The sequence below is a fragment of the Nicotiana tabacum genome, chromosome 12, assembly GCF_000715075.1.
Source record: "Nicotiana tabacum cultivar K326 chromosome 12, ASM71507v2, whole genome shotgun sequence".
Classification (NCBI taxonomy): Eukaryota; Viridiplantae; Streptophyta; class Magnoliopsida; order Solanales; family Solanaceae; genus Nicotiana; species Nicotiana tabacum.
In genome coordinates, this window is record NC_134091.1 from 29,777,162 (window position 1) to 29,921,340 (window position 144,179).

The window sequence follows — 144,179 nt, forward strand, 5'->3', positions numbered from 1 at the left end:
GTTTAATTATCATTTCTTCTTCTTTTTCTTCAATTTCAAGCATGAGTAGCTAGATTTTTACTAGAATTGTGACCCAACCCTAGTGTGTAAACCTTATGGGTGTTTAATTTAATGCTTGTTTATGGTTGGGTGTTTATTATTTAGCCTTGTTCATGCTTTAATTTGTGGAATTAATGGTTGCAAATATTAGTTCATGCCTATTTGACTTGGCTATCAAGAAATTGGGTCAATCGAGAGATTGATAATCCCAATTTCAACCTAGAGATAGTAATAATCCGACTTGAGCTTTTATCAATCGTTTTGTGCAATACCCATTTGGACTTGAGAAAGCCAAATTGGGCAAAAGCACTCTTTGACTGAGAGGTATTGAGTGAGTAATTGAGTGTTGATAGTTATAATATACCTCGATCAATAAAACAAGCATCAAGGTTTATATCATATTAGGCAAACACCTAGGCGATGGTCATAGCTCTAGGCTTTTTAGTAAACTTGAAAAACAATAAAAATAATTTTTTAGTTTTATTTCTCACCTTGCACGCTTAGTTTTAAACTAGACTTAAAAACAACTCCAATTTGTGGAAGTATAAATTGAGATAGTCAAATTCACATACTACAATATATACTCCCTGTGAAAATCGACCCTGACTCCTATTGGGTACTATCACTGCATTCGACCGTTTCATAACCTTAAATTGAGGTGTGAAATTAGACGAGATCAATTTTTGGCGTCGTTACCAGGGAGCTAAAAATAGTGTTAACTATATATTTAAGTGTGTTTTAAAAATATTTTCTTTTCCTTCCTTGTTACTAACGTGTTGAGAAATTATAGGTGCAATATCATGGCAAACAATGATCTCGGAAATATAGCTTTGGGGGACGCGGACGTTGAGGATGATCAAATGGATGAGGTCCCTTTTGAACCTCAAGCAAATAGATAAGGCCGGGTGCCTCAAGACAATGTACCCACTCCACCCCCACCTCCACCAAGAGCGGCTCCACAACGGGTGTTGCCGAATGAAGGGTATGCAAGCGCTATAGTCCCTCCCCGTATTAGAGCGGACAACTTTCAAATAACCAATGGGATGCTCACTTTGCTCTAGAAATGAGGGTTCTTCACCGGTGCACCGGGTCAAAATATATATAAACACTTGAAGGGGTTCGTAGATACGTATTGGGGGAGTAAACAAACAAATATATCTTAAAGGCTAAGGCTTTTTCCCTTCTCTCTATGGGGGAAAGCATTAGATTTCTTGGAACGCTTTCCAAATCATTCCATTCATAGCATTCAAGAAAGATCCCAATGAACCACTACATGAGATATGGAAAAGTTATAGAACAATGGTGAAAGAGTGCCCCAACAATGATATGACAGAGAACATGATTGTAAGGCCTCATAAGATGTTTCATAAAAACCGAGATTTCCGTGATGTCGAAATAGATAGTAGTAGAAATTCTTCACGGCGAGCTTGCGAGCCGCGGTTTTGACTTTTTGGATTGAATAGTGAGCTGGCGAGTTGAAGGAAATGTTGGGAAGAAGTAGGCATTTATGCGGCCTATTCTGCTACCGCAGAACCACTCTGCAGATCGTAGAATGGTCGCATAGAGGATTAGTTTTCTGGGTCATTTTTATGTCAAATTTCGCGGCCATTATGCGATCTCATAACCATTTCATGGGCCGCACTCTTGTCGCATATCCCGCTTTGGGATTTTTCGGGGGGAGGTTCTGCGGTGCACTATGCGACCGCAGAACCGTTCTGCGGTGCATTATGCGACCGCATAACAGGTCTGCGGGCCGCATAGTAACCGCAGACCTTGTCAGTTCCTTTCCAGTTTTGGCACCCAAATTTTGTGGCCATTTTGCGGACCGCATAATCATTATGCGGTCGCATATGTGACCGCATAACCTATTCTAGAGCTTCATTTTTAGGGTTTTTAAACCCGACCTTTTCTGTTAAAACACCTACCTTGGACCATTTTGAGCTTATTTTTTAATATTTTTAGAGTGAGAGAGAGGGTCCTAGAGGGTGAAAGTGATCTTCATCAAATTTATCTTTAATCTACCGACACAGCGGAATAGGGCTCAGTTCACGAAAAATTTTTGGAAGAAATTTCAGCAAGGTTTGGGTACTCACGTGAATCTTAGTACAACCTTCCATCCACAGACCGACGGGCAAGCAGAGCGGACTATTCAGTCACTTGATGCCATGTTGCGTGCTTGTGTTCTTGATTTCAAGGGTAGCTAGGATGATCATTTGCCATTCATAGAGTTTTCTTATAACAATAGCTTTCATGTGAATATTCAGATGGCACCATTTGAGGCATTGTATGATAGGAGGTGTAGATCTCCCATTGGGTGGTTCGAGATTGGAGAAGCTGAGTTGATAGGGCCAGACATCGTGCATCAGACTATGGAGAAGGTTAAGATCATAAAGGAGAGGTTGAAAACTGCCCAGAGTCATCACAAATTCTATTCGGATGTCCGTCGTAGAGACTTAGAGTTCAAAGAAGATGATTGGGTATTATGCGATTTGGGAAAAATGGGAAATTGAGCCCGAGGTATGTCGGGTAGTACAAAATTATTTAGAGAATTGGCGAGGTGGCGTACAAGGTTGAGCTACCGCCCTAAATGTCATTAATCCACCCGGTATTCCATGTGTCTATGTTGAAGAAGGTAGTTGGGGATCCGCCAGCCATTGCGCCGGTTGAGACCATTGAGGTTAATGAAGAATTGTCATATGAAGAAATTCCAGTTGCCATTCTTGATAGACAAGTCCGAAAGTTGAAGAATAAAGAAATTGCCTCCGTAAAAATGTTATGGCAAAACCAGCAGGTGGAAAAGGCCACATAGGAGGCCGAGGAAGAAATGAAGAAGAAGTATCCTTACTAGTTTGAATAGATGTGTAATCCTTTCTTTTTATGAACTTGTCGCATATGAATTTTGTATCAGTTATTCAGTTAATGTAAAGGTGTTCCTTTTGATTATATGTTGCTTATGAGGCCACGGTTGGTATTGTTATGAGTTCTGTTACGTCGTTGGGTTGTGCATATATTTGTAAGATGTGTTTTTGGGGCTCTCTGACAACTGGATGGGCCTAGTTACCAAGGAAACTCTAGCGAAATTTTTGGACATTTAGGGAGTTAGTCAACTTTGGGGTTGCTGATGTGTGGTATGATAACCGAGCTGCATAAGTTGCTAATAGTGAACCTTGATCCTCATTCGAGGACGAATGATCTTAAGTGGAGGAGGATGTAAGGCCCCGTAAAATATTTCCTAAAAATCAGGATTTTCGTGATGCCGAAATAGGCGTAGAGGTTAATAGTAGTAGAAATTCTTCGGCCTGGGGAATTGAAGGAAATGTTGGGCAGAAGTAGCCATTTCTGCGGCCTATTCTATGACCGCAGAACCACTCAGCGGACCGCAGAATGGTCGCAGAGTGGGTCAATTTTTTGGGTCTTTTTTATGTCAAATTTCACGGCCATTATGCGACCGCATAACCACTTCGCGAGCTGCACTCTTGTCGCATATCCAGCTTTGGGATTTTTCGGAGGGAGGTTCTGAGGTGCACTATGAGACCCCTCAGAACCGTTCTGCGGTGCATTATGCGACCGCAAAACAAGTCTGCGGGGAGCATAGTGACCGCAAACCTGGTCAGTTCCTTTCAAGTTTTGGCACCCAAACTTTGCGATCATTTCGCGGACCGCCTAATCATTATGCGGTCGCATATGCGACCGCAGAACCTGTTCTGGAGCTTCATTTATGGTGTTTTTAAACCCGACCCTATTCCGTTAAAACATCTACCTTGGACCATTTTGAGCTTATTTTCTGATATTTTTAGAGTGAGAGAGAGGGTCCTAGAGGGAGAAAGTGATCTTCATCAAATTGCTCTTCAATTCTCACTTAAAACCTTGAAGATTATCAAGAGAGGCACCTAGGTCTTCTTCCCAAGAGGTAAGGTTCTATCACCCCAAACTCTTAATTTTAAAATGTAACTAGAATGGGCCATTAGTAAGGTAATTCATGGGGATGGAAGTGCTTACCTTGCATGTATGTGTTCCTAAGGTGTGTGGGGAGGTTGTGAGTTAAAGATAGGAAAGAATGGGCTGTGGGTTGGTGGAGTCTTTCATAAAAAGGGTCATGCAACCTTAATACACACAGTGTTTGATAGAATACTCAAGTGAGCTAGAATTATGATCATTTTCCTAATTTTGGATTCAATTTTACTATATTGCTAAAATAGATTGAAGATGCTAGTACTCCAGAACATCTTAGAGTTTTAAGAGGCTCAATTGAGGTATGTTGTCTAAACCCCCTCTTCTTAGAATTGAATCCCACGGTATACATGCAATCGACGTAAGTCCCAAATTGAACGTCCTAGAAATTATTATCCCGAATATGCTTTCTTTGCAAATATATGTGTAATACGTATTCCCATGCTTTCATCATGTTATCTCATCATCTAAGAAAATGTTCACGACTTAGAATATGTTCTAATATGCCTAGACTTCAAGTCAAATTTGATTAAAGACAGTTATGCCAAATTGTGTGAAAAGTCTCTATGTGCCTTGAATTCTAAATTGGTCACATGTGAAATCAAGAGTCTTGAATGAAAACCATGATGTCATTGATGATAATAATAATTTTGGATTGTGGAAAAGAACTTGAATTATGAAATAAGGCCAAGTGCCAAGAATGAATTTATAATTTAAAGTAACTTGTGCCAATGTGCTGAAAAAGATGGAAAAGAAATATGAAGTAAGATGATCGATTAAAATGGTTGATGTTTCGAATGAGATGGCTTAGCCGATCGGGCCGAGATCGGACTCCATGTAATAACACGGTAGTTTTGTGAGTGAAATTGTGAACATGGTTAATGTCTCGAATGAGATGGCTTGGCCGATCGGGCCGCGATCGGATTCCGTGTAATAACACGATGGTATTGTGAATGAAATAGCGAATATGGTTGATGTCTCAAATGATATGGTTTAGCCGATCGGGCCGAATCGGACTCCGTGTAAGAACACGGTGGTATTGTGGACTGAGGTATATTGGTATAAAACAATCCAACCTAATAACGTGGTAATTGACTTAAAAATCTAAGTGATCTTTAACTTGACATTTTAGTGTTACTTACCGTTCATATTGCTTCTTGACTATTTCCCTTGTGTTACTATTCATTTTATTTAAATGGTGTTTAGTTTTCATACTAGTACTATTCGACAGTACTAACGTCCCTTATTGCCGGTGGTGCTGCATCTTTAAATGGATGCAGGTGGTTCCATAGCAGACAGTGTTGATCACAAATAGGTGTTGCATCCTCTTCTCAGCGGACTCGGTGATCCCATTTCATTCCGGGGTCATATAATATATCTTTTGTTTATATTGTTGTACGTTTTGAGGTATAGTCGGGGCCTTATTGCTGGCACCTTCTTTACACTCTTTTGTATCTTTAGAGGCTCCGTAGACACTCTGTGGGCTGTATATGGGTGTTGGGAATGCTAAACGAGTTATGTTGTGTTTGATCACTTGTTCCACTCAAACTACAAGAATATGTGTATTTTTGGACTTAATAGTGGAGTAACTAATGAGACGATTTAATATTGTATGAATGAACTTACTACTGTCTAATTAAGGTAATCATGTCTTTTCTTGATCATTGGTGAGTAGGGTAGAAAGTATTTAACAGACTTGCTCGACCGGGTTCACTCGGTTAAGCGTCGGTCGTGCTTCCCGGGGTTGGGGCGTGATAATGATTCAACAAACTTTCTATCGGGGGATCAATACAACCAACCAATGTGTAGTGAATCAACTTGCCGGTGGGAACTTCATGATTACTCCTTATGCAGAGGCATGTGATATTTTGGATGAGATGGCGGATACTTTATCGGCGTGGCAATCCCGTGCTAATATTCCACAGGGATCCCAATGTGCTTCACCTTCACAAAGAATTGCATGACCATGAGCAAGCCATAGCCGAATTGACCACCACTATGAACCAATTGGCAAAAGCTCAATTTAAACAAGTGCAAATCCCGAGGAAAGTCAATGCAATTGAGGGAGTAAACATGATGGTGAACAAACGAAGACCAAAGGGTCTGCAAGTACAACAAAGAGTGGAAAATTTTGTGCTAGATGATAGTGGATTTAATCAAGATGAATCTTACAATGACCAAGAAGAGGAGGTCCAATATGTGAACAACTTTCAAGTGCAAAGAAACAACTACCAAGGCCCTAGCCAACAACAATGGAGAGCTCAAAATAATCAAGGCAATTGGAATTCTCACAACCAAGGTAATTGGAGTGGTGGAAACAATCAAAACAATTGGAATAACAATAAAAATCAAGGCAATTGGAATGGAGGCAATAATCAGGAAAATTGTCATAACAACAATAACCAAGGCAATTGGGGAGGCAACAATCAAGGCAGGTGTAATAACAATCAAGGAAATAGGGGGTCGGATTCTCAAAGGACCCCGATGTATCAACAGCAGAAAAACCCACCTCCTTATCCTTCCCATGGTCCCAGTTCTTCCAACAATGAAATGGGCCGTGTTGAGAACATGTTCAAGTAAATGACGGAGAAGAATGCCGATTCTGATGCCCAACTTGCCTCACACGACACATCCACCCGCAACTTAGAAGTGCAAATGGGGAAAATCTCTCAAGCTTTAAATTCTCGTCCTAAGGGGGCACTACCAAGTGACACGGTGGTGAACCCAAAGGATGGGAATAATAAGGGATATGCCATGGTCGTTACTACAAGAAGTGGAAGAGGTGGGAATGCTCCCACCACAAATCAAAGGCAACTTGTGGATGATGAGCAAGTGGTAGAAGAAGAGGAGATCCCTAACAATGTGGTGCAAACAAATGATGAAGTGCAGATTGATATTGATGACACGGTGGAAGAGACTCAAGAGGAAGTGAACCCGTCTATGGATCATGTTATTGACATACCAGAACCGGTAGTACAAAAGGCTAAGGCACCATTGCGTAAGCCACCTCCTCCATATCCTTAAAGGTTCGCCAAGAAAATGGCGAGAACCAATTCAAAAAGTTCATTGACATGATGAAGAGTCTCTCGATAAATGTGTTATTAGTTGAAGCCTTGGAGAAAATGCCCGGTTATGCAATGTTTATGAAGGATTTGGTGACAAAGAAGCGGTCGATGAATTTTGAAACTATCAAAGTTACTCATCAAGTGAGTGCAATTATGCATTCGATGGCTCCTAATTGGAAGATCCCGGTTCTTTCACAATCCCTTGTACCATTGGAAGTGCCGAGTTTGCCAAATCTCTTTGTGATCTTGGGGCGAATATAAATTTGATGCCCTATTCGGTTTTCAAGACCTTGGGAATTGGGCAACCAAGACCCACATCTATGAGATTACAAATGGTCGATCGTACAATGAAGAGACCGTTGGGAGTGATAGAAGATGTATTGGTTCGTGTTGATAAGTTCATTCTCCCGGTGGATTTTGTTATTCTTGATTGTGAAGTGGACTATGACGTGCTGATTATTCTTGGAAGACATTTCCTTGCTACAGGGAAGGCTCTTGTTGATATGGAAGCCGGAGAACTCACTTTGCGGGTGGGTGAGGAAAAGGTAGCGTTCCACGTGTGCAAATCTATGCGGCAACCGAATAGCAATGAAGTATGTTCTTTCATGGACTTGGTGACCGATGTGATTATTGATGATACAAGTGCCACAATTAATGTGGGTGATATATTGGAGGTCGTCTTGCTCAACTTTGATGATGACGAGATGGATGGCTTCATAGAATGTGTGAATTCTTTGCAGAGAATAGGGTCGTACAACTATGCACCCCGAAAACTTTCCTTGGATCTTAAAAATAGGAAAACTCCTCCTACAAAGCCTTCAATTGAAGAGCCTCCTACCTTGGAGTTGAAGCCAAATCCTCCACATCTTAGGTATGAATTTCTTGGCCATTATTCTACTTTACCAGTTATTCTTTCCTCTTCTTTGACTAACATGCAGGTTGACTCTACATTGGCGGTACTCCACAATAGGAAGAAAGCTATTGGGTAGACTTTGGCAGATATTCGGGAGATAAGCCCCGCATTTTGCATGCATAAGATTAACTTGGAGGAAGATGCCAAACCATCTAGAAAGCAATAGAAAGCACGACCGGCCAACCTATCAAGCATTTGGTCAAGGAAGGGAGGTGGAAAATGGTCTTTCCTCGTGACTTTGTTTAGTTTGCGATAATCCATACACACTCTCCACCCGATCACCGTTCTTGTGGGAATCAACTCGTTCTTGTCATTGGTGACCACTGTTGGGCTACAACAAAATCCCTATCACCCCGGAAGACCAAGAGAAAACAAGTTTCACATGTCCCTATGGCACTTTCTCTTTCAAGCGGATGCCATTTGGCTTATGCAATGCATCAGCGACTTTTCAAAGGTGTATGATGGAAATCTTTACGAATATGGTAGAGGACTACCTTGAAGTATTCATGTATGACTTCTCGGTAGTAGGGTATTCCTTTGATGATTGTTTGGCAAATTTGGATAGAGTATTGGCAAGGTGTGAAGAAATGAACTTGGTGTTGAATTGGGAGAAATACCATTTCATAGTCGGGGAAGGCATTGTCATTGGCCACAAGATTTCAAAAAATGGCATAGAGGTCGATAAGGCAAAGATAGAGTTGATTTCTAATCTTTCACCTCCAACTTCAGTGAAAGGCGTGCGAAGTTTCTTGGGTCACGCGGGGTTCTACCGGTGCTTCATAAAGGATTTTTCTGAAGTGGTGAACCCATTGTGCAACCTCTTAGATAAAGATGTGAAGTTTCACTTCAATGATGATTGCATGAGAGCCTTTGAATTGCTAAAGTTCAAGTTGACAACCACTCCCATTATCACCGCTCCTAATTGGAGTATCCCTTTTGAGCTCATGTGCAATGCTAGTGATGTAGCGGTTAGGTTGTTTTGGGGCAACGCATCAATAATATTTTTCATCCGGTCTACTCTGCTAGTAAGACCATAAATGATGCCCAAGTTAATTAAACTGTTACAGAGAAAGATCTCCTTGCCATTGTGTTTGCAATTGAGAAGTTTTTCCCTTAATTGATGGGTGCAAAGGCTATTGTTAATACGGATCATGCGGAACTTTGCTATCTTATGAGAAAGAAAGATTAAAAAGCTCGGTTGATAAGATGGATAATATTGTTGCAAGGGTTTGATATTGACATCCAAGATCGAAAAGGGAGTGAAAATCAAGTGGCAGACCATTTGTCTCGTTTGGAGGAGGAGGGGAGGCCGCATGATGGCCTTGAAATTAATTACTCCTTCTCCGACGAGAAACTCTTTGATATTTTAATGAAGGAGGTACCATGGTTCGCGGATCTAGCAAACTTCCTTGTGTGTGAAATCATCACAAATGATTTCTCTTCAAATCAAAGGAAGAAGCTCAAACTAGATGGTCAAGATTATTATTGGGACTAGCCATACCTTTTCCGGATTTGTAGGGATGGGGTAATTAGAATATGTGTACCGGACGAAGAGCAAAATGTTATTCTTGAAGCTTGCCATTCTTCGCGTTATGGTGGTCACCATGGCGGAGCAAGAACGGCGGCCAAAGTGCTAAGTTGCGGTTTCTATTGGCCCAATCTTTACAAACATGCAAGTGATATGGTGAAAAGATGTGATGAATGCCAACATGCCGGCGGAATCTCGAAGAAGAATGAAATGCCTCTCACTGCCACTTTGGAGATTGATATCTTTGATGTGTGGGGTATTGACTTCATGGGTCCTATTGTGAGTTCTTGTGGAAATACCTACATATTAGTCGCGGTTGATTATGTGTCTAAATGGGTCGAGGCCATTGCTCTACCCAACAATGAAGCGAGAAATGTGGTGGCGTTCTTGAAAAAGAATATTTTCACAACAATTGATTTTCCGTGGGCTATCATAAGTGATGGAGGGTCGCATTTTTGCAACAAGGCTTTTGACACTTTGCTTAGCAAGTATGGTGTCACTCATAAAGTTACGACTCCCTATCATCCACAAGCTAGCGGTCAAGTGGAAGTTTCCAACCGGAAGATAAAGAGTATCTTTGTCATGCCCCAAAAATCGTGGAGCGCGACCGACGCACAACCGAGTAAACCCGATCGAGCAAGCCTGTTAGATTTCTTTTACCCAAACTCATTTATGAATAAAGAGAATATATGTTTTCCTTAATTAAACAATAAAGTGGTCATGTCTGCAATTACCAATTTCTTACCATAAGTTTCCACCATTTTTAAAGTCTCAAATGGACAAGTAATACAACCACAACATAGCATAGTTTGTCTTTCCCAGTACCAATACACAACTCACACCATGTCTATGGAGCCTCTATAGATAAAGAAGAGTACAATAATAATGCCGGCAACAAGACCCCAGCTATACCTCAACCATAATACATAAACAACAAAGGATACGTGACCCCGGGATGAAGTGGGGCTCACCAAGTCAGCTGGGAAGAAGATGTACTGCTATCACTGATCCATGTCTCCTGTTGTGGAACCACCTACATCCATTTAAAGATGCAGCTCCCCCGGCAAAAGGGACATTAGTACCGTCGAATAGTACTAGTATGAAAACTAAACACCAATTTAAGAGTTTAGAAATACAAGATAATTATGATGAACCAGTGCGGCAATAGACTAATATAGATAACCGTCTCAACCATAGCAAGCTTATTAAAAGCTATAAACAACATTTATAGGATTTAAGATGAGATCCTCTATAATCATCTTCACACAAAGCGGCCTCGCTGCCTCACCCGATGTATGCAGGTGGAGGTGTATAACCGCAGTACCAAGAACCTACACAAAGCGGTATGCTGCCTCACCCCCAATGTATGCGGGTGGAAATACATCAATGATAACAATACCAACACAAAGTGGCTATGCCGCCTTACCCTAATGTATGCGGGTGGTGGTGCCACAACAATACCAAAACCATACACAAAGAGGTCGTACCGCCTCACCCCAATGTAAGCTGGCGGAGAAGCAGTCCCACAGTATCATAATCCCTACACAAAGCGGTCATGCCGCCTCACCAATATATATGTGTGTGGAGGTGTATCACAATCACAATCTCTATACCATAATCCCCACACAAAGTGGTCATGCCGCCTCACCCCAATGTATGCGGGTGGAGGTGTATCGCAATCACAATCTCTACACAACTTGGCATAATAACATTCACATAAATCACGACTAGAATTTATAACATGTGGATACATAATCCATAGTTTGGGGCACATCCTCAATTTACAATGCAATATTATAAGAGAATTTGGAAAACGAATTGAACATATATCTTCACAACAAAACTTATCGGAATACTCAATTTATAATCAACATCTCGGAAACTTACAAGGATATTGGAAATTCCAATTCTTAAATAAGAGTTTAGCCAACATACCTCACTTGAGCTTCCTTACACTCTAAATGTTCCGGAATTCTTAGTAACTTCAATCTATTTTAGAAATATAACAAATTGAACCTAAATTAGGAAGATGATTATGGTTCTAGCTCATTTGAGCATTTTATCAAACACTAGGTGTGCATTAAGGTTTCAAGGCCTTTTTTATGGAGAATTCCATCATCCCACAACCCAATATTTACCATGCCTAGTTCAACAATCCTCCTACACTCCTTGATATCACATGCATGTAAATAAACACCCCTACTGCCGAGAAATTATCTTGCTAATTATCCAATTCTACACAAAATTCGAAAGTGGGGGTTAGGGTGTAGAATCTTACCTCTAGGATGAAGACCTAGTGAGTTTTCCCTTCTTAATCTTCTAAAACTTGGGCAAGAATTGAAGTACAAATATTAGTGAACACATTCTCACTCTAGGGCACCCTCTCTCACTTTAAAATGTCAGATAATAGTTCAAAAATAACCCAAAGAGTGTATTTAACGAAATAGGGTCGGGTTTTAAAAACCCAAAAATGGAGCTCCGGAACAAGGTATGCGATCGCATATGCGATCGCATAACTGATATGTGGACCGCATATCGGTCGCATAGTTGGTTACAAAATAGCCAAAAGAACTTTCTGTGTATGCGGTCACTACGCGGTCTGTATAACCGTTATGCGGTCGCATAATGCACCACATACTAGTTATGCGGTCGCATAGTCGACCGCATAATTGCTTCCAATTGGCCCAATTAACTGCCTCACTCTGCGGCCATTATGCGATCCGCAGAGTGATTCTGCGGTCGCATAATGGACCGTAGAAATGCACTTTTCAGCCAAAAAATTTTCTTTACTTTCCGGTGCATTGTTCAACCCAAAAGATCCGAGCCGCGGATCGCTTTTCTACAAATCTCAAACACGTAAGCCTAGTCTGACACCATGAAATATTATTTTCTTTGCAAACTTTACCGGGCTTACCACTTAAATACTTCAAAAAAAATTTCCGGGGTGTTACATTCTCCCCCGCTTAGGATCATTCGACCTCGAATGAAGGTAAAAATCCGTCATTAGCATCTTATGCTACTTAGTTTGTTTTATACCACAAACTAGCAGCCCCAAATTTGACTAACTCCCTAAATTTTCAAAAATTTTGCCAGAGTTTCCCTTGTAATTAGGCATATCCACATGTCAGAGAGCCCCAGAAATACATCCTAAAAGCATATACATAATCCAACAACATAACATAATACAAAGCAACACCAATTGTGGCCTCACAAGAAATTATATTACCAGAACGGAACACCCTTAAAACCAAATATACAAGTCATACATATTTCATAGGAATATCCCTTAGCATTTTCATAAGGCACAACTCATAATTACATGGTTATTCAAATAGATAAGGATACTTTCTTTTCATTTCTTCTCGGCCTCCCAAGTAGCCTCTTCAACCTGTTGGTTTCTCCGTAGCACTTTCACGGATGCAATTTCTTAGTTTCTCAACTTTCGGACTTGCCGATCAATAATAGAAACTAGAATCTCTTCATAAGTCAATTCTTCATTTACCTTAATAGTCTCAACCGGAACAATGACTGTCGGGTCTCCAACTACTTTCTTTAACATAGACACATGAAACACCAGGTTTACTAATGACATCTCAGGTGGTAGCTCAAGCTTGTATGCTACCTCACCGATCCTCTGAATGATTTTGTACGGTCCGACATACCTCGGACTCAATTTTCCTTTCTTAGCAAATCACATTACACCCTTCATGGGGGAAACTTTCAAAAACACCCAATCATCTTCTTTGAATTCCAAATCTCTACGACGAACATCGAAATAGGATTTCTAACGACTCTGGGTAGTCTTGAACCAGTCCTTAATGATTTTAACTTTTTCCATAGCCTGATGCACGAGATCTGGGCCCTATCAACTCTGCTTCCCCAATGTCGAACCACCCAATGGGAGATCTACATTTCCTACCATATAAAACCTCGAACAGTGCCATTTGAATGCTAGCATGATAGCTATTGTTATATGCAAATTCTATGAGTGGTAAATGATCATCCCAGCTACCTTTGAAGTCTATAACACAAGCACGCAACATATCCTCAAGCGTCGGAACAGTCCGCTCTGCCTGCCCGTCAGTCTGCGGGTTAAAGGTTGTACTAAGATTCACTTAAGTACCCAAACCTTGCTGAAATTTCCTCCAAAAATTAGCAGTGAATTGTGCTCCCCGATCAGAAATGATGGAAACTAGGGTGCCATGCAACCTGACTATTTCTTTGATATACAACTGAGCATACTGCTCCAATGTGTTGGTAGACTTAACTGGCAAAAAGTGTGTTGATATCGTGAGTCGATCCACAATCACCCAAATTGAGTCAAACTTGCGCGGAGTTTGCGGTAATCCTACCACAAAGTTCATATTAATTATTTCCCATTTCCACATTGGAATTTCTATGTTTTGTGCCAACCCACTGGACCTTTGGTGTTCGGCCTTTACTTGCTGACAATTTGGACATCTTACCACAAATCCGCCACATTCCTCTTCATATCATTCCACCAATAGACTTCCTTAAGATCATGATACATTTTCATAGAACCTGGGTGCACGAAATACCTAGAAGTCAGTCATAATTCTTTCCCAGAGACCATCCACATTTGGAACACAAAGTCTCCCTTGGTACCTTAGTGTACCATCATCCATTCCAAGAGAAACGGCCATGGTCTTATGTCTATGAATCCCCTCTTTCAACTGCACCAACAATGGATCGTTGTATTGTTTCTCTTTGACTTCCACAACAAGCGATGATTCATCCCTATTTTGCATAATTATCCCTCCTTCACTAGTGTCCGCAAGACGAACTCCTAAACTAGCCAATCGGTGAACTTCCTTGGCTAATGGCCTTTGATATGCCTCCAAGTGAGCCAAACTACTCATAGATTTCTGGCTAAGAGCATCAGCCACAACATTGGCCTTTCCCGGATGATATAGAATATCAATATCGTAGTCCTTGAGTAACTCAAGCCATCTTCTCTACCTCAGATTCAATTTCTTCTTCTTGAAAATATATTGAAGGCTCTTATGGTCCATGAATATATCAACATGTACCCCATATAAATAATGACGGCAAATTTTCAATGCAAATACCACTGCCGCAAGTTCTAAATCATGTGTTAGATAGTTCTTCTCATGATTCTTTAGTTTCCTAGAAATATAAGCTATTACCTTACCATGTTGCATTAATACACACCCAAGCCCGATTTTTGAAGCATCACAATATACCACAAATCCATTTATACCCTCTGGTAGAGTCAACACCGGCGACGTAGTCAATCTTGCTTTCAATTACTGGAAACTCTTTTCACAAGCATCAGACCATTGGAACTTAATTGACTTCTGCGTCAATTTAGTCAATCGAGAGGCAAGAGTAGAAAACCCCTCCACAAACTTTCTGTAATATCCAACTAAGCCTAAGAAACTACGAATCTCTGTTGGAGTTATAAGCCTCGACCAATTCTTCACAGCCGCAATTTTCTGAGGATCAACCTTAATCCTCTCACTAGTGACAACATGACCCAAGAATGTGACAGACTCGAGCCAAAATTCACATTTCAAAAATTTCGCATACAACTGGTGTTGATACATAGTCTACAACACTGTCCTGAGGTAACCGGCATAGTCCTCTCGATTGCGTGAATATACAAGAATATCGTCAATAAACACTATCACAAAAGAATTGAGGAATGGATTCAAAATGCGATTCATAAGATCCACGAAGGCTGCTGGGGCATTTGTTAGCCCAAAAGACATCACCAGAAATTCAAAATGCCCATACCAGGTTCTAAAAGTTGTTTACAGAATATCCCACTCCCTGATCTTCAATTGGTGATACCCGGATCTTAAATCAATCTTGGAGAAGTACCTCGCACCTTGTAATTGATCAAACAAGTCATCTATCCTTGGCAGTGGGTACTTATTCTTGATTATGACCTTATTAAGTTGCCGATAGTCAATACACATTCTCAGTAACCCATCTTTCTTTCTTACAAAAAGGACCGGTGCGCCCCAAGACGACACACTCGGCCGGATAAAATCCTTTTCTAAAAAATCTCTCAATTGTTCTTTTAGCTCCTTCAATTCTGCCGGTGCCATTCTGTAGGGTGGAATAGATATAGGATGTGTGTCTGTCATCACATCAATCCCAAAATCAATCTCCCTGTCTGGTGGAATCCCAGGGAGTTCATCCGGAAAGACTCCTGGAAATTCATTCGCAACAGGCACGGACTCAAGTGTAGGTACCTCAGCATCAGTGTCCGTAACCCAGACCAAATGGTAAATACATCCCTTGTTTATCATCTTTGTGGCCTTAAGGTAGGAAATAAACTTACCCTTTGGCACTACATCATCACCCTTCCACTCAATAACTGGTTCATTTGGAAATTTGAACCTAACAATCCTGGTTTGGCAATCAAGCTTGGCAAAACAAGAATAAAGCCAATCCATCCCCATTATCACATCAAAATCGACCATTCTCAATTCAATAAGATCGGCCATGGTGTCTCGACCACGCAATGTGACAACACAATCCTTATAAACCCGCGCGGCCAAAATAGACTCACCAACTGGAGTAGATACAGAGAACGGCTCATAAAGATGTTCTGGTTCTATCCCAAATTCCATAGTAACATAAGGAGTGACATATGACAAAGTGGAACCGGATCAATAAGAGCATATACATCATGAGATCGGACAGTCAATATACCCGTGACAACATCTGGAGAAGCCTCTGATTCCCGACGTCTCCGCATAGCATAAAATCTGTTGGGTCTTCCCGAATATTGTGCACACCTCTAGCTGCACCACGCCCTGCGGGTGCAGCGGTGCCTCGAGCTGGAGGTGTTGTGGATGTAGTAGCTACAGAATTAGCTGGTTGTGTCATGCCTCTACCCATATTTCGGCGGGACGAGCGGCAATCTATCTGAATGTGACCCCGCAAACCACACCCATAGCATACTGGTAGGTCCATGAAACAGGACCCAAAGTGCATCGTCCCACACTTAGGGCATGGAAGCCTCCGCTGCTGAAACCTTCTATCGGGACGACCCTGCTGGTGGGGTCCCATGTTGCTCTGACTGGGTCCAGATGATTGTGCACCCATCGAAGACTGGGCGAATGATTGGGATGGTCCTGATGGCACTCCCCTGAATGCCGACCTACCACCACTACCACCGGAAGAACCACCAAAGTTGCCCGCGGACCGGGCCTTACTGCTACTCTGTCGCTCCATTCTATTCTTCAATTTGCTGGTCTCTGTGGCTTGAGCAAATGCAACCATCTTACCATAGTTCATATCAAAAATTATGGTAGTTGTAGAGGCCTTATTGATAACCAAGGGGCTAAGGCCCTATACAAACCGGCGTACTCTAGCCTCCATAGTGGGCAACATGTGAATAGCATACTTGGATAGGCGCGCAAACTCCATATGGTACTCCCACACATTCATACTACTATGCTTCAGGCTTTCAAACTCAGCGGCACGAGCTGCCTTAGTTTCGGCAGGCAAGAAATGATCCATAAAGGCATCTGTGAACTCACCCCACCTTGCCGGAGGGCTTTCCTCCTCACGGGATTCCTCCCATAACTCAAACCAAGAATAGGCCACCCCTTTCAGACGGTAAGAGGCCAACTCTACTCCCTCCGTCTCTGTAGCATGCATAACTTGGAGATTTTTGTGCATCTCATCAATGAAGTCCTGGGGATCCTCCTCAGGATCAGTACCCGAAAACACTGGAGGATCTAACTGAAGAAACTTGTTCACCCTGGAACTAGCGGATTCTCTTGGATGACTGGAAGGAGTAGGCCCAACACACGATCTCTGGGCCTGAGAAGCAACTATATGTGTCAACATTTGCATGGCTCCCCTAATATCAATATCAGACACACCAGAATCGGAAGCTAGCTGGAGATGGAACTGGAATATCAGTTGGAGGAACTGTTGCACCTTCTGTAGGTGTAGAGATAGGTGCGGACTGGTCAGTTGTAGTAGAGTTAGGCAGTGTAGTAACTGGAGGAATATTCTCACTCCTTGGGTGCTCACCTACATCATCAATTATAGGGTCAACTATCACTTCTGGGGTGACATTGGCTCTTTGGTCAGTTCTTGCCTTCTTCTTAGGTGCCATGTATTGAAAATTAGAGCAATACGGGAGTTAAAGGAGGAACAGTCTCACAACCAGCTTTATCACACGATCGAGAACATGAAAGAATGGTATTATTCCTAAATGCCCATGTAGCATCCTAAGTATAGATGTGGTCGACAACACACCGATAATAAGGACACTACTAGACACGGCTCCGAGACATCTTATGACACTTTACAACCTTAGGCTCTAATACCAAGTTTGCCACGCCTCTAAAACCGTGGGGCGCGACCGGCGCTCAACCGAGTGAACCCGACCGAGCAAGCCTGTTAGATTTCTTCTACCCAAACTCATTCATGAATAAAGAGAATATATATTTTCCTTAATTAAATAATAAAGTGGTCGTGTCTGCAATTACCAATTTCTTACCATAAGTTTCCACCATTTTTAAAGTCTCAAATGAACAAGTAATACAACCACAACATAGCATAGTTTGTCTTTCCCAGTACCAATACACAACCCACACTATGTCTATGGAGCCTCTATAAATAAAGAAGAGTACAATGATAATGCCGGCAACAAGGCCCCGGCTATACCTCAACCATAATACATAAAGAACAAAAGATACATGACCCCGGGATGAAGTGGGGCTCACCAAGTTAGCTGGAAAGAAGGTGTACTGCTATCACTGATCAACGTCTCCTGCTGTGGAACCACCTGCATCCATTTAAATATGCAGCATCCCCGGCAAAAGAGACGTTAGTACCGTCGAATAGTACTACTATGAAAACTAAACACCAATTTAAGAGTTTAAAAATAAAAGATAGTTATGATGAACCACTGCGGCAATAGAATAATATAGATAACCATCTCAACCATAGCAAGCTTATTAAAAGCTATCGACAACATTTATAGGATTTAATATGAGATCCTCTATAACCATCTTCACACAAAGCGGCCCCTCCACCCCACCTGATGTATGCAGGTGGAGGTGTACGTACAATACCACAACTCAAATCAAGTGGCCATGCCGCCTCACCTCAATGTATGCGGGTGGGTGTATAACCACAGTACCAAGAACCTACACAAAGCGGCTATGCCGCCTCACCCCAATGTATGCAGGTGGAAATGCATCAACGATACCAATACCAACACAAAGCGACTATGCCGACTCACCCCAATGTATGCGGGTGGTGGTGCCACAACAATACCAAAACCATACATAAAGAGGTCGTACCGCCTCACCCCAATGTAAGCGGGTGGAGGTGCAGTCCCACAATATCATAATCCCTACACAAAGTGGTCATGCCGTCTCACCAATATATATGCGTGTGGAGGTGTATCACAATCACAATCTCTATGCCATAATCTCCACATAAAGCGGTCATGCCGCCTCACCCCAATGTATACGGGTGGAGGTGTATCACAATCACAATCTCTACACAACTTGGCATAATAACATTCACATAAATCACGACTAGAATTTATAACATGTGGATACATAATCCATAGTTTGGGACACATCCTCAATTTACAATGCAATATTATAAGAGCATTTGGAACATGAATTGAACATATATCTTCACCACAAAACTTATCGGAATACTCCATTTATAATCAACATCTCGGAACTTATAAGGATATTGGGAATTCCAATTCTTAATTAAGAGTTTAGCCAACATACCTTACTTGAGCTTCCTTACACTCTAAATGTTCCGGAATTCTTAGCAATTTCAATCTATTTTAGAAATATAACAAATTGAACCAAAATTAGGAAGATGATTATGGTTCTAGCTCATTTGAGTATTTTATCAAATATTAGGTGTGCATTAAGGTTTTAAGGCCCTTTTTATGGAGAATTTCATCATCCCAAAATCCAATATTTACCATGCCTAGTTCAACAATCTTCCTACACCCCTTGATATCACATGCATGTAAATAAACAACCCTACTGCCCAGATATTATCTTGCTAATTATCCAATTCTACACAAAATTCGAAAGTGAGGGTTAGGGTGTAGAATCTTACCTCTAGGGTGAAGACCTAGTGAGTTTTCCCTTCTTAATCTTTCAAAACTTGGGCAAGAATTGAAGTACAAATATTAGAGAACACCTTCTCACTCTAGGGTACCCTCTCTCACTCTAAAATGTCAGATAATAGTTTAAAAATGACCCAAAGAGTGTATTTAACGAAATAGGGTCGGGTTTTAAAAACCCAAAAATGGAGCTCCGAAACAAAGTATGCGATCGCATAACCGATATGCGGACCGCATATCGGTCGCACAGTTGGTTACAAAATAGCCAAAAGAACTGTCTGTGTATGCGGTCACTATGCGGTCCGCATAACCATTATGGGGTTGCATAATGCACCGTATAACAGTTATGCGGTCACATAGTCGACCGCATAATTGCTTCCAATTGGCCCAATTAACTGCCTCACTCTGCGGCCATTATGCGGTCCGTAGAGTAATTCTGCATTCGCATAATGGACCGCAGAAATGCACTTTTTAGCCAAAAACTTTTCTTTACTTTCCGGTGCATTGTTCAACCCAAAAAGTTTCACACCATGAAACATTATTTTCTTTGCAAAATTTACCGGGCTTACCACTTAAATACTTCGAAAGTTTTTTCCGGAGTGTTACAATCTTGTCCAAAACAGTGAATGCTAACCGGACGGATTGGTCAAAGAAGCTTGATGATGCACTATGGGCTTATCGGACTGCTTTCAAAACTCCTACCGGGATGTCTCCATACCGGTTGGTGTTTGGAAAAGATTTTTATCTTCCAGTGGAACTTGAGCACAAAGTCATGTGGGCTTTAAAGAAATTGAATCTTGATTGGGATGCAGCCGCTAATTACGGGTTGCATATTTGAATGAATTGGATGAATTCCGGTACCATGCATATGCAAGTTCATCCTTGTACAAAGAGAAGATGAAGTACCTTCATGACAAATACATTCGGAACAAGGAGTTCAAGGTGGGCAATCTTGTTTTGTTGTTCAATTCATGGTTGAAGATGTTTTTCGGAAAGCTGAAATCTAAGTGGAGTGTTCCCTTTGAAATTGTGGGTGTGACACCTTTTAGTGCATTAGACTTGAAGAACAAAAATGATAAGGTATTCCGATTCAATGGTCATCGAGTGAAGCATTATTTGGGAAATATTGATCATTGCCAGGTGGTGGGAGTTATTCATTTCAAATGATGGTAATCTGCGTCGTGTCGGGACGTTAAATCAGGCGTTTCTTGGGAGGCAACCCATGTTTCTTTTTATTTTATTTTATTCTTTTGTAGATATGTGTTATTTTTGTGCTAACTGGATTTGAAGTGTGTTGCATGGATGAATATACTTTACAAGAACTGTGTCCAAAAAATTGGCTTAGTATAGAAAGAAGTGCGGACCGCACAATTGTGATTGCTACAGCAAAAGGGAAATGCGGCCGCACAATTACAGTGTGGACCACACAAATTTAAAGGGAAAAATGCAAACTCTCTCAAGTTGGTTTGTCATAGAAATGGCCAAAGTGCGGCCGCACATCAAAATATGCAATCCGCAACAAAAATATGCGGTCACACTACAAATTCTGCGGACCGCAGATTAGCAAGGGCTTCTGAGCCCCAGGTAATAGAGTGCGGACCATAGTGAGAATTCTACAGCCGCACTCAACCTTTATCCCATATCCAGACCCGTCCACTATAAATAGTAGGCTTGGGGCCACAGATCATTTTTTTCCTCTCCGAGCACTCACAAATCTAAAATCTTGAAATCGTGTGATAAATCATCTGCCAAACACAATAAACATATGTGATCACTCATTTGCACTACTTCATATCCGATATGCCTCAATTACTTTTATAAGTTTTCAATTTTTAGTTTAATTTACAATTTGTTAGGTAGTTTTAGGCCATTTGTCAGTAGAACACAATTTTACAATCATGTGGGGGTTTAAACTGTAGTGGGTCAACTAATAATTGCTCTATGGGGAATGGATGAATTGATTTTCATGCTTAAATGTTAATACTATATCAAATTTGTGCAAAACTTGTTAACCCTAGAAACTCTGCTCGTAAATATTTTGAAACATGCGGCCATACAAGAAATTGTGCAATCCGCAGAAGTTGAGATTAGGGTCTTGGGTCAAGCATAATTCTGCGGCCACACTAAATATTGTGCGGACCACAGAAATCACATCGCGGCCGCAGAAAAGTGAGTGCGGTCACAAAACAGCCCAATCTCTATCTTTAGAGAGTTGGCATTTTGGTGAATCTGATGTGCGACCGCGATAGAAAATGTGCGGACCGCACTCCAGTTCTGCGGTCGCACTAATAACTGTGCGAACCACAGATCCAGTTCTGTGGCCGCAAGAAGAAATTGTGCGGTCCGCAATGCCCAACCTGCGGCCACAATGATTATTCTGCGGACCGCACTCCCCTACCCTGCAAGCATGATTTCACTGTTTCATTAGTGTGTTCTTGTATGTTTGTACTTGAATTACAACTGACATTTGCTTTTGCTTGGTACAGACAATAGTTAGATCACTAAGCAGAGGTGATACTTCAAAGGGGAGGGGTGAACCTTCTAGAGGCCGAGGCAAAAGTACTTTACCCCTCGCCCTCCAAAAGATAATCACAAAAAAGACTACAGTCGGCCGAGGAAGAAATATAGAGCCCTCTGAATCCAGTTCTTATGCCCCATCTAGGGAAGCATCGGAGAGCGACTCAGTTCAAGAGCAGTCGGTTGTCCAATCACAGCCACCTGGGAGGTACCAACTCCGGGACGAGCCTTCCACATCACATAGCACCTCTGAGGGTTCGGAGAGTGCCAGTCAGGCTTCAGAGCCCTCCTCTACACCTGTCTCTGAGGCACCAATGACTACGGTTGATGATATTCCGGATGATAGTTGAGGGGGGGATACTACAGTTGCCGACCTTGATAGGTTGAAGAAGAAAGAGCTCTAGGAGGACCGGTTCATCAGTTTGGCTGCCTTCACTAGTTTCCGTGAGTGGTGGCTAGTGAGATCGCTCACTCTTGAGCGACAGTTCCAACTGAAACACCTTGAAAAATACAATCTGGCAGTTTTAAGGCAGTTCCGAGAGCGGAAGGGGTGGATGTGGTTCACCCAGAGCATAGTGGAGAAGCTGGCAATGGGAGATGCAGCTCGCCCATGGCTAGCTGAGATTCTTGCAGCTCCGGGGCCACCACCACCATGGATCACTGCAGGGTTTCCTATTCAGCGAAACACCCTAAACTTTGAGGTGAATGGATGGAAGACCTTTGTCTACAGCAGACTAGACCTGTGCCAGAATGAAACAAACCTTCCTATTCTGCGGGCAGTTCTAGTCGCCTCCATCATGGATGGATACCCGATCAATTTGGGTGTCGCGATGTCGCCCAACGTGTCGGTGGTTTCCAGACAAGCTGATACATCCTACCCGTATCCCAACACCATCACTGAGTACCTTATGGATGCATGGGTGCAGCCGAGAGATTTTGATACGAAGGTTCGGGCTAAGAAGCCCTTCTCATGGTATTCTCTAATGGATGCACACAACCCTAAGAGAAAGGGTCAGCCGACTACCACCATAGGCCAGTCTAATGAGCCATCGGTGGTAGCTGCAGAGACAACCGACATGCCTTCCACTTAAGAAGAGCCTTCAGCCAATGCAGCAGCCATGCCCTCACCTTCAGCCTCAGTGCCTTCCATCTCGATTTTGAAGCCGGTGTCAATGCCCACTGCTCCACTTACTGCTCTGCGAGTCTCCCAAACATTGGCGAGCCTCAACAACTGGATGCAAACAGTGACTGCAAAGCTGTCTGACATATCCAGTAATATTGTAGCACAGTCCTCCATTCTGGCACCCCAGATTCCTCCCACAGTTGAAGAAACCTTAAAGAAGCTCCTGGAAAATCATGGCCACTTTAGTGCAGCATGGGTCAGTGATCGAAGAGTTGGGTAAAGAGGTGAAGAAGATGAGAAAGAGGCAGGCCTCTAAGAAGTCAATGGATGAGCTTCAGAGCCAGGTTACCAAGCTTGCAGCAGCCAGAGACATTCCATTTGATATGTTGATAGACCCGCACGACCCAGGCCTAGATACTACAGCACCTACAGCACCAGTTGGCCAGTTTGAGGAGCCAGACATTGTTGCTGACACTGCCGAGGCAGTACGTCAGATGTTCACCAACCCAGCCACTCCCGGACTTGAGGATGATGAGATCCAATTGGATGAGGCTGAGGTCGGTGCCACTACTCGGGACACAGAGATGGCCACAGAGCTATAGGGAGTTTTATTCACTCTCACCCTTCCTTTATTCTTACTTTGTTAAGCATTGGGGAAAATGCTTATTTTTATTAGGGTGGTGGAGTTTATTTGATATATTTTGCTGATTCTGAGACATTTGGCCTGTAATTAACTTAATACTATTTTCTTCTTCTTTCTCATTATGCATATATTTTCTATACTCTCTCATTATGTATATTCGTTATGCTTTCAATAGTTTTTGTTTTGTAGCTTCTTTGATGTTAGTTTTTTTATTAGTTAGTATTTAACTAAGTAGCTTCTTTTTGAATTAGTAGCTTATTTTTGATTTAATAGCTTCTTTTCATGTCTTAATAGATAATAAGCCTTTGGTTTTATTAAAGCCACGATTCTTTCCAAAGGTAGTTTTTGTGTGAACCGGGTGACTCTTCCCAACGATGGATGGCATGACAACCTTCTTAAGGGATTGAGTCCGTTTTTGGTGTTTAGGTAATAATAGTAGTAATAATGAATAAAAAGACCTAATTGAGTTATGCTCGAAGAGTCAAACATGTTTCACTTGGTACCAACACATTTAACTACGTGTTTATGGTTAAAAATAAAGTTTTTGGAAAGAAATAGCTCTAGTTAGTGACCTTGTGACTCTTGTGTTGACTTAGGCAATCATCGAGTGGTTTAGTCGAACCATAGTAATTTTTAATTTTGAATATGGTCATTGTGGGCCTTCGACTCTATCCTCTTTAACAATCCAGCTGCGTGAGAGGTGAGATATTTTGTGGCAAGTCCAAGTACCCGTGCGAATGGTCTAGAACTTTCCCAAAATGTGTTTCAAGGGGAAATCTTAAGTTTTGCTTGGCTTGAAAAGTGATTGTAGGCTTTCCTTGACTCATTTGAAATTTTTCATTACCCACCAATGTTGTTATCCCTAGTTAACCCATTTTAGCCTTGAACCTTTCTCATTTGATAACCATGTTACAAGCCTTTATCCATTTTGTCGTAACCCTCTCTTGGCAATTGAGCTTTCCTTAACACTCTTGTAAAATAATTGGCTAAAAACGTAAGTTTGGGGGAGAGAAGAGGAACTTGAAAGAGGTATCAAGGCACAAAAAGAGAAAGAAATGAAGAGAAGGAAAAGCAAAAAAAGGAAAGAACAAAAAAGAAAAATGCAAAAAGAAAATGAATAAGTGGAAGAGTTGATGGGATTCAAAAAAAAAAGTAATGATGCAAAGCGTAGAGAATTCAAAGAAGGAGAAAATAAATATCATGATTAAGAAAGAGCGATGTTATGTCTCTCTAGTTCCCCCAAGGAAAATGAAATGCCTCAAATAATTGGCAAAGCATGAGCCAAGAAGAGAAAATAGAGTGCTTAAGGAAAGATGAACCCGTTCTATCATAGCATATCCAACCGTAGTCCAAAAGCCTTCATTGCATTCCAAAAAAGCCCTACGTGATTTCAAGCCGAGTGAGCTTATATTAGTAGTGATCTACATGAGGGGTAAGTCTATGGTACTTAAAGTCGTACTTGCGACATTCTTTTAAGAGAGATGAGTGAATCTTTCGCAAATCTTTGGATTGAGTGCTAAAATTCTTGAGCGAGATAGGCAAACGGAGAATAGAGGAGGAGGAATTTGGGATCCACAATGACCTACATGAAAGAGCAAGCTTCCTCGATGAGTAAAGTCAACTCTTGATGCTCAAGTTCCACATTAGAACTATTTGTGCATAAAAGTTTAACTTGTTGCCTTGTTGGTAATTCATAAATGGTGTGGGTAATTGTTGGTCCCAATTGATGTGTGATTGACTCACTTTTGATTACCTGGAATGGCCCTTGACTTGTGGAGGTGTGAATTAATTTATTTGCTTGAGGACAAGCAAAAACTTTAATTTGGGGAAGTTGATAAGTGAAGATTTTTGACTACTTATTAGCGCCTTTTAACTTTTGTTTTAGTCCAAAAGTATTTAATTGTATTCCCGAAAACTGATAAAATATGCTAAATTGCAGGAATATTGGAAGATGGACTCCCGAGATGAAATCCAACTCAAAAAGAAATAATCTAAACTCAAGGACATAAAAGGCACATAAACTCAAAAGTGAGGACCGCAAAATATCATCTGCGGCTGCAGATGATGAAGGAAAAACCAGTAGAGTTTGGTACAAAATGTGGTCCGCACATGAATTGTGCGTCCGCAAAAGCTGGGCCAGGAGAAAAGTTCAGAGAGTATGGATTCCAAGTCCATCAAAAGTGCGGACCGCACAGGAATTGTGCGGCCGTAGAATAAGTGCCCTGCGGCCGCAAGAGTAAAAGCGCTGACCGAAGAAGATCGAGTGCGGCCGCACATGTAAAAGTGCTGACCGCAGAAAGAGTGCCTTGCGGTCGCAGATCAGAATTTTGCGAACGCAGACTTCCAGTCTTGATAAGTTGAAGAAAAGTGCGGACCGCACATGGAATTGTGCGGACCGCACATGGAATTGTGCGGCCGCAGAACTTTCCGAAGGTTATTTTCGTCCGAAATTTTTAGCCATGTATAAATAGACGAGTTTCACAATTTTAGGTCAACTTTTGACATCAGCAGCTACAGCAGTTGTTTCTCTTTACTTCTTTTAGTAGTTTATCATATTTTGAGCTATTTTAACATAGATTCTATCATTTTAATCTTGCAATATGAGTTTAATTATCATTTCTTCTTCTTTTTGTTCAATTTCAAGTATGAGTAGATAGATTTTCACTAGGGTTGTGACCCAACCCTAGTGTGTAAACCTTATGGGTGTTTAATTTAATGCTTGTTTATGGTTAGGTGTTTATTATTTAGCCTTGTTTATGCTTTAATTTGTGGTTGTAAACATTAGTTCATGCCTATTTGACTTGGTCTCTACTTGAGAAAGAGAGACTTAGTCTAGGAAAACTTGGCTAACAAGAAATTGGGTCAATCGAGAGATTGATAATCCCAACTAAAAGGTTCAGCCTAGAGATAGTAGTAACCCGACTTGAGCTTTTATCAACCGTTTTGTGCAATACCCATTTGGACTTAAGAAAACCAAATTGGGCAAAATTACTCTCTGACCGAGAGGTATTTGAGTGGGTAATTGAGTATTGATAGCTATAATACATCTCGATCAATAAAACAAGCATTAAGGTTTATATCCCATTAGGTAAACACCTAGGCGATGGTCATAGCCCTAGGCTTTTTACAAAACTTGAAAAATAATAAAAATAATTTTTTAGTTTTATTTCTCACCTTGCACTCTTAGTTATAAACTAGACTTAAAAACAACTCCAATTTGTGGAAGTGTAAATTGGGATAGTCAAATTCACATACTACAATATATACTTCTAACTCTCATATATAGCTCAATATGAAAATTAACCCCGACTCTTGTTGGGTACTATCATTGCATTCGACTGTTTCATAACCTTGAATTGAGGTGTGAAATTGGACGAGATTATTTCTTTCTTCCAAAAATTTCCAAAAGATGGTTTGAAATTCAATTCATAAAGAATCAAGTAGAACCTCTTATCTCCTTCGTATATACCACTGTAATGGTATCTATTTTGTTTTATAGCAAGCAAGGCCAAGAATCCAACACTTATCCCTTTTCTAAACCCCTCGTCGTACCGCACCTTTTCCGTAAATAACCATGTAATTGATGTCTTTTATTTATTTATTTTTTCAACCTCACGTTTTGGCTTTAGAAGCCATATGCTCAATTATAATAGTTTCTGCCAGGAAAGTTCTAACAACAACCGAATTTGCCAAGAGTTCTCTTAACCAATGATATTATTGAAAACCATAAGATATAACAGCCATGATTCTCCAATTCAGCGCCTCCAAAATTTTCCCTATCTCTCCATATAAGTTTTCTCCTCCAAATACACCAAAAGACCAATTGCCCTCTTACATATTGCTCGGTATTTTATATGCGGCCAGCAAGAAAAGTATGAGCTTTGAACACTTCACCATTATTTATTAATCAAACTAATTCATTATCCATTCATGCTCATATTGGTAAATAAGGCCCATTAACTATTTATCTAATTTAAGTGATATTCTTCATATCCTTCAATACATAATATTACTTTCAAACATAAATATGTAGCTATGCACTCATACGTAAACTAAATAAATATAATTATCTCTATAAGTATTTCTAACAACTCTATAAATATAAGAAACTCTTATTAAGACAATAAATTAATAGTCCTTTCTAACAACTATAATCCACTTCCAAATATCATAATATTATTTGCATGAATTTCACTATCCCCAATCATTATAGATGATTAAATCGAGCAACAAGAATGTTGCAGTCCTAAAACGAGTCACAAAAATATTTCGGGGCATCACATAAACATCACGCGAATTCAAAATCAGGTAATTCAACATGAGGGATGAATTTGACTCTAATATTTGGGGTGTACAAAAAAAATCGATAAACCGCACCAAAACCGACAATCCAAATCAAGCCGGAGAAAAAACCTCGATTGTCGTTTGGTTTAATTTTGTTTGGTATTGGAAAACAAATTGGACCATAACTGGTTTGGTTTGGTTTTAACTAAAAAAATCAAACCGAAACTAAATCAACCCGATAGTATATTTATATAATTTTTAATACATATAAATATTTATTGTAATGTAATTTATCAATATTTCTTAAACTTTATCATTATTTCAAGTTTGGACGTAACATTCTTGAATGATAAATAAATTTTTATAGCCCATAAATTTAGTAACTCAAACAGAGTTCAAATCAATACTATTGCTAACAAAAAAATTCAATTCAACACTAGGAATAACGATAGTGTTGGATATCTATTTTTTAATTTTATATTGGTTTATAATGAAAATGCATAACTTAGTTTATATTTTTGTCTTTACTGCTTAGTTATGTAATTAATAATACTTATTAGCTATACTTATTTAGCATGACCTATATAGTATTTTTAGATTATGTTAATTTTCATTATGGCTTATTAATTAGCAATATTTGCTTTATGCTATTTGATTATCTTTGTTATTGAATATTTTAGTATAATACTATGACTTCTCATATTATTGTGTTATTTTCTTAAAAAATATATTATATAATTATATATTACTAGGATTAATTAAAGAAATATTTGTAGCACAAATTACATATTTTATACTATGAAAATTTTACCCAAAAAAAATTCAAAAACCCGAAAACAATCGAAAAGGCCGATAAGAATTGTCCAATTAAGTTATATGAAGAGATTACGTATCATGCCCTTGACCTATATATATGGAAGACTAATAAAACTCAAAAGACAGATATTAAGCCACAACACTACAATACAAATCAAATATACCTTAATCACTTATTTATTTGAAAAGATGATAAAGATGATGCACGATCACATCTAAGTTCCAATATTTTATAGATATTGATACGAAAACCATGTTTATGTAATTCAAACTTGTTTATGCATTTTGTGTTAGGATCGAAATAGTCATGTATCTTGCGGATTCTAGTAAAGCAAACTTTGAACGACGATAAATCAGACAACAAAAGAGAAATATACCAAAAGAGATACAGATATTTAATGTGATTCGGTAAATTGACCTACGTCCAACGACGGAGATGAGCAATCCACTTTATAAAAGAAAGTACAAAATATCGAGAGAGCAATCTCACAAAAAAACAAATACAAGTGACACACTAACACTTGTCTCGTAAAGTTCTTCCCCAAAACAAGACTGTCAAACCCCTATGATTACATTGTGGATGAAATGCTTAAATTTTCTTTAATATGGTAATTTGAGCAACAATTTTCTTGCAACTCGTCCACTCGTGAAAAGTACCAAAAACATGCTTTAGTTTAGGTTAAAAGTTCTCGTTTCCCACATAAATAAATAAATAATATGTGACTGGAAGCAAGTACTAACATATTATCATGGACGACATAGCACTCCTACCTATGAAAGAAAATGCTCAATATTCTAATAGAAAGATTACTTATCTTGTTAAAATGTCATTTAGGGCAACAAGTACACATAGAAGCAATTTTCAATGAGATAATGACTTAATTAACAAAAAAATACAGCGCTTTTTACTACTTAAGTAAGGTGTTAGAAGGTATACGTTATGGGAAAGGAAATCACTTTTCTTGGTATTGGCTCGTGTGTCTGTATGAGTTGGTTGATGATTGACACTTGTCCATCCATTTTAGCTTCAGGTGAAAGAACTTTAATTAATAGGAGTACTATAATAATTAGCTCCCCTTGATTTTAGCTTAAGGCCTTGGATTAAGAAGGAATCTTATTGGTCCAGGAAATCTTGTCACGTGGGAATCAGCCTGCGATATTTGTTCCTTGAGGATTTATATAGCACAAAATGCATTTTGGGAAACGTCACTCTGTAAGTAAGTTCCTTAATTGACAAAGATGCTTTTAACACATATCCAATATTATCTCGTACCGTGAGGTATAAAAAGAGTAGAGTGTACGCAGACTTTACCCCTACCATGTGAGGATAGAGAAGTTATTTTTAATAGACTCTCGGCTCAGGAAAGCATGAGCACCACATTAATAAAAAATATAGACAAGAAGGGACAATACCAAAAAGTAGTGACGGATGCAAGATCTTCACGAATGGAGTTCAAGAAAAAAAAGATCGTAACTAGTGAAAATTAAACCTATGACCTTTTAAAGATTTTGAACCCCCTTGACCACTAAGCTACACTTTTGAGCTGTGTCAGGTGGTTCAAAACTTAATATATAGAGGTAAAAAAAATAGATTTTGCCTTATATATACAGTGTAATTTTTCGGCGAAGGGGGTTCGAAACCCCCTTCCGCCCCTGTCAAAAAGCCATATAAAAGCAGAATAAAAACAACAAGATAGTAAGGTGATCAACAATGAAAGAAAACAACAGTTAGTCATAAAAATCTATTACCAACAGAAAGTGACCAATACTACTGTTATGAACACTCTAGACTACCTACTCTAATACCCTAATCCTCGACCTACATACCTTCCTATCAAGAGTCATGTCATCGGTCAGCTGAAGTTGCGCCATGTCTTGCCTAATCACCTCTCCCCACTTCTTCTTTTGCGTACCTCTACCTCTTCGTAGGCCCTCCAATGTCAACCTCTCACCTCCTCACCGGGGCGTCTGCGCTCCTCCTCCTCACATGACCAAATCACCTAAACCATGATTTTCGCATCTTGGCCTCAATAGGGGACACACCCAACTTGTCGCAAATAACATCATTTCTGATCCTATCTAACCTGGTATGTCCGCACATCCATCTCAACATCCTCATCTCTGCTACCTTCATCTTCTGGACATGAGCGATCTTGACTGGCCAACACTCAGCCCCATACAACATCGTTGGCCTGACCACTACTCTATAGAACTTACCTTTAAGTTTCGGTGGCACATTCTTGTCACACAAAACACCAGATGTGAGTTTCCATTTCAAACATCCCACCCCAATACGATGTGTGACATCTTCATCAATCTCCCCATCCCCCTGAATAATAGACTCAAGTTACTTAAAACTTCCTCTCCTAGGGATGACATGTGAGTACAGCCTCACCTATCCTTCCCCTCCTTGAGTCTCGCCACTGAACTTACACTCCAAGTATTCTATCTTGGTCCTGCTCAACTTGAAACCCTTAGATTTCAGGGGCTGCTTCTATACCTCTAATTGCGCATTCACAATGTCTCGCGTCTCGTCAATCAATACAATATCATCTACAAATAGCATGCACCACGGCACCTCCCCTTGGATATGGGGCATCAGTACGTCCATCGCCAGAGCAAACAAAAAAGGGTTGAGTGTCGACCCCTGATGCAACCCCATCATAACCGAAAAATAGTCTGAGTCCCCACCCACCGTCCTCACTCGGGTGTTTGCTCCATCATACATGTCTTTAATCAACCTAACGTAGGGAACAAGTACACCTCTAGCCTCCAAACATCTACACAAAACCTCCCTCGGAACTTTATCGTAAGCCTTTTCTAAGTCGATGAACTCCATATGCATGTTCTTCTTTCTCTCCATGTACTGCTCCATCAATCTCCTAACAAGGTGGATAACTTCTGTAGTTGAATACCCCGGCATAACCCAAATTAGTTCTCTAAAATAAACACACTCCTCCTCACCCTTAGCTCTACCACTCTCTCCTAGACTTTCATAATATGGTTAAGCAACTTGATACCCCTATATTATTGTAATTTTGGATGTCATCCTTGTTCTTGTATACAGAACCATCATGCTCTACGTCCAATCTTGAGGCATCTTCTTCGTTCTAAAAATAATATTAAATAACCTAGTGAGCCACTCCAAGCCTCTCTTGCTCGCACTCTTCCAAAACTCCACAGGGATTTCATCCGGCCCGGTCGCTTTACCCCTACTCATCTTACGCATAGCCCCCTCAATGTCATCAACTCTAATCCGCCTACAATACCCAAAGTCACAACGACTCCCAAAGAGTTCCAAATCACTCAGTACAATGCTCTTGTCCCCCTCCTTGTTCAAGAGACTATGGAAGTAGGTATGCCATCTCCGACGGATAAGCCCCCCATCCAACAAAACTCTACCTTCTTCGTCCTTGATGCACTTCACTTGGTCCAAGTCACGCGTCTTCCTTTCTAGCGCCTTGGCTAACCTGAACAACCTCTTATCCGCACCTCGGCCCTCGAGTTTCTCATACAAACGACTAAAAGCTACAATGTTGACTGTCGTAACTGTTAACTTTGCATCTTTCTTAGCCAACTTATAATACTCTCTATCCGCCCTCTTCTCCTCTTCGTCTAGGCATACAAAGATGCTTTAAAGGCCAAAGATTTCAAAGATACACTATCTAAATAAGAAATGGCACCATACTCTCTTGTTTTTACCTTTGTTTTATTTGGAGGCTTCAGAACTTTAACCTCTTGCGAGGAATTGAACAAAGACAATCCACCACCACAAGCTAGCCCGTAGAAGCATGGATCATTAAAAGAATAATAAAACTACACTTCGTCAATAAGACTTTGTTTAATGGTGAAAGTGAATATTGCAAAAGCAATTTTTAAGTAGTAACGTCAAGATCAATTTTTTTTTTGGAAAAAAAAATCGATCAATATTTTAGGGCTATTTTGGTCCATCAACAGTATATTCGTATTTTTATAATAATATAGACTAGTCGCTATGTACGTGTTTCACACGTAAATCTTCAGTCAATTATTTACATAGAGGAGCCAAAAAATAAACTTAAGGAATATTATATACAAGAAATAAGTTTGTTTGATGATATGATTTTTTTTAATAAGTTTGAATTATCTTCAGTCTATTATTTGTTTTTTAAAATAAAATTTTATTTTCTACTATGTTTTTCAAATTTTAAACAATTTTTTTAACCAAAAGAAGCAATTTTTGAAGATATGGTTGTAAGTCATTTAAACAATATACCTCAATTTATACAATAAATTGAGTAATTACAGGTACGTATTATAACCTCTACAGTTTTCATAGAGCAATTTAACTACAATAAGATTAAGATAAACTCAATCGTAATAAATAACATCACATTATCAACAAAACTCAAAAACATTAGAAGACAAAAGGAAAAAAACAATACTCTATGTATAAAAGCCTTTCAATATTTTTGCATCGATTCAAAAGAATAAAAAATTAAACACAAAACTTACACTTCATAGACAAATTAAAAAGCAATACTTTTGTCATACTAATATGTCTATGTGTTGTCTTTTGACAAAATTTACACAAAGCAACTTGGACGACACACACACACACGCATATATATATATATATATATATATATATCTCCTCTAGAACTCTGCACGCAACTTACACAAAGCAACACACACACACATATATATAGTCAAATAGTCATGTAAGTTTAAATTATATACAATCAATTAAAAAAGTAAATGAGTAATTCAGAATAAAAATCAACCCAACGTTCATTCAATAAAGAAGGAAATACTTGGAAGTAAAAACATTATCAAATGTGCTTATTTAAACAACTTAAAGTATACAAAAAATTACCACACAATTATTACGAATCACATAATGCATGATCACAGAAATTTTACACAACTACCTACCAATAATTCAAAATTAAAATTATATTAAATAAAATAAAAGCTAATATGTTATATAAACTTTAATAGTCAAAAAAAGAGAAGCGGAGAAATTAGAGTGGAAACAGTTGCAACTTGAATTGGGAACGATTTCAAATTCATAAGGAATTAACCCAAATTCAAGTAGGCGGAAGTTTAGTTAGAATCAAGAGTTCGAAATATTTGGTGAAATTAAATTTACAATTCTATCCAATATGGATTATCTCTTTGAATGAATTTAGTCTTGTAAGGGCATAATCGTCGATCAATATTTTGGGGATATTTTTGTCGTTCAACATTTAATGTGAAATATTCGTGCTTTTATAATAATATAGATATATTTCTGTATGTTACATACAAAAAATATATAAATTTTATACACTTTTTCGATCGACTACCGGATGTAAATAGTTTTGGCCGCAGATTAAAAATAATTTTGCCTTTTCTTTTTGTAAACTAAGGAACCCGCAGCCGCTACCTTTCGGGTGCGCTCTGGGTAAAACTCCGCTTCATTGCAATAACTCGTAAATCATACTAGAGAGGTAAACTGCACTAGACAAACTCGCACGACGAACTCGACCGAAAAAGCATGCGGAGGGTTTCAAACTTGCGACTTCCCATTTGGTCAAGATCAAATTTACTAGCGGATATATAATTTGTTCTTTTATGGAATATAATCAAGATAAGAGAATAATTATAAGAATCGGAAAAAGTCACCTCTATCTAAACTGGAGGTCCATACGGTAGGTGAACTAACTCACGTGTATATTGAGAGTTAACAATAAATTAATCTTATAACGTTCAAGTTTTCAACTATGTGAACGATATAAAAACGAGAATAAGAAGAAAGAAATGACATCTTGCAGATTGGTCGGACTTCTACTTTCTTTGGTCTATACCTCCATTATTCAATTGCGCCTTTTAAAAAACATGGGGTAATATTATTACACTCTTATTTTCCTTCTAATTTCTAAAGACACTTACAACTAGAAGTTACTTATGAAGTGTTTATTTTGCAACTTGTAATTAGCCAAGATGTAAAAACATACAAAAGCGCAATGAAAGATACTATGTGGGAGCTCACGTGCTAATTGTTCACTTGACTGTCCTGTTAATTGTCTTCTGTTTTTAGATTACAACTTTCCAAATAAGGAACTCTTTCTCCGTGCCTGCAACTCCTAATTTCCATAGCAAATGTCCTTTATTTGTCTCCTAGCTCTTCTTTCTATATCTCCAACAACCAAAAGTGGAATGGAAGAAAAAAGAAGATAAGAGGACAAAAAGGCAAGAACAAAAGAATCACCCTAAAAACATGTAGTGGATACATATATTATCAAATTCAGACTATTTCGTACAGCATCCAGAGAATATATTTAATTTCATACAGCTGGATAAACGTGTTAAATGAAAGTAAAGAAGATTCTTAAAAATAATATCCTCTTATGTGTTAAAGTTTGATAGAATATTCTATTAGCAATAATGTCGTTGCATATTGTTATAGGTTATAAAAGCATAAAATTATCACAAACATCATTATATCTTATGTTATTAAAATGTTAATAGCTCAGTAGAAAACAATAAACAACAACAACCCAGTATAATCCCACTAATGGGGTTTGGGAAGGGTAGTGTGTACGCAGACCTTACCCCTACCCTGGGGCAGAGAGGCTGTTTCCAATAGACCCTCGGCATCCTTCCCTCCAAGAACTCTCCACCTTGTTCTTGGGGTGACTCGAACTCACAACCTCTTAGTTGGAAGTGGAGGGTGCTTACCATCAGAGCAACCCACCTTGTCTAATGGAATAAACTATAATACGCTGAGGTTTCACGTGAAATTTTGGCCATTGATTTATCAAAATAAAACTATCTATGTTGTGATCAGAGACTTTTGAAAACCCTTATACAACCTGAAGAGCAAGAGTATGCTCTAACATCGGCGTTTTACTTTTGAAATCATTTTTCATGTGCTTGTCACACTCAATAATATGAGCCAAGGGTGAAAGCAGTAAAAAAGATAGACAATTTATAAATGCATTTTCCTTATTTAATTTATGTATAAAAAAGACTTTCTGGTTATGGGAGAAACGAATCATATCTAATCAGTAAATGCAGAACAGGTATCGAGCTGGCAATTTCATAACTCAGAGATTTCTAAGAGCTAAATACTAAGGACAGGAAGACATGATCAACTACTCAACTCCTTTTTTCTTTTTTATTTATTGATTTTCTTATATTATTATTTTTTAAAAGAGTATTATAACGCCGAATTACTCCATAGTAGCAACACTCAGGTAAAAACTCATCCGCCCGGAGTGTTTGCATCAAATGACATATTTTCACAACAAAATTATCAATAATTCATAGTCAATTAATATATTTATTCTCCCCTTAATTATCATTAAATTATGGTAGTTAATAGTATAATTTAGTGAAAAGACCCGATAAGTTTTTACGCTGTAATTCAAGTGTTACATTGTTGTGTTTCATTATTTAGTGGGTTTGGCCCGTGAGCAATAGAGAAAGAGAAGTTAGACGAGAGAATCTTTAATTAGATTAGAACTCTATACAAAGGCGATGTTAAGGTTAAATTAGTAACTTTGAAGAAAGTGTTTAGTAGACGGAATTTACTTTCCAGAATAAATATTTTTCATTTAGTAGAAATTGGGCTTTGGGTGCTTTGGGTTCCTCCGAATCTCCTTTAAGGAGTGCTCTTATAGTTTCTTGGTTGCATTCCCCCATAAAATATAGTTAGCGATTTTAGGCCTAGTATTTTATGCCATTAAAATGACCAAAATGTCCTTAACATTTTGGGATATTACTTTTTTATATAATTTCAGACTTTAAATTTTATTGGTACAAATATTATACTCCTTTATTTCCTTTTGATTTCGTCACTGGCTAATCAAGGTCGATAAAGGGTGCAATAGTGCAGTTCAATTATAATGCTGAAAAGCAAGATGCATAACTTCCATATGCTGATATATTGAACAATTAATTAATGCTTAAAGAAGTTGTTTCACATAAATGTTTATTCAAAAATTACTTAGGTTTTACGTATTTGGTAATTATGAATTATGATATCAGAAGATTTTGAAGAATTAATAAAGTGGTAGATGCTCTTCCTACGAACTAATTGTTTACCCCAAAATTGGATAGCAATAAAATTTGTACGCGGTTTAAAGGATACGTGGTTTAATTCAACATGAAAAATTAAGAATAACATATAAATAAATTAAAGATGATATAAACGATCAAACCAATCACAATGTTATAATCAAGCCTGATCTTAGATTGAACAATGACCTCGTCCTCGATTGGACCCTCGGTTCAAGCCCAGTCATGAATGAAGAACAGAACAAGTGAGCAAAATTTTTAACAGTACTTAGAAGGCAAAAATAAACTTTTATTGCTTTGAATTGCGTGATACAATATGTCAGATCAAAGAAAAACTTTTCCTTTATATAGTAGGAGAATTTGAGTCCTAGTACAAGTCTAAAAAAGGTAAAAATCTTCTTTTCCTAGTAATTGTTGGTCCATAATTGATTCTAAACGAGATTCGCGCCGTAATATCTGGTTGAGGGCGAATATTACGGCCCCCTATCCGTCATGCATAACCATTCACCGCGTCTCCCGAGGTCTAGAAGTTATACTCGGTCTAGGGTGCGTCGCTTTACCTTGTCCGATGTCGGATATATCGTTCACTCTTCTAGGGTCTAGATACGATGGGTCTCTACCTTCGATTATAATCTCGCGGATCTGTGCTCCCCCTTCGTTCTCTCATCGGAGAATCGGGGTAGATATTGCCCCTGATTTTACCAGTACACAGATAGCCCCTCGTTTTCCAGAGGGTAGATTTATCGAAATGACGGAAAACGATAAATGAACCTTGATTCTTTCCTTTGTACGTTACAACCAAGATGACGGGTCATTGAGACGTCCAATCAGTCGCGTCGTTCTGAATTCGGACACGTGTCAGCCGTCGGTTGACTGTCCTCGAATGTGAAACATCGCGCATTGATTTTTCTTCCTTTATAAAAGCTCCGACCCTTTCTTCACTTCTCCACTTTTCGATTTCAGAGCTCTTTGATTTACCCTCGATTCTCTACTTACCTTTAACTTCTTCAAATCTTCATACATTACTCCTTAAATCTTCATATCTTCATCCTCAATCTTCATACAATCTCTTTAAATCTTTAACCCAAACCTTCATATCTTCGTCCCATCTTCAAATCTTCATATTTTTTCTTCAAACCTTCATATTTTTCAGAACCCGATGGCAAAAACTTCCAAATTCATGCCTCAGCAAACCGCCCTTCATCTTCTAACCCGACCACAGACGTCGAGGCGGCCATTCCTGAGGTGGCCTAGGATCCTCCCTTAAAGAGCTTCTTACCTGGGGGTTGCACTATCGAGAACGACTTCAACGTCGAAGAGGCCTCCAGAAACAGGATCGAGGCGAGGGAGCATAGAGGTACATATGCTCAGTTACTGAGAAAACACTACCCAAAGTTCGGGTTGACTGTAACTAGGAGGGCAAAGAGGTGGTCGTCCTCGGGCCCAACGAAGACATCACCACTCACGTGGATGGGTACCTAAGTGTTTACACTTACACATTCATGCTCGTCCCGGTGGACCCCCTAGTCCTCGACTTCTGTAAAAGGTACGAGGTTTACCTTAGGCAGATTCACTCGTCCTATTGGAGGATCGTAATCATCCACCGAAACTTCGTAAATAACACTGAAGCACCTCGATTCACCCTCGACCATATGCTTCGTCTATATAGTCCCTGAATCTTCTAAGGAGGGTTGATCAAGCTCGTTAGCCAAGCAAGCAAGGCTCCGTTCTCGAACATCAACGAGGACCGAGATTGAGGTTGGCATGGGAGGTTCGTTCAGGTGAAAACCGAAGACCTCATCCCATCCGAATTTCTATCGTTCCTCGAAAAGTGGAACGTATCTCGTAAGTCTTTTCCTTTCCGAGTATTTGGCATTCCCTTATATTCTTTTTCTAATTGCATGTGTTTGTCGTTGTGCAATGGTTTCCGAGGTTCCTAATGTAGTTGCCCGCTTGAAGGAGTGGATCGAGGGGATCTGCAAACAGATGTCCTACTTCGAGCGCGCTTTGCGCAAGCTCTCGAAGGGTAAGTGGGAGGCCCGTTCCCATGGTGAGGCTTTCTCCTGAATGATTACATTCATACACTTGACACATTTCGCTACGTCTTCTTCCTTCTCACAGGTTTTCCCAAGACCACCGAGATCAGGCTATTAGATGAGGACGAGGATCCGTCCTTGCTCGCCGAACCCTCCGCTTCAGGATAGCTCGGGGCTGCCAAAAAGGAGGAGAAAAAGAAGAAGAAGAGGAAGTCCTCGAGTTCCCCGGATGCCGAGATAAAGAAGAAGAGGGTGGTCATCCGGGTCCGAAAAAGTAATAAAAAGAGCACCAAGTCTAGGGTACCGGACTTTGATTCCCCTTACTGGCTCAGGGATTATCCCGGGGACTACGACCTTGAGTTCATTGCTCATGCGTTGACGCTCAACGAAGGAAATCAAGAGATCGATACCCCTCAAGCTCGAGAACCAGAGGGAGAGTCAGAGGCCACGGTCTCCCGAAAATCTACTCCTGCCCCGAAGAAGGTAGCTGGTGTTATTGACATCGCGGAGACGCCGTCCTATACTGAGTCCATGCTCGAAGAGGCTCAAGCTAACAAAGAGAAATCAAACGAGATGGTGTCGGGTCCAGATGATGCCCTCAACACGTTCTTAGACGACATGGACATGGCCTCGTTGGAGGACTTCTCCGGGATTGGTCACCTGGAGGTCCCAAAAAAGGATGTGCCATCGGGAGGGGGCGAGCCGAGCTCGAGCCCGAAACTAGTGAAGCAGTTCCCTACCCCGAGTGTGGACTTTGACCATAAGAGAATGGTCATTCTTACTATCCCAGCGGACGCCAAGCACTGTCCGCTCCGGTGGCATGGCAAACTACCTTCGTTGCATGGTGACTGGGGAGGACCAGGCAAAGATGAACGAAGTAGGCACGTTGAGCCTCTTCAACGAGGTACAACAGGCACTAAACCGGGTAAGACGTCTATCCTTTGCATCCTTTGCAAATATTTGCTTAGCATAGTCTAATGACCTCATTGTTTTTCAGGCTTCGGTGCTTCATCATGAAAGCTTCCTCCAGTCTCGCTTGGAAATCAGCGAGCTTGAGTTCGAGCTCAAAGAGCAAATCCGGAAGAAGGACATGTATAAGGCTCTTAGTGAGAAACAAGACGAGGCCCTTAAGGATCTCCCAGCTCTTCAGGCCGAGCTAGAAAAGGCTTAGAAAGAGGCCTCGTTCGTGAAACGAAAGCATGGCAACCTGGTCGAGAAGGTAAGGATCTTTGAGTCTAAAACCGAGAAGCTACTTGTGATGACTAACAACACAACTTCGTAGGTCCAAGACAAGATAGACTTGATCGGCCAACTTCGGGTTTAGATGGACGAGGTCAAGGTCACGACCGAAGCGTTGAGGGGCAGGATGGACCTGCTGGTTTCATAAAAAGAGGTGACAAAAGAGGAGCTGGCATCGGTCAAGGACCAACTCCGGGTGGCAAAGGACAAGGCCGACAAGTGGTCTCGGCTAAACGATAAACTCCGGGCACAGTTGAACTCAGCCGTCACGGAACAGGATGCCCTCGGCCAAGAATATACTGCGCTGAGGTCCAAATTGGAGGCAGCTTCGATAAATTCCTCCGATGTTGAGAAAATGCTGGCCCAGTATAAAGTTGATGTGGAGATAGCCGAGTCCCTGCTTAAAGACGAAGACCAAATATGTGGAGCGGCTATCCCGGAGATAGACCCTCGAGGAGATTCACGCTCGAGGTTTTGACCTGACAGCCGAGATTGAAGAAGCCAAGAAACTCGAGGCCGAGGCAATGGGACTCTATGAGCATGCGAGCCCCGAAGTCTCCGAGAGTTTCGAAGGTTCCGACGGTTCTGGTGACGAGCCAAGCCCCGGTGAAAACCAGGCGTAGATGCCTTAGTTTTTTTTTGTTTACCCTTGTATATTTTCTTTTTGTTCATTTTGGAGCTTTTTTATCGCGCCTTTTTAAATATTTTTGGAAATATATAAAATTTTCCCTTTTGGCAATACCGTATCTTTACCTTTCAACATCTATTTGCAATTTTTTACTTGTGTATCGTTTTTAATGCCTTAGCATAAAATCGAATATAGTCTAGAGCATCCATTCTTCAGAGGTCCGAATGGGGCCCGATTTCGATGGCAACCCCGGATTACTTGTGGCTTCGAGTCTTTGATAAAATCGAAGGCCTTTAAGATGCTTAAGTGTTTTAGTCATATACGAAGATGTTTTTGCCGAGGGTAACCTTTTAATTGGTTTTGATCATACGTAAGGGCCTTACTTTCAGGGTACGGACTTTGGACATCTCCGAACCGTTTCAGGGTGGTTATAGCCTTTTATATTCGGGCACTGACTAATAGGCTTGGTGCCTCTGGGATTCGATAGCCCGGGTCGTCTGAATTTTTTATCGGACGATAGTCCCCGAGTAGGGGGTAGCTCGTGGGCTTTAGGATTTGGGATTTGTTGTGAAACATCAAAGAAGCGAAATATGTAGTAATAAAGTACAAGGGAAGCACAGATTCCTTTCATTGTTTTATATGCAGGGTACATAATCGGAGGCCTATAGACCTTGTGTCGTGGCTAGAGTGGGCTACATGGGCACAGTTCGTATGACCGTTTGACCCTTACAAATGAATCCTAATCACCAAGCCTTGGCTTTTGACATATAAAATTTTCCCTTTCTAAGAATCCTAACCTAGGGATGATGGCCCCCGGTATTTGAGGCCGAACTTGTAAGGGCTCGGAGACCATTGATTTGGTACGAATGATCATCAATTCCGGATTAAGGCCGGTCTTAAAAAATAAGGTAGAACATTTTATTGTTGTCTCGTTAAAACCCTTACTGAAAAACCTACTTTGAGATAAAATCAGTTCAAGGAGAAAGGAGTACAACACATGCTTTCAAACCTAATAGTCATATTCTCCCCCGACCGGTTACCTGCATGCATTAGTCTGTAATGTAACTAAATTAAGAAGGAATTAAGTTTGTACCTTAGCATTAGTACCTCTTCAAGTGAGCCATATTCCAGTTGTTCGGTAGTTGCATGTTGTTTCTCGATTCGAGTTTGTACGTGCCTTTGCCGGTTATTCCGACGACTCGATACAGTCCTTCCCAATTTGGGCCCAGTTTTCCTTCATTTGGGTTCCTGGTGTGTAGTGTTACCTTTCTCAATACCATGTCCCCGACTTGAAAATGTCAGAAGTTGGCTCTTCGGTTATAGTACCTCCCAACTCTTTGCTTCTGGGCGGCCAACCGGATCAGTGCGGCCTCCCGGCTTTCGTCTAATACTTCTAGGCTCGTGGTCATGGCCTCGCCGTTTGACTCTTCGGTAGCATACTGGAACCTGAGGCTCAATTCCCCTACCTCGACCGGTATTAAGGCTTTCACTCCGTAGAATAGAGAGAATGGGGTCGCCCTGGTACTTGACTTCGAAGTCATACGGTATGACCACAGGACTTCGGGCAAGAATTCCTTCCACTTTCCTTTCGAACCGGTCAACCTCTTTTTCAGGTTTTGGAGTATAGTTTTGTTCGTCGATTTCGCTTGCCCATTACCACTAGGGTGGTAAGGCGTTGATAATATCTTCTTGATCTTGCGTTCTTCGAAAAACTTACTTACCTTGCTGCCGACGAATTATTTTCTATTGTCGCAAATGATCTCGGTTTGTATCCCAGATCGACATATTATATGATCCCAGATAAAGTCGATGACTTCTTTCTCTCAGACCTTCTCGATCGCCTATGCCTCGACCCACTTGAAAAAATAATCGGTAATGAATAGTATGAATTGAACTTTTTTGGGTGCCCATGGCAGGGGACCAACAATATCTATTCCCCACTTCATAAACGGCCATGGTGACATGACCGGGTGGAGCATATATCCCGGTTGATGAATTATCGGGGCATGTCTTTGGCACTCATCACATTTTCACACGACGTCTTTCGCATCCTTCTCCATTTCATTCCAGTAGTAGCCAGCTCTTATTAGCTTCCGAATTAAGGATTCTACCCCCGAATGGTTCCCGCAAGTACCCTCGTGAACTTCTCTCATGGAATATTTGGTCTCTCCTGGCCCTAAGCATCTGGCCAGTGGGCCGAAGAAGGATCTCCTGAACAATGTCCCTTCGACTAAGCAAAATTTGGCAACCTTGGTGCGCAGGGCTCTCGATTCCTTGGGATCGAAGGCAATTTTCATGTCTTCAAGTAGTCTATGTATTTGTTTCTCCAATCCCAAGTCAAACTTGTCGAGTTTACTTTGGCATGACTTTCTTCTACCACCGAGTTCATCAGTTGTACCACTGCCCCCGATCTGAATTCATCGGAGTCGACAGACAACCCCAAGTTAGCTAGTGCATCGAACTCACTTTTTTGATCTCGGGGTACATGTTGTAGAGTCCATTCCTTGAATTGGTGTAGGGTCAACTGCAATTTGTCCAAGTACCTCCGTATCCATTCTTCTTTTACTTCGAACGTTCCATTGACTTGATTTACAATAAGGAGGGAGTCACATTTGGCTTCGATCACTTCGGCCCTGAGGTTCTTAGCCAGTTCTAGACCTGCAATCATGGCCTCATACTCGGCTTCATTGTTAGTCAATTTTACAATTCTAATAGACTGCCTAATTATGCTTCCCGTAGGTGGTTTTAACACGATACCGAGCCCAGACCATTTCGCGTTGGAGGCACTGTCCGTGAATAGGGTCCAGATTCTCGAATTAACCCCTGATGTGAGCAGTAATTCCTTTTCGACTTCTGGTATTAAGGCCCACGTAAAGTCGGCCATGAAGTCTGCCAAAATCTGAGATTTTATGGTCGTTCATGGTCGGTACTCGATATCATACCCGCTAATCTCCACGTCCCATTTGGCCAACCGGCCCGAGAGCTCGGGCTTATGCATGATATTCCTCAGCGGGTTAGAGGTTACGACACATATATGGTGGCTTTGAAAGTACGATTTTAGTTTTCTGAAAGCGCTTAGCAAGGCGAATGCTAACTTTTCTAGGTAAGGATACCTTGATTTGGCATCACTTAGGGTTTCACTAACATAGTAAATCGAAAATTACGTACCTTCTTCCTCCCGGACTAAGACACTACTTACCGCCACCTCGAAAATTGCCAAGTACAAGTACAATTGTTCATCTACCTTCGGAGTGTGCAGCAGAGGAGGGACTTGACAGGTATTGTTTGAGTTCTTCTTAAGTTTGCTAGCATTCCGGAGTCTTGGAAAAATTATTCTTCTTTTTCAATAGTGAGAAGAACCGATGGCTCTTGTCTGAGAACCTCGAAATGAACTGGCCCAATGCGGCTATACGCCCGGTCAGTCTTTGAACTGTCTTGATGTTGTATATTATGGTGATGTCCTCTATGGCCTTTATTTTGCCAGGGTTGATCTCTAACCCCCGATTAAATACCATGAACCCGAGGAATTTTCCCGAACCTACCCCAAATACGCACTTCTCTGAGTTTAGCTTCATGTTATATTTCTAAGTATATCAAAAGTTTCTTGCAAATGTTTCAAATGGTCTTCTGCTCGCAGGGACTTGACCAACATATCGTCAATATAAACTTCTATTGATTTCCCTATTTGTTCTTCGAACATCCAGTTTACTAGGCATTGGTAGGTGGCACCGACGTTCTTTAACCCAAACGACATTATGTTATAGCAGTAGGTGCCGAATTATGTTATGAAAGAAGTCTTTTCTTGATCTTCCAGGTCCATCCGAATTTGGTTGTACCCGTAGTAGGCATCGCAAAAATTGAGTATCTCGTGCCTGGCCGTCACGTCGATCATTCGATCGATGTTAGGCAAAGGGAAAGAATCCTTTGGGCATGCTTTGTATAGTTCTTTATAATACACCCACATCCTTAGTTTATTTCCTTTCTTAGGTACTACCACTACGTTAGCTAACCAATCCGGGTGTTTAAATTCCCGGATGGATCCTATTTTTAGAAGTTTGGATATTTCATCTTTGATGAACGTATGTTTGATCTCGGATTGTGGTCTCCTCTTCTGCTTAACCAGATGGAACTTCGGGTCCAAACTCAGCTTGTGAGTGGTTACCTCCTGTGGGATCCCTATCATGTCAAGATGGGACCAAGCGAAATAATCGACATTAGCTTTAAAAAAATCAATAAGGTTTTTCCTGAGCTCGAGGGTTAACCCCGTGCCCAGGTATACCTTTCGAGATGCTCGATTAATATGACTTGCTCCAAGTCCTCAACCGTTTATTTGGTGGCGTCGGTATCATTGGGAGCTATGAATGATCTCGGGACACTGTAATCGTCCTCATCGTTTGCTCCTTATTCTTCTAGGCTCTCCGGTTCGGCTGAGATCGGTATCAGTGATTTCTATTTAATCTCTTCTTTTTTGGTCGGTCCTGCACTCCTTGATGTTGAAACCGCGGGCACCGGGATCACTTCGTCGACAAAAAATATTTCCTTTGCGGCTGCCTGTTCTCCGTAGACCATTTTGACTTTCCCCGGTGTGGGAAATTTTAGCACTTGATGCAAGGTCGAAAGTATTGCCCTCATGTTGTGGACCTATGGCCTTCCGAATAAAGCGTTGTACCTCATATCCCTTTCGATCACGTAGAACTTCGTTTCTCGGATTGTCCCGATAGTGTTTATTGGCAAAGTTATCTCCCCTTTCGTGGTCTCACACGCCATGTTGAATCCGTTCAATACTCAGACTGTTGGCACGATTTGATCTTGTAACACCAATTGCTCTACGAGCCTCGATCTAATGATGTTGGGCGAGCTACCTCGATCAATCAGCACACGTTTAACTCGAGATTTATTGATAAGTAATGATATTACCAGTGCATCATTGTGAGGCTGTCCGATGCCTTCGACATCTCCGTCATTAAACGAAATGGCTCCATCCGGAACATAGTCCCGGGTGCACTTTTCCCTCGACATTTTAGTGCGTTTTATCATTGGCCTTTGTGGGACTTTGACCCCCCAATGATCATGTTGATCACATGCTGAGGCTCCTCTTGTTCGACGTGTTTGTTGGCGTCCCTATTTCTGAAGTGGTTTTTGGCCCGTTCACTTAGGAATTCCCCGAGGTGCCCATTGTTGAATAGTCGAGCAACTTCTTCTCTTATCTGTCGACAATCTTCGGTCCTATGACCGTGAGTGTCGTGATACTTACACATCAAGATAGGATCTCTCTGGGCTGGGTCAAACTGCAATGGTCGAGGCCGACACGATGCTTGCAGTATCTATGTTGAAGTTATAATCTGATAACCTTGGTGCCTCTCTACTCCCGAGCGACCTATCGAATCCATTCTTGCTCATCATACCCCGACCACTAGGCCCTCGATCGCTTCTCTTCTCACCCCTTGCTGGTTGACGCCCGAATCCATTTCTCCTTCGATCCGCGCTGTATGGTTGGTATTGATCTCGGACTGGTCTTGGCTTTTGGTTAATGGCTCTCTTAGATCTATCATTAGCCCTGATGGGGTAAACATATCTAGAAGGGGCCCCGAGCTGGTCGTCCTCGACCCTAATTTTTGACTGGTACCTGTTGTGGACATCGGCCTAGGTTACCGTCGGGTACTCCACCAAATTTTGTTTTAGCTTTTGAGAGGCCAAGGAACTTCAGGGGTTGAGCCCCTGGGTGAATGCCTGAATGGCCCAATCTTCTGCAACCGGTGGTAGGTCCATCCGTTCCATCTGAAATCTTTACACGAACTTCCTAATCATCTCGTTATCCCTTTGTTTGACCTTTAAAAGATCTGACTTTCTGGTCTCGACCTTGATGTCCCCTGCATGGGCCTTTACGAAAGTATCTGCAAGCATAGCAAAAGAGTCAATGGAATTTGGAAGAAAGTTGTGATACCATATCATTGCTCCCTTGGACAAAGTTTCCCAAATGTTTTCAGTAACACCAACTCGATCTCGTCGTCTTTCAAATCGTTCCCTTTGATTGCACATGTATAGGAGGTCACATGCTCATTTGGATCGGTGGTCCCATTATATTTGGGGATGTCAGGCATACGAAACCTCTAAGGGATCGGTTTTGGTGTCGTGCTCGAAGGATAGGGCTTTTGGATAAATTTCTTGGAGTCCGGTCCCTTCAATATCGCGAGTACTCCGGGGATCTGATCGACCCTAGAGTTGTATGTTTTCACCTTCTTGTCATTAGCTTCAATCTATTTTTCGCTTGACTACACCCGTTTTGTGAACGCCTCGAGCATCTTTATTACCTCAGAATTTACCTCGAGCTCAACTTCACCCGATCTCTCGGTAATTTCTTCGTCTCTTCGAGTGCTTTCCCGAGATTGTTCAGGCTCGACCCTGTTAGGGGCTTGACTTTGATTCTGCTGCTGTGCTATTGCCGTTTGTTGAACCTACAATATTTCAAAAATCAGTCGTAGGCTCACCCCATCACCTTCACCTTCGGGCCCTTCTCGAGCTGTTGGTTGGGGTCCCTCGCGAACACTGTTTTCGGGATCAGTTAGCAAATTGATATTGTTGGCCACCTCTAAGTTAGTATTGACCGGATCGACGGCTGGGACACTATTGGGATTGGCAGAAAGCACATCATTACTGGGCACCACAATATTATTTTCGCCATGATAGCCTGATTCAGCGTCAACGTTCAAGTGAACCGACTGAGAGTTTGACATTTTTAGGTTGACCTGGAATTAAGATTTCAAAGAACAAGCGTAAAATAGGGTGTGTTATGGAGATTCGTATCAAATTACCACTATTATCCTTTGCCCCATGGTGAGCGCCAAAGTCTTTACCCCGAAATTGGGTAACAATTAAATTTATACGTGGTTTGAAGAATACGTGGTCTAATTCAACACGAAAAATTAAGAATAACAGATAAATAAATTAAAGACGAAATAAACAATCAAACCAATCGCAATATTATGACCAAGCCTGATCTTAGATTGAATAGTGACCTTGTCCTCGATTGGACCCTCAGTTCAAGCCTTGTCGTGAATGAAGAACATAACAAGTGAGCAAAGTTATTAACAGTAGCTAGAAGGCAAAAATAACATTTTATTGCTTTGAATTGCGTGTTATAATGTGTCAAATCAAAGAAAAACTTTTTCTTTATATAGTAAGAGAATTTCAGTCATAGTACAAGTCTAAAAAAGGTAAAATTTTCTTTTCCCGTTAATTGTTGGTCCATAATCGATTCTGAACGAGATTCGCGCCGTAATGTCCGATTAAGGGCGATTATTACGACCCCCTTTCCGTCGTGCATAACCGTCCGCCGTGTCTCCTGAGGTCTAGAAGTTATACTTGGTTCGGGGTGCGTCGTTTTACCGTTTTCGATGTCGGATATATCATTCACTCTTTCCGGGTCTCGATACGATGAGTCTCTGGCCTCGATTACAATCTCGCGGATTCGTGCTCCCCTTCGTTCTCTCATCGGGGAATCGGAATAGACATTGCCCCCGATTTTATCGGTACACACGAATAAATTATGCAATAGTAACCAGAGTATATCCAGATCAAACATTTTTAGTCACTAGATTTTGCCGTGAAGGGATATAAGATATATAATTAATATGATAACGCCGGACTATATTGTTATCTTCTGATTTTAATAGCAATAAGTTCATTTGCTTAGTGTTTAATTCATTTTGTTTCTCCTTTTCTTTCTCTATGTGTTCTCTTCGTTGAATAACATGAAGAAATGTGCTTACAGGGAATGGAATGATATATAGCCAATTACTTAAATCTTTCTTCTAGATATACATCGTTTTTCTAATTCGTTTCATAAGAAGAAAGAAAAGCACATTGAAAATTATTTTAAAATTAAAATGCCGATGTTAGAGCATACACTTGATCTTCTAAGTTTTATTTTGACCCAAAAAAATGAGTTTTATTTTGACAAATCGATAAAGTTATTTACAGTGGTTTGACTACGAAAATAATGATTTTCACGCGAAATACTCTTTATTGTTTTATATCGAGCAACTAATCTATTAATAAAATAAGATATGATGATGGTAGTGACAATTTTATGCGTTTTTAACTTATAGTTATCTGCAACGATATTATTACTAAACAGAATATTTTTCTATCAAATTTTATCCGATAAAAGGATCTTATTTCTAACCGAATATTCTTTACTTTCATATGACATGTTTATCGAGCTGTGTGAAATTAAATTAATAGATAAGTTCTGACTGGTTGTGCGAATAATTCAAACTTCATATTTTATGTATCCACTACATGTTTTTAGGAGTGATTCTTTTGCTCTTGCCTTTTTTGTCCTCTTATTTTCTCTTTTTCTTCCATTCCACTTTTGGTAGGAGGCAGAGAAAGGTGAGGAAGAGGGACACCAGTGCGGAGGCACGAACTTCGCGAATGAGTTTAAAAAGGAAAAAGTTAAAAAAAATTGTAGCTAGTGGGAATTGAACTTATGACCTTATAAAAATTTTGAACTTTCTTGACCACTAAACTATATTTTTGGGTTGTGTCAATGAGATTCAAAACTTAATATATAATGATAAAAAATAAATTTTGACTTATATATATATTATAATTTTCGATAAAATGGGTTCGGGTGAACCCTTCCGCTCCTAAATCCGCCCCCGGGAGACAAAGAAGGACATTTTGCCATGGAAATTAGGAGTTGCAGGCACGGAGCAAGACTTCCTTATTTGGAAAGTTGAAATCTAAAAACAGAAGGCATTAACAGGACAGTACAATATTTGCAGATTAATTACAAATGGACAGTTAACACGTGATCTCCCACTAGGTCGTTTGGTGTACCGGCCGACGAGCCCTTTATGGCATTTTTCGGTTAAAGGAGGAAAAAACTCCAAATCCCAGGATTGTTTCTTCAAAAAATCCCATTCCTCTTATAGTCATACCTTTCTTGATTAAATCTTTGCTAAGACATGATTTTTTATTCTAGTGATAAGAGATTAAAAAAACGAAGAAAATGCAAAGCACGCCAAAAATCTTATAAAAGGAAAATAAATCCTTATCCAAAAGGCCGAGTCAAATATCTTAGTTTAATGCACGCCAATAATCTTATTTAAAATTTCAATTAATAACTTCAGCCTTTTAATTAGACTAGACTTAATGTACGTGCGTTGCGCATGTCTCTGCTACTAATGAGAATAAAGTTTTAAAATAATATTAGTATTGTTCAAGAATATGTTGCATTACGATATAAAAAAAATTACAAGTTCTAAAATGATAAGTGTTAATCATATTTAGGGAGTGGATCCACTCAATAATTTTTTCGTAAGTTTGTGTTAGCACTTGCTTCATTGTACAAAAATATAGCAGGAGTAGCGTTCGATTTTTAAAAAAAAAAAAGTAGCGTTCGATTGAAAGAAAAATGGTCGTTCAACTTTACATGAACATTTGGGTACATGCGTTGCATGCATATTGTTAGTTACTATTAAACTTATATAAAATATATTACCGGTAATTAAAAATTCTTTACACATTTTATAAGAGTGCTAAAATTTGATTGTAACTTTCACATTTTAATTATCAAAAACAAAAAAAAAAGACTGTTAAACCTAAAAACTGTTCGACGCTTTCCTAATGTGAATTTGCACTCTATTTTCTATGCTAGTATAGTTATAAGTTATTCCCTTTTTAAATTAGTCTAGTATAGTCATGAGTTATCCCCATTTTTTATTTTTTATTTTTTATTTTTTTGTTCTTTATAATTTTTCTTTTTTCATCTTTGTAATTTTGTTTTGGTGAAGAACCCTACTAAAATGGTTAAATAAAGAAATTTGCGTGGACTTGAAATTCTAATTCTTCTATTAGTTAATAAGAATATACATGTCCTATATATCTTGGAAGTTCTAAAATTATAACATTTTTTAAACAAAAAATCGACTTATAAACCTACAAAAATGTTTTGAAATGTGATTTTCAATGCCTTGGAAGTCCGATTATGTGAGTTTGCAATGGCTTTTTAAGCTTCTAAACCTAGAAACGTGGTTTCTTTTACAAATATAGTATATATTACATAAATCAAATAAGAAAAAATTAACACAAAAAATTAGTAAGTCTTTAAGTCCTAAAATATTAGGAAAATAATTAAAGTCTTGAATATTAGAAAAAAATTAAAGTCCTAGATATTAGGAAAATAATTAATTAATTATTTTATCCACTCTGAAATCTATTTTTAAAGAGTAAAAAGGAGAACGACATTTCGATAAGGTCTTTCGTGCTTTAATATAGTATAAATAGATTAAAGACGCCGCTGACCTAAAATACATGAACAAATATGATAATTATTTAATTTTCAGAACTTTAGTTTGCCTATCCCTCCATCAATTAGATGAGCCCGAGATTGTTACAACTAGGTGTGTACAAACCGAACCAGAAAACCGCACCAAACCGAAAAGTAAAATCAAATCGATTAAAAAACTTGATTAAGTTTGGTATTGAGTAAAAAACCCGAACCAAACCGACATATGAATATATAATTTTTATATATACTTTTAAGACTTTTTATAGAATTATTTTTAAAAAAATATCAAGAAATATTTCCAATTCTATTATGGGATGTAATATTTAGTTAAATATAAAGTGCTTCATGTTTATCAACTTTAAATAATGGGTTATATGATCACTTTCTTATCATGTGTTAGTGATGTGCGTCAATCTCTTTGTTCTTTCATATTCATATGTCTATTAAATTCTTATATCTTTTTTCAAATAAATAGAACATATCATTATATAGGTTCATATTTATTTTTATGTTTATTTATTAAATTCGGTTAACCTTGAAAGTGTACATTAACGTAAAATTATTGACAGACGACTAAAAAATAACTATCATGTGTTACTAAGAAAATTCTTCCATAAAAATATTTTAATATATCATATATTTATCATTTTTTTAAAATTTTTACTAAATATATACTTACTTATCAAAATTTAACATAATAAGATTGAAATAATATTCATATAATAAGAAAACCCCGAAAAATCTGACAAAAGCGAACCAATCCAAACTAATATAGTTGGTTTGGTTTGGTTTTGATAAAAACTAAACTAACCGGTCCATGTACACCCCTACTCACAACCCATTCATGCCATTTATTATCTGCTTTAATTTAATAGATCTCACGGATTTATCTTGGACTAAGTGGTGAAGCTAGCTTGTGGCAATGGATTCAATTGGATGATTGGATCCCCTTTTTTACCGTAAAATTATATTGCATAAATATATGAGGTATTATCACTTTTAGCCCGCGTCAGAAACTATTTATATTCGGTAGCCGAAAAGAAAATGTATAAAATTTGTATAATTTTTGTATATAACATACATAATGTATATATATAAAAAATAATTTTTTTCGGCTATTATGTGAGCAGCGGCTATACAGTGTCATTTTTCAAATATATAGATGTCGTTACAACTATTGAATAAATTTTGAGGCGCTTTAGTACAACAATTTTTTTTCTACCTTGCTTATCTCTTATTTAATTTATTTGCGGTTAAAATGCGATCTAAAGAAGTATGACTGTTACTATTATCTTTCAACATTTGATTGTTTCGATATAAAAAATGTGTTATGTATCTCCAATTTATACGTGCAACTAAACATAACCCTAAAATATATATATCGAAAAGATTCAATCGGCTGAGTGTCACACCCCAACAGAACCCAAAAAACCGCTCCTGATTTGCACTATATACATACTTCAAAGTAGAAATTAGCAAAGATAAAAAATAATGGCAAATAGTGGAGTAGTCATTCCATTATTGGAGTAGTCATTCCATTATTAGCTCGAAAGGGGTAAATTAGTCACCCAAATCCAAAAAGGGCAAATCCGTCAGTATGCAGCCTATAGTTCGAAAAGGCAATTTCCTAAAGTAGGAAGTTAATTTTATATTGCAAAGTAACCACGCGTCAGCAATCTATACGAATGACAAAACTTGTAGTACGAGTCTGACCTATAATAAACCAATTGGCTAATAGAAATTCGCCACGTAGCATATAAGCGCACAAAACCACTATCGGTTTTACAAAACCCAATGAGAATAGCGGTTTTTTTGGAGACACCCTAATGCCCCACCCACCTTTACACCTACCCACCTATCCGCGTTTCGCCATTTTCATATATAGAAACACTTTCCTTATATAGGCAAATTCAATCAGAAGACTGACCCAAAACGACGATTGTGAAGCCTCCTTTTGTCTCCATTAACCGCAAGTTTTTCCTCTCTTACTTTTTCCTCGGATAATTCTCTCCGTTTTCCTCATATCTAAACACTGATTTCGTCTTCCCCATTTTTGCTTCTTCTCGCAAATTCAATTTCTGTGGTAAGTCTTCATATGGAAACATATCTTTTGTTTTCGCTTATGTGAAAAATTGCACATATAGCTCGTACATGTGTACGTATAGGTGTGTAATTGTACTGTGTGTATTTGTAGAGAGAGAAAGTAGAGAGAGTGTGTGAGATCGGCGATGGGGAGAGGAAAGATAGTGATAAGAAGAATTGACAATTCGACGAGCAGGCAAGTGACGTTCTCGAAGAGGAGGAATGGATTGTTGAAGAAGGCGAAGGAGTTAGCGATCCTTTGCGATGCGGAGGTCGGAGTCATCATCTTCTCCAGCACTGGCAGGCTCTACGAATATTCTAGCACCAGGTGCTTTTCAATATCTCCTTCTTTTTTTTTCAAATTTACTGATTTAATTTATTAATTTTTCAGAATTTTTAGTTTTATTATTAATGTATGTAGATTAACAAGATCTGCGTGCTAAATAGTTTTCACCTTCCAATTTTGCATCTGCTAGTGTGTTTGACCTGGATAATGTGGCATAATAGACAGTTTAATACTTATGCAGTTAATAAATTCAAATAGCTAGCGAGTGAATTTCAAATCTAAATAGTAGAATGAGCTCATAATCCGAGAGTTTATGGTTCAAAATGCTTTGTTTAAATATGATGCTTCCTTTTATTGCACGCTTTCTGTTTGTTATAATGTCGGTTAGTTTGTTTAATGACTTGTCTTGTAGGAGCTCAATATGTAGGAAAATGTGCGGATAGTGAGTGAAGAGCTAGCTTAAGCTAAGTGATTGTATAGAATGAGGCTATAGCTGGTTTAATTATGAGATTATGGCCACTGGCCGTTTAATGTGGATAATGGAAGTATTTATGTCAGTAGTGCTTGAGAGAGTATACCATTGCTACTTGAACCTTCCTTTTGATGTTTATTGGTTTACGATTGAGGAGCTTGGTTGAATCTCTAATGTTTGAGACTTGAATCCCCTTCAATTCCCAAATGTCGAACTTTGCACCTAAACCAAATAACTTCTAAAATCCTAATCTGAACTAGCGCAAAAATTGACAGCCTACGAAGTCTTTTTTAAAATATAATTGTCTCTAAGCCAATTGGTGAAACTTGGTGAAACTTCGATTAGCTGGACTTGTAAAATTGGTGAAACTTCGATTAAGTTTTAATACATTGAGCATAATTGTAGCCACGCCTACTAAATAGTAGGCTATAACTACAAGTATTCATGAAATAACTGACATGAACAAAGTCAAATTGACTCTCAAAAAGCGAAAAAGTTTCACATAAATTGGAGCGGAGTGAGTAACTGGATAATGCAAAATGTACATTCTTCGTGCTTGCATTTTGATGCACAGTTGAACTCCCATAGTTATAAACTATATCTACATGAATAACTATCCAAGGAATGCTGCATTGCACTTAACAGGATTAGCATTTTGTGAAAATTAAAGGTTGCCTTAAATTATTCAGTTAGACGTGATATACACTATAATACTCGAGTACATAATAGCATCAATATCAGTAGTACTTTTTCATTGATTAAAACTTGCATCTTTTTCCAAAGAAGAATCTTTACAAGTAGCAAGACCATCTATGCTTCAATTTTCGATATCTTAATTAATTTACCCGTTAATTACATACCTCTAATTGTGTTTCTTCGTGTTTGAAATATTAGGTAGATCTTGCTAATCTCCATCTTTATGTAAGAAAATCATCAAAAACTTAAAATAGGAAGAACTTTATTGAACTATATGCTTTATCCTTGGAAAAAAGTGCTATATTAGACCAAAATATCCATCGCTTCTTAGTTTTGGTTTTTTAAGTTAATAATTTCATTTTTTTAATGTCTGTCAAGCTATTAATTGGTTGTACTGATACATACATAAGCCATAAGGGTGTTTTTCTTGTGAATTTACTACTTCAACTTTCTACTCTCGTTGTGTGCATGTACTTTTGTGATCTTTTGATAGATGAATTAAGTATGTTGTTTTACATATATGGCTTCTACCACATATGCTAAAAACGAAAGCTGATAGGACTTGAGAATTTCGATGGTTGTAATATGATTTCAGATTAGATTGTGAGGGTAGAATTGGTCTTCTGAAATAATGGGCTTGATTTTTAAAATCATTTGCAAGTAAAAGTTCAAATAAGGGGTAGATGTCCTGCTTGTTTTGCTGAGATGCGGTCCATCAGACTCAGCACTTTCACATGCAAGGTGATCACTAAGATACTATCTAAAAGGCTTAACCCCATGCTGCCTAAGTTGGTATCTAAGAATTAGATTGGATTTGTTCAAGGCAGATCCATAACCATAACAGAAAATGTACTATTGGCACAAGAGGATAGATCAAGACATTTCACAACCGATCAAAGGTGGCAACATAGACCCATAACAGAAAATGTACTATTGACACAGGAGGATGGTTCAAGACATGTCAGAACCAAACAAAGGTGGCAACGTAGTTATTAAAGTGGAGATGGCCAAACCCTATGACAGCATCTCTTGGCTTTTCCTTACTTCTGTGTTAAGGAGATTTGGTTTTGCAGAGGGATATATTGACATGGTATAGAGAGCTATATCTGATGTCTGGTACTTATTTACCATTAATATAATGGATCCAAACAAGTGTTCTTCTCCGTCAATCAAGGATCTCCTTTCCCTTTCTCTATTCATAATGGGCTCTGAAGTTCTGTCCAAACTTCTCAACAAGCTGAACTAATCAGACAGATACACTTTTTTCTCCATGAACTGTAATGGCCCTAAGGCGAATCATTTAGCATATGCTAATGATATACTAGTTATTTTTAGTGGTGGAAATAGCAAGTCTATTAGGCTTGTTATAAAATAGGTGAGAAGATATGAAAGATCATCAGGCCAGACGGCAAACATGAACAAGAGCTTCTTCCCTCACAAATCCTAAAACCTCTAATTCCATGACCAACAGAATGAGGAACACAATCGGTTTAATGAATAAGGAATTTCCATTCATATATTTGGGGTGCCATGTGTATGTTTGAAGGAAAAAGTTGTCACACTTTGATGATATTGTTAATTAGCAAGATTATTGAGAGGTTAAATAGATGGCAAGGGAGGAAGTTCTCATATGGAGGCAGATATATTCTTATCAAACATGTGCCCCATGCCATTCCAATATATACATTAGTTGCTATAAACCCACAAAAGAGCTCCTTTACCCTAATGGAAAACTATTTTGCCAATTTTTTCTAGGAGGCATATTCAGAGAAATCTAAATATCGTTGGAGTTCTTGGAATAAGTTAAGTTCTAAATAAGAGGGTGGAATTGGCATTAGGAAAATGGAGGATATTGACGGCACTTTTTCCATAAAGAGATTGGAACTTTAGAATAGGCACTCTTTGGGAAGATTTCCTAAGAGCTAAGTATTGCACAAGGGTACAACCTGTGGCCAAGAAAAACTGCACAGGGCAGTCACATTCATAGAGGAAACTTATGGAGGTCAAACAAGAAGCAAATGTCAAGTATGGCATGTAAGGAAATGTAATAGTAGTTTTTGGTGGGATAATTGAACATGTGTGCTATGGCAGAATGTTGCCCATCATCAAATATGTTAATAGAACGATTATGGAGGGGAGGACATGGGATGTTTGGAAGCCCTACGAAGTTCTCCCTTACCACTTGGTGCAATACATATCAAAGATTGACATTGGGGACCCAAAACCTTCCTGACTATGCTATTTGGATCCCCCCATTGATGGTCATTATTCGAATAGTTTAGCATAGTTGAAGGTTAGAGTACTTGGTCAGAGAAATGACTTCATCAATAAGGTATGGCATAAACACATTCTATTTAAGATCTCTTTTCTTAATTAGAGACCATTACAACACATTATGCCTTTTGGTGAAATCATTTCAAATTTTGGTAATCAGGCGTCTAAGTGTAACTATTGTAAAGTTTTCAAGTGTGAAGCCATTCAACAAGTTTATTTTCAAAGTGAGGCTGCACATCATATATGAAAATATTATGGAGAATCATCGGTCATTCAACACCAGTTCTTGTCCATAAGAAGGATCTTGAAGACATGGTGGGGTAAAACAAACAACTAGCTAGGTCCACAAGCTGTTACTTCAGATTGTACCACCGTCATATGTTGGAAAATTTGGAAGTGCAGATATTCTTGTAAATATGGGAACAAAAATGTTTGTTTAGAACAAAATGGATTTCAGATTTTTTGATTCCTGAAAGCAACTTTGAAGATGCCCTTCCCTAGCTATGAGATGGATTTTAACTTGGAACAGAATCTGTGAGATAGTGAAAAGGTTGAGGCCAGTCTCAAGGTAGAAGCAAGTGCAATGGATCAAACCTTCCCTGGTTTTCATATACTAATGGAAAGGCTGGGATTAGTGGAGGTAGTGATAAATGAGTAGAGGGATTTGCTCTTGCTTCCTTAGTTCCTATCTAATGCTACAATAATTATACGACTGAGATTTCTGTAGTTAAGTTTGAATTATTATGGTGCATCCAACAATAATATAGGACATTATACTGGATTGGACTCACTCATTGTCTCTAATTACTTGAGAAAAGGGAACATATAATATCACGATGAAGGGTAGTGTGGAAGACAATATATTATAGGCCAAACTAATGTGGAGGTTCTTCATTGTTACATATGTGAGAATGCACGGGAGAAAACATCTATTATTAATATTTTATTAAGTCTTTTACAATAGCCTTATTTATTACTATACATAATACATATTCTACTCATATTCCATGTGGAACTAGAGTTATTTACATAACTATCTAACAACTCCACCCAAGCCGGTGCATACAAATCATATGTACCGAGCTTGTTATATATATATATATATATATATATAAAACTAATACGAGGACTAGTGAGGGATTTAGTAAAAATATCTGCAAGTTGATCATTCGACTTCACAAACTTTATAATCTCCTGAGAGTATCTTTTATTTGACGAAGTGACAATCAATTTCAATGTGTTTAGTTCTCTCATGGAATACCAGATTTGATGCAATATGAAGGACAAATTGATTATCACACATAAGTTCCATCTTGCTGATCTCACCAAATTTTAACCCCGTGAGCAAATGTTTGATCCAAACTACACATTGCCACAACCATTGTTCGATATTCTGCTTCTGCACTAGACTGAGCAACCACATTCTGTTTCTTGCTCTTCTAAGACATCAAATTACCTCCTACTAAAACACAATATCCAGACGTAGAACGTCTATTAGAAGGTGATCCTGCCCAGCCAACATTTGAGTATCCAATAATTTGCTCATGGCCTCAATCTTCAAACAATAATCCTTTGTCTGGAGCTGATTTCATATATCGAAGAATGCGGACAACTGCATCCCAATGACTATTACAGGAAGAATCCATAAATTGACTTACCACACTCACAGGAAAGGAAATGTCAGGTCTAGTCATTGTGAGATAATTTAATTTACCAACCAGCCACCTATATCTTGCAGGATCGCTAAGCGACTCCCCTGTCCTGGCAGAAGTTTAGAATTCGGATCCATAGGAGTGTCAACAGGTCTATAGCCTGTCATTCCTGTCTCCTCAAGAATGTCTTAGGCATACTTCCTTTGTGAGATCTTAATACCCGAGCTAGACTGAGCAACCTCAATACCAGAAAATACTTTAATCTACCCAGATCCTTTGTCTGAAAGTGCTGAAAGAGATGTTGCTTCAATTTAGTAATACCATCATGATCATTGTTGGTAATAACAATATCATCAACATAAACCATCAGATAAATATAGAGATTTGAAGCAGAATGCTGATAGAACACAAAGTGATCAGCTTAACTACGAGTCATGCCAAACTCCTGAATAATTGTATTGAACTTACCAAACCAAGCTCGAGGAGACTGCTTTAGACCATAGACGGACCGGTGCAACCGACATAGAAGGCCACTAGATTCCCCCTTAGCAACAAAACCAGGTGGTTGCTATATATAAACCTCATCCTCAAGATTACCGTAAATAAAAGCATTCTTAATGTACAACTGATAGAGAGGCCAATGGCGAACAACAACCATAAATAGAAAAAGACAGACTTGCGCTATTTTAGCCACATGAGAGAAAGTATCACTGTAATCGAGCATAAATATATGAGTATTTTCTTTTGCAACAAGACGAGCCTTAAGTCGATCAACCTGGCAATCTAGACCAACTTTGACTACATACACCCAACGACAACCAACAGTAGATTTACCCGAAGAAAAAGGAAAAAGTTTCCAAGTACCACTCGTATGTAAAGCACATATCTCATCAATCATAACATGTCGCCATCCTGGATGAGACAGTGTTTCACCTGTAGACTTAGGGATAGAGACAGAGAATAAAGATGATACAAACACATAATGGGTAATGATAGACGATGGAAAATTAAACCGACATAATGCGGATTATGATTAAGTGGGGACCGTATACCTTTTCGAAGTGCAATCGGTTGACTAGAAAAAGACGAAGTCCGCAGTAGGAACAAGGTCATGTGGACGACGTGAATCAGCTGAGCCTGATGTTGGACGTGGACGACCAAGACAAGTCAGGAGTGGTGGAGCTGTAGAAGGTTGAACTGGACTAGGTGATGGAACTGAAGTTATGTGTGGTGGAGCTGGAACTGGAGTTGTAGGTGGTGGAGCTGGAGCTGGAGCTGGAGCTGGAGCTGGAGCTGGAGCTGTAGAGTTCATGAATGGGAGATAGTGATTGAATCTCCACAAGATGGAACTGGTAGCACCTCGATCAGAAATATCTAAGTAATTACCTGGACCTGTGAAGTATGATTGAGTTTCAAAGAAGGTAACATTAGCAGACATAAAGTACGCTGGAGGTCAGGTGAATAGCATCGATATCCCTTTTGTGTTCTCGAGTAACCTAGAAATATGCACTTAAAAGCATGGGGAACTAACTTATCTTTTCTTGGAGTAAGGTTATGAAAAGAATACGTGCTCCCAAAGGCATAAGGTGGAAGAGAGAACAAAGGTGAGTAGGTAAATAAGACAAAAAATGAAACTTGATTCTGGATAGTTGAGGATGGCATACGATTAATAAGATAATAAGATGTAAGAACTGCATCCCCCCAAAAATGCAACAAAACATGAGATTGTATGAGTTGGGTACGAGCAGTTTCAATAAGATGTCGATTCTTTCTTTCAACTACCCCATTTTGTTGAGATGTGTATTGACAAGATGTTTGATGAATAATCCTATGAGAGTTCATAAATTGCTAAAATGGGAAAGATAAATACTCTAGGTCATTATCACTATGAAATGTGCAAATAGAAACCCCAAATTGATTTTGAATTTCAGCGTAGAAGGTCTAGAAAATAGAAAATAAATCAGATCGATTTTTCATAAAAAATATCCAAGTGCACCTAGAATAATCATCAACAAAACTAACAAAGTAGCGGAATCCAAAGGTAGAGCTGACCTGACTAGGACCCCAAACATATGAATGGACTAAATTCAAAGGTGACTCTGCTCGATTATCAGGACGCCGAGGGAAATGGGAACGAGTATGCTTACCGAGCTGACATGACTCACATTTTAGAGTGGACAAGTGAGATAAACCATATACCATTTGAAGCTTTGACATACTGCATGTCCCAGCCGTTTATATAATAAATTTGGTGAATTCGTAACGGGAGGAGTTGTTGAAGGAAGATAAGATGTGAATCCATGTGATTTTGCAAGGATAAGATAATAAAGTCCATTTGATTCATGTCTGGTACCAATGATCCGCCTCGTACTGCGTTTCTGTATAAAAACAATGTCATCAAGAAATAAAACAGAGCTTTTAAGCGATTTGGCTAAGCAACTAACGACTATAAGATTAAAAAGACTATCGAGAACATAAAGAACTAAATCTAAAGGTAAGGAAGAAAATGGACTTGCTTGACCTATTCCAGTTGCCATGGTTTGAGACCCGTTGGCCATTGTGACCGTTGGAAGAGATTGAGAGCATGAAATAGTAGTGAAAAAAGATTTGTTACTAGAAATATGATCAAATGCACCTGAATCAATGACCCAAGACTCGGAGGTTGAAGATTGGGAGACACAAGTCACGCTACTATCTGTTTGAACAGCGGAAGCTATTCCTGAAGATGTATGTTTACATGCTTTGTACTGAAGGAACTCAATATAATCCGATAAAGAAACTATCTGGATTGGATTCAATGCATTGGATCCGACGAATTGTGAGTCAAAGGTTTTTGATACGAATGCCATTATAATATTTACGCTGGAAAAGGCAAAATTATTTTTGGGAATTACTGTTCACGTCGGAAAATCATTGTTCACGTCGGAAAAATATAAAAGTGGTCGAAATTTAATTTAAATTGGATGGGTAGGCTCGAAATTGCAAGAAGAATAGATTGTCCTGAAGAAGTTTTGCCAAAATCTTGCCGAAAATAGCCTCACGCGTCGGCGCATAGATGTCAGAGCTTTGCTAGAGAAATTCTTCCGGCGGCGCTTGAGGGCGCGTGATTACTTTTCTGCCGGAGAACTTTTTAAGGGTTGGTCGCCGAACTCTGATCTACTTCTTGGTGGTGTTGGTTTTTGCACAATACTGACGAATACTATTGTTCTTGCAGATTACCTATTTTTACCGGAAAATGGCTTCCGGTCGACTGATTTCTCTTCCCGAAGTCACTGAAATTTATGCATAGCAATAGATTTCTCACGGTTGCTTTGATATCATGTGAGAATGTACAGGAGAAAATAACTTTATTGATATTCTATTAAATCTTTTACATTAGCCCTATTTATAACTATACACAATGTATATTCTACTTCTATTTCATGTGGGACTAGGATTATCTATATAACTATTTACATGGAAGCTAATCAAGTAGCTTATGGTTGGCTAAGTATGCAACAAGTTTGGTACAATTCCAACTACAATCTACCAGCAACCTTTGAGGGGCCTTATCAGATGGATAGATTGCAGTTGCCAAGTTAACATTTACCTTTAGATATGGCAACTGAAAAACTTTTTTTGCAAGTTGATTAATTGTAATATAGCATGATTATGGGGTTACTAGGTAAGTGTATATTGTAATTCTAGTTTTTTTCACAAGAGAAATAGAAGAAAAGTGATACGAATGGTGTGATCTACATAGCAACTTGTAAGAGCTATTATCACTTCTAGCCATCCGGAAAAAACTAATGACAATCGGTAGCCACAAATTATAATATATATTTTATAGCCCAAAACTAATTATAGCGGCTAGCCACTGAAATTGACAAATCCAACTATCACGGAAACACAATGGGAGATGACTTTTAATTTATTCAAAGGGAATCGTTCATTATTTTATTTTTTTTGACTTTTGTGCTATTTAGATATTAATATTTTATACATACTTGTGAAGAATATAAAAATAAAACTTTTGTCATAAATGTTACTTTTTGCCTTTTCCTCTATGAGTTCAATATGTGCCCATACTGTAAGTGAGATAAATAATTAAAATTTTAAAAAGCAAAATACTCCAAAAATGGAAGTTACGTGTATTTTGAGGGAAGGATTCAAATTTAGTATTATTTCAATTTATTTATATTTATATTAGGTTGGGTCATTTCTATTTTAATTTGGTTATTATTTGTTAGACTGAAAAATAAAAAATGCTATCGACAAGTTATATTTTTCGGTCATTATGGTTTTTTTGTGAGTTAACTAGCATTTTTTATGATTTTTATGTGAGAAAACATAGTTGTATGACTTTGATTAAAAATAAATCATAATTATATGACCATTTGTGAAATTTATCCTTCACTATCACGAGCATGCCCTCTTTCCAAATATATATAAGCATTTCTTTGCATGGCGAAAATCCTTTATGTAAAAAAAAAAAAAAGAGAACTGTCAATCGCTAAAATGCAAGTGTGGCGTTTAGTGTCATTTTCTTTCAAGAAATACCCTAAATAGAGGAGTCGAGTATGAAAATAACATTCGTTAAATTAGTTGTACTCTGTGGTGGAGCAACGTGTGCAAAATATGGTTGCATCATTAATTTGAAAAATACAGTCTTTATTATACAAAATATATACAAAATAGATTGTGATTATACAAAAAATATACTAAATAGACTGTCACTATATAATTTATATACAATAGACTGTCACTATATAAAATAGATTGTCAATTTATATACAATAGACTGTCACTATACAAAATATATACAAAATAGACCGTCGCTATACGAAAAATATACTAAATAGACTGTCACTATATAATTTATATACAATAGACTGTCACTGTACAATTTATATGCAATAGACTGTCACTATACAAAAAATATACTAAATAGACTGCCACTATATAAAATATATACAAAATAGACTATCGTTATACAAAAATATACAAAATAAACATTTCGGGCTAATAGATATAATATGTTTGGGCCGGAGAGACGTTTCAGATCAATGAAAAAAAACATGGGCTATTAAAATTTTGTGAGGCTACCGACATTTTCTCAACTTGTAAGGGATTAGGCCTAGTCCCAGCTCATGTAATTTTTGGTGCTATAATATTTCCACCAGAATTACTGGGTGTTAAATCAAAAAATAAAAAAGAGGCGGGGGGAGGGAGAGAGAGGGGTCCTAAACCTGTAGGCGATGGGGGTTGTTTGACCAACCATGTCATGTTATGATCATCGTATGCTTTGCTAAAATTGTCAATATAATTTTCATGGCATAAAGAGAAATAAGCGAAGATTCCTTTTTTTACTTTGACTTGGACTTTCCTGTTCTAGTTGTTGCTTTTTCTTTCCGTAACTTCGAAGTAGCTGCTTCACTTCAACCACTCAAACTTTTCGATATTAGTATTATTTATTTCTCATCCAAGTAATAGCGTCTTCTTCTAGAAATCTATCTATTTTTAGCATGATTTTGCATGTGGATATAATTTGTCGTGAGATTGTTAAACTTCTTACTAGGACCAGCAAACCCTCGCACATCAAAATGGAGGCATGATAGTATTGTACTCTACTGCTCATGTTGTATGTTGAAATTCTTATACACTATAATCCATAATGTGTGTATTCACACCAATATACCTATTAAAAAAATCAACTCTTCTCAGAATCATCAATTTAACTTAACAATGCCAAATACCTGTCTTCTGCAACAAAATTCCTATGCTCACAGCGGTCAGCAAGTCAGAGCCAGCATATAGAATAGTGATTGACGAGCATTCAAGTTAATCGTAAGTTTAAGCGGATGCTCTCATTGTTTACAGGAGCGCATTCTTGACTTAAATAGGCAGCCGATCATATTTAGGGAGGCGGAACGACTCGAGTGGCTTACCTATGCTCTTTCTTGTGTATTTCTGTCTTAATTCTTCTTCTTTCCTTTTTACTTCTCCTTTGTGTTTTTCCCTCCTGGGGTCAATATTTTACCAGCTGCAACGTAAATTAGATAAAACTCCTAATTGAAGAATAAATACATTTTCCTACATGAAGTTAAATAAACTAAAATACATATATTTAACTTTATAACAAATATAAGATAAAACAATAAAACAGCTAAACAATATATTCTAAATGAAAAATGAAAAGAATAAATACACAATATAACAAAATTAAATTTGCTAATAGTGGCTGATTTTATCAACCCTTTGTTAGTTGATCCGCCAACTTGTTTTGTTCCTTGTAGTTTGCATTCATCAAAGGTTCTCCCCAGCTTGTCTAGCTTACCTGCAATCATAAATAATGTTAGAATAATGTAGAAGTTTGTGTCATGGATAAAGTTAGTTTATGCCAATTTCCAAGGGCATGAAGGGCGATACTGCCTACTGATAATAGGGCAACGAAAACATTTTGTGCATTCCACTAGAATCTTATCTAACAGTTGTCAAGTTATAACAAGATTATCTTTGTTCAAGGGAAGGTCATATTTTGAGCTAAAACAAAATGTACTTCAGAACAATAAGTTTAATTTAGTTTGATGAATTTTGTCCAAGGAGCGTGAGATATGTCATGGGCGAGCCATGCCCCATGACCCTTTGGACGCGTCCCATGGCGTCCTACCAAGCCGCCCAACGCCTAGCACCATGGACCCCGTGGCCTTGGCTGCGCCAAGTGACAAGCGTGCATGTGCCTCTGTCGCCCCACCGATAGCCCTCGCCAGCGCCCAGCCGCAGGCAGATGCCAACAGCGCCGCGCGCAGACAATGCCGCGCGCACAGACCGTGATATCAAAGACAAGGTTGCTGACAATGGACCTGTTTCTACCTTGCAGAAAACTAAGTCCTTTTCATTGTAAATATAAAATACTTTTATTTCATGTACTTCCATTATGTTCCTCTAGCTTAGTTAGGCCAAGTCATGTAACTTGGGTTTATTTAATCATTATTAGGGTGGATCAAGCAATCAAACTTTCTAGATGGCAAGCAATTCTCTGTACTGGTGTCTCTCCCCTTGACACCGTGTTGCTTTTCTGTAATAGTTTTCATTAATGCAATCAAGCTTTCTTTTATTCTCAATTCTCTTTTCTGTTCTCTCAATTGCTCTTGACATTGGTTTTCCCGTACGGCACTGACAATCTAGTCTAGCGTATGGAGGGGACCTCAGTTGGCGGATAGTAACTACAGGGACATCGGTTGCTTCGCCTTACGTCGCCCTTCCAAGGAATCTCAGGAAGGCGCCGCGTAATAGTTGGTATAAGAACTTAGGCTCGACATTGGACGAGGGAACACATTGCTATTACCACCATTTCTGACCATGGTGAATCATGGGACCGCATTGCAGACGGTTGACGTATTACGATCCATCGTGGATACGGTGCCTGAACTAAGAACCAACCTAATGCAAATGTTGGACGACCTGGATCGCAGAATGCTCCAGGCCGAAGTTGACATAGAAAACATTAGTCGCGACTCTGAGGGAGACTGGCAAACGGCAGCCACAGAGGCAGCCAAAACTTTTGGTAAATTTGAGGGCCTCCAATAGGAGCGTGCCGAGGATTTAACCTACAGGGCATAAAGGTGACTGCCATGCAACAAACTATAGACAACTTGACAGGCCAGTTCAATGTTGCCAATGCTGCGCTACAAGGCCTGCTTGGAGGAGGCGAAAATCAAATTGGGGATGCTGTGAACCTCGCCCCCGTGGCACAAAAACTGAAAATTCATGAGCCAAAGCCATACAATGTAGCTCTGAATGCCAAAGAAGTGGAAAACTTCATCTTCGACATCGAACAATACTTCGATGCCGTTGGGGACCTAGAAGAAGCGAAGAATGTAGCAACTACTGCCATGTATCTTCAGGGTGATGCTAAACTCTGGTGGCGGGTGAAGTACGAAGCCATCAAGGCCGGTGAAGATACTCTCGAGACATGGGCAGAACTGAAGGCAGCCATACGCCTACAGTTCTTCCCCGAAAATGTTGAGTACAATGCAATGAGAAAGCTACGGGAGCTCTGCCAGACCAAATCAGTGCGGGATTACGTGCGAGAATTCTCCGCGCTCATGCTGAACATACGAGACATGGGGGACAAAGACAAACTCTTCACATTCCAAGAAGGGTTGAAACCTTATGCCTATATGGAGCTGCAAAGACAGGGTAGACACTTTACCTAAGGCAATACAAGCAGCGGAGTGCCTTGACGACTATCAAGTGGAAGCTCGGAAGGATAGGCCTCAACAGCCTGCCCGAGGGGGATATAAAGGGGGCCAACCTAACACTAGTGGCCCTAACAGAAGTGGAGGAGATCGGAGTGCAACTAAATCTAAGGCTCCCTCCTTAGGCAATACTTGTGTTGCATCTAACAACGACGATCGGGGGAGAAAACCCCCTTTAGGATGCCATCATCGCGGCGGGCCACATTGGAATAATGAATGCCCGCATGCACAGATGAACGCCCATCAAGCTTTTGATGATGGGACAAATGACGACGCAGATGATGTCGACCAGACCGAACCCGTAGGTGCCTTCAATGCAATAGTTGGCTTTATTTCTAAAGCCTTAGCGGGAACCAGTGTTGGTATCCGTAAGGACCCATGCCCAATCACCAAGAAAGGGAAAAAGAAGGCGGATGAGAAGACTCCTCATGTTCGTCGAGATGAAGGTGAATGGCAAGCCCATTCGAACGATGATAGACACGGGTGCTACCCACAACTACTTAGCCTCTACTCAGGTAGAGCGCCTTGGTCTAGTTGTAGGAAAGGGCAGAGGTCGTGTCAAGGCTATCAACTCACCGCCTCAGCCAGTGGGTAGAATAGCCAAAGAAGTACCAGTGAAGCTAGGCCCTTATGAAGGAAAATTCAACTTGCGCGTGGTGATCATAGATGACTTCGAGTTGATAGTTGGGTTGGAATTCCTGAGATAAACCAACACCATGCCCGTACCGTATGCCGACATGCTACTGATGATGGGAGCACACGGGGCCAAGCCCTGCATTATCCCGTGTATGCCCATAAAGATGGCAGCTGAGAACATCTCGACCTTACAGTTGAAGAAGGGGGGTCAAAAGACATGAAACTACGTACCTAACAACCTATGTATTGAAGATATAGAACGCTCCTCGGGTCCCATTCCTGCACCCGTGAAGGAGCTGCTACTAGAGTTTTAAGACGTCATGCCACAGGACATGCCAAGGGACTCCCGCCCTAAGCGCACTATGGACCATGAAATTGAGTTGGTGTCGGGTGCGAAGCCACCCGCCCGGGCGCCTTACAGAATGTCACAACCCGAACTCACCGAGCTTCGGAGACAATTGACGAAAATGCTAGACACATGGATCATCGTGCCCTCCAAATCCCCGTACGGATCCACTGTGTTATTCCAAAAGAAACATGATGGCAACCTACGACTCTATATGGATTATCAGGCTCTAAACAAAATCACTGTGAAGAACAAGTATCCTATTTCGCTAATGGCAGACTTGTTCGATAGACTGGGTGGTGCGACGATGTTCACCAAAATAGACCTGAAGACAGGTTATTGGCAAGTTCGGATTGCGGAGGGTAATGAACACAAGACGACCTGTGTGACCAGATATGGAAGTCTTCTGTGAGTACATTGACGAATTCGTGGTGGTCTACTTGGATGACATTATGGTATATAGCCAAACACTGGAAGAACACCTGGAGCACTTGCGGAAGGTGCTAGGCTGATTGCGGGAGCACGAATTATATGCAAAGCTATCCAAATGCTCCTTTGCTCAAAAACAAATTGAATTCCTCGAACATGTCATCGAGGAAGGGTGAATCAAAATGGACAAGCAGAAGATTCAGGCTATCACAGATTGGCCGCCGCCTAAGGATATCCATACCTTGAGGGCGTTCCTTGGCCTATGCAACTTCTATCGGCGATTCATGAAAAATTACTCCCTCATCGCGGTGCCATTGACAGAACTCCTAAAAAAGGCTACGCCTTGGGATTGGGGACCCAGGCGAGCGGAGGCCTTCAACGCATTGAAAACGGCTATGTCTAGTAGCCCCGTCTTGGCCTTCCTTGATTTGGCCAAGTCGTTCGAGGTACAAACGGATGCCTCAGACTATGCCCTTGGCGGGGTCTTGCTACAAGAAGGGCATCTAGTAGCGTACGAGAGCCGGAAGCTGAAGGATGCAGAGCGGCGCTATGCCTCCCACGAAAAAGAATTATTGGCTATCGTCCATTGCTTACGCCTTTGGAGGCACTATCTGCTGGGAACCCCGTTCGTGGTCAAGACAGACAACACAACGGTTAGCCATTTTATGACCCAACCAAAGTTGAATGGCCGCCAGGCCCGGTGGCAGGAACTCTTAGCAGAATTTCACTTCAACTTGGAGTACCGAAGTGGGAAGACTAACCAGCTTGCTGATGCGCTCAGTCGGAGGGCTGACTTAGCATCGGTGTGCCTACTTGCTACCCTAAGGGGGAGCGAAGTAGCCACCACTATAAAAGACCAGATACATTGTTAGTTTACAGATATGCATAGTGTAGTCTTGTCCCACATTGTAATAGGATGTATATAGCTATAAATAGGGACCTCTTGTATTGTATTTATCATCCAATATTAATAACATATTTTCTCCCGTGCCTTCTCACATGGTATCAGAGCATTAGTTTGAAAAGATCGTTGTGCGTCATTCCGGCGTTAACCAGGAAGAAGGTACTTAGTCATCGTATAATTTTTCCGGTGACCTAAGGCTTGTCTAAGTGAAAGTCATTTTCTGTCGGTGTTGTGCTAAAACCAACACCACCACGAGGTAGATCACCCTCCGACGACCAACCCTTGAAATTTTATCCGGCAGAAAAGCCGCCACGCGCCGGCAATAACTTTTTCGGCGAGGGTTCCGGCCTTTTTTTTGCGAAGCTAGATTTTGGGTTGAATTAGGCCCGAAGTCCATTTATCGTGGTATCAGAACTTTTTCGCGAAGCTAGCTTTTCAGGACAGCTTGCTCGCAAAGGAATTCCGAGTCTATCCATCCTGGTAACGACAAATTCCGACTTTGGAATTTTCCGGCGAGCTACAGTATTTCCGGCGTGAACAGTGTTTTTCAAGCTAGAACAATGTTCTCTTTTCCTGCTGTAAACAGTGATTTTCAAGCTATTTCTTCAGTTTTCAAGCTATTTCCCATGTTGTAGCGACATGGGAACCGATACTTTGAATAGTCGGATGGTATTTTTAGCAAATTATATTGAGTTCATTCAGTATAAAACATGTAAGCAGACTTGACTTGTTTCTCCTAATCTTCATCCTCTGAGTCTTGGGTCATTGATTCAGATGCATCAGATCATATTTCTGGTAACAAATCTCTTTTCACTACTATTTTGTATTCTCAATCTCTTTCAAAAGTCACAATGGCCAATGGGTCTCAAACCATGGCAACTGCAATAGATCAAGCAAGCTCACTTCCTTCCTTACCTTTAGATTCAGTCCTTTATGTTCCCAATAGTCCTTTTAATCTCATAGCTGTTAGTCGCTTAGTCAAATCACTTAAATGCGCTGTTTTATTTCTTGATGACCATATTTTTATACAGGAACGCAGTACGGGGCGGATCATTGGTACCAGGTGTGAATCAAACGGACTTTAGTACCTTATCCTTACTAAATCACATGGACTCACATCTTGTCTTCCTTCTACAACTTGTCCTGTTACTGATTCACCAGATTTATTACATAAACGGTTGGAACATCCCAGTTTGTCAAAACTTTAGAAAATGGTATCTGGTTTATCTCACTTGTCAGCTCTAGAGTGTGAGTCATGTCAGCTCGGTAAGCATACCCGCTCCCATTTCCCTCGGCGTCTTGATAATCGAGCAGTCACCTTTTACTTTAGTCCATTCAGATGTTTGGGGTCCTAGTCGGGTCAGTTCCACCTTGGGATTCCGCTACTTTGTCAGTTTCATTGATGATTATTCCAGGTGCACTTGGATATTTTTGGTAAAAAAACGATCTGAACTATTTTCTATTTTCCAAACCTTCCACGCTGAAATTCAAAATCAATTTGGGTTTCTATTCGCACATTTCGTAGTGATAATGCCCGAGAGTATTTGTCTTCCCCATTTCAGCAGTTTATGAAATCTCATGAGATTATTCATCAAACATCTTGTCCGTACACATCTCAACAAAATGGAGTAGCTGAAAGAAAGAATAGACATCTTATTGAAACTGCTCGTACCCTACTCATACAATCTCATGCTCCGTTGCGTTTTTGGGGGATGCAGTTCTTACATCTTGCTATCTTATTAATCGTATGCCATCTTCAGCTATCCAGAACCAAGTTCCATTCTCTGTCTTGTTTTCCCACTTACCTTTGTTCTCTCTTCTACCCCGTATCTTTGGAAGCACTTGTTTTGTCCATAACCTTACTCCAGGAACAGATAAGTTAGCTCCTCGTGCTCTTAAGTGCGTATTTCTAGGTTTCTCGAGAACACAAAAGGGGTATCGATGCTACTCTCCTGACCTCCAGCGGTACCTTATGTCCGCTGATGTTACCTTCTTTGAAACCCAATCATACTTCACAGGTTCAGGTCATCACTTAGATATTTCTGAGGTACTACCAGTTTCATCTTTTGGAGATTCAGTCACTCCAGCTCCACCACCTACAACTCCAGTTGTAGCTCCACCACCTATAGCTCCAGTTCCACCACCTACAGCTCCGGTTGTAGCTCCACCACCTATAGCTCCAGTTCCTCCGCATAATCAAGTTCAACCTTCTGCAGCTCCACCACTCTTGACTTATCATCGTCGTCCACATCCAGCATCAGAACCAAGTGATTCATGCCCCGCATCAGATTCTCCACCTACTGCGGATTTGTCTCTTCTTTGTCAACCAATTGCACTCTGCAAAGGTGTACGATCCACACTTAATCCTAATCCCCACTATGTCGGTTTAAGTTATCATCGTTTGTCGTCACCTCATTATGCTTATCTTCTTTGTCCACTGTTTCTATCTCTAAGTCTACAGGTAAGGCACTATCTCATCCAGGATGGTGATATGCTATGATTGACGAGATGTCTGCTTTACATGCTTGGGAGCTTGTTCCTCTTCCTGCAGGTAAGTCTACTGTTGGTCGGTTTATGCAGTCAAAGTCGGTCCGGATTGCCAGGTTGATTTTTGGGCTTGATTATAGTGATACTTTCTCTCCCGTGGCTAAAGTAGCATCTGTTCGTCTCTTTTTGTCCATGGCAGTTGTACGTCATTGGCCTCTTTATCAGTTAGGCATTAAGAATGCTTTTCTCCACGGTGATCTTGAAGAAGAAGTTTATATGGAGCAACCACCTGGTTTTGTCCCCTCGAGCTTGGTTTGGTAAGTTCAACACAATTATTCAGGAGTTCGACATGACTCGTAGTGAGGCTGATCACTCTGTGTTGTATCGACATTCTGCTCCTAATCTGTGTATTTATCTAGTGGTTTATGTTGATGATATTGTTATTACTGGTAATGATCAGGATGGTATTACTAATCTGAAGCAACATCTCTTTTAGTACTTCCAGACTAAGGATTTGGGTAGATTGAAGTATTTTCTAGGTATTGAGGTCGCTCAGTCTAGCTCAGGTATTGTTATTTCACAGCGGAAGTATGCCTTAGACATTCTTGAGGAGACTAGAATGATGAGTTGCAGACCTATTGACTCTCCTATGAATCCGAATGCTAAGCTTCTGCCTGGACAGGGGTAGCCTCTTAGAGACCCTACGAGATATAGGAGGTTGGTTGGCAAATTGAATTACCTCACAGTGACTAGACCTGACATTTTTTTTCCGGTAAGTGTTGTAAGTCAGTTTATGGATTCTCCCTGTGATAGTCACTGGGATGCAGCTGTTCGCATTCTTCGGTATATAAAGTCAGCTCCAGGCAAATGATTACTATTCGAGGATCGAGGCCACGAGCAGATTGTTGGGTACACAGATGCTGATTGGGTAGGATCACCTTTTGATAGACGTTCTACGTTTGGATATTATGTTCTAGTAGGAGGTAATTTGGTCTCGTGGAAGAGCAAGAAACAAAATGTAGTTGCTTGCTCTAGCGCTGAAGCCGAATATCGAGCCATGGCTGTGGCGACGTGTGAGTTAGTTTGGGTAAAGCAGTTGCTCAAATAGTTAAAGTTCGGAGAAATCAGCAAGATAGAACTAGTGTGTGATAACCAAGCTGCTCTTCATATTGCGTCAAATTCGGTGTTCCATAAGAGGACTAAACACATTGAGATCGACTGTCACTTTGTTAGAGAAAAAATACTTTCAGGAGATATTGTTACAAAGTTTATAAAGTCGAATGATCAACTAGCAGATATTTTCACTAAATTTCTTACTGGTTCTCGTATTAGTTACATGTGTAACAAGCTCGGTACATATGATGTGTATCCACCGGCTTGAGGGGGAGTGTTAGTTTACAAATATATATAGTGTAGTCTTGTCCCACATGAGAAGAGGAGTAATATCTCCTTGTAGTGTATAGCTATAAATAGAGACCTTTTGTATTGTATTTATCATCCAATATTAATAACATATTTTCTCCCGTGCCTTCTCACATACATGATCTACTCATAAAGGATCCTACTGCACAGTATTTGGTTGATCTTGTAGGACAGGGCAAGACTCGCCAGTTCCTGAAAGTGAAAGGGAACCAATTTTATGTTCCTAAAGGAGGAGATCTGCGAAGAACTCTTCTAATGGTGAAGAACGCACCATGGCATTACTTCGCCGCACATATTATTGGCCTCAAATGGCTGATGACGTCGCTCAGTATGTGAAGACTTGTCTAGTATACCAGAAGGACAAGTCGGACCGATTGACACAAGCGAGACTCTTGGAATCACTACCTGTCCCAAAGAGACCTTGGGAAAGCGTTTATCTGGATTTTCATCACCCGGCTGCCAAAGGTTGGAGATCTCACAACTATCTTGGTGTTGGTGGATCGGTTTTCCAAGTATGCTATATTTATAGCAGCCCTACAATATATATCAGCAGAACATACAGCTCGACTCTTCATCTCTCATGTCGTCAAATATTGGGGCCTGACTAAAGACATCGTTAGTGATAGCGACTCACGCTTCACTAGCAAATTTTGGACCCAACTCTTTAAGTTCCTCGGATCAAAATTGAGTCACAACTCAAGTTTTCATTCGCAATCTGATGACCAGACGGAGCGGTTCAATGGCATGCTGGAGGAATACCTCCGCCACTTTGTAACCGGATCGCAGAAGAACTAGGTGAAGCTTCTGGATGCTGCTCAACTGTGTTTCAATTCACAAAAAAACTCTAGTACAAAAAAAGCGCTTTTGAAATTGTTACCGGACAACAACCGCTACTCCCACACCGTGAATGCACCAAACATGTCAAAATTTCCTCGAGCTGCTAGCTTTTCAAAAGAATGGAAGCGAAATTTGGAGATAGTGCAGAGCTATCTTGTCAAAACCCAAAAGCGGAAGAAGAGGCATGCTAATCAAAATCGTCGCTTTGTTTTGAATACCAAGTAGGAGACAAAATGATGGTCAAAATCCCAAAGCGGTACTTGTTTGCATGGGTCCATGACCCTCGCTTATTGCAAAAATACATTAGACCCTTGTCCATTGAAAGGCGCATTGGAAACCCCAGCTTGGTGGAAAATCCATCCCGGTTTTCATGTCAGTCTTCTGAAACCTTTTCGGGAAGACATGGAGGACCCTTCACGGAGCCAACTCACAATACCCAGTATTCGAGGCCCCAATTCAATCGGGAAAAAGGCGTGCTGAAGCTATTCTTAATGATCAAGTGATTCACGCCTAAAGGAAAGATCACCAAGAATTCTTGGTAAAATAGCAGGGTTGTGATGCGGAGGAGAATGTCATGGGCGGCTTTCCAGCCATGCCCCATTGGACGCGCCCCATGGCATCCTAGCAAGCCTCCCAACACCTAGCGCCATGGACGACCCTGTGGTCTTGGCTTCGCCAAGTGACTAGCGCGCATGTGCCTCTGTCGCCCCACCAATAGCCCTCGGGAGCGCCCAGCCGCAGGCCGATGCCAACGGCGCCGCGCGCGTAGACCGTGATGTCAAAGACAAGGTTGCTGACAACGGACCTGTTTCTACCTTGCAGAAAACTAAGTCCTTTTCATTGTAAATATAAAATACTTTTATTTCATGTACTTCCATTATGTTCCTCTAGCTTAGTTAGGCCAAGTCATGTAACTTGGGTTTATTTATTTTAAGCATTATTAGGGAGGATCAAGCAATCAAACTTTCTTAGCAAGCAAGCAATTCTCTTTACTGGTGTCTCTCCCCCTCGATACCGTCCTCGACACCGTGTTGCTTTTCTGTAATAGCTTTCACTAATGCAATCAAACTTTTTTTCATTCTCAATTCTCATTTTTTTTCTCTCAATTGCTCTTGACATTGGTTTTCTCGTACGGTACTGACAATCTAGTCTAGCATACGGAGGGGAACTCAGTTGGCGGATAGTAACTACACGGACATCGATTGCTTAGCCTTACATTATCCTTACAAGGAATCTCAGGAAAGCGTCGCGTAACAGATAGGAAGCAGGGAAACAATTAAGAATGATGGGTAAATATCAATTACCTTGCTCAACTTTGTTTGATATTCAAAATTGGTCTGATTTCAACAGGAGAAAGTGTTTCTCTCCCTTTCAACTTTGGTGATTGATTGAAGACTATGTAATTTGGGAAGACTAGATCAATGTAGTTCAATCGCAGGAAGTTGGGAAAGTTGAGGAATATGTGAATATGTAAAACTAGAGCTAACAAGGGAAGCAAGAGGGCACTTCAATATGGATAGGATCCAATTCCCTTTATTTCGAATTAGAAAGAAAAATCTCTGTTTGGAAAACTTTCAAGACTTTATAAGTTTGACATGCCTTGAATTATTTATATACTTGTATAGGAAAGGAAGTTCTTCAGTATAGATATATATATGGGAGAGCCTCGTTAGAATAGTGATTTTTGTGAACTTGCATAGAGTATCTTACATTGAATTTGCTATGGCGCAAAAACATCTTTAACCACCAAAATTATTATAAGAACGTGACTGGAACACTATCTGAATAGCAGTCACACCATGTAGCTCAACTTATGATCATGATAGATTCCTTATTTAATCATATAACAGTGGGAGACGAGTCTGAATATAATGCACAAGAAAATATAGGAGGAACATTGAAAAGTGGAAACCAGCAGAAATACAGACGATGTTAGAACTCTGCTACAAGGGTGACAAAGGCATGTTTTACGAAGTCTGATACCTCAATGCATGATACTATTTTCTGGTGCTGCTTTCTGACAATAGAACTAGTTACACTGTTGAGTTGTCCCACATCGGAGGGATTTGAGGTCCTTGGTCTCCTTATATGGTCTTAGGCAATCCTCACCTCATAAGCTAGCTGTTGGGGTTGAGTTAGGCCCAAGGTCCATTTATCATACACCAGCAACTACATGAATGAAAAACTCTAGATGACGATCGTTCTTCCGTTAGGACTCCAGAATGAGAAGATATATGCTAAGTTTTTCTCATCACGTCTTTCTGAAATGATAACTACTCTAGTATCTTGTTCTTACTATTATTCTGGAACATCAAGCAATTCTGTGTCTCATGCACGAATGTGTTCCTTTTTCGCTGTACTTCTAGTTTTGATAACATTCAAGCATGTTACTGACAAAATCAAATGAAAGACCCTATGACATACATAGGGAGGAAGGGGATGCATTGCATGTTATAGTACGAAACAGACTTCAGAAGGCGTGTCACGTTTTGCTTGCAAAACTATCATCATGGCACTAGAACTACAATTTGGCTCGACTTCTAGCCATTTCCCATTTCTATGTCAACAATATTGGATTTCAAACCCAAATAACAGAGGAAATTAGAGACGGACACTGAGGAAACTTACAAAAAAACTATGTGTACTCAAAGTCCCAAAACAGGGGTGGACCAATACAGTCTTCCATAGTACAGAAAGAAGTCCTAAACAGCAAATGGCCCAATAAATTTGTTGTTCCAATCATTTTGTGCTATCTTCTGATTGCCAGCATTTCTATTCTGCCTAAACATATCTTTATCATGATTTCATTAAGCATTTCTCATTGAGTCACTAAAACTACTCATGAAGTATACCATAACACCCCACTACCCTACTGGCTGACAAACTACTACCGCTGATGTGTTGTTGTTGTTAGAATTATTTTATCTATTACCATTATACCACTAAACAATTGCTTTCAATGTCATGAATGCTTCAGAAATACTCCATCAGACAGACAGATCGACAAACAGAAAAGGAGACAGAAACAGAAATAAAGATATGTTAAACAAAAGAGAAAGGCGAAAGGCAAGGAAAGTTTGACCTGAAAGACTGGACCTCTTTTCTTTTTATCATATCCGGGATCCCAATACTTACCTTATTTCACCCAAAAACCTACAGATAGTTACTTAACTACAGTTGCAGTTATCATTATGCATCTCTTGCATGCATTTACATTATGCTAGTTATGTTTTAGGAAATTCTCTTCGTTTTTCTTTTTTTTTTTGTTGGTGGGGGGGGGGGGGGGGTTACCCCTTAGGATTCCTAGGAATCTTATATTGAAAACTGAAAAGGTTTTAACAGAATAGATTTTGGATAGACTATACAATCTTTAGTGAGGAAAAACTTGAACATTGGACCACAAATACATGGCTGTCATGCATTTGGGTTATCATTCTGAAATATCCCCATGTTATATTCTTTATCTGAGTTCAGGTTGTATGTTTAGACAATTCCTTATCACTCGAACAATATTCAATAACTAGTATATAATTTAGAAGAAGCACAGAGAATGCCTACAGAAATAACTTGTGTTCAAGATAACAAAGCTTTCTTATGCTCATTAGATCGTGTTCGATATTTTTCCCCCTTATTTTGCTTCTAATACTAAGCATGAAGGGAACACCCACAACTAACGAGTTAATCCATACCTTGATGATTGGTACATGAAATTAGAGTAAAAAGAGCAAAACAAACTTCAGAGACCTACCTTAAAGACAGTACCATTCACTTTGTCAACGTTTAGCGTGCCATCACTCTCAACTCCATTCAACTGAAAAACAAAGAGAGAAAATAAAGAACTGCAGCCATCGTGTTAATAAGAGGCTGCAAAAGATATTATCTGCCCTGTTTTATTCGAGTTCTTTCTTATTAGATAAAACAGTATTTAATTACACTGACCTAGTATGGAGACAACACAATTTTTTTGACAAGGGAAGTCAACACAATTTAACTATTATGTATGTAGAGGCTAGACTAGAAACAAACAGAACAACTTTGTGATACACTCCAAAATATTTGCTCAATCAGTACAACGTAGACAATTCTAAATATATTTATTTTGACAGCATGAAGTCGGTGATTGAAAGATACAACAAAACAAAGGAGGAGAATCACCAATTGGCAACTCCAACTTCTGAGGTTAGGGTAAGTTTCACTGGTTAATTTGCGGTCAACTAGTCAAAGAAAAATATGCATACTAAGGTTTCTATCATAGCCACTTCATGTCGTTGAACAAGGAAATGGTTGAGTAGTTGAGACACATGAGTAACAACCTGAGATCTCAGGTTCAAAGCTAAGCTATGACACTCGGTATAAGCCTATCTGCTCTACCATGGTGAGTTGATTTCGCGACACGTGTACGGTGGCCTGCAGCAGGCTTTTCGGTGGGATAGTCTAGGTGCGAGCAAAGTGACCCTGACACCACTATAATAAGAAGAAAAAAAGATGTTCAAAGTTAACAGAAAAATTAAATAGTAGAGAATTTGGTAATGATTATATTATCAATGAAAGTTAAGAGGATCAATAAGAATAATATGGAAAATATCCTTAGTGTCGTGTAATAAATAGGAAACCTTAGGAACATGAAACTTCCTTATCTCATATATAGTTCAAAACTTTTCTACAAGGAGCCTTCTTGATGTTATCAACCAGTTCCAATAAGAGTTTCTCTTCGTCTCTCTCCTTCCATGTGGTATTAGGCGTATTAAGCTTCTACGATATTTGTGGAAATCTAAGTACTACTCTTGCCTCTTTCTGATAACCATTCTAGGCAGCACTATTCTTATTTCCAGCCATCATTAGGCAGCATTGTGACATTTCAGGCTCCACATTTCTTTCCTGAGAACATTTGAGGCACCGCGCTGATCTCTTTCAGGCAACCATCCTGACGGCATCGTCTCTTCCAGTCACTTTTCTCTGGCTTTGCAAGCAATTACTCCAATAATTTCTTGTTACCCTTCAACTTTAATTCAAGCTTACATGATTTAATAGAGATTTGTGTCACCAAAATCTCTTTCCGCTAAATCAAAACGATTTTTCCCATGTGCTGCAAGGCATATTTCTTTGGTTGTGTCGATAACTGTCTATGAGAAAGAATATGACCTTTCGATGATGATCACTGTTCCGGCAACAATCAGGAGTTGAACCTGTACTAAAGTTTTGGCTCAACTCCTATCCAAGATACAAGGAGTCTATTAAGTCTAAAAGAGTTGTCAAAATGATCTTAGTGAGAATTACTCCTAATGTTCTGCCATTGACAAGATAACTATTAACTATTATATCATAATTGAAAACCCCAATAATTAGGATTCTTCAGTCCATTAAAAAAGAGCCCTCCTATATGTTAACCCAAAAAAGTTCAGTAAGAGTTTCTCTCCTCTTTCCTCTTTTCACAACATGCGTAAATTGTGGTGTATTGTTGTTTACAGTTTTTCCTCGCTACCGAGAGATCCCCGGCGGCCAAAGGGTTCGAAACTCCGGCATATGATGGGCCCGCCCCTCTACCCTTCTCCACTTAAATATCTGGCTTTATCTGAGGCAAGATTCGAACCTGCGACGTGTGCCTACACATCATCGATATGCTCTTACCACTAGAACAAAGCCCTGGGGGGCATTGTTCTTTACACCTCTTTGTGAAAAGGATTTAAAAGATATTGGCACCTATCCGCAAATTTTAGCAAATTAATTAGAATTAGGAGATGGAGAGCAGGATAAAGGGAGAGCAGGATAAAGGGGCAAAAGCAAAAAAACATAAACAAAATGCTGCAAGAAGCAAATTAATTAGAATTAGGAGATGGAGAGCAGGATAAAGGGGCAAAAGCAAAAAAACATAAACAAAATGCTGCAAGAAAGAAGCATACAGATTCTCATAGTTACAGTCAGCTGTACCGTTGAAGATGCTGGACTGAAGGCTAAAGTTTGAAGACATATAGTTTAAACGGAAGGAAGATATTTTACAAGACAATAGCAAGATTTCTCCAAAGTGTTTTATAAAAGACACGATAAGCCAGGGGCAATCCAACACATTGACGGAGAACAGGAACTAAGTATTCCAGTATTACAATGCGGCATGAAAAGCTACCTATTGTATGAACGTACTGCAACTTCAGCTATTCAGGATTTAACTGGAGAGAGGTCACATAAAAGAATAGATCAGAGAGACTCCCATTTGTCTAGCAATCAAAGCATAGGTAGGGACAGAACTGTCTTATAGTTCACAATTATTTCGATTTGCATCATATCAACAAGAACATCTTCTTCGGCTAAACAGATTCCACATAACCACTACAGTCGACACAGCCTGATTCCTGCTAGATTAAAACAACAAAAATTAGGGTTTTCAAGCTCTTGAGGATACTTACAGGCCACGTGTTTAGAATAAAGGCCACATGCTACCATTTCACTGACGATCACCATTAATAAATCAACTTCAAGGATTTAACAATATGTCAAATTTTGTTGTACAGGAAAGTTTGGCCATCTTTTAAATTACTTTTACAGTGTAAAGGTTCTTTTATTGTGGGAAAACTTCTAGTATGACAGACTTCAAAGATTGCTTATCCCCCCAGGCCCCCTTCTAACCAGTGTCTACAAAATCTCAAACAAAATCTTCAGAATTTTCATCATCTGAGTCATGTAACTCAACAAGGAGATTCAATTTGTGGTATAAGGAGTAATGATTTCCTTACCGTGAAGTTCATTTCTTGATAATGGTCAGCTAAGGCACACCCCTCTCCTAACTTGTCAAACTTGAATGTGGTACTATTTAGTATACGAGTACCTTTTTTGAAAAAAGAGGAGGATAGCTGTCCTAAACTTTCTACCAAGATAACATTTGGTGTTAATCTGCAACTTATCTTCTTACTTCTACACAGTCCCTCTTGTCTTTATTAAGCAGATAATGACATTCATGGATAGCACTAGGTTCTAGGTACCACTGCTTCACTCAAGGTATCCAACTCTATAACCTGTCTTTGTCATGCCATCTGTTCAGTATCTGGAGATCAGTCTCTAATCCTTCTTTGCAATTGCAGAAGGAAAAAATAGAAGTCAGACGCTATGCTTCATGTCTTCAAGATGCTGCAAAGGAATAAAAATTCCCATTAAAAAATAGTTCGTTCTTCACATATCAGTATTACAGGAATTATGCAGTTCAGGCACATAGGAAAACGAAATGTGATGAGAAGTGAAACAGGAGAAACATTGGGCCTTCCTGTGTTCAGAAATCACACACCCTGAGATACTGATACTACTGTGAAACTGAAGCAGTGTAGATTAGTCTACCTTTCAGGGGATTTTCATGTGACAGAGAGCCATATCAGTTCAGGTGCAGCAAGGAACTTTGGATATGGTATTGGAAGGTAATTTCTCGTAAGATTGACCACAGAAGCAGAACTTGACTCCTTTTATTAATAAGACTGCATAGGTCAACATAATTTAGGACATAATTAAGCATTCTGCTGAGGGGTTAATACTGCCATCATGACATATTGCACTCATGCTCATAGCACACACTTCCTACAGTACACAAAATCCAAGAACAGAAGATCTCATCTAGAGTTGTGTTATAATCTCCAACTGGGGCACGTCTAATTTCTTACTTGTACAAGAAAAACAAATGTTGCCCATATGTCATGAACCTAATTAGTGTGACAAAAGGGATTAAAAAATAGTTATCCATTCATATTATCATGAACTTTTTAAAAACAAGTCAAATATGGATAAGAACCATATTATCCACTTAGAAAATGAATAACCAATGGATAACTAATGAGTTTAACTTTTACATTTGTAAAGATTCAAATTGAGGGTTCCTCAAGTTTGGGAGACTAGGAATTCTCCCAAAAATGATCATATTCAAGAAGCCATGGATAATATAGATATCCACATTATCCACCGATTAACTCATTTTCTATCCGTATTAAATATGAGTTAGGTCAGGTAATTTATCCATTTTTGCATTCCCGTTTTCGACCTGCCCATATCCTATCCGACCCGCCCGTTTGCCACCCCTAAACCTAAGCAATACATATTATGCAAAGACATGAACATAAGAACCAAGGATATGGCTATAACATTGAAGAACTATAACCAGATAAACCGTCCGCCTACAAACCAATTTTCATCACATGCCATACTATCACTCTACAAAAATGAAGCAAACTGAAAATGACCAACAACTAAAGAGCCTAAATAATAATCTGACGGATATCCTTCCTCCCCAACATGAATCTAAACGACACTAACTTATGTATTATTCTTAACAAAAGCCACTAATAGTTGCCTAAATGTCATGAAACCTCAAATAGAAGCCTCAGCTACCATAGAGAGGGACAATGGTATCCATGGTTCAGTTTTGCCACCGCAAAGAGACCCAATATCTCTGTTCAATCCCACTCTAGATGATTTCTTCCATATGCAGATAAGCTCTTCACTTATCTCACACACACACACACATATATATATATACCTTTTGCTTACCTTTTGTCAAAAGTGCTAATGCTAAACTTCACGTTATCAAGCATTGCCAACTATTATAACATGGGTGGGATGAGATGTAGCCTCTCTCCACATAATCCCACCTTCAACATATAGGAGCGGTCGTCTACCATTAGCTTCCTTGCATGTAAAATATCTCTTTCTGGTATAAAATTAAGCATGTAAATTCTACTTAGATATTGGTGCAACCTAGGGAGAACCACACCCCAAAAGCTAGCTATTGAGGGGGGAGAGCCCAAGGCTATATAAATCCCACATCAGCACTTGTAGTACCGATGTGAGACTCAAGTCTCATTCCTTGCAATAGACCACAAATATCAACAAATAAAAATGTAGCTGGAAAAATAAAATAACAAGTCTTCTTCTTCTTAGATATGCATAGACGAAGAGTGATTACCATTACTTTATGCTGGTCTAGGTCGGACTCAACATAACCAATAAAAACCGTCAATAACATTAGGCATCAAATCTTTTCTTCTTCTTTCACATATTTCACTTTGATAGTAAAAGGTACAACAGAAGATGGTAAATGAAGGAACAAACTCTTCCTATGAACTAAAAACTGTATACAAAGAGGGGAAAATCAGTCTCTTGTGCACCTATTAGATGGTGGAGTCCTATTTCATCTATTCAGTAGGATTATCTCTCAGTCAATTAAGCTAGATCCAGTTGTAAAAATCCCACATAAGGTGCAAAGCATAGAAGGAAGTTACAAACAAATTATAGCACAATTAGGACCGAGGTTTGAATAACATATGATAGTATAGCATAGAGTAACTATGCAGCTACTGTAATTACTCATTTACCAAACAGAAGGTTGAATTCGCATCCTCCATGATGTACCACACACCAGAGTTTATGGCCAGCAACTTCAAGGCTACCAAAACAACTATAACTTATATTTCTATGGCTGATGGCATATTGTGGAGCAAAATTTTTGAAGGTAGAAAGCAACAAAGATTAAAGAGATGCCTTGTGGCTATCTCTTTTACTTTAAAACTTTGAATCCCCTTTGAAATGTCATCCAAACCCATTGGTTTGAAGAATTCATCACAAGTTTGTAGGAGTAATATGCCACAAAATATCAAGAGGAGCTGTTAATTAACATCACTTAAGCCACTCTACAGTATATCCATATCAAGGCATTGTATTGATCAGGGCAACCAGTCAATAGTAGGGTCCATGCTAAATTCGTATGAGATGCATCAAATTGTTAGTGCTATACAAAAGAAGTCATGTAGCTAAATCTACAATATGTCTTCCACAAAAATGACAAAAATTGAATTCAACCTGGCTTGGTTGCATGGTCAACACCTTTGATGTGTCCTAGTCATGTTAAGACTCAAATCCTCTTCTATTCCTACATGTCGACCTTTGTACCAAAAGTAGAAATCCTCTTCTACACCCATTTTCATCAATGTGAGGAGAACAATGAAATTTTATGGTAACACCCATTTTCATCAAGGTGAGGAGATACAGAAGAAAACGGTCAAAGAGTCATTCTAGAAAGCAGATGATTCACAGACACAACAACAATGTTCTCTTTGTCAGTGTATTTTTGAATCTCTAATGTTTGAGACTTGAATCCCCTTCAATTCCCAAATGTCGAACTTTGCACCTAAACCAAATAACTTCTAAAATCCTAATTTGAACTAGCGCAAAAATTGACAGCATGCCTACGAAGTCTTTTTTAAGATATAATTGTCTCTAAGCCAAAGTAGATCAATAAGGTTTCATATGCTACGTCCTCTAATCACATTTGATGTCCAGATTCTTCTATTGAAAAAATTTACCTCGTAAAAAAAATTAACTACAAGAAGTGTCTCCGCATTTAACACTAATTCAAGTTCTTCCTTTTCCCTTTTCATCTTATAAAAGTGAAGTGACATTCATAAGGAGTACCAAACACATCATTTCCAACAACTACAAAGGCATAGTAGGATTGAAAAGGAAACAACAAACAATGTACTAAGACTGACTCAAGCAGGGTATACAAGGATTCTTAACCAAATCTCCAATCCTTGGGATAACACAAAGGAAATGATATTTTTATTTATGTTAGCTAGTGAAATAGAGGGGAGAGAAACCATAAGCTAGTGTATTTCATTTTTCCTTCTTTTTTCGTCATTGACAGGATGCAACCTCAAGAAAGTAACCCTAGCTCATTTTGTTTTTCCCCTAATTTAAAAGGGCTCATAAATTAAAGATACACAATCTTGAGGGTATACATGGATCTAATTCTTGGACTGCAAGGAAGGAACGTCTATACATTAATCTAAATAGAACCTAGCATGCAGCAACATCCATTAATTTCTCCTATGATAATCCAAAATGCGGAGCAGAGTGTTGACCGGTCAAGAACTCACACGTTCAGAAGATGCAAGTAGCGAAAATGAAGATGCTTGGAAGGATGTGTGAGCATATAAGGAGAGATAAGATTAGGAAAGAAGATATACGGAGCAAGGTGAGAGTGGCCCTCACGGTGGACAAGATGCGGGAAGCGAGATTGAGATGGTTCGGGCATGTGAAAAGCACGAGCACAGATACCCTAATGAGGAGGTGCGAAAGGTTGGCAGTGATAGGTCTTAAGAGAGGTAGAGGTAGACCGATGAAAAACTGGGGAGAGATGATTAGACAGGACATGACACATCTTCAGCCCACCGAAGACATAACCCTAGATAAGAGAGCTTGGAGGCCGAGGATTAGAGTAGAAGATTAGTAGGTAGTCAAGCGATTTCTCTCTTTTTTACGGGAGAGCAGTGGTTCTAGTTTAGAGCACCCTCTTCTCTTTATCAGTATTATTATTATTATCCTAGTATTATTATCTTATTCTTCAATTTTATACAACTGTTTTTTTTTACTTTGATTAACTTTCCTATTTTGCTGGCAATACTTTTCTTTTCTTCAGTATTTTTATCATAGCTTTTTTACTTTTGTATTTTTCAAACCTGTTTTGAAAATTCTTTTCTTGAGCCAAGGGTGTATCGAAAGTAACCTATATACCTCACACAAGGTAGGGGTAAGGTCTTCGTACACCCTATACTCTCCAAACCCCACACGTGAGATCACACTGTTCATGTTGTTCTTGTTCTTGATAATCCAAAATGTAAGAAATATGTTTTCTTCTTAGCAGTTTTGGCAAAGAGAAGCAGCAATGCTGAGGCAACAACTTCAAAACTTGCAAGAGAATCATCGGTAAACTTTCTTGTTCTTTATCACATATATTTCTTCTTTCTGCTAATAACTTAGAATAAAAATAAGAATGTTTTTGCGTGTTAAGCAATTCAGGTATTTTCTTAAATTGAGTTCATGTTAGTCCAATGCAGCTTTTGAGATGTTTAAGCAAAATTATATCAGGAGAAAGTACCCAGTAATTTTCATTGAGTTCCGTACCATAGGAGTCAAATTGTTTCACAAGTGGAAATTTTTGTTCTTAGAATTGTTTTATTATTTAGGTGCTTAAATCTACTTTGTCTGCTATTTAAGTTATACAAGGAGCTTATATAGTGACTGAGCTACAACGGAAGAGTAGAGAGACACGAGTAATGTGCAAAGTGGTCTGTAAAAGACAAATGACTTCTGGACTTCGTTACAGAGAAGAAGGGATGGGAGAGATGATAACAATGATCCACTTTCTGATACCCATTATCAAGTTCTCAGTCTAGTAAATGGAATCCCAAAGGTTTCTTTGGAAGCTCAAGAGGTCTATGACAAAGTGATCACCTTACCAACAACAACAACAACAACAAAAAACCCAGTTTGATCCCATAATTGGGGTTTGGGGAGGGTAGTGTGTACACAGACCTTACCCCTATCTCATAGAGATAGAGAGACTGTTTTCGATAGACCCTCGGCTCAAGAAACAATGAAAATAAAGCACCAAGTAGCAAAGAATGTTAGCACCAGTGATCACCTTACCAAAGTAGTCAAAAGCAAAAAGTGCTAAAGCTCGTTGGGCTTTAAGATTAAAGTGCAATCCAAGTATGGGCTTTAACGAAAAAAAAGAGCTAATGAAAAAAATGTAAAGCAGTGTAACTACAAAAAAAAGTTCTTTGGACAAAAGAATGGAATTAGGCTATATATATGAAGTAAAAGTCATGTAAAGTAAGTTCAGAAACAATTTTAAACTTCTTATTTAGATGAAAAACATAGTTTATATTTTTAATGGCTAGTTTTCTTATATTTAACTTCTAATTTCATTTTTCCATTTTTTTGACAACCGTGGTGTCCGGGCCAGCTTGCGCGCACCTCGACTAATTCCACGGAATACCTATCACCTCCCACCGGCAACAGATATCAGGTAACTCTGTCCACCAAGGTTAGAACAGATGAGAAGAAATCACTTAGTGTTTTGTCTCTGTTGGAGATTGAACCTGAGACCTCATAGTGCTTAAATCACTTCATTGACCACTAGGTCACACCCTTAGGTGCAACTTCTAATTTCTTAGTGCTAATCACTAAAAGTTCAGTCATATGGCTTTTTTAACAATTAATATATCATTTTGTCAACTCTATTTATTGTCTAGTGCTATGCTCTTAAAGACTGAGCTCATAGGTGAAGAAGAACATATTATAGCACCTTAGCACCTACACTAAAGTGCCAACCATGGGAGGTGACTCCCACAACTTGGTTTCACTGAGCTTCAAGACTTAAGTGTGCCTTAAGCGAGACTTTAACAACCCTACACCTGACATTGTTCTTACTGATCATTGAAATATTCAACAAGAAGATGGAGAGTAAGGACAAGGGGTTATTTATGGGGCTTCACAGTTTGTAGGGTAGGAAAGATAGTTTACAGGTGTATTATCTACTATATCTTACTATATGCAGATGATATGTTTGTGTTATTACCGAGGCAAATCCACTCTACTGTTGTGGTCTCAGGGAACTCTAAGATTGATGAAGTGAAGAGCATTAAATAGCTGGTGGACATCCATAGTTGCAGTATGGGTCCCATCATAAGATGACTTACCAATACTACCGCTGGGTGCGACTTTCAAGGATTGCCAAAGAAAAAAACTGATGGCCGAGAGAGTCAAAAAGAGACTAACAGGCTGTTAGAAGAAATACTTCTTGAAAATGTGAGATAGAGACAGCGATCAAGAGAAATTTGCTTAATCTGCCAACTTACTATGTATCCATATTGTTTATACCAGTACGATTTACAAAGATTGTGCAATATGAAAGACAAAGTTGAGAACCAAAAAGAAACTAAAAGGACGGTAGAAGTAATACTTAAAAGGGAGAGAGACATTGATCAAAGAGTAATTTTTCGTATCTGTCAACTTACTATGTACCAGGAATCATGGCAAAAGATTGAAAAGTGTGAACGAATCTTTTATGGGACACGATAGGGAGGTGGAATGTTCATAGAACTCAACTAGGGAAGTTGATTAAGGGGTTTCGCATGGAAATCAACCATTGTGGAGAGCGATCATAGTTAAAAAGTATGTAGATCAAGTGGGATAGTTAGGACCAATCAGATTATCCATGCTATATGGAGCAACTCTATGGAGGATATAGTGAAAATGTGGACAGATTCTATGAAAGTGTCAAATTTAGGACGGAGGTACTGAAACCCGAATCAATTTCTGGAAATAGAGACGATGTAGTCATATTCTTTTGTATTAAGTTTTCTGATAATATTCAATACTTTCAGCTAGCAGACACTAACACTCGTCCCAATTATAAAGAACGAGGAGAATCCTATAGAAACTACATTTGAGTGAAGGATTGGGAGATGAAGCAGCTTAATAGTTTGCTTACATTACCGCACAAGCAAAAATATCATTTATGGACAAAGGCAGCTGGAAACGGGAAAGGCCAGAAAGATGTTGTACTCATAGTGAAATCATTTTATAATGGACTGCTAAAGACAAGGTAACTTCCCTCACTAATATGGTGCTTTTTACACCGATAGTAACACAAGAAGCTATCCTAACAACAAAGAATTTGAGAGGAAAATGGACAATCCCTGTCACTTCGGTATTTACACAAGGGATGTACTGTTTTTAGAGAATGTATGGTATCTCAATCAGTATTGATGACCGAATGCTCTTTGTAGGGATTTGGATACATATGGGAATCAGCCCATAATATCAGTATATTATTGAATTCATCAACAAAGTAACTAGGCTAAATGAATTATTTCCTCCATTACTCTACTTAAAATATTAAACACTGATCTTTTGGATTGAGAAAAGGGAAAGGAGAAGAATGGAGATGATGTAGAGAAAAGGAAAGAAAAGGAAAGCAGAGTGTTACTTTTCTGTCTTCAAATTGATGGAGTAAGGAAATATAAAAGAATGTGTATTAATTGACACTAATTCCCTTAAGAGTTATTTTGTTCATAATCCTGAGCTTTCTTTTAATGCTACAAAAGTTTCACTACAGCATGTCCTGTTTTTCTTCGTTTCACCCATTTTTGGACAGAACATTGTGTTAACGAACTTAACTCCCCTTTCCCTCCCTTTCTATTCCTAAAAACCAATTCCGAGCAAAAATAAATAAATCACCTACTCTTCTTTCCTCTGACTTAGAGAAGGCTTAGGATAAAGTACTGAGGGAGGTATGTGAAGATGTTTGAAGACTAGAGGTGTTCCTGTTGCATACATTAGGGCTATTAAGGATATGTATGATAGAGCTAAGACTCGTGTGAGGACACTAGGAGGGGACTCGGAACACTTCCCGGTTGTGATGGGGTTGCACCAGGGGGTTAGCCCTCAGCCCATTTCTGTTCAAAGGGAGGTACCGTGATGCATGTTATTTGCAGATGACATTGTACTGATTGACGAGAGGCGAGGTGGTGTAAACGTAAGGTTAGACGTTTGAAGGCGGACCCTAGAGTCTAAAGGTTTCAAGTTGAGCAGGACTAAGACGGAATACTTGTAGTGCAAGTTCAGTGGTGCGACTCAGGTAGTGGATGAAGACGTGAGGCTTGATTCTCAAGTCATCCCTAAGAGAGAGTTTTAAATACCTTGGGTCAGTTATTCAAGGGAATGGAGAGATCAACAAGGATGTCACACATCGTATTGTGGCTGGATGGATGAAATGGAAGCTCGTTTCCGGTGTTTAGTGTGATAAGAATGTGCCGCCAAGACTTAAAGGTAAGTTCTATAGTGCAGTGGTCAGACCGATTATGTTATATGAGGCGGAGTGTTGGCCAGTCAAGAACTCTCATGTCCAGAAGATGAAGATGACTGAAATAAGGATGTTGAGATGGATGTGTGAGCATACTAGGTTAGATATAATTAGAAATGAAGTTATCCGGGATAAGATGGGCCGGGACAAGGTGGGTGTGGCCCCTGTAGAGGACAAGAGGTGGGAGACGATACTTAGATGGTTCGGGTATGTGAAGAGGAGAGGCACAGATGCACCGGTAAGGACGTGTGAGAGGTTGGCCTTGGAGAGCCAACGGAGAAGTAGAGGCAGGCTGAAAAGTATTGGGAAGAGGTGATTAGGCAAGATATGGCGTTGCTCCAACTTACTGAGGGCATGTCCATGGATAGGAAGGTGTGGAGTTTGAGAATAAAGGTAAAAGGTTAGGTAGCCGAGCGATGTCCTTGTTTGTTACAGTAGCTCTAGTACATCACTTGGTGTCTTTCGTGTATTTTTGTCTTCCCAGACTTCTGTCATTACTTGTTACCTTCGCTTGGGTTTTCCGATTGCATTACCTTGTGTTAGTTTGTATTTTCGCTTGGCTTTCCGATTGGTTTGCTTGTTATTGTCCCTTCCCTTTTATCTTTCCTGAGCCAATGGTCTATCGGAAACAGTCTCTCCACCTTCTTAAAGGTAGAGATAAGGTCTGCATACACACTACCCTCCCCAAACCCCACTTGTGGGACTACACTGGGTATGTTGTTGTTGTTGTTGATGATGTACTCTTCTTTCCTCTCATTTCTAAATATCTTTCAATCCTAAAGTTCTATTAGTACTTTGCCTCCTAAATTATATGTTGAAGACCTTTCCATTTCAACTTATTTCATCATTTTGGAGCCCAGAAGTCAAGTTTTCATTTGAATTAGTTAATAGTTGAGTAATTCTAAATGTTTGCTGTCATTTCATATAGTTTATAGTTACGCTAATGAAATAGTTGACTTACTTTTTTATTGTTAAAAAAGTAAACTTGTGGGACTACACTGGGTATGTTGTTGTTGTTGTTGATGATGTACTCTTCTTTCCTCTCATTTCTAAATATCTTTCAATCCTAAAGTTCTATTAGTACTTTGCCTCCTAAATTATATGTTGAAGACCTTTCCATTTCAACTTATTTCATCATTTTGGAGCCCAGAAGTCAAGTTTTCATTTGAATTAGTTAATAGTTGAGTAATTCTAAATGTTTGTTGTCATTTCATATAGTTTATAGTTACGCTAATGAAATAGTTGACTTACTTTTTTATTGTTAAAAAAGTAAACTTGTTTCGTTCCTTTTTCTCATTTCTCATTTCTCATTTTTTTTTGGAGCCCAGAAGTCAAGTTTTCATTTGAATTATTTAATACTCCCTCCGTTTCAATTTATGTGAACCTATTTTCTTTTTAGTCCGTGCCAAAAAGAATGACCTCTTTCCTTATTTGGAAACAATTTACCTTTATGCAATGATTTATAGCCACACAAAATATATGTGCTTCATTTTACACCACAAGTTCAAAAGTCTTCTCTCTTTTCTTAAACTCCGTGCCCAGTCAAATGGGTTCACATAAATTGAAACGGAGGGAGTAGTTGAGTAATTCTAAATGTTTGCTGTCATTTCATATAGTTTATAGTTACGCGAATGAAATAGTTGACTTGCTTTTTTATTGTTAAAAAAGTAAACTTGTTTCATTTCTCATTTCTCATTTTTTATTGCTTTAGGCAATCCCTAGGATAACCACCAATTTCCCTAAAAAAGCTACTGATATGCAAGAAATTAAGGGTTAAACTATCAGCCACCTTACTAGGAAGTGCCACTAGATAGCTGGTAGCATTTTCAGTTTTCAAAATAGCAGATGACACAGAGATATCTGCTCTAGATCCTCCATAAGAAGGTTATATCTGTAAGTGCTAACAGAAAGGACACTCAGATTATTTGAGGTTACTGATATTCCAATCAAAATTATGAGGCATTCAAGACCGTGAGCATAATCCTTACAATGTCTTTACTATCATCCCTCACATCAAGGCGTATAAGTATCAAGCAGCATTCAGTATCTCTTATATCTTATGATTAGAAGTATTAGCATGGACTTCTAAAGCATACTACATTTTGCAAAATATACTGCAGAGAATCATGCAATTTACTGAAGGATTCTGTAGAAGTGTTTACACTAGATAAACTCAGAAACCACTCAATGTTGGGAGTGAAAATCCAATAATAAGCCCATCTCAAAAATGGTGTTATAGATTTATGCTAAAGCCCAAACCCTCAAGCTGTTTAGCATAAAAAAAAAAAAAAAAAAAGATGCGAGAAGCAACAGTTGTTAGAAATGGGATGTATGTCTAAATCATAGTCAGTCAGGTATCAATTTTTCTGTTGAAGTCGCATGTTTGTTAACAGTTTATTTATGCACTATAGACAAATGATGGGTGAACAGCTTTCTGGTCTGAGCGTCAAAGATTTACAGAACTTGGAGAACCAACTGGAAATGAGTCTCCGTGGTGTTCGTGTAAGAAAGGTACGAAACTTCCAGATCCATCAAATGTGTACTATCTTATATGAACTAAGAAAGAACTAACTCAACCTCTCATTTCTACAGGATGAAATTCTGATTGATGAGATACAAGAACTAAACCGAAAGGTCAATCAACATAAATGCAGTGACTTATTTTCAATTTGTTCTAAAAAGGATAACTTTTAAAGAAGCTAAATTAACTTTTTTCCTTGCAGGGAAACCTCATCCATCAAGAAAACATGGAACTATATAAGAAGGTAAACCTAATTCGTCAAGAAAATATGGAATTGTATAAGAAGGTATCTATGTACATCACTAAGAGCTTTCACTGCGCTTCAAGAACAATTATTTCCTTTCGTATTCATATACCAAATAAAAATGTTTCACCATTCTACTTAGAACTCTAGCAAATTGTTTCTACATTTTGTGTTAAACTTCAGGTTTATGGAAATAGAGATGCAAATGGAGTGAGCGGAAATTCCCTTGCTCCGAACAGTTTAAGCATTAATGAAGACCCCCACGCTCCTGTACATCTCCAGCTTAGCCAGCCACAGCAACAAAACTATGACACATCAGGAACTACCGAATTGGGGTAATTTCTTATTCATATACTTCATCTGGAAGCACAAGGGTAGCTCACTACCTTGATCATTGACTATCATCTAACTGGAACATGCTGCAGGCTACAGCTGCATTAGCGGGAAAACCAGACTCGTAAGAGTTTTGAGTTCTCATGTTGAAGAAGCAGCCCGTGCTTACAAAGCTATGTTTTAATTAGTAATGGTAGTAGTGGTATAGGACCAGGGATGTCAGGAAAAATCTTCCGTTTCATATGGTTAATGTCAGCAAGTTTGACAAGTGTGAGGTAATCCATAGCACAGCTACTTAAGTCAAAATAACAACAAATAAAAGAATACATTGGCACAGTATCTCTAAGTTCTTCATCTTTCTCGACACTTGATGCTTATGATGTGTATGCATATATGCATATAAAACAGGAGCAAGAGCGAAGAAATGTAAGCAGAAAAGGTTTTACAAAACAGTAGCTCCTCATAGAAATTCCTTGAGAAACACACCACATGCAAACAGTACAGATCTGAGCTAAGCAACTTAATACGTTAAGACATACCTCAAAGTTGCATCAATATGCTTTGCATGCAATAGGCTTCAGCAAGGACAAACTAAGTTCATTACACACCAATGTCAAATTTCAGCATTCAACTGGAAAAGAAAATTACACAATACGAATTTATATTAGTAATGCTCTTCCCGGGAATTTCAGAATGAATGATCTTGAGCTTGAAGACTGAATATGTATAGAAAGAATTATATCAGGAAACAATATATGAAACATATTTCACAATTTTGAGTACTACATTCTTTGCTGCCAAATACAGTAAGTGCTTTTTTTTTTTAAATAAGGAATATAGTAAGTGCTTCTTAAACAAGTTATTTCTGGATCACAAGGATACCATTGCTAAACCGACACGAATGGCATGCCCAATCAACAACAATTTCTATACTACAAAAGACAAAGTCTCACCAAATTATCTATTTGTACAGCAATGGATTGCACACTTAAATTAACAAGAAAGCATTCATGCTTAGGTCATGAACTGTCTCATCATAAAGTTCATCTCAGGCAGAAGTCTTCTGTATTACTTCAGGAAATACACATAGGCAGAACACAGTCATCTAAAAAGGTGTAGAGTCTTAACCACAAAAGACTATTCAACTGCTATCTGGATGTAGTTTACATGACGTGAATGAAGGAATATTGGGTAGTGAATAATACTAGGGAATTGAAAAAAAGGCAAAAACTTCACGGAGCTTATCAAAGTTTAGTGTGTACAGGTACTACATATTGACAAGGTAAAGGAATTAAAACTAGAAATTTGAATTTCTCTTCAAACAGCAAAACTGCAAGCATGCAATGTTACCAAAGAATATGATCCCACCTGCTCGGGAAATTCCAGAAAATTGTGTAAAATAAACAAAAAGGAGAAGTTTCTTCTTAGTTTTTAGTGGAATAATCAGCACCGCTGAGCATCCTTTACAATGCCAATACCAACAATGGTTGGAAAACTTATTACAACCAAAGCTCAATAATGGCAGCAGCAGCAATTTCAAACACTGAGAATACAAAACATAATTAAACAATCTCTCTTAGTCAAAGATTCTCAGTTCAAGACAACTAGAAACAAAAGAGGTGTAGATAAGGTTTCATATTGGCTTAGCACTTCGATAAAAATGAAGACAGCTAGCGTAGTAAGGATCATAAAGATGCAGAATCGAACAAATTCAGAGGAAACTGACACGACTCAAGGAAAAAGAATGGACCATCTAGTGTTACTGCAGTATCTCAACTAAATAACACTTTACATCAATGTAGCAACAAGATTAAGAATTCCTTGACAGGCCGGACAAGGATAGCCCTTGTACAGAGCAAGGATCTATACACCATATTTCAGTAAGATGGCATGTTTCTCTCTTGGAGATGCCAATATTGAGGTTCTTTCAAATTGTCCTTTTTTAGTTATATATAGTAAGCTAAGTTAAGCCACTTGAATCCTTTATTTTCAGTTCTATCATGGTTTAATTGAAGGTCATCATGAAAATTTTAGTCATCATGAGAATTTTAGCAACATAACAAATGCGCAATCTTATTTAGAGGGTCTAAGTAAATAAAACTACAGAAAGGTAAATATACTAGTATGCACTGTTACGACCATAGCATTAATATGTTATCCTGTTAACAGGACAGGCAAGGAAATAGTGTAGTAACCTTATTCCTGAACTTCATTTGTAGTGCCTAAAGTTTAAGTTTGAGGCGCCATTATAATTGAGTATGAGGTCAAATCACCAAGCTTTGTTTCCCCTTTCTTTAAGAGCTCAGAATTTTTTTAAACTTTATATATGTATTAACCCACTTCAACCATTCCAAAAAATTGGCATTACTCAAGGTAGGTGAACTAGAGACCGTAAGCTAGCCCAGCTTATTACTTCCCAAAACTTAACGCTTATTGTGAACGAGCTCTCTATTTCACAGAAAAGGAGATTGGCAGAAAAAGGAAGGGAGTGAAGTACAATTGGGGAGGAGTTGGGACTTGAACCATCTTGATATAAGAGGCACAGACTCAAACAAATATGAGAGGCAGATATATACTCTACAAAAAGAAAAGAAAATGTATTATGGTGATATGTTGGTAAGAGAGTACGAATACAAGTGGCGAAGCTAGGATTTCCGCCACGGGGATTCAAAAAACAAAAAAGTAGGCATGCAGAGAGGCCAAGGGGATTCAATACCTAATATATTTACATAAAAATTTTGACCTTATATATGCAGTGTAATTTTCCGGCAAAGGGAACCCCCTTCCGCCACCCTAGCTCCGCCCATGCATTGATGCACGCACATTTGTTCAAAAGCATATAAACAAACAATGTATAGCAATAGCATTATGATCTTGTCATCTTGATGTCTATCATAACCATTTTATTTATTCTTGAATCATATTTTCACAGTTAAGACATGACATCTATTGTATTGAAAATGTGGTAAAAAGTCATTTTTGTTGCATTAAACAAAGCAACTGTAACTGAGTTATATCAGTAAAAAATGTGTCTAATTTATTTCTTCTATCCCTCAAAAACCTATTACTTCCTCTATCACATTTTTCTTTTTCCCTTTTCCTTTTTTTGGAAAAAGGGCCACTTTTATTATTTTGGGAGTTCTTTGACCACAACCACCCTTTTTTAAACCTTTCAAATATTTTGAATTATTAACTTTTGTGACCTATGGTACCTTTTATGCAGTTTCCAACTATGTAAATTTTATTTCAAAAACTTGAAGAATCCATGTTTAAATCCACACCAAAAATTAGGTACTTTAGCCGTTGTACTGTAAAACAGAGGAATTATTCAATTAAAATCACTAGGAACCTGTATGATGCACTTTATTCAAGGATATGATTAAACGAATGCACTAAAGATTTCCATCACATCCAGGACTATCTATGGAATGTAATCCGGACCAGCTCAAATAGGACTAAGTACTAACTGCCTTGTCATTTACCAAAATGCTAATAAATCCCACTAGCCACCAAATGTATGGTAGAAATCCATTTCAAAATAAGACTACGTTTAACGAAAGGAAAATATGACAGTTCAACATAATCAGGACCAAAAAGAACTGTCCAATGAAAAAGAAAAAATAGCACATCAAATCAAAGCTCTAATCCTATAAAGATAAGGAGAAAGAATACCATGCAATACCCATGTAACTTTACCATTTACCCCATAGAAAGGCTATAAGAACTAGATAATAAGCTGCATTTAGTCCCAGGTAGTTTGACAGAAGGGGAACCAACCATACAATAGGATCTCATTTAGTTGCTCTATGTTATCTTCCTTACCAACTAGACTTATTTCACACTCCTTCATGTCTATCTTCAGACTCAAAGCTACCTAGATAATTACGTGCTTTTCAAGTAGCGGAGTTGATGCGCCTCGGGGTCAATATGCAAGAGTACTGTCCGCAAAAGAAGATGAAACATCCCTACATTGGTCCAGCCTTCCATGCTAGCTACAAGGATCTTAGATAACCCCCAATCACAACTCTATTTGTAGCTTTGATGAGCAATTCTTGAACAGCAACAACAGCCCCCCAAACGTCCAACAGTAAGAACTCCCTCTCCCACTGACTGCCTCTTCTCTCCCTATGTTGCTAAAATCCACTCTTTTTAATTTAGAGTTTTATGTCCACATTATCATCATTCAATAACTCCTCTTACTTCCTTTTTCTCCATATTCTACCTATTTCACCTTTATTGTGTCCATAAAATTCCTCCTCCGACTAGCAATTGCTAACAGATAAAAAGAATTTATGTTGCAATCACCCTTCTTCAACCACAATATCCTCAAATTTTATCTCCATTTAATGCTTGGGTGACTGTCATGTTAGCTAATTACTCTTTTACCTCATACTTCCTAATTCATCCCTCTTAATTAAGCCCCCTCTTGCTTTCCTCTCCAATTGTCCCAATTCATTCATCAGTTCCCTTGTTATATTTTTATCCTCTAAAGTACTTCTCCAGTCCATCTTAAATAATTTGTTAGCCGCTTCAACTTCTTCGCCATACAAAAAGAGGAGCCCTTTGGATATGGTACTCCCTCCATCCAGCCAGCACTGACCGATTCTAATTGTTAGGAAGGGCACTCCTTATTCTGCTACAATCTACAAAATCAATATAGGGTTTAATATTAGCAGAGAAGAAGCAATTTGGATAAATATCAGTAGCATCCCCTCCCAGACTGTTGGATGAGAAACTTGTCGAGCCTTGATTGACTCTTCAGTTGTGGATCAGATAAATTAACAGCTGTCATGGGAAAGTCAACAAATGGGAGAGAGTTGATTACATCGTGAATTTACCATTGCCCAAAGGAATGGCATACCACCTCTTTCTTTCCTTTTAAAACATTAATGTTCTAGCCAGTTCGCATGCACTCGACTAATCCATCAGGTAACTTCCATTCTGTCATCTCCCATAAGCACATGTATCGGAGAATAATGACCTACTATATTTGCCTATGTTGGGATTTAAACGCTGGCCTCACATTCCTCTCTTTCCTCCAGGAGTCTTATTGCACTGCAATCCCGAGCTATCTCACATTACTCCATCGTAGCATCACCAATGAGATCTCCTCTCAAAACTCCATTTTGACCCCTCACTTGCCGACCCATCAATTTCACTCGACTAAACTATCCACACTTTCAAAGATCACAATAATTGTGGAATCTCCTTCATCACATCTCGAAACTTCAACATCGACATGTCTTATAACACCACAATCTCTTCTTATCTCCTCCTAATTTATAAGCATATCATTTTCACTTCTCACTCTTATGTTTTCACACACTTATGATAATTGACTCTGGTATTTTTTTTCATTTTTATTTCTTGCAAGCACGCTAATCATACATTTCTCCTTTAACCCCACCTTGATAATGGCCCTTATACTTTGAGGCATTCACTCTTCTCACCCCACTCTATCTATCTCTTCCTTCTCCTATTAGCCCTTCCCTTCATCCCACATGGATCCATAACTTATATTTTTATAATTAGCATTAATAACTTATACTTCTTGGATCACAACTTATATTGCATCTAAATACTTTACTCTCTTTAATTTTTTTTCATTTGCCCCACTCAATTATCTCATACGCTCCTCAACTACTCATTTATGTTTTCGTAGGCTCATGTCAAATACTTCCTCCTTTTCAACCATAGAGCTTAGGAAAGAAAAGAAGATTTTTGAAACTTCCAATCGTAAATATGTCATAACATTTGTGTGGCTATAATACTTTTGAAACTTTTGATCTTAAATATGCCGGAATATTTTTTTGGCTACAAAAGCTTCTTAGAAAGGGTAAAATGAGAAGTCACATTTAATTTAGAAAGAGGTAAGTCTTTTTGGAATGACTAAAAAGAAAATAGGATAACATAAATTGGATCGGAGAGAATATGAGTTTATTGGTCTCTCCTCGAACTGTAAAATGAAAACCCTAATTTTCTATTAAAAAAAATCCTTAATTTATGTTAGTACATGTGTTTAAATACAAAAAAGTAGGTTAGGTAGCCAAGCCATTTCACGAGGAAAATCGCTTTGAATATGATCTCTAAACAATTCTAGAGGAACAAAGCTAGTTAACGATAAAACATTATTTTCCTAGAGTAATGGGTAAAAATTAACATGGTGTGACTAGATTTTAATTGGATTGCCAAGTGGTATTTCAGTTCAACTTCTACCGTAGGCCATTATACTGGTAAAATGGTCAATTTCTTGTTGATAGTGTTTAGCTATCTGTATTTTAAATGATGTAGCATGGATACACTTTATATCAATAACACCAAAAATTATGATAACATTAACAGGAAGGCAAAACGTATTGCAGATCATAACACAGTTCCCAGGAGAAGCCATAAGACAGCGGCACTAAGAGTACATCACACAGGTAGGAAGCATATTTCACACGCCATAAGGTAAAAGTTACTACTAGTATCTATTTCTTGTGATGAATTAGTGCCAAAAGAGAAAAAATACAGCAGAAACCAAAAAAAAAAAGGGTACATGCAATAACAAATATGGATCCATCACAGATTCGACCGAGAAACATTAAAGTGATTCTTTCTATGAAATACTAAAGCGAATTAATTAGCAACAGTACATCAAATGTGACATTAAAGCCAACATAAGATGCTTATGGACCTCGTAAAGAAACGGAACTCCAATAACTCGGCAAAGAAAAGCTTTGTGCAAAGAAGAAAGAAGAAACTAATTGAAACATTTATTTAATTTAAATATGCAATAAATATGATAGAAACAGCATTACGATTTACGCACCTGAAAAACGAAGCAACGGCATTTCCGCAATGCTGGGAGTGATTACATATTGTATCTTCTAAAAACTTATGATCTGAGAAAAGTTCCAGAAGAAAATTGAAAAAACAAAACGAAAAACGATCCCGATCAGCAAGTTGAACTAAATTATACTCCTATGATGAAAAGAAAACATGAAACGTATAGCAAAAGTATCGCAATACGTAGTCAGTCTATAAGCAAAGGTGAAAATTGCGTTTAGCATATGATATTAAAAAAGATTTTTTCTATATTTCTTAGAAACAAAACATAAAAGCGATGAATGAACCACCGCCATTAATGGCCAAAAAAATTGCAATTTCATAGTGTTGTGAGTGATCGAAAAGTTAATCAGACAATTTGAGGAGAAGATGAATGAAGATGCACTGAGAATTGAAAGAAAAATAAGAGTAATTTCAATGGCTTTTTCAGCAGAAAGAGAAACGGGAGAATAGATACCTACCAGATAAGTTTATGGAGACGGAAAGAGAGGAGAGAACAATGAATAGGAAGGGAATGAAAAATATCTGCGTTAAGCCGGAGTAGAGAGTGGGGCAGGGGCTTGAGAAATTGGGGGTGGGGTTGGGGGGGGGGGTGCCCCCACTAGATTTGGTTTGGGTAATTTTGATTCTCTGGGTGGCCCAACTGGTGATTATTTTATTGAGATGAGAAATCCGTGTTCTTGTGCTTCTCCGAATCTCTGGGGACCTGCTGCTGTTTTACTGTGAGTCTATGAGTATTAGGTGAGAGTATTAATTTTATTTGAATCTAATTTTTATATACATTTAACAATTTACTCAAAAAATTGTAATTATAAATATAGACTGCTAAAACAGAAAAGAAAACAAATAAAGTGTATATTTTTAAAAATAGCATATTAACTTAATTCATCTTAATTTTTATTTGAGTTGTTTTCCACGGATAGCATAAAAATTATGAAATCAAGTCAATTAAAGACCAATTGTATGTAAGTGTTATATATTATGTGAAACATTTAGCAGCTTCAATTTCTTGGCCGAGCAGAAATTGATCGCTCACCTCCTTCTACTATAGTTTACAAATTAGTACTCCATCAGTAATTCTAGAAAAAATAATTAACTTTAAGTTTTTTTATTTTACTCTTAACGAGATGACTTTTAGCTACAGAAATTTCTATCTCTTTATTTAGACTAAAGTTTTAGAAATCATTTTTGTCTTTTAAACTTCGTGTCATGTCAAACACTCTCACATAAATTGAGACAAACGGGTGATGCTAGTTAAATAGGAGAAATTGAGAGAAAATTCATTCTCACCCAATTGAGATAAGAAACGTGTTCGTTTCTCTTTTACCTAGTTTAGATGCCTCCCCTTTTTCTATTCTTCTTCACTTAAACATCAAACCTCATCCTTCATTCAAACTCAAACTCAAACTCGTAACATGTACCTTATACACATCCTGTGTTGTAATACTTTTATTGTTGAACCAACGCCATAGGACTATGAATCATAACTTGTATCTCTAAATTTCTTTAACTCTCAACTTTTTCTATTTATATCCTCTTCACGACTCACTTTCCATCGTCATCATATCATATTTAAACACACTTTATTGATGCCTCTTCAAACCATGGAAAGATAGCTCCAATTTGTCCTAACCCGAAATTTTCTTCCCTATTGATTTTGATAAATGTGCCATTATCTTCATTTGCTCCTTTCAGAATTCCCCACATTGTTATAGATTAGACCACAAGTTAGTACCACAACTGATTTTTTCGTCTCGGCAATGCTTCCACATGGACCCTTCTTCATTTCTAAAAAAAAGTGAGGATAATTCTTATTGTGATAGGTTTAACAACACTAAATGTGTCCTGATAGTCTACTCCAACTTCTTGATTGAAATCCTTTGATGCAACTCTTGCTCTGTAGCGTTCAATGGAACCATCAACAATAAGTTTCAACTTGGAGTGATCATCTACATCCAACAACGTGCTTAGCACCAGAGGAAGGTACCAAAGTACAAGTTAGATGAAAGCATTATAAAATGAATGCAATTTATTCCTCTTGCATAGCATGTCTTTAATTTGCAATCTTACTTGCTTGAGAAAAATATGTAGGTTCAAGGAGGAGTGCGGGAGGCGGTAGTGAATATTTGGCGATGGAGTCATTCCCTATATGTGCAGCTTAACCACATCCTCTTCCTAACTTGCCACCGTGATGTTGATTGAGGCTTGAGACCTTTTGAAGTTTTTATCAACTTTTAAGGTATTTGAATCTCGAACAATGAGATCAGATTGAGTAAATTTCTGCTATATAACATTCATCGATCTACTCCAAACTTAACAAGACGAGGCCATGAAGATCGATATTCCTTACTTGCCACCGTGATGCTGATTTAATACTTGATGGGACCTTTGAAGTTGCATTAAGTTTTTAAAGTATTAGAATCTTGAATGGCGAGATAAGCTTGACTAAAGTTCTGCTATAGAACATTCATCTACTCCCAACTTATAAATTAAGAGGGAATAAAGATAGATAAGAGCGATAGGACCTGGTCAAAAAGTGGCAGACACGTACGACTAATCCATCATAATAAGGTAATAAACCTCTAACAATGTAGAGAATCAAATCTCCATCAGAGACTGGTTGAGTAGCTGCAGAAAGGTTATAATTGTATGTTCATTTTTTGCAGGTAATCCACCATGGAAGAGGTTACTTTTGGTGTTCTGCAATTGTATCCCGAGTTGCATTAACCTAGCTCACACAAGATTGAGAACAAACACTCACACAACCCACAATCTACACAAGGAATTCTTGTCATCAAACGAGAAAAGAAGCCAACTTAAGAGTAGTGACATGTTTCTTCCATGTTAAGTAAAGTGGGTTCAAAACTACTTACGTAGTGATTCATCACTCGAACGCGAGGTTAGAGGTTTGGAGGAAGACCATGGAGTTTAAAGGTTTCAAGTTGAGCAGGGCTAAGACAAAATGCTTGGAGTGCAAGTTCAGTGGAGCGACTCAGGAAGTGGACGGAGATATGAAGCTTGAATCACAAGTCATCCCTATGAGAGAAATACAAAGAAATGGGCAGATTGACGAGGATGTCACATATCGTATTGAGGCGGGATAAATATAATAGAAGCTCGCTTCCGGTGTTTTATGTGTTAAGAATGTGCCATCAAAACTTAAAGGTAAGTTTTATAGAGCAGTGGTCAAACCGACTATATTGTATGGGGCTGAGTATTAGCCAGCCAAGAACTCCCATGTCCAGAAGATGAAGGTAGCAAAAATGAGGATGTTAAGATAGATGTGCGGGCATACTAGGTTAGATAAAATTAGGAATGAAGTTATTCGTGACAACGTAGGCATGACCCCTGTAGAGGACAAGATGGGGGGAAGCGAAACTTAGATGGTTCGGGGATGTGAAAAGGAGAGTCACCTATGCCACAGTAAGTAGATATGAGAGGTTGGTCTTAGAGGGCCTATAAAAAGAGGCAGAGGTAGGCTGAAGAAGTATTGGGGAAAAATTATTAAGCAAGACATGGCGATTCTCCAGCTTACCGAGGACATGGCCCTGGATATGAATGTTTGGAGGTTGAGAATTATGGTAGACGACTAGGTAGCACAGTGTTATCCTTGCTCGTTCTAGTAGTTTTAGTAGATTGCTTAGTGTTAGTCTTGTATTTTCTTATTATTAGATTTTGGTTATTACTTATTGTTCCTTTTGCTTGAGTTTTATGATTGGTTTGTTAGTGTTGTTGCTTGTTGTTACTCCTTCCTCTCTATCATTCCTGAGACGAGGGCTTGCTTAAAATAGTCTCTCTAAGGTGTGAGTAAGATCTACACTCTACCCTTTTCAGACCCCACTTGTGAGATTACACTGAATTTATTGTTGTTATTTTTGTCATGTAATGATTGGAAGCTAATGAATTCAACTAATTGCATATGCTTATTGAGGAGTTCTTCCCTCGACAAATACAATTATGCATAACGACAAACAAGTTAATTAGAGTTTGAATTTGGAAAGAGGTTTCAAAAGGTTAAGTTACCTATTCATTGGCAACTACAACTTGTATTTCAAACTAGGTATTATTCTTTAACTTATCTTTAACATCCAAGACCAGCTCTCTGAAGAAGCTACAAGTACTTACTGTATAATTTATGAAGCATTTGGTTGGTGCTATAAGTGCATTGGTGGGAAAAAAGTTAATGACGCGTGGAACATCAGCAAGGTGACAAGTGGCAGATCCAATTTAGTAAATTAAAAGAATTGAAAATGCACGAGCGGAATACCCCCGATGTTTTGTCGGAAAAGGTATCGGACTTGACAACTGGAAAAGAAAAAATAGGTACGGAATGGATGAAGACCATAAAGAGGGAAGGTTCATGAAACTGTTATAAATAAGGAAGGGAATCGGCATTGATCGTGGTTATGAAAAATCCTCGGTCATTAATGCCACCGTTAAGACTATATGTGGTAACGGTCAATCAAGGCAATTAATGTCATTAACAAGACAGAATTAAGTATGGGAATCGTTATAATTATGTATCCTTATATAAGGATCCGATCCTCATTTATAAAAGCATCTGAATTTTTATTAATATATGCAATTAGTCTTTTACTTTATTCAAAAGGTTCAAACCGCAATTCTGGGAGAGATCAACGATCTACTTTAAGTTCTCTTTCCTTGTCTATTATTTCTATTATTCTTTTTAGGCCAAATACATATACAACCCCTTAAACTTGGCTCCAGTTTCCATTTAGACACTTTAACTATGTCAAATACCTATTGAACACTCCAACTTAATTTCAAGTGTACCTATTAAACACTTCATGTGACGTGGCATAATATGTGATTTTCACTCAAAGTTGGGCGCGTGAATAAGAAATATAACATTTGTTTTTTTTTTCAAACATTTTTTTTTATTCTCTGTCTTTCTCTTTCATCGTCTCTATCACTAATATCCCTTCAGATTTTCCTTTTCTTAATTTCTTCTCTGGATCTACTTACGGATTCATCCCACTTTGAACATTGATTAACTTGTTATTTCACTTCAAATTTGATAAACTTACATGCCAAAGAAGAAGTGTAAACCTAAAAATGATTTATCGAGAGAGACCGAAAAAACCTTGAAATCCAGAAAAAAAAAAATCTAGCAATTTCGGATAGATACCACGAGAGAAACTCAACAATTTCAGAAATCAACAGAGAGAAATCCATCAAGAAAAATCCAGTAATTTCAGACAATAACCAAGCAAAATCGACTCGCTTAATTTACAAAGAGAATCCAACAAGAAAAGTACAACAATGTCAAATATCAGCCAAGCAAACCCAACAAGACAAAGTAGTAATTTCAGACATCAACCAGGCGAATTCGATTTTGCTGAGAGAAATCCAGCAATTTCAGAGATTAAACATGAAAAATTGACTTTATTTTGTAGCTATATACATGGAGATTAACCCAACGATTTCGCCGGCATCGACTTTTCCGTTAGATGTTAGAATTTATCGCCAAGTAGCGAATTTACAAACATGACAAATTTTCAACCAAGAAACAATAATATGCTTTTTGTTTGGACATAGCTAAAGAGAGGAAGCGATAGATAAGAGGAGGAAAGACATGAATGGAGCTACGGGGAAGAGATAGCTTTAGAAAGATGGGTGGAGCAGGGAGAGGGGGGGGGGAGGTGAAGATAAAACCAAAAGGGGTGAAAATAAATTTTTTTGGAATATTTAGCCTTAAAAAAAAAAATCGAAAGTCAAAATGGCATATGTCACTTTTTCATTCGATCTATTGCCACATCATCCGAAAGTGAACAATAAGCACTTAATTATTTACACAGGGTAAAGAAGATGTATTTAATAGGTACACTTGAAATTAAATTGGAGTGTTCGATAGGTACTAGCCATAGTTAAAGTATCAAAATAAAAATTGGAGTTAAGTTTAAGGGGCCGTACAAGTATTTGGCCTTCTTTTTATTCTTCAAATTACCAAGAAAGTGAAGTAATTTTAGTTATCAGTAACCCGATTTCTTCTTGATATTAATTTTGACCGAGAAATCTATTTTTGGGTTAAACAAATTGGTTCCTTGCCGGGAATCTGATAATATGTTCACTTTCCAAACTTCATTTTTAGCAACAAAATACGTCTACGGCTAACAAGAACAACCAGCTGAACCAACAAGGTGGAACTCTACCACATCACACACCCACAGCTACTCCTCAGCACTCACGAGAAAGTTCACCTGAAAGGTGTGCTTCGCGCACTGATGGACAACATGGAGATGACCAGACTGTTGAGCAGGATGCTTTGAAGCAGTTGATTGCACAACACGTGAACGAAGCACTACAGGCTTTTGCTAGAGGATTACCTAATGCAGCACAAACTCTACCACCAGTTAATACCACCTTGGAAAATTCGCGTTCAGGACTCGATAATTTTGGAAGTGGAGAGATGCCCAATGAATCTCGCGATGGAGGATCAGGTACATCAAATAATTCCCATTTACAAAGTTTAGTACTAACTTTGCAGAAACAGTTAAAGGGCAAAATGTGCGCATAGAACAAATACCTAGCGTGCCTCCTTTGATCAAAGATGTGGATATTGACAAGTATTCACAACAACCATTGAAGCCAAGTGCAGCACCTTTGCTAATTCCCGAAAAGTTTATAATGCCAGATATTCCTAAATATGACAGGACATCCAACCCACGAGATCATGTTACTGCATTCACTATAGGCGTGAACGACGATGATTTAACTAAGCAGGAGATTGAATCAGTTTTGGTTAAGAAATTTGGCAAAACTCTCACAAAAGGGGCGTTAACATGGTACTCCCTCTTACCTGAAAACTCCATTGATTCTTTTGCTGAGCTTGCAGATTCATTTATAAAGGCGCATTCGGAGGCTCCGAAAGTTGGAAAAAGGATAGAGGATATCTTCAAAGTTAAACAAGGGAGTACAGAATTGCTCAAAGAATTCGTTGATAGATTCCAACGTGAGAGAATGATGCTACCGCGAGTACCTGATAACTGGGCGGCTATGGCATTTGCAAGCAACTTGAACGAGAAAAGTTCAGAAGCCACGAGGAGGCTGAAAGAAAGTTTGCGGGAGTTTCCTGCAACGACTTGGAACAATGTGTACAATTGATACATCACGAAGCTATGAATAGAAGAAGATACGGTTACACAACCAAGGGTAGATGAAAGACCAGGAGCAAGACGCTCGGAATCAGAGAGAAGATCTGGTAAAAATAGGTACGAGCCTTACATGGGGCCTGCAGGGAGAGATTCCTGAACTAAACAAGAGAATGCACAATTTGATTCAAGATCAAGGCAAAAAGAGGTGAGTTCTTCTTCCAGATTCAAAAAGGAGTGAGATGTTGGATGCAACGACTCTGGTACTCAAACAAGAATAGGAGATTATAGCTTTAACGCCAGCACCTCTGAATTGGTGGTTGTTCTAAGAGGAATGTGAGATAAGATACGATGGCCAAAAGAGATGAGATCAGATCCAAACAAAAGAAACCCAAATTTCTGGTGCGAGTTTCACAATGACCATGGCCATAGAACAACAGATTGCAGGCTTTTGCAAGAGGAAGTTGAATATCTACTGAAGCAAGGTTATCTTACTAATTTGTTAAGTGAGAAAGGGAGACAATCATAAATGAAAAACAGGCAAGAACCCCCAAAGCCTCCATCACCAAAGAGAACGGTAAACATCATAACCGGAGGAGATGAAGTCAATGAGGTAACGTACATGGTTGCAAAAAAGACATCAAAGGTCACTGTCACTCATGGAAAATTAGTTCACCAAGTCTTGGAAGGTGACAGTATAATGTTTGATGACGAAGATGCAAATGGCTTGATGATTCCTCACAACGATGCACCGATAATATCTTTACTTGTACATGATACTAATATAAAATGGGTTTTGATTGACCCAGGTAGCTCAGTAATATTATTTTGCCGAGAGTGGTAAATGAAATGCAAGCTAATAATAAGGTCATACCAAAGGCACGATCTTTATCTAGATTTGATAATTCAAGCTTCGTTACGAAAGGAGAAGTTGTATTGGCTACGTTTGCAAAATGAGTCATCAAAGATACAAATCCAGGTAATAGACGCGAACATGGCCTATAATATAATTTTGGGAAGGCCATGGATTCATGATATGGATGTTGTCCAGTCCACGTTGCATCAAGTTATCAAATTCCCTTCACAGTGGGGAATCCGACAAATCCGGGGAGATCAACGGGCTTCACGGAGCATTAATTCAGTGGTGATTACAAATATAACAGCCAATGATGCAGACGCGAAATAGCAATTATAGAATTTAGTTGGGGACGCTTCTATCCAAACCTCAATTGAAAACACACATGGTCACACTGATGTGGATTCAAGACCTGATGTGATTCAAGAACCAGAGGAAAACGAGAACATCAAAACAACCACAGAGGAGCTCGAAGCAGTGATATTATTTCTCCACTGGCCAGATAGAAAAGTTTACATCGGAGCAAATTTGAGCCCAGAAATGAAAGCTAAGTTAATTAAAATTTTGCGTGCTAATGTAGATTGCTTTGCTTGGTCGCATTCAGATATGACAAGTATACCACCAGAGGTGATGACTCATAAGTTAAATAAGGATCTGTTACATCCACCTGTTAAGCAAAAGAAAAGAAAGCAAGGGGCCTTCAAAAATCAAGTGATCTAGGATGAGGTACAAAAACTTCTGAAAATCGGTTCAATACGAGAGGTAAAGTACCATGACTGGTTAGCTAATACTGTTGTGGTTCCAAACAAGAATAAAAAATGGCGAGTCTGTGTAGATTATACTGATTTAAATAAGGATTGTCCTAAAGATTCATTTCCTTTACCACACACAGACCAATTAAATGATTCTATCGCAGTTCATGAGCTTTTAAGTTTTTTAGACGCTTATTCTGGTTATAATCAGATAAAAATGGACCCTTTAGATGAGGAAAAAACCTCATTTATTATAGATGGGGGACTTATTGCTATAAAGTCATGCCATTTGGTTTGAAAAATGTTGGAGGCACATATCAAAAATTGGTGACCAAAATGTTTCAAGAACACCTGGAAAAAACTATGGAGGTCTACATAGACGATATGTTGGTCAAGTCAACACAGGCAGGGGATTATTTTTAACATTTGGCTGAGACCTTTGAAATTCTCCGCAAGTACAACATGGAGTTGAATCCGGAAAAGTGCGCTTTTAGCGTAGCTTCAGGCAAATTTTTAGGTTTTCTTGTTTCTAATAGGGGTATTGAAGTAAATTCACACAGATCAAAGCTATTGAAGAAATACCAGATGTACTCACGAGCAAGAAAAAAGTAGAGAGATTAACAGGTAGAATAGCGACTCTGGGAAGGTTTATATTCAAGTCATTGGAAAAGTATTTTAAGTTCTTTTCAGTATTGAAAAAGCAAAATCAGATTAAATGGACTAACGAGTGTCAACAAGCTTTGAAGGACTTAAAAGCGTATCTATCAAATCCACCGCTGTTAGCAAAACCAAAAGATGGAGAGAGATTGTTCATCTACCTTGCAGTGTCAGAAGTAGCGGTAAGCGCGGTATTGGTACGTGGAGATAAAGGTAAACAATCTCTGATTTATTATGTTAGTAAGTCTTTATTAGATGCTGAGACACGATATCCTCACCTAGAAAAACTTGCTTTAGCTTTAATTATGGCTTCAAGGAAGTTACGACCTTACTTTTATTGTCATCCTATTTCTGTTATAACCGCTTTTCCACTAAGAAATATATTGCATAAACAAGAATTATCAGAAAGGTTAGCTAAATGGTCAATAGAACTCAGTGAATATGATATTATATATCAGCCTAGAACCGCTATAAAATCTCAGGGGTTAGCAGATTTTGTAGCAGATTTTAGCTCAAGTTTAGTTCCTGAAGCAGAAAACGAGCTACGAATATTTACTGGAGCTAATCCGGGGACTTGGACCTTGTTTACTGACGGTTCCTCAAATGTTAAAGGAGCAAGTTTGGGGATTGTTTTAATTCCACCCTCGGGAAAAATAATAAGACCTGCGGTAAAATATTACCCAATTACTAACAGTGAGGCAGAGTATGAAGTTATGATTGTAGGCTTGGAACTAGCACGGGAGCTTAGTATTGAACAAATCGTGATCAAAAGTGACTCGCAACTAGTAGTCAATCAAATGCAAGGGACTTATGTGGCAAGAGAGACACGAATGCAGCAGTACCTCAAAAATGCACGAGAATTGCTTAAGTAGTTCCAGTAATGGAAAGCTGTACAAATATCCAAGGAGGAAAATGCAGAAGCAGATGCATTGGCAAATCTCGCATCTGTCGCTGATGCAACAAATGCAGAAAATGTTGTTGTGGTACATTTATTTCATTCAACCCTCGACCAAACCAAGAGTGAGGTAAATTTCAATAATTTAACTTAGGATTGGAGAAATGAATTTGTGAACTTTTTGCAGTATGATATTTTGCCCGAGAATAAAAGAAAATCCCGATTGTTACGGTTAAAGCTGCTCAGTATTGCTTAATTTGTCGGAACTTATATCGCAAAATATTTGGTGGACCTTTAGCACGATGCCTTGGACCATCACAAAAGGAATATGTGATGGGAGAAGTACACGAGGGGCATTATGGCAATCATGTCGGGGGAGGGGGGAGAAGGGAGATCATTGGCGAAGACATTAATAAAAGCGGGATACTATTGGCCAAAAATGGAAGAGGAAGCAGAAAACTTTGTAGCAACGTGCGATAAATGCCAACAATACGCTAATAATATGCATCGACCGGCGAAATTCTTGCATTCAATTATATCACCATGGCCCTTCATGAAATGGGAGATGGATATTGTATGACCATTGCCTTAAGCTAAGGAAAAGGTATGGTTTTTGTTAATTCTAACAGATTATTTCTCCAAATTGGTAGAAGCAGGTGCCTTTAAAAAGGAAGTTATGGATTTCATTTGGAGAAATATAATATGTCAGTTTAGAGTCCCAAAGGAGGTCGTTTGTGATAATGGGCCGCAATTCATAGGTACGAAAGTTACTGATTTTTTCCAAAGCTGGCAGATTAAACAGATCACTTCGGCATCTTACCACACAGTAACTAACGACAAGCTGAGTCGACGAATAAGGTTATCATCAACAACTTAAAAAAGCGATTGGAAGAGTTAAAAGGCAAATGGACAGAAGTACTACCATGTATATTATGGGCTTACAAAACAACAGCAAAAACTAGCACGGAGAAACACCATTTTCACTTGTATATAGAATGGAGGCTCTAATTCCAGTTAAGATAGGCGAACCGAGCACGAGGTATATATGTACAAATGAGGCAACAAATGAAGAAGAGTTGCGAGTAAATTTGGATTTGACGGAAGAAAGAAAAGAAGCAACATTAATTCGGATGGCGGCTCAAAAGCAAATGATTGAACGTTACTATAACAGGAAGGCAAACCTGAGGCATTTCAAGATTGGGGACTTCGTCCTCAAAAAGGTATTCCGGTCAACAAAAGCGGCAAACGCATGAAAGTTGAGTCCAAATTGGGAAGGCCCGTATAGAGTTAAAGGCATTGCTGGGAAAGGAGCGTACGAATTGGAAACCATGGACGGCAAGGTGTTACCTTCTCATTGGAATGCAGTCCATTTGAAGAAGTATTACTTCTAAAAGAGGTTAATACCCACGTTCAGGCATCATGCAAGTCCGATTTTATTTTGTTCATTTAAGTTTTACTAACTATTTTAGATGATAGGCAAAAAGCTGGCCCGTACCAAATGATGATATTAGACCTGAAAGACACGCGGATTAATGAATTATTCCTGGTCTAGGTTACAACATTTCTGATGGCAGAAAGTTTTATGCAGTCATCATCTAAACAATTACCTCCGAGTCCCGTATGTATTTCCTTTTTTAGGGAAAGGACCAAAAGTAAGGAGTTGATCCAGTGTTCGGGATTTCATACTTCAATACTCCAACACTGGGGGTACTATGCATATGGAAGGATACACAAGGAAAGGAGATGTACACCACAAAAGCATAGTTTAGCCAGAGTTAAAACCTTGAAGAAACCCTTGAAGAAAATATCAAGATTTCAAAAGAGGCGTTCAAGCTCGTAGAAAAAATGGGCAGTAAAGAGTTAAAGAAGCTACAAAATACTCTCACGAGCTTCTCGGTTAAGGTCATAAATTTAATCACGGAAAAATATACCCATATTTGTAAACATGCTACAAAGAAAGCAGTTATGAGAATGTTGTATAAGATTATTTATTTGGAAGTTCAAAAAAAAAAAAAAAAAGACTTCCTCAAATTACTTCATGTTTCATATCATTGCACCAATATGAAGATGAGACGTCATCTTCATCAGTGTTGTTAATATAAAAAGGCCCTCTTTTAGAAAAACTCGTACATATTAAAAGACGCGATCTACTAAAGCATTCTTAATGCAAGTACAAACTCAAAAACTTAAATAGCAGAAAGCATAATATGCATCAAAGAAATATTTATATCATTACCCCAAAGGGGGAGCGGGAGAAAATATTCCAAAAACCAAAAAGGAAAAAGAGTTTCAACAAAAACCAAAAGAAGGATAAATCTAGAGGTGGGCATATTTCGGTCCGAACTGAAGAAATCGGTTGAACCGAAAATATTTTTATTTCGGTTTCGGTTATTCGGTTTTTTTGGTCGGTTTCAGTTTAAAATTTTAAAATTTCAGTTTTTCGGTTCGATTTTCGGTTATTAATTTATTTGGTTCGGTTAACCGAAAAATCGAATTATTAGCATATAGATTCTTTAAGTTATATATAGGCTAAGCCCATAGGTAATAATATAAGCCCAATTTTGAAGTCCATCAAAAACCCAATCCAAACTTACCATTTTATTCTAACTTACCGAAATTTTGAAAGAAAATCAATAAATTTGACAGTCCAATTATTACATAGAGAGAGCCCAATATGATAATGTTCAAACCGACAATCGATTAGAAATAAACCGAACCGAAATTAGAAAATCGAACTGAACCGAACTTATTTCAGTTCGGTTTCGGTTACTACTTTTACAAAACCGAAAACTAAATAATCGAACTGAATTTCTGTAAACCGAACCGAACCGAATCGACCGAACGCCTACCCCTAGGTAAATCACTTTCACAAAAGCCAAAGGAGAAATTAAGGAGCATCATCTACGGGAGAAGAGGGGCCAGCTTGAGAAGAAGAAGGTTGAATGCCAGCTTCACCAGGAGTTAGTCCATCTCCATCACCTTTAGAACCTTCATCTTCAGGTGTTGAGAAGCTTTGACATTGCTGAGTTTGATCAATCGCTTCCTTAGCCTTTGCGATTTCAGCATTAAGGTCAAAATCCTCCTGGCTAGCTTCGGTCAGGGTCTCAAAGCGGGTGTTCAAGAAAGCTCAGCTAACATCAAAAGTTAACTTATCTTCAAGGGCCTCATAATCCTTCTCCCACTGCTCAATTTCAGCTTTCAACTCTTCTTTTTCTGCTTCTGAGGCTTCATAAGATGCCTTTAAAGGAGCAAGAGAACTCTCAAGGAATTGAATCTTGTCTGAAGAGGCACGAAGATCTTCTTGAGTCTGGGTGAGCATTTGTACAGCGTATACCTCTTTTTGGTTAAGGAGCTATTTCAAGCTTCTTATTTCTTCAGTTGCCTTGGAGTGTTGTTCAGCTAAGGAGGATTCCAACCTGTCCTTGTCTTTTTCAATTTGATTGGAGGAAGCTTTTAAAATAGCTAGGTCGGCGGTGATTATTCTCAGTTTTTGTTCTAAAGCTCCTTTTTTCTCAGCAAGAACGTCTTTCTCCAGTTGAAGGCTTTCGAATTGCTCTTTCCAATTATCAGCCTCGGTACGCAACTCGGTCACATGTTGATCTGTCCAAGAAATCCTTCTCACTCCGTACCTGTCAAATTGTTCTATAAAAAGATAGAAGAAGGGGGTTTACGAACATGAAAGGAAGGAGAGGAAAGTAAAGAGTAAAGATACACCTTGAGGGAAGAATGGATGATGTCATTCAACAGGGTCAAGGAACTGTGAGACTCGAGCTTTCCTTTCCACTGGACCAAGCAATGGTTTTAACCACACATCAGCTTGTCCAGACTTTTTCAATAGATTTCCACCATCGGAGACTTCAATTAGAACTTTCTTCATACCACGTCTACCGCTAGAAGGCTCAGCTTCTTCATGAGAAGCAATAACGGGGGAAACTACTAGGGTGACCGTAGGCGGAGAAACATGGGGATTAACACCGAGAGGAACTGGCGTCATCGGAAGAGAGGCAAGTGGCAGCTCTTCTGAGACAGTACCAAATTCTTCTTCAACCTCAAAACCTTGGGCTAAGAACCTGTCAATAGGACTTGAGGGGGGGATGTTATCAAAATTACCAGCATCTTCATTAGAGATATCCAAATGGACATTCTCTGGCTCATCAATGAGACTAAAAGGAATTGAACTTGGAGGGAGATTTCGAGAGACATGGGCTTCATCATCTGAAACCACGCGCCTTCTGACTTTTGGTTTCCTCACTAAGGAACCTTCTTCGATATCCTTTTCATCTTCAGACTCATGGGCTTCAGCATTCTTCCTCTTGAAGGAAGATACGCTTAAAATATGTTCTTGTGCAGAGCTTATAGAAAGCCTCGTAGAAGGAACAGAAGTGGGGCTCATGCCACGAATGGCAAACCATAAAAAAGGAGAAAGTATATGTATTAAAAGAAAAAAACAACCAAAGAGAAGGGAAACCATGGGAATACAAATTTACCGCGAGTTTTCATTTTCCATCCAAATTTTTGTGAAAGAAACTTCCATGATCTCTTATCCATGGGAGCAGCGATCATCATTTTTTCTCCCGAATCACGAAAGTTAGGAATTTCTTCAAAGACTTCCACGGTTGCTGAAAAATGAACATACACTAATGTGAAGAAAATAAAAACGTCAAGAAAAGTAAGGAAATAAGAGGAAAAACACTTACGTGCAAAGTTTCACTTTTCAGGGAAAGGCATGTTTTCATCACCCACTAACCCACGAGTGGGGGCGGCAATAAATCGAGCATACCAGCCACGGTCACGGTCATTCTCGGTGCTGACTAAAACCCCTTTACTTCTAGCCACAAGGGAAAAGACACCTTCACGAAAGAGTTTCGAAGAATATAAGTGGAGCAAGTGACGGAAGGTAAAAGGGGCGAAAACTAAACCCGACAAGTAGCAAAGGCAAGCAACTGCCCTCCACACGATGGGACCTATTTGACTGAGGCAAACATTTAAGTAGCGGCAGTACTCAATAGTCACGGGATCAATGGGAGGAGTAAACCCTAAAGTAAAAGGATAGGTGTAAATAAAGGAATAACCTACATGGTAAGAAGTGATTTTTTGGTTTGCACTAGGAGTCATCACTAGAAAGTCAGGTTTCCAATGGCATTCACGTCGAACCAAGAAAAGAGGGCCTGGGGTAATCAAGCTAGGGTAATAATCATTAGGGTTAAGATAAGCTATAGAAAAAACCTATTTTTTCATAGCTTCACGATCTGATACAAAAGAGAACTTCTGTGGGACAATCTCAGAAACAGTAGGTTCTCGCATGGGTTTGTTCTAATCCTTTCCTCTAGAAGAAGATCTAGGAGTTATGGGTGTTCTAACCCTAGAAGATGATGTCTTAGCAGTACTACTTTGAGGGATAGAACTACGAGTTGTCAACGAACCTAAATTTCGTAGTCTACCACCTTTCCTACTTCTGGTAGGGGTTGTAGAGGGAGGAAGTTCATCAACGATCACCACTTTACGTGGTTCTGACAACGAAGAAGGATTCGATGAACGAGAAGACATCTTTAATGGATGAAACACAAGGAAAAGAGATGAATAACTACAAGAGAAGTTAGGGAGATGAATGCAAGGAAGAAGGAAGGGACTTTCGAAATTGAGCGTGATGAAGTATTTATAGGAGAAAGCAACCGTCATCAGAGTTGCTCATTATGAACTGTCATCATGGAACCGTCACTTCATGACTGGTGCAGCCGCAGGACAACCCTAAAAAGGTGCTACAAACTGCAAAGCCAATTACAATGGGACACGTGTCTTGAGCATTAAATGGACATGACGTACGTCTCATTGATTCTGAAGACGACATTATGATAATCGGGAAAAGACGGCAAGAAATTCTCGCCATAAATACTTACCATTTCCCGAGTATTCAGTTGAGAATATTCAAAAAGTGGGGAGACTATCTGTATTGATGGGAAAAAAGGTATGACACATGGATCATCAGCAAGGTGACAAGTGGCAGATCTAGTTAAGTAAATTAAAAGAATTGAAAAGGCACGAGCGGAATACCCCCGGTGTTTTGTTAGAAAAGGTACCGGACGTGACAGTTGGAAAAGAAGAAATAGGTACGGAATGAATGAAGACCATAAAGAGGGAAGGTTCATGAAACTGTTATAAATAAGAAAGAGAATCGGCATTGATCGTGGTTATGAAGAATCCTCAATCATTAATGCCACTGTTACAATTATATGTGGTAACGGACAATCAAGGTAATTAATGTCATTAACAAGCCAGAATTAAGTATGAAAACTGCTATAATTATGTATGCTTATATAAGGACATGATCCTCTTTTGTAAAGGCATTTGGATTTTTATTAATATATACAATTAGTCTTTTACTTTATTCAAAAGGTTCAAACCGCAATTCTGGGAGAGATTAACTATCTACTTTAAGTTCTCTTTCCTTGTCTATTATTTTCATTATTCTTTTTATTCTTCAAATTACCAAGAAAGTGAGATAATTTTGATTATCAGTAACCCGATTTCTTCTTTATCTTAACTTTGACCGAGAAATCTATTTTTGGGTTAAACAATAAGAAAAAAGAAAATACATGTATAAACTCTATGTAGTGTTTGATTGGTGATATTAAATACGGATAAGAATATTTGTGTTAGCAATGGGAATATGTAAAAAAAATTAATATAAAAGCTAGTAGAGAGCATAAACGAGGTGGATAAGAGAGCCAATAAGGAGTGATATAAGAAGGCTAATAAGGAGGCAAAATTAGCGGTCACTGCGGCTAGGACTGTGGCGTTTGTATGACGAGCTTGGGGAGAGAGGCGGGGATAAGAAGTTGTACAAGCTGACCAAAGTGAAATAAAGGAAGGCCCGTGATCTGGATCAAGTGAAGTGCATAAAAGTCGAGGAGGGTAGAGTGTTGATGACTGAGGCTAAGATTAGGCGGAGATGGCAGTCATACTTCCATAAACTCTTGAATGATGGGGGATATGGATATTGTGTTGGGTGATCTGGAGCATGCAGTGAGTCATCAGGACTTTGGGCACTGTAGGCACATAAATATGGGGGAGGTCGAGGGGGCAATGCGTAGGATGAACAAGGGTAGAGCGATCGGGCCAGACCAGATCCCGGTAAAGTTCTGGAAGAGCGTGAGTAAGGCATGCTTAGAATGATTCTCTAAGTTGTTCAACGTTATTTTTAGGACGAAGCGGATGCGTGAAAGAATGGAGGTGGAGTATGATGATTCTGTTGTACAAGAATAAGGATAATATCCATAATTGCAATAACTATAGGGTACCAAGCTGCTAAGTCATACAATAAAAGTTTGGGAGAGGGTGGTGGAAGGGAGAGTGAAGAAGAGTGTGTTTATTTCCGAGAACCAGTTCAATTTTATGTCGGGTCGTTCGATTATGGAAGCCATTCATATGCTGAGGAAATTGATGGAGCAGTATAGGACAATGAAGAAGGACTTACATATGGAGTACATAGACTTAGAGAAAGCATATGACAAAGTCTCGACAATGGTTCTATGGAGGTGTTTAGAGGCTAAAGGTGTGCCTATAGCCTATATTAAAGTGATTAAAGACATGTATGCTGGAGCTAAGACACGGGTAAGAACAACGGCAGGAGACTCAGAACACTTCCCAATTGTGATGGGGTTGCATAAGGGATCAACCCTTAGCCCGTTTTTATTTTCATTAGCGATGGATGCATTGGCACGACATATTCAAGGGGAGGTGCCATGGTATATGTTATTTGCGTATGATATAGTTCTGATTGATGAGACATGAGGAGGTATTGACGACAGACTGAAGGTTTAGAGACAGACTCTTGAGTCTAAAGAGTTCAAAATGAGTAGGATCAAGATGGAGTATTTGGAGTGCAAGTTCAGCGATGTTATCCAGGAAGCGGATATAGGTGTGAGGCTTGATACACAAGTCATACCTAGGAGAGGAAGTTTCAAGTACCTTGGATCTATAATACAAAGTAACGGGGAGATTGTCACGCATAGTATCGGAGCAGGATGGATGAAGTGGATGCTTGCTTCCGGTGTCTTATGCGATAAGAATATGCCGCTGAGACTTAAAGGTAAGTTATACAAGATAGTAATTAAATATACTATGATGTATGGAGCAGAGTGTTGGCATGTCAAGAACTCTCATATCCAAAAGATGAAAGTAGCTGAGATAGGATGTTAAGGTGGATGTGTGGACGTACTAGGTTAGATAAGATTAAGAATGAAGTTATTCGGGATAGGATGGGAGTGGCCCTTGTGGAGGATAAGATGCGGGAGGCGAGATTGAGATGATTCAGGCATGTTAAGAGGAGAAGCATAAAAGCCCCAGTTAGAAGGTGTGAGAGGTTAGCCTTGGTGGGTATCAGGAGGGGTAGAGGTAGGCCTAAGAAATCTTTGGGAGAAGTGATTAGGCGGGACATGGCGCAACTAGAGCTGATTGAGGACATGGCCCTAAATAGAAGGGTGTGAAGGTAGAATATTAGGGTATAAGGCTAGTAGGTAGACGAGCGTTTATCTATGTCTTACTCAGTTCGCTAGCATTAGTGTTAGTATGATATCCTTTTATTCATAGATTATTATTATTACCTGGAGTTTATCTGCTTTCTTGGCTTTAGTCTTATTTTTGTCTTGTTGTTGTTCCTACTTGTAGCCATTAATTTTTTTTCATACATTCTTCAGCCAAGGGTCTATCGGAAACAGCCTCTCTGTCCTTCCAAAGTAGGACTAAGGTTGCGTATATCTTACCCTCCCTAAATTCCACTTGTGGGAAATCACTGGGTTTGTTGTTGTTGTTGGTTTTCTTTGAGCTACTGTGATGAACCAAAAGGACGATGCAAATAAACAAAGAAAATTAAAGTGTACATGCCCTAACAAATATGGAGCCACCACAGATTCGACTAAGCTAAACTTATTAACAACGGTATTTACAAAGTTTAACTTAAGATGCTTCTGGTGTCTAGCGTCGAAAAAAGAATGGGACTCCAACTTGGCAAGATAACCTTTGTGAACCAAAAGTATTTTAGGACAAAAGACTAACTGAAGCCTAGATTTCAGTATAAAAGAAATAGCATAGTGTACCTGCGAAAACAAGCAACGGCTTTTCCTCAATGCTGGATCGTGATTACATGGCATGTCTTTCAAAAACTTATGATCTGAAAATTCCGGTAGGAAAACGAAAAAGCAATTAACATATGATTCCCATCAACAAGTTGTACTAAATTATGTGATGGAAGAAAAATTAAATATGACACAAAAGTATCGAAAACCGAAGTCAGTACAAAGAAAAAGTGAGAATATAATTAAGCCAAAAAGGAAATTCATACTATGACACAATAAGATTTAGTTCTCTTTCTGTGACTCGCTAAAGAACCAAACAGATAAGCGGTGAATGAATCAATGCCATTAAACGCAAGAACAAGCACTGAGATTTCATAAAATAAAATTAAAAAAAAACCTTTAGAAAAAGCATCGAAAATATTTATCGGACAATCCGATTCAAGAAGAGGAGATGAATGAACTATTGATAGAGAGAGAGAGAGAGAGAGAGATTAATGTTGCATTTAATGCAAAAAGGGAGAAAACATAATTGAATACGTACCTGTAACACAAGTTCAATAGAGATGGAAAGAGATGAGAGAAGGGGAATGAAATAGAGCGAAGAGCAAGAAAAATATCTGCGTGGAGAATAGAGGACATTATATAGGGAAAGTACCCCCCCCCCCCCACCTACAAGGAGGGAAATGGGGGGTGGGGTTGTGAAATTGGGGGTACCCCCTACAAGATTGGGACGTATATTGTGGTTTGGGTTTGACGGGTTCTGTGATTCTCTTGGACCTGCTGCTGTTTCAATATGGCCAACTAGTCATTATTTTATGAGTTCCTTTTGCTTCTCCGAGACAGCTGGCTATGAACTGATAGTATATTATTATTATTCTTATATATATTATATTATTTTCTTATTCTCATTGAGTTCATTTGACGTGAACTTCTAACTTACTACTGTAGACTGTATTCATGTCGAGGCAATTTTCGAGTTAAACAAGTCTATCTTTTCTTGTTAAACTCTCACTCTTCATAATATTTACAGTCGTATTAATTTAAAGTAACTTGAACAAGTATTACACCATATAATTAACGGTCAGATAATACGCAAATATAGTTCATAGCCTGTTGGGACTAATAGAGATAAATTAATTGCGTAAGAAAATTTTTTCTATGGGTAAATGAAACTTAATTGCAAATTTCTTCTTCTTTTTCATTTGGTCCTGTCATTTGGCTAGTTAGCTTAACTAGACGAGTCTCGGGCAGTTGAGCTTTCCATCTCGGATCACAAGGTTGTTGACTAGATTCAGCCCTTTCTCTTTTAGTTTTTACTTTTAGTGTTGTAACTTATTTGTCATTAGATGAATACTATGGAGAGTAAATTTCATATAGAGTAAGTGGGAGTTTGGACATAAGAAATATAAAATTCCAAAAAAAGTGAAAAAGAAAATTAAAGTGAAAATGGTAATTAGAGTTGTATTTGGACGTGAATATAATTTTGGGTTGTTTTTGAAGTTTTGTGAGTGACATGAGTGAAAATTTTGAAAATAGTTTTTTTGGAGTTTTTCAAATATTCGAAAATTTTTAAAATTCATGTTCAAGTGAAAATTGAAAATTTTATGGCCAAACACTGATTTCGAAAAAAAATAAAAATATTTCAGAAAAAAAGTGATTTTTTTTATATCCAAACGGGCTCTAAGACAAATGGTTCGGAGTTTTGTGCCGATGTAGGTGTTGCGGTTCATCAACATAACAATTGCAATCACAAGAGTTACTAATTAGACATCCCAATCAAAAGTAAGCAAGCAAAAACTGACAATCTCTGAACTCTCATGTATTTTTCATGGTTGATAATTCCTTTTTTAGTAGTATTTGAAACTTCAAACTTGCCCAATAAATTCACATATTTCTGATTTTATAGTTTTCAAAACAAAATGGTGGAAGTGGTATGTTCCGGGTAGAATGCCTAAGTATTAGGCAGCAAGATTAATTGCCTTTTCAGTCAATTCAACATCTATGTATATAGTTCAAAATAACTTATATATACACATAGAATTTAAAACAATTTATATACATAGAGAGAGAAGTTCACCTTATTATTACACATGAATAATAAGTGTTATATCAATGAGTTTTATTCAAATCCACAATCAGATGTGCGTATAATACGTAGATTATGATTTTAAACTCCGCCACAAATACACAGACTAATATTTTAAAGTGAGTGGAGTAAAAGGATAGGTTCATGCTCTTGAGTTTAGAACCTGTGGGTAATTATGATTGAACTAATTAACTCACTGAGAATTTTTCGGTTATATCGAAAGGAAAGATAATTAAGCTTTTAACTGAACCCTAAAGGTAACCCCTCCACTAGCAGCTGTTTCTCTGTCTGCAACCAAGCAGCAACATGCATCTCTTTTTGTGCTTAACAACCAGAAACGACTAAAATTAAAGCTGTTTAACGTGTAATTAATCTTTTCTTGCATTAACCAAAGTCTTAATTAAGGAATACCACGTGTAGATATCACAGAGAACCACGTACGCTCCTCTATATTCTACACCCGAGCTGAAGTTTAGGTCTCTGACCACAGGAGCTCCAACAAGTCACAGTTCAACACGTAGTATTATTATTACAAAGCATTAGTACATGAAACGAAACAAAAACAGAAAACTTAAAAGGAAAAGGTGCATTATTAGTTGTTTACTTGTTTATTTAATGTAAAAGAAAAAGAGGTTCCTTGTCCACCTGTCACGTGCGACGTGTGAAGTCGATGGCCTTCCAAATCAATTAAAAAACACAAAGCACTAAGATATTTTTTTCTCTTTCATGTCAAGCGAACGACAATGGTAAGTGAAGTTTGAATCCCACTTGGTCTAAAGATTTGTTTATTGGTGCGAGGAAAATTAGATTCTGTACGATTTGTACATAAATTAATTTTTTTATAGTATAAGATCTTTAGTCACACTTAATTTTCTAGGGGGACTAATAATTAAAAGTTGTAGGGTGGTGAGGGGATATGTCAAGGTTATTAGAACAGTAAATAAATATAAGAAACCTACGAAGGCCACGAAGTCATTGTACCTATCACAATGAGGCAGGTGAAAAAAGAAAACCAATGGGAAAAGGGTCACATGGATTTTGATTGATAATACTCAGTCTACTTTCATTTTGACTGAAAATAAGTACGGTAGAATTCGTGGGAGAGAATATAGAAATGGACTCGTGGAGATTAAGCCGAGAATGAGGCAAAAGTGGGGGAAATTGGTGTGTTGCCGCCAATGCATAGTTGAAACGTGTTAGTTATAAAGGAGGATTTGACGACATTACGTGTTAAGGAAATAGGGTTTCTCAAAGTGGATATGGGAACATTACGTGTTAGAGTTTGCAAAGATGAGATATTTTTTTATTTTCCTTTTCTTATTTCATTAAGTTCCTTTGGATGAAAATGGCTCCTAGATAATGGTAGGGTAGGGTGTATATGAGTCATGTTGGTTCAGATTTTTTAATTACTAAATCAAACCAATTGTATCGTGTTATTAAATTTAAATATCAAATCAAATCAATAAAAGTTGGGTTTTTAATCTCGGTTTTTTGGATTTTCGGGTTTTTTCGGGGTTTTTTTTCATAAAATTTTCATAGCACAAAACGTAAAATTCGTGCTCCAAATATTTCTTTAATCCTAGTAAGACATAATTATATAATGTATTTTTCAATAAAATAACATAAATATGAGATGAGCCATGGCATTGTACTAAAATATTCAACAATAAAGATAATAAAATCGCATAAAATAAATATTATTAATAAATCATAATGAAAATAAATATAATTTAAAATTATGACTAATAAATACTACTATTTACATGACTAAACACTAAAAGAAAAATAAATTATACATTTTATCTAAACCATGAAAAAACTAAAAAAATAGATATCCAACACTATTTTCATTCATAGTACAATTGAATTGAATGCCTTTTATTAGCATTAGTAGGGGTGTACATGGACTAGGTTAGTTCGGTTTTTATCAAAACCAAACCAAACCAACTATATCGGTTTGGATTAGTTCGGTTTTGTCGGGTTTTCGGATTTTTGTTACTTACATATTATTTCAATCTTACTTTGTTAAATATTTGATAAGTAAATATATATTTAGTAAAAATATAAAAAAAATTGACAAACATTTTATAGATTAAAATATTCTTATGGGAGAATTCTATTAGTAACACATAGTAATAGTTATTATTTTAGTCGTCTGACAATAATTTTTCGTTGATATACACTTTCAAGTTAACCGAATTTAGTAATTAAACATAAAAATCAATATGATACCTAAATATTAATTATCACTTCACATTCGAAAAAGATATAAGAATTTAATAGATCTTAACATATGATATGAATATGGAAGAACAAAGAGATAGACGCATTTCAGTAACACTTGATAAGAAAGTGATCATACAACCCATTATTTGAGGTCAATAAAATATGGAGCATTTCATATTCTATTAAAATTTATATCCCACAAGAGAATCCCAAATATATATTTTTAGACATTTTTTAAAGAAAATTCTATATAAAATCTTAAAAGTATATATAAAAATTATATATTTATATGTCGGGTTGGTTCGGTTTTTTTACTCAATACCAAACCAAACCAAGTCGGGTTTTTTAATTGGTTTGGTTTGACTTTTCGGTTTGGTGCGGTTTTCGATTTGATTTGTACACCCCTAAGCATTAGTATTGATTTGATTTTGGTTTAGGATTTATTTGAGTTACTAACATTTATGGACTATAAAATTTATTGGAGCATCCAAAAATTATAAGTCCAAACTTGAAATAATACGTTAAAAGATAAAACTATGAAATAACTTAAGAAATATTTATAAACTACACTACCATAAATATTTTTATGTATTAAATATATTTAAAAATTCTATACATATAGTGTCGGGTTGATTTGGTTTCAGTTTGACTTTTTTTAGTTAAAACCAAACCAAACCAAATATGGTCGGATTTTTTTTCCAACACCAAACCAAATCAAACCAAACCATAGTCGGATTTTTTTTCTCGGTTTGACTCGAAATATCGGGTTAGCGTGATTTGTCAGTTTCATTTGTACAATCCCTAGATAATGGCATGTCACAAACTGTAATCCGTTCAAAAATGTAAAAGAATGTGGTTATTGACAAAAGGCAGTATAAAATCGGATCAAACTTCGCTCCATTTCTTAATCTTTACATTTTTCTAAGTTCCTACTTGGATTGAAAATACATAACAATGGTCGATCTGAAATTCAAAAATTAAGGTACAAATAAGAATAAACTTCGGTGGTAATAAATTGGAAGTGGCAGTGTATGACCACTAATCAAACTTTTTTTATTCAGTCAAAAGTTTAAACTACGGTGAACCAATTATATAATACAGATATTTGAATAAATTAGGCAAATTATGCTATTAAAAATTTGAACTATGAAGAACCAATTTATCGAATAAGGGTTTTTGAATAAGTAAGGCAAGATATATGTATGCAATATTTTGCCTCAAATAACCTTTAAGAAGAATAAATGTGAAGTGAGATTGTACGGAATTATAGTTACTAAATGCACAAAATTCAAATATTTAAGTTTAAGTTCTAAAATGATAGTGAGACGAAAGAATATGTAACATAGTTTAATGTTGCAGAGATGCTACACGATACGAAAGATAACTAACAAATTAAAGTGAAAGACAATGTTTATAGAAGATATACCATTAACTTTATATGAGAATTAATGTCAGGATAAAGTAATCCTAGCAAGTAGCGACCACAATAGGCAGGTGAAAAATTGACCAAGGGAAAAAGGGTCATGTAGAAATGACTGGAAAAAGGCACAGTGTTATTGGGAATATGTTCGTTTATACACTATGAAGACTTATAGTTTAGTAGTAATATTTGAAAGAATCTTCACATCTACGTGAGTGTATTCATTTTCTACTATTCCTTTTTCTCTTCTCCTTCCCGACCCCCAATGTAATGGAAAACTATTTAAATTTATTGAAAAAAAATAGTTGTCTATGTTTTGTATTTACACATTTTTATAGTTTACTATATGAAAGTGATATATTAAGATAAAAGTAAACATTATTTAACTATAATTCTTGCTACTAGTATTTCTTTCTGGTGGTGATAGTTGAGAAAACAGAGACAAAACAACGTGTCAACTCCGTGGCCTTCCAAAATAATAAAAACACGAAAAAAGCTAAAGCTATTTTTCTCTCTCATGTCAAGCGAGTGACAAGTGAAGGTGGTATTTAAATACGATGCCAAAAGATTTGTTAAATTGATGAGAGAAAGAGTAGGAATCTGTATGTGTAGAAATGTCACATGAATTATTCGAGAAGTACTTTGGTTATTATTGGTTCGCCAGACAATAACCAAAGTACTTCTCGAAGAAGAGACAACGGCTAGCTACATTGAAGCTTATAAATTCTTAAGAGCTTCACAGTTCAAATCACACACCTTTCATATCAAGCAAGATTACTTTCTTTCAATTTTCTAGCAAGCACTATAATCTTTATATTGTGAGTGTATTTAAAAATAAAGTGTGAGCGAAAAGAGAAAAGTTGTGCCGAGGGTTAAATTTCTTGGGAAAGCTTGTAATGTAAAATATGGCCCACGTGTGATTTATAAATATTTTGTTTAATAAATATATTTTGTTTAATTAATATTTGGATAAAATTAGAGAAAGTTAATTATGATTATAACTACCCACTAACCCACTTTGATGGAAAGTGGGAATTAACCGATGGTCCCTCTCTCAGCCTATTAAAAGAAGAATAGCGTAACTCCATCAGATTCTATTCTGAAAAGAACACAGAAAAAGTAAAGAGAGAAAGTACTAATTTTCTCAAGAACAACAACTATGAAGAAGGCTTCCGCTAAATATTATCAAGAAAATACATCATGAATTCAGGTAAGTTTTCTTGATTGAAGTTATTGTATATGTATTTTATGTGAAAATCATATAGTTACACGTTTCTAAATAATTGATAGGATTTTATATAGATTGTCTATGAATCACAATCTAGAACATAAAAATCCTTAAATGTGGTATCAGGAACGCAAGGTATAGAAACTTATGATTTTTCATTAAAATTAATGTTTACTTTACGACTGAGTATGCGACTTGGTTGTTTCGGATACTAATTGAATTAAAAAGTTTTCGAAGGTTCATAAGATTCTTCAAAGGACAATTAATTTACATGTCAATTATGTTTTCTGATCTCGTGCAAGTCACACCTCTATTCGAGGTTGTGAAACGGTCGATTGCAATAATAATACCCAACAAGGAGTCGGGATCAAATCCACAGGGAGCTTAGATGGGATTAGTGGTATATATTTGGATAAAGCACGTGAAGTATCTTGGTTGCACTTCCACAAATATGATTTTATTTTTACTTCTTAAATTACGTTAAGGATTACAATTCTAAAGATATAAAACTAGAGAATATTGTTTTTGGATGGTTTTCAAATATATAAAAAGTCCTAGGGGTATGACCTTCACCTAGGTGTTTGCCTAATGGGTAGTAAACTTTAAAGCTTATTTTGTTGGTCGGGGTGTATTATAGCAATCAACACTCAAATACCCACTCAATACCTCTCGGTAAGAGAGTGATTTTACCCAATTTGGCTTTCTCAAATCCAAAAGGGCATTGAACAAAATAATTGATAAAATGCTCAAGTCGGATTTTACTATCTCTAGGTTCAACCCTTTAATTGAGACTATCAATCTCTTGATTTTATCCCAAATTCTTGTTAGCCAAGTTTTCCTAGACTAAGTCTCTCTTTCTCTAGTAGAGACCAAGTCAAATGGGCATAAACTAATATTTGCAACCATTAATTCTACATCAAGAACAAGGCTAAACAATAAACACCCAACCATAAACAAGCAATAAATCAAATACCCATTAGGTTCACTCACTAGAGTTGGATCACAACCTTAGCTAAAAATCTAGCTACTCATAATGGGTATAGAGGAAAATAGAGAAAAAAAGATGATAAAACTCATATTGCAAGATTAAAAGATAAAAATCCAATGTTAAATCACCAAAGTAAGATAAAGTTGCCTAAAGGGGTAAAGAAAAACGGCTACAAGACTTTCAATATTCAAAACTTGACTTAATTTTGTGAAAGTAGTCGATTTATACAAAGTTGGAATTTTCGGACAAAATTGCCCTTTTGAAGGTTCTGCGGCCGCATAATTATATGTGCGGTCCGCACTTCTCTTCAGATCTTGATAGGAGTTGACTCTGCGGTCGCACAATTCTAAATTGCAGCCGCATTTCTCATGTTATGCGGTCCGCATAATTCTGGGTGTGGCTGCACTGGGCTCTTCTACGGATCACACATTTTCTGAGTGCAGTCGCATAGCTGTTTCTGCGGCCGCACAATTATTGTGCGGTCCACATTTTTTCTTGATTTTGAAATGAAACTCTATGAACTTTGGCTCTTACATAGCTTCTGTGGCCATACAATAATTGTGCAGTCCGCACTTTGCACTGGGGCTCTGTTTATTTTCCTTCACGTTCTGCGGCCGCAGATAGAAATCTGCGGTCCGCACTTGAGCTTCTATTCCTGATTTTTGTACTTGTTTAGATCACTCCTCTTCTAGTTGGATTTCATCGTAGTGGCTCATTTTCCAATACTCCTGCAGGTAAGCATATTTCATCAGTTTTCGGGAATACAATTAGACACTTTTGGACTAAAACGAAAGCTAAAAGGCGCTAATAAGTAGTTAAAATTCCCACTTATCAACTCCCCCAAACTTAAGCTTTTTCTTGTCCTCAAGAAAATAAGGTAATTCCTACCTCCACAAGATAAGAGCTATTCTAGTTAATCTAAGGTAAATCAAACACACATCAATTGGGACCAACAATTACCCGCAACACTTATGAATTATCAACAAGGCAATGATTTGAAGTTTTAAGCACAAATAGTTTTAATGTGACACTAGAGCATCACGAGTTGACTTTACTCATCAAGGAAGTTCGCTCTTTCATGTAGGTCATTGTGGATCCCAGACTCCCCTTCATCTACTCTCCGTTAGCATATCTCCCTTAAGAATATAGCACTCACTTCAAGGATTTGTGAAAAGTTCACTCATCTCTCTCAAAAGAATGTCACAAGTACAGCTCTAAGTACCATATGCTTGCTTCTCATGTAAATCACCACTAATGTAAGTTCACTCAGCCTAAAATCACGTAGGGATTTTTCGGAATGTAATGAAGGCTTTTAGATTAAGGTAGGAAATGTTGGAATAGAACGGGTTCATCTTTCCTTAAGCACTACATTTTCTCTTTTTGGCTCATGCTTTGCCGACTGTTTGAGTCATTTCCTTTTTCCTTAGGGAAACTAGAGAGACTTAACATCACTCTTTCTTGGTCATGATATTTGTTTTCTCCTTCTTTATTTTTTTCATGCTTTGCATTTTTGCTTTTCTTTGAATCCCTTCAACTCTTCAACTTATTCACTTTTTTTTTGCATCTTTCTTTCTTTTTCTTTGGCTTTCATTTTCTTTATTTCTTTTCTCTTTTTGTACCTTGATACCACTTTCAAATTTCTCGTCTCTCCCCCAAACTTATGTTTTAGCTAATTGTTTCTCAAGAGTGTTAAAGAAAGGTTGGGTGCCAAGAAAGGATCACTACAAAATGGGTAAAGGCTTGTAACATATTTATCAAATGAGAAAGTTTTTAGACTCAAAAGGGTTGACTAGGGATAACAACATTGGTGGGTCATGAAAAATTTTAAAACGGGTCAAGAAGAGCCTACAATCATTTCTCAAGCCAAGCAAAACTTAGAATTTTTCCTAGAAACACATTCGGGGCAAGTTCTAGATCATTTACACGGGTACTTGGACTTGCAACAAAACATCTCACCTCTCACACAACTGGATTGTTCAAGAGGATAGAGTCGAGGGCCCACAACAACCATATTCGAGATTGAAAATCACTAATGGTTCAACTAAACCACTCGATGATTGCTTAAGTCAACACAAGAGTAAAAAAGGTCACTAACCAGAGCTATTTCTTTCCAAGAACTTGTTTTTAATCATAAGCATGTAGTTAAGTGTGTTGGTACCAAGTGAAGCATGCTTGACTCTTCTAGTTCGACTCAATTAGGTCCTCTTATTCATTATTACTACTGTTCTTACCTAAACATAAAAAAACAGACTCAATCCCTTAAGAAGATTGTCACGCCATCCATCGTTGGGAAGAGTCACCCAGTTCACACAAAAACCACCTTTGGAAAGAACTGTGACAATAAGAAAATCAAAGGCTTATTGATCACTTAAACATGAAAATAAACTACTAAATTAAAAAGAAGCTATTAAAGTAAATAAGAATATATTAGACTAAACATTGACTACTGAGAAAATAAAATAAAGTAGCTATGAAGTAAACTACTGAAATCATAAATGAATATACAAACTGAGAAAGGGATAGAGAATATATACATCAATAGATAGAGAAGAATATGTACATAATGAAAGTAAAAATAAAAATAGAATGTTATAAGTTATTACAGGCCAATGTCAAATGTCAAATCAAAATAGACTCCGCCCCCTGAATAAAAATAAGAATTGTTCTCAATGCTTAACAAAATAAAAACAAGGAAGGGAAAGAGTAGAGAGGACTCCCTATGTGGTCTTAGTGTCCATAGTAGCATCACCTCCCTCAGGCTCCTCCAACTGGATCTCATCATCCTCTGCTCGGGGAGTAGCTGGGTTGGTGAACATCTATAGCACTACCTCAGCCGTGTGAACAATGAGGTCTGGATCCTCAGACTGGCCAGTTGGTGCCACTAGTGCTGATGGTGTTGCTGGGTCTGTTGGTACTGATAGATATGTATCCATCAGTAAATCAAATGGAAGATCTCCAGCGACTGCTATCTTGGTCACCTCTCGTCTTAATTTGTCAACTGATTTCCTCGAAGCCTGAGATTTACCCATCTTCTTCACCTGCTTCCCAAGCTCCTCAATTGCTCCCCCATGTGCCACCAAGGTGTCCATGATGGTCTTCTGATTCTCCAATATTTTCTTCAAAGTTTCCTCCACTGACTGAGGAATCTGGGGTGCTGGGGTAGAAGTCTAAGCTGCAACAACACTGGATAGGTCAGACAGCTTTGCAGTAGCTGTCTGCATCCAGTTGTTGAGACTCGCCAGTATCTGGGAGACTCGCAGCGCAAAGAGTGGATAAGTAGATGAGGAAGACACTGGTACTGATGGCCTTGAAGATGGAGGTAGAGGTATGGAAGCTGTATCGGTGGAAGGCCCGACTGCTGTGGAAGGCATGGCAGCTGAATCTGCAACTACCACCGACGACTCATCAGACTGGCCTACGGTAGTAGTCGACTTACCCTTGGTTTTCGGGTTCCTTGGGTCCTTCAGAGAGTACCAGGAGAAGGGCTGCTTAGCCCTTACCCTCGTATCAAAGCTCTTGGGCTCCACCCCCACATCCGTGAGATACTCCGTGATAGTGTTGGGATACGGATAAGAGCTTTCACCCTGCCTGACAACCAGAGACATGTTGGCCGACATGATGGCACCCACATTGATTGGGTACCCGGCCACTGCTCGAGGAATTGGGGTATTGTTTTCATTCTGACTTGGGTCTATGCGACTGCACACAAATGTTTGCCACCATTTTGCTTTAAAGTTGGGGGTGTTCCGTAGAATGGGAACCCCTGCTGTGATCCATGGTGGTGGTGGTCCTGGAGCTGCTAGTATCTCAGCTAGCCAAGGTCGAGCTGCATCACCCAGTGCAAACTTCTCTAAATACTACACCGGCTCCACATCCTCGAGCCCCAAATAAGTGTCCAGGGTGCTCTGATCAAATCGTACTTTCAAGTTCCGCACCTTAGTCACCTTAGTCCCCTTCTTGATGTGCGCCACATTGGCGTAGAACTCCAGGACTAAGTGCTCCTTGGCATCCAATATGCTTTTCGTGAACCATTTCCACCCTTTTCTTTCCCGAAATTGTCTTAACACATTTGGGTTGTATCTATCCAGATCTTTCAACACAAACTGCCGCTCAAGAGTGAGCGATCTCTGCGGCCACCACTCTCGGAACCTGTTGAATATAGTCAGGCTCCCAAACCTATCTTTCCAAACTTCTTTCTTCTTTGACCTCTCCAAGACTGCAACTATGGTATCACCCCCCCCCAACCGACCGTCATCCGGAATATCATCATCATTATCAACTGTGATGGTGCGGTTGGGGATGAGTAGATGAGGGTTTTGAAGCGTGACTGTTCCCTTCCGACCCCTCAGAAGTACTCTCAAAAGAGGTAGGCTCATCTCTCAGTTGGTATCTGTCTTGGAGCAGCTGTGGCTGTGATATCACAGCAGGCTGCCTTTGCACTGAGTCACCCACCGATGCTTCCCTAGACGGGGCATATGAACTTGACTCAAAGGGCTCTGCAGCCCTACCTTGTCCTGCAGTTCCCTTTTTAGATAACACTCTTTGCACGGAGAGTGGTAGGGTACCCCTTCCTCCGCCTCGGGAGGGTTCACCCCTCCCCTTGGATGTATCTTCTCGTTCCCGTGATCTAACCATTGTCTGCAATACATAGCAACATGAATCAGTTATAGTTCAAATCTAAAGTATCAGATAGTTGTAGACAAATAATATGTAGGTTGGGGGAAGTGTGATCTGCACATTTTTGGGTGCGGCCGCAGATGGGCTTGTGCGGACCGCACAATTTTGGAAGTGCGGCCGCACTAGTGGTTCTGTGGTCCGCACAATTTTAAGTGCGACCACACAATTGAAGTGCGGTTCGCATAATCTTGAGTGCCGCCGCCCAATTGCAAGCTCCAAGATGAGAACTCTCTGAAGTCAGAGAATTGATCGATATGCGATCGCACACACTTTTCTGCGGTCCCAGTTAAATTTCTGCGGAACGCACAATTTCAAGTGCGGTCCGCACAATCATTCTACACCAAATGCCCTAGCCTACTGATCTGCAGACCACACAATTCCTTGTGCGGCCGTATAATTCAAAAATTTATCGGGCAGGTTCTTAGGGTTTCTAATTCACGCTCAATTTAGATATGGTAGTAGCAATTTAGACATGATACACAATTTACCATCGCCTAAATAGCAAATAGGAAGTTACCCACACAAATTTAAGCTCACATGATGATGAATTTGACATTAGGCCTAAAAATAACTAAACTAATTATGAACAAAATTAAGAAAATTGAAAAATTTAAAGAAGAATTGAACATACCAATAATGTAGTGATGCTAAGGAAGAATCAAAGATGATGGAATGAGTGTTAGATGCGTGAATCAGTTGAGTGCACTGTGTTTGCCTTTGTGTTAATTGTTTAGAGTTCGTAAAGTCTCACCATTAGTGAGAAGTCTATTATTTATACTTGACCGGTTAGGGAAAAAGTTCAAGAGATGAGTGAGGCCGCACAATTTTGTGTGCGGTCCACACTCCTTTACCTGTTACACATTACCCTTTTGATGATCTGTGGTCCGCACAGTTTTGAGTGCGGCCGCATATTTTTGTGCGGTCCGCACATTTCCTTGTGCGGCCGCACTTTGGCCATTTCTCAGACATGCACAACTTCAGAGAGTTTACAATTTATGATCTCCAGTTGTACGGCCGCAACAAGAATTGTGCGGTCGCAGATCCCTTTCTGCTGTGGCCTTTAAAATTGTGCGGTCCACACAATAAATGTGCGGTCCGCACTTTTTTCACACTTAGCAACTTTTCGTGAGCACAGTTCCTGCAAAGCACACTCATTCTTGCAACACACTTCAAAACCAGTTAGCACAAAACAAGATCTATCTAAAGAAAAATAAAAAGGAAAAGAAAAAGAAACATGAGCTGCCTCCCAAGAAGCGCCTGATTTAATATCGCGGCACGACGCAGATTACCGTCAATCACTTGAAATGAATCACTGCCACTACGTGGCCATCACCAACTTTTTTCAGATAATGCTTCACCCGGTGACCATTGATTCTAAACACTTCATCATTTTTATTCTTCAAGTCCAATGCACCAAAAGGTGTCACACTCACAATTTCAAACGGGACACTCCATTTAGATTTCAACTTTCCCCGAAACATCCGTAACTAAGAATTGAATAATAACACAAGATCACCTTCTTTAAACTCCTTGTTCCGAATGTACTTGTCATGGAGGTACTTTATCTTCTCTTTGTATAAGGATGAACTTGTAGATGCATTGTTCCAAAATTCATCTAGCTCATTCAATTGTGCCACCCTTAAGTTGGAGGCGACATCCCACTCAAGATTTAGCTTCTTCAAAGCCCACATGGCCTTGTGCTCAAGTTCCACCGGAAGGTGACAAGCTTTCCCAAATACTAACCGGTATGGAGACATCCCAATCGGTGTTTTGTAAGCCATACTATAATCCCATAAAGCATCATCAAGTTTCTTTGACCAATCAGTTCGATTGGCCTTCATTATTTTTGACAAAATACTCTTGATCTCCCGGTTGGAGACTTTTACTTGTCCACTTGCTTGAGGGTGATAGGGGTCGAGACTTTGTGAGTGACACTATACTTGCTAAGCAAGGTATCAAAAGCTTTGTTGTAAAAATGCGACCCCCTATCGCTTATAATGGCCCGCAGAGTACCAAACCTTGTGAAGATGTTCTTTTTCAAAAATGCCACCACACTTCTAGCTTTGTTGTTGGGTAGAGCAATGACCTCAATACATTTTGACACAAAATCCACAGCTACCAAAATGTAGGTATTCCCACAAAAGCTTACAAACGGTCCCATGAAATCAATACCCCACACATAAAAAATATCAATTTCCAAGATGGTGGTGAGGGGCATCTCACTTTTCTTTGAAATACCACCGGCCCTTTGACATTCATCACAACTCTTGACTAGATCACTTGCGTCCTTGTAGAGAGTAGGCCAATAGAATCCACAACTCAACACTTTGGCCGCCGTTCTTGCTCCCCCATGGTGACCACCGTAGGGTGAAGAATGACAAGCCCCAAGAATTTCAACTTGTTCCTCCTCCAACACATATCTTCTAATCATGCCATCAGTACCGTTCATCCCAATAATAGTCTAGGCAATCCCGTTTGAGCTTCTTCATTTGGTTTGAAGAAAACTCATCCGGTACAATACCACTCACAAGATAATTTGCTAAATCAAAGAACCATGGCATCTTGGTCATTGAAATGGCTATAAGTTGCTCGTCGGGGAAAGAGTCATTGATTTCAAGGCCGTCATATGGCCTCCCCTCCTCCTCCAAGCGAGACAAGTGGTCCGCCACTTGGTTTTCACTGCCTTTGCGGTCTTGGATGTCTAGATCGAACTCTTGCAATAAAAGCACCCATCTCATTAACCGAGCCTGTGAATTTTTCTTGCTCATAAGGTACCGAAGTGCCGCATGATCCGTGTGGACAATCACCTTTGTACCCATTAAGTATGGGCGAAACTTATTCATAGCAAAAACAATAGCAAGGAGCTCTTTTTTGGTCACAGTGTAATTGACTTGGGCATCATTCATGGTCTTACTAGCATAGTAGATCGGATGAAAGATCTTGTTAACATGTTGCCCCAAAACTGCTCCGACCTCCATATTACTAGAGTCACATATGAGCTCAAAAGGCAAGCTCTAATTCGGGGCGGTGATAATAAGAGTAGTTGTCAATTTGAACTTGAGCAATTCAAATGCCTTCATGCAATCCTCATTGAAATGGAATTTGGCATCTTTCTCCAAAAGCTTACACAAGGGGTTCACCACTTTGAAAAAATCCTTGATGAAACACCGGTAGAACCCCGCATGACCCAAGAAACTCCTCACTCCCTTCACGGATGTCGGAGGTGGAAGTTTAGAAATCACCTCTATTTTTGCCTTGTTGACCTCAATGCCATTCTTTAAAATTTTGTGGCCAAGGATAATTCCTTCCTCAACCATGAAATGACATTTCTCCCAATTCAACACCAAGTTCGTCTCTTCATATCTTGCCAAGACCTTATCCAAAATTTTCAAGCAATCATCAAGAGAATTCCCGACCACCGAAAAGTCATCCATGAAGACTTCAAGGAAATCCCCCACCACGTCCGTGAATATAGCCATCATACACCTTTGAAAAGTCATCGGTGCATTGCATAATCCAAATGGCATCCACGAGAATGCCAAGGTACCATAAGAACATGTGAAAGTAGTCTTCTTTTGATCCTCCGGGGCAATAAGAATTTGATTGTTGCCGGAATACCCATCAAGGAAACAATAGAAAGCACGGCCGGCCAACCTATCAAGCATTTAATCTAGGAAGGGAAGTAGGATATGATCCTTCCTTGTGACTTTGTTGAGCTTGCGATGGCCCATACACACTCTCCACCCGGTCATCGTTCTTGTAGGAATCAACTCGTTCTTGTAAGAATCAACTCGTTCTTGTCATTGGTAACCACCGTCATGCCCCCTTCTTTGGGACATATTGCACCGGAGAGGTCCACGAACTATCGAAAATAGGGTAAATAACCCCTGCATCTAACCACTTGATGATATCCTTTTTGACCACCTCTTGCATTGCTTCATTTAGCCTCCTTTGATGTTCAATGGAGGGTTTGGAATCTTTCTAAATTAATCTTGTGCATACAAAATGCGGGTCTTATTCCCTGAATATCCGGCAATGTCCATCCAATAGCTTTATTCCTCTTTTGTAGCACTGGCAATGTGGAGTCTACCTGCACGTTAATCAAACAAGAGGAAAGAATAACCGGTAAAGTATAACAAGGGCCAAGGAATTCATACCTGAGATGCAGAGGCAATGGCTTTAACTCCAAAGTGGGAGGCTCCTCGATTGAGGGCTTTGCTGGAGGAGTCTTCCGATTTTTAAGATCCAAGGATAATTTGCGGGGTTCATAAGTGTACGACCCCATTCCTTGCAATGAGTTCACACATTCCACATAGCCATTCATCTCGTCATCATCAAGGTTAAGCAAAATGGCCTCCAAAGTATCATCAACATTCATCGTGGCACTAGTATCATCAATAGTCACATCGGTCAGCAAGTCCACAAACGAATACACTTCATTGATATTCGGTTGCCTCATAGATTTGCACACATGAAAAACCACCTTTTCATCACCCACCCGGAAAGTGAGTTCACCGACTTCCATATCTACAAGATTCTTTCCCATTTCCCGTAGCAAGAAAAGGTCTACCAAGAATAATCGGCACCTCATAGTCCACTTCACAATCAAGAATAAAAAAACCCACCGGGAGAATAAATTTATCAACACGAACCAATACATCATCAATTATACCCAACGGTCTCTTCATGGTACGATCCGCCATTTGTAATCTTATAGATGTTGGGCTTGGTTGCCCAATTTCCAAAGTCTTGAAAACCGAATATGGCATCAAATTGATACTTTCCCCAAGATCACAAAGAGCTTTAGAAAGTCGGCACTTCTAATGGTACAAGGGAATGTGAAAGCGCCGGGATCTTCCAATTTAGGATCCATTGAGTGTACAATTGCACTCACTTGATGACTCATTTGTATAGTTTCACAATTCATCGACCGCTTCTTTGTCACCAAGTCCTTCATGAACTTTGCATAACCGAGCATTTGCTCCAAATCCTCAACTAATGGAATATTAATAGATAGACTCATCATCATATCAATGAACTTTTTGAATTGATTCTCATCTTTTTGCTTGGCAAACCTTTGAGGATATGAAGGAGGAGGCCTTGGCATTGGTGCCTTAGACTTTGGCACTACCGGTTCCGGTATGTCAACAATGTGCTCCCTAGACGGGTTCACTTCCTCTTGAGCCTCCTCCACATTGTCATCAATATCAATTCTTACTTCGTCATTTGCTTGCACTACATTGTTCAGGATCCAATCTTCTTGTACCATTTGCTCATCATCCGCAATTTTCCTTTGACTTTAGGTGGGTGCATACCCACCTTTTATACTCCTTGTAGTCACGACCATGGCATGTACCATGTTGTTCCCACCCTTTGGGTTCACCACTGTGTCACTTGGAAGTGCCCCCTTAGGATGAGTGTTTAAAGCTTGAGAGATTTGCCCCAGTTGAACTTCCAAATTGCGAATTGAAGTGGTGTGAGAGGCTAGTTGGACATCAGAGTCATCATTCTTCTTCATCATTTGTTTGAACATGCTCTCAATTCGTCCCATCTCATTGTTGGAAGAGCTTGGACCATTGGAAAGATAAGGAGGCGGATTGCTCGGTTGTTGATACATCGGGGGCCTTTGAATGCCCGACCCCTGATTTCCTTGGTTATTATTCCACCCCCCTTGGTTGTTGCCTCCCCAATATCCTTGACTATTGCCACTCCAATTGCCTTGGTTATTTTGACCATTCCAATTTCCTTGATTATTTTGATTGTTCTAATTCCCTTGGTTGTATTGATTGTTCCAATTCCCTTGATTACCATGATGTCGCCATTGTTGTTGATTCGGGCCTTGAGAGTTATTTCTTTGCCCTTTGAAGTCGTTCACATATTGTACTTCTTCCTCTTGGTCATTATAAGATTCATCTTTATTAAACCTACTATCTTCTTGCACATAATGTTCCGCACGGTTTTGCACTTGAGGACCCTTTTGCCTTCTCCTATTTACCATCATATTAACTCTCTCTATAGCATTGACTTGCTTAGGACCTTGCACTTGTTGGAGTTGAGCCTTGGCTAATTGATTCATTGTGGTGGTCAACTTGGCAATTGCTTGCCCATGATCATACAATTCTTTATGTAGGTGAATCACGTTTGGATCACCCTTGAGGAACATTTTCTCTACTTTGCCATGCTGATGAAGTATCCTCTATTTCATCTAAGATCTCACAAGCTTCCGCATATGGCATTGTCATGAAATTTTCACCGGCAAGTTGGTTGACCACGCATTGATTGGTAGTATTGATCCTTTTGTAGAAAGTTTGTTGAATCATAGCCTCCGTCATGTCATTGTTTGTGTACTCTTTCACCATAGTTTGGTACCTCTCCCATATTTCATGAAATGGCTCATTGGATTCTTATTTGAATGCTAGAATCTCGTCTCTAAGAGTAGCCATATGCCCGAGAGAAAAGAACTTGAAAATAAATTTCTCCGCCAATTCATCCCATGTATGGATGGAATGGTTTGTCAACCTTTCTAAACAATCCAAGGCTTTCCCCCATAGAGATAAAGGAAATAGCCTCAACCTTAAAGCATCCTCAAAGATGTTTGTCTGTTTACTCCCCCAGCAAGCGTCCTCAAACCCTTTCAAGTGTTTGTATGCATTTTGAATCAGAGCCCCGGTGAATAATCCTTGTTTCTCTAGCAATGTGAGCATAACATTTGTGATTTGAAATTTGCCCGCCCTAATGCGGGGCGGGACTATGGAACTTGCATACCCTTCATTCGGCAACACCCGGTGTGGAGCCGCTCTTGGTGGATTTGAGGGTGGAACGGGAACGTTGTCTTGAGGTGGTCAGCCTCGTCTATTTGCTTGAGGTTCAAGAGGAACCCCTTCAACTTGGTCATCTTCCACGTCCACATCCCCCAAAGGCATGTTTCTGAGAGGATCATTGTTGTTGAGAGCCATTGTTTCACCTATAATTATTTTACCAAAAAGATTAGTAACACGAAAGGAAAAGAAGATAATTCACACACAAAACCAAATATATAGCTAAATCCATTTTTATGCTCCCTAAAAACGGCGCCAAAAATTAATCTCGTCCAAGTCACACTTCTGTTCAGAGTTGTGAAATGGTCGATTGCAATAATAATACCCAACAAGGAGCCGGGATCGAATCCACAAGGAGCTTAGATGGGATTAGTGGTATATATTTGGATAAAGTATGTGAAGTATCTTGGTTGCACTTTCAAAAATATAGTTTTGTTTTTACTTCTAAAATTACGTTAAGGATTACAATTCTAAAGATATAAAACTAGAGAATATTGTGTTTGGATAGTTTTCAAATATATAAAAAGTCCTAGGGGTATTTTTCTAACGGATTGTAAACTTTAAAGCTTGTTTTGTTGGTCGGGGTGTATTATAGCAATCAACACTCAAATACCCACTCTATACCTCTCGGTAAGAGAGTGATTTTCCCAATTTGGCTTTCTCAAGTACAAATGGGTATTAAACAAAATAATTGATAAAATGCTCAAGTCGGGTTTTACTATCTCTAGGTTCAACCCTTTAATTGGGACTATCAATCTCTTGATTTTATCCCAAATTCTTGTTAGCCAAGTTTTCCTAGACTAGTCTCTCTTTCTCAAGTAGAGACCAAGTCAAATAGGTATAAATTAATGTTTGCAACCATTAGTTCTACAATTAAAGGCAATAACAAGGCTAAATAATAAACACCCAACCATAAACAAGCCATAAATCAAACACCCATTAGGTTCACACATTAGGGTTGGGTCACAACCCTAGCTAAAAATCTAGCTACTCATAATGGGTATAGAGGGAAATAAAGAAGAAAAAATGATAAAACTCATATTGCAAAATTAAAAGATAAAAATCCAATGTTAAATCACCAAAGTAAGCTAAAGTTGCCTAAATGGGTAAAGAAAAACAGCTACAGAACTTTCAATATTCAAAACTTGACCTAATTTCGTGAAAGTAGTCTATTTATATAAAGCTGAAATTTTCGGACAAAATTGCCCTTTCAGAGGTTCTGCGGCCGCATAATTATATGTGCGGTCCGCACTTCTCTTCAGATCTTGACAGGAGTTGACTCTGCGGTCGCACAATTTTAGATTGCGGCCGCATTTCTCATGTTATGCGGTCCGCACAATTCTGGGTGCGGCCGCACTGGGCTCTTCTGCGGACCGCACATTTTCTGAGTGCAGTCGCATAACTGTTTCTGCGGCCGCACAATTATTGTGCGGTCCACATTTTTTCTTGAGCTTGAAATGAAACCCTCTGAACTTTGGCTCTTACGTAACTTCTGCGGCCGCACAATAATTGTGTGGTTCGCACTTTGCACTGGGGCTCTGTTAATTTTCCTTCACGTTCTGCGGCCGTAGATAGAAATTTGCGGTCTGTACTTGAGCTTCTGTGCCTGATTTTTTTCCTTGTTCAGATCACTCCTCCTTGAGTTGGATTTCATCGTAGTGGCTCATATTCCAATACTCCTTCACGTAAGCATATTTTATCAGTTTTCGGGAATACAATTAGACACTTTTTGACTAAAACGAAAGTTAAAAGGCGCCGGTAAGTAGTCAAAATTACCACTTATCATTTTCCATCTTTGATGATTAATGCTTAAATATTGCCCATTTTTATCCAAATAATGGGGAACATAATCTTTGTGGATCCTTTAATGTTGAGGCTTTTAACTTGTAACGTTAAAGTAAAAGCTTTTGGCCTTTGACCTTGAATGGACATGTTATTCCTTAAATAGAATTATATTGGGAATATACTTTGTTTCTTTATCTACGTAGCTATTCTGGAGTCTTCTTATGACTATGGACTCATAATATATTAAATTAAATACAAATACTTGGTTATAGTTGAATCAAGTTTGAATTTGCAGTAAACGGATAAATTTGCTTGATGTTGTGTTTCATCAGTCTACTGCAATGTTTCGAAGTGTTAGTACCTATATTGTACAGTAACTGAAACTTAAAAAAATTACTATTTTCTTTATCCTCTTTGGAGTTATTACGTTAGATTTGTTAATCACCAAAGTGATTGAATCTTTATGAATACTTAATTCCAAATAACGATTGAATCTATACTCAATTACCCATAAATTATGATGCTTATAAACGACATAATAGATATTTCTTTATGGATAAATTGAAGTTCTTGGTTATAAAACATTTATGGATCGCTCAAAGGTTGATTGTTTGTTCTTGCAACCATTGAACATTAAGTCGATAATCTGAATGTGTTATTAGTTTTAATTTTATATATATATATATATATATCCAAAGATAATAAGTATTACTAATTGGCGCATTAAAAATTATCAAATTAAGTTAAAATAAATAAGCATCATAATGTCTAAAGTTGTATTTTGATGTATCGCCCAAAGGAGGACATCAATTTACATTTAATAATACATAAATCATTCTGAATCTAATAGCATCCTTAATTTTTAACTCAAAGCATTAACGAATGAGCATACTTTATTTGCATCACTTGCTCTTCATTTGCACTCTGCTTCTGTTACAACCTTTAACAGACTCAACTTCTCAGATTGGTGTGAACAGATCAAATCCCATCTCAGAATTTTAGATCTTTATGTTGCACTTTACACTGAAAAGCCAACTTCTATTACTGAAACTAGCAGTGCTGAAGAAAGGTCTTATTTAAAGCACTACGACATGTCTAACAGACTAAGCCTAATGTTTATGCTAATAAATATTGTGGGCAACATTAAGACTACTCTCCCCAAAACTGAAAGCGTGAAAAAACTTCTAAAACTTGTGGAAGAATGCTCCCAAACTGCTGATAAGTCTCTTGCTGGGACATTAATGGAGTACTTTAACCACTATGAAATTTGATGGTTCGCGTATCATGCATGAGCATGTCATTGAAATGACAAATATAGCAGCAAGACTTAAGTCTTTGGGAATGGAAGTGGATGAGAATTTTCTTGTTCAATTCATCATTAACTCATTACCATTTGAGTATGGTCCTTTCCAAATGAACTACAACACCATGAAAGATAAATGGAACGTGCATGAACTGCACGAAATGCTGGTTCAAGAGGAAACAAGGGTAAAGAATCAAGAAACCCACTCTATTAACCTTGTAGGCCATCAAGGAGCTGGAAAGAAAGGAAAGAAACATGGAAAAGTTAAACAGAGGCAACATAATGTCAATGAGTCCTCTTCTTAAGTACGTAAGAAGGAACACAAGAATGATAAGTGTCGTTTCTGTGAAAAACCTGGACACTTTCAGAAATATTGCCTGAAACGTAAGGCATGGTTCGAGAAGAAAGGTAAGCCTTGTAATTTTACGTGTCTCGAATTAAATTTAAATGAAGTTCCTTATAATACTTGGTGGATTGACTCTGGTTCTACTGTTCATCTTATCTAATATGATGCAATGATTCCTTATAACCCAGACCATAAATCGGAATGAAAGATTTGTGTACACGGGGAATAGAGTGAAGGCTCCAGTTGAAGCTATCAGGATTTATCACTTAATCCTAGATATTAGGGGTCACTTAGACTTATTTGAAACTTTTTACGTACTTTCTCTTTCAAGAAATTTAATTTCCTTGTCTAAGTTGGATAAAGCTGGATATTTTTTCAATTTTGGCAACGGACGTTTCAGTTTGTTTAAACATAATCATCTTATTGGTTCTGGTATTATTTGTGATAATTTATACAAATTGAACCTTGATAATCTGTTTGTCGAAACCCTCTTAACTTTGTATCATAATGTTGGAACCAAATGTAGTTTGGTGAATGAACATTCTGCTTACTTGTCGTATAAATGTTTAAGTCACATATCCAAAGAAAGGGTGAAAAGGTTAGTTAAGAATGAAATCCTTCCAAATTTGGATTTTATGGACCTTAATATTTGTGTGGATTGTATTAAAGGAAAACAAACAAAACACACAAAGAAAGTAGCCACAAGAAACATACAACTTCTTGAAATTATACACACTGATATATGTGGTCCTTTTGATGTCACTTCTTCCAGTATGGAAAGATATTTGATCACCTTTATTGATAACTTTTCACGTTATGGATATTTCTATTTGTTGCATAAAAAATCTCAACCAGTGAATGTCTTAGAGGTATTTATTAATGAGGTTGAAAGACAACTAGACATAAAGTTAAAAATAATCAGGTCAGGCAGAGGTGGAGAGTATTATGGAAGTTATGACGAAACTGGACAACACTCTGGTCCATTTGCTAAATTTCTTAAAAAATGTGACATATGTGCTCAATATACAATGCGTGGCACACCACAATAAAATGGTGTGGCAGAAAGGCTTAATCGTACATTAATGGATATGGTTAGGAGTATGTTAAGTAATTCATCTTTACCCATCTCATTATGGATGTATGCATTAAGGACTGCCGTATACTTGCTAAATAGGGTTTCTAGTAAAGCAGTTCCAAAGACTCCTTTTGAACTTTGGACTGGTAGGAAACCTAGTTTGAGGAACTTGCATGTTTGGGGTTGCCCGACAAAAACAAGAATTTATAATCCACAAAAAAAGAAAATGGATTCAAGAACAATCAGTGGTTTCTTTATTGGTTATCTAGTAAAATCAAAAGAGTATAGATTTTACTGTCCTAATAACAATACGAGAATAGTTGAAACTGGAAATGCTAGGTTCATTGAGAATGGTGAAGTTAGTGGGAGTGAAGAACTACGTAATATGGAAATTAAAGAAGTCAGGGTGCAAGCGCCCCTTCCCTGCACTTCTTCTAAACTTTAAGTTCCTGAAGTTGTTGTACAACCTAACAATCAACAAGAACAACAAATAAATGATCCTACTACTAACAATGAAGTTGCAGTTGATGAACCTATAGTAGATGAACTGCAAGAAGTAGCATTTAGAAGGTCTCAAAGACAAAAGAGATTTGCTATTTTAGATAATTATTTAGTTTATCTACATGAGTCAGAAATTGACTTTGGAATTGATAATGATCCAGTTTCATTTTCACAAGCCATTATAGGTAATAATTCTGATACTATAATTCTGATAAATGGTTAGATGTTATGAAAGATGAGTTGAAGTCTATGGAACAAAATAAAGTTTGGGACTTTGTTGAATTACCGAAAAGTTGCAAAAGAGTCGGGTGTAAATGGGTCCTTAAGACTTGTAGGTTTCACCCAGAAAGATGGCATTGACTATAAAGAGACATTTTCACCGGTCTCTAGAAAGGATTCACTCAGAATTATAAAGGCTTTAGTAGCTCATTATGATTTAGAGCTAAATCAAATGGATGTAAAAATCGCCTTTTAAAATAAAAATTTAGAGGAAAAAGTTTATATAGATCAACCAGAGGGGTTTTCCATTAAAGAAAATGAACACATGGTGTGTAAACTTAAGAAATCAATATACGGACCTAAGCAAGCTTCCCGACAGTGGTATCTTAAATTTAACGAAACTATTGCCACTTTGGATTTAAAGAAAACACTATTGATCAGTGTATATATCTGAAGGTCAGTGGGAGTAAGTTTATTATGTTAGTCTTGTATGTTGATGACATCTTGCTTGCTACTAATGATCTTGGTATGATATACGACACCAAGACATTTCT

The 144,179-nt window shown here is 38.5% G+C and overlaps 1 protein-coding gene and 2 long non-coding RNA genes across 19 annotated transcripts; 2 read left to right on the forward strand and 1 right to left on the reverse strand.

The window, feature by feature from the left end:
• The first annotated feature begins 53,076 nt into the window (after positions 1-53,076).
• Positions 53,077-93,118, forward strand: LOC107825287 (MADS-box transcription factor 23-like). Of its 6 annotated transcripts, none has more exons than XM_016652126.2 (10): positions 53,077-53,322; positions 53,434-53,649; positions 78,109-78,181; positions 85,674-85,735; positions 86,778-86,840; positions 92,093-92,192; positions 92,274-92,315; positions 92,405-92,488; positions 92,630-92,781; positions 92,872-93,118. In XM_016652126.2, the coding sequence occupies exons 2-10, from the start codon at positions 53,468-53,470 to the stop codon at positions 92,885-92,887; spliced, it is 774 nt and encodes a 257-aa protein (XP_016507612.1). In that variant the 5' UTR covers positions 53,077-53,322; positions 53,434-53,467; the 3' UTR covers positions 92,888-93,118. The 6 variants fall into 6 exon arrangements, with proteins under 6 accessions (XP_016507612.1, XP_016507611.1, XP_016507613.1 ...); XM_016652125.2 differs by having other exon boundaries at positions 53,078-53,322; positions 78,109-78,187; XM_016652127.2 differs by having other exon boundaries at positions 53,079-53,322; positions 78,109-78,187; positions 92,405-92,446.
• On the forward strand, positions 54,060-62,342 carry LOC142166823 (uncharacterized). The gene is made up of 2 exons (XR_012697239.1): positions 54,060-61,837; positions 61,916-62,342. It is a non-coding gene; the product is annotated as an uncharacterized LOC142166823 (long non-coding RNA).
• Positions 63,166-119,712, reverse strand: LOC107825289 (uncharacterized). 12 transcript variants are annotated; one of them, XR_001657034.2, is made up of 9 exons: positions 119,495-119,708; positions 118,975-119,048; positions 99,591-99,663; positions 93,319-93,410; positions 80,731-81,121; positions 80,124-80,349; positions 77,751-77,813; positions 75,986-76,171; positions 63,166-65,017 (listed from the first exon to the last, which is right to left on the reverse strand). It is a non-coding gene; the product is annotated as an uncharacterized LOC107825289 (long non-coding RNA). The 12 variants fall into 12 exon arrangements; XR_012697238.1 differs by lacking the exon at positions 75,986-76,171 and adding an exon at positions 78,316-78,466; XR_012697237.1 differs by lacking the exon at positions 63,166-65,017 and adding an exon at positions 78,316-78,466 and having other exon boundaries at positions 75,739-76,171.
• Positions 119,713-144,179: the final 24,467 nt, after the last annotated feature.

Bases quoted from the DNA above. Each gene is read 5' to 3' on its own strand.
- LOC107825287 (XM_016652125.2), top strand. From the start codon at position 53,468: ATGGGGAGAGGAAAGATAGTGATAAGAAGAATTGACAATTCGACGAGC. The intron at 85,736-86,777 runs GTAAACTTTCTT...TGTCCGGGCCAG, and splicing joins AACTTGCAAGAGAATCATCG to CTTGCGCGCACCTCGACTAA. The intron at 86,841-92,092 runs GTAACTCTGTCC...TATGCACTATAG, and splicing joins CCACCGGCAACAGATATCAG to ACAAATGATGGGTGAACAGC.